We start from the raw sequence: 144,179 nt of genomic DNA, 5'->3' as shown, positions 1-144,179 counted from the left end.
CCTATGTGATGTGAGGCAGAGGTGGAGCCTTAGGGGAGCACTTAGGTCAGAAGGTGTGCAGCCTCATGATGGGATCAGGTCCTTTATACACCAGGACTGGGAAAGCTCCCCGCACACTGGACCAATGCGAGGTGACAGGGAATGGACAGGCTAGGATGTGGGCTGTCGCCAGACACCACATATGCCTACTCTTGGACCTCAGGGTTTCCAGGCTCCAAGTCTATGGGAATGAGTGTCTGTTGTTTGATTCATCAAGCCCATGTAGGATGTTCCAGCAGGGGAACAAGGATAAGGTCATTTATATTGTCTTTATTTAAATGCAAATTGCCAGCATATTGTATAACACACAGTCCTCTTCACATCACATGCCCTCCTTAATGCTGATCTGTTGTGCCCAAGATTGCAAATCTGAGAAACCCCCAAGGAGCCGACTCCGATGCACATGCAAGAGGGTTTATTAGCAAGTTTGAGCTTGGATCCCAGTATACCCAACACAGTGGAGCAGGGACTCTGACCCCGAAGTGGGTTACAGCTGGGTTTTTTATGGGCTGGTCTAGGGGATTTTCAGAAGGGGTGGACGAATTTCTCAATTTCTGTTTACATTCTGATATGGGGCTTTCAAGGGCATGGAGCTCTGTTCTCATTCTAATATGGAGCTTTCTGCCACTGGCTTGGGCTGTTGTCTTGTGATATGGGGTTCCCTGCTGAGGACATTCTGCAGTTTTTTCTGTAAAGTTCAGCTCTTCCTTACAGGGGCCTAAGATGGCTGTACTTATGATAATGCTAAACTTGAGGTGGAATGGACTTAATTTTTCTCAGCCTCCACATTTCCTCCTCACAGAGGAACCTAAGGAAAGACCCAATCATGGGAACACGTTGGTCTCCGAGTGAGCCAGGGGAATGATTAAACCATCATTCAAACCAACCTTGTTGCTGTTCTTGCTCCCGTTTATGTCTAGCCAAACCTTTTCTGACTTTTGCCACAGATTCCCAGACCTTTCCTGAGTGGCCAGTAAAGAAGCAACACTCCTCTTTTGGGGCAGCACATAACCCCCTCCTTGCTTGCAAAAGCCTCTCTACACTTAAGATGCTCCCATCTTTTTAAACCTTAAAAGACTTTAAAAGTAAGGCTGAATTGGGTGCACATTTTTAAATGGCTAATGGGGATTGGTTGTGGCACGAAGAGGACCGGCATAAGCAACATTAGTGGGGAAAGTGAGAACGGTGCTGTCGTAGATTTAGGGGATTGTGGCCTTTCCATTCTGGAACAAAGTCCATGATAATGGCGTGTGGGTCAGCTGGCCAGACGTGGGTGTAGTGGACCCAGGGAGTAATCCCATCGACCTTGAGAGCATTTAGTGTGGTCGGGATCACAATGTAGTGTCCCTTCTAGCGAGGTTGAAGTGTCTGGTGTTGGTATCTCCTCACCTACACCCAGTCACCTGGCCGGTATCCACGGGGACCCAGAGGTTGCCCAGTCTCTTAGAAGGCCTTCCGTTATGGTCACAACTGCTCATGGATACGTTGTAACATTTGGAAGGAGAAAAGGAGTTGGTGATCATCAAATTCAGCAAGCACCTCAGGTTTTAAGTTGGATATAATAGGTGGAGCAAGACCCAACATGATCTCATAGGGAGTCAGTCCGATCTTATATGGGAAGTTCAACACCCTATATAAGGTGAAGGGGAGGAGAGTCACCCAGTGCCTGCCAGTCTCCAGGGCTAATTTAGGCCAGCGGATCTTGGCCAGGTTTCGGGTCTGCTGGTCACATAGTTTGGCTTGTTTCTCTTCCAGACTTTCTCTATTATTATAGACTCTTTCTGCTACTATTACTAAGTCCTGTAAACTCTTCTCTCCTAGTTTCTCTATTCTTGCAATTTCTTTTTAATGTCCAAAGTGGCCTGGTTAACAGAAGCCATGATAATTGCAGCCTTTGTTTCTGGGGCTTCTGGGTTCATAAGGGTGTACTGCCTAAAAGCTTCCGTGATTCTATCTAAGACGGCTGCTGGACTCTCATCCTTACCTTGTCTCACATCATATACCTTGGCCAGATTGGTAGGCTTGCAAGCGGCAGACTGGAGACCTGCCATTAGAGTCTGGAAATAGACCTGGAGCCTCTCCTTACCTTCAGCTGAGTTGTAGTCCCAGGTGGGGCAGGATAAAGAGAAGGCAGCATTTATGAGGTCTGGGTTTTGAGTCAGCTATCTGTCCTCTCCCAGGACAGACTTCCAGGCTTCCATTTGAATTCGTTCTCTATCTTCGGTGGTGAAGAGATCCTACAAGAGCTGTTGTCAGTCATCCGAAGTAGGTGGTGGGTAAAGAGAATAGTATCTAAAAGCCTGATTAGATCTCTTGAATCCGGAATCTCCAACCAGGCACATGCACATGAGAATCAGCACAGCAAGCCGCACCCCCAGAACACCAGCTGTAAGGTCAGAAGCAGCAAGTTCTTGACCAGCAGCGCTGGAAACGTAGAGGGGTATATGAGGGATTTACAGTATATAGAACTAGATGGTACTCCTCCTTTTCCTGTTTACTTTTGGGTTTTCCCCCTTTTTAATTCTTCTTTTCTTTTTTTTTCTCTCCTTTGTGATTCTTGGAATTTATTGTTTACTACTTAGTTTTAAAATTTGATTTTCAGTTAAGGGGATCTTTTGCTTTATTTCATTCCGTACTTTGTTTTCCATTTCTGGCCTCCTACTTTGTCAGAATTATCTAGGGTGAAATTTACTCAGGTTGTGATTAATATTCTTAATGCAGCCCGCTGAAACAGCCACTCTGCACTGAGCAAAATGACTAGACAGAAGAAATAACCACAAAAGAAAGAAACAGAAACAATACTCTCTGCCTCAGACTTACAGAACTTGGATTACAACTCATATTCAGAAACCCAATTCAGAAGCATAATTGGAAAGCTACTAATGGCTCTGGAAAAAAGCATAAAGGATTCGAGAGACTTCATGAATTCAGAATTTACATCTAATTAGACCAAATTTAAAAATCTCAATCAAATGAGATGCAATCTAAACTGGAAGTCCTAATGATGAATCTGCTTTTTTAATAATAAATTTATTTTTTATTGGTGTTCAATTCGCCAACATACAGAATAACACCCAGTGCTCATCCCATCAAGTGCCCACCTCAGTGCTAATGATGAGTCTTAATGACATAGAAGAAAGAGTGAGTGACATAGAATACACGTTGATGGCAAGGAAGTAAGCTGAGAAAAAAAACGGAAAATAATTAAAAGAACATGAGGAAAGGTTAAGGGAAATAAATGATGGGTGTGCACACTCCTCACCACTTCTTGTCTTGAAGGCCCAGGAGCAGGTTCAGATGGAGGTTTTGGGCAGGTTTCCTGTAGGGCTCTATATCTTCTCCATGGAGCAGATTCCCCCGGGAGCCTCTCTAGACTCAAGATTCTGAGTTAACTTCTTCAGTGTGTGATTTTAAAATTTGTTTCTTTATAAGAAACAGTTATTTCTATATTCACAGAGCACACAGTTGCTTACACTTCTTTAGACTTGTCACTAAATAGGAATAAATTACTAATATCAGAGGGGGGGAGGAGCAAGATGGCAGAAGAGTAGGGTCTCCAAATCACCTGTCTCCACCAAATTACTTAGAAAACCTTCAAATTATCCTGAAAATCTATCAATTCTGCCTGAGATTTAAAGAGAGACCAGCTGGAATGCTACAGTGAGAGGAGTTCGCGCATCTATCAAGGTAGGAAGACGGGGAAAAAGAAATAAAGAAACAAAGGCCTCCAAGGGGGAGGGGCCCTGCTAGGAGTCGGGCTGAGGCCGGGGCGAGTGTCCCCAGGACAGGAGAGCCCCGTCCCGGAGAAGCAGGAGCTGCACCAACCTTCCAGGGTGGAAAGGGCCTCGCAGGGAGTTGGAGCAGGACCCATTAGGGCGAGGATGCCCTCCGGCTCCCTGGGACAGTAACAGAGCAACTGCGCGCCCAGGAGAGTGCGCCGAGTTCCCTAAGGGCTGCAGCGCGCACGGTGGGACCCGGAGCAGCTCTGAGGGGCTCGGACGGCGGCTCCGCGGAGGGGGCTGCGCAGCCCCGGGAGCAGCTCGGAAGGGCTCGGGCAGAGGAAGAGGCTCCATGCACAGGGGGCTGCACGGTTCCAGGAGCAGCTTGGAGGGGCTCGGGCGGCAGCTCCGCGGAGGGGGTTGCGCGGCCCGGGAGTGCGAATCCAACAGCACAGGCTCCGGAGCACAGGGCGCCGGGACACAGCCCAGGATCCGGCCTCTCCCGGGACAGGCAGAGGCCGGGAGGGCCCAGGACAGCAAGGACGCTCCTGCCCCGAGCTGAGCAGATCAGCGGTCCCGCCCCAGAGCCTCCAAGCCCTGCAGACAGAGACCTCCGGAGTTCCTGCCGGAGCTGAATCCAGGTTTCCAGACCTGGCCCCGCCACTGGGGCTGTTCCTCCTGCAGCCTCACGGGGTAAACAACCCCCACTGAGCCCTGCACCAGGCAGGGGCACAGCAGCTCCCCCAACTGCTAACACCTGAAAATCAACACAACAGGCCCCTCCCAAGAACACCAGCTAGACTGACAACTTCCAGGAGAAGTCAAGGGACTTAAAGTACACAGAATCAGAAGATACTCCTCCGTGGTTCTTTTTTTTTTTTTTTTTTTTTTTTTTGCTTTTTGATTTGTTTCCTTCCCCCACCCCCTTTTTTTCTCCTTTCTTTTTCTTTCTCTTTTTCTTCTTCTTTTTTCTTTTTTTTTCTTCCCTTTTTTTTCTCTTTCTCTTTTCTTTCCTTCTTTCTCTCCTCTCTTTTTCTCTTTTTCCCAATACAACTTGCTTTTGGCCACTCTGCACTGAACAAAATGACTAGAAGGAAAACCTCACCTCAAAAGAAAGAATCAGAAACAGTCCTCTCTCCCACAGAGTTACAAAATCTGGATTACAATTCAATGTCAGAAAGCCAATTCGGAAGAACTATTATAAAGCTCCTGGTGGGTCTGGAAAAAAGTATAAAGGACTCAAGAGACTTCATGACTGCAGAATTTAGAGCTAATCAGGCAGAAATTAAAAATCAATTGAATGAGATGCAATCCAAACTAGAAGTCCTAACGACGAGGGTTAACCAGGTGGAAGAACGAGTGAGTGACATAGAAGACAAGTTGATAGCAAAGAGGGAAACTGAGGAAAAAAGAGACAATTAAAAGACCATGAAGATAGATTAAGGGAAATAAACGACAGCCTGAGAAAGAAAAACCTACATTTAATTGGGGTTCCCGAGGGCGCCGAAAGGGACAGAGGGCCAGAATATATATTTGAACAAATTCTAGCTGAAAACTTTCCTAATCTGGGAAGGGAAACAGGCATTCAGATCCAGGAAATAGAGAGATCCCCCCCTAAAATCAATAAAAAACGTTCAACACCTCGACATTTAATAGTGAAGCTTGCAAATTCCAAAGATAAAGAGAAGATCCTTAAAGCAGCAAGAGACAAGAAATCCCTGACTTTTATGGGGAGGAGTACTAGGGTAACAGCAGACCTCTCCACAGAGACCTGGCAGGCCAGAAAGGGCTGGCAGGATATATTCAGGGTCCTAAATGAGAAGAACATGTAACCAAGAATACTTTATCCAGCAAGGCTCTCATTCAAAATGGAAGGAGAGATAAAGAGCTTTCAAGACAGGCAGCAACTAAAAGAATATGTGACCTCCAAACCAGCTCTGCAAGAAATTTTAAGGGGGACTCTTAAAATTCCCCTTTAAGAAGAAGTTCAGTGGAACAGTCCACAAAAACAAGGACTGAATAGATATCATGATGACACTAAACTCATATCTCTCAATAGTAACTCTGAATGTGAATGGGCTTAATGACCCCATCAAAAGGCGCAGGGTTTCAGACTGGATAAAAAAGCAGGACCCATCTATTTGCTGTCTACAAGAGACTCATTTTAGACAGAAGGACACCTACAGCCTGAAAATAAAAGGTTGGAGAACCATTTACCATTCGAATGGTCCTCAAAAGAAAGCAGGGGTAGCCATCCTTATATCAGATAAAATAAAATTTACCCCTAAGACTGTAGTGAGAGATGAAGAGGGAAACTATATCATACTTAAAGGATCTATTCAACAAGAGGACTTAACAATCCTCAATATATATGCCCCAAATGTGGGAGCTGCCAAATATATAAATCAATTATTAACCAAAGTGAAGAAATACTTAGATAATAATACACTTATACTTGGTGACTTCAATCTAGCTCTTTCTATACTCGATAGGTCTTCTAAGCACAACATCTCCAAAGAAACGAGAACATTAAATGATACACTGGACCAGATGGATTTCACAGATATCTACAGAACTTTACATCCAAACTCAACTGAATACACATTCTTCTCAAGTGCACATGGAACTTTCTCCAGAATAGACCACATATTGGGTCACAAATCGGGTCTGAACCGATACCAAAAGATTGAAATTGTCCCCTGCATATTCTCAGACCATAATGCCTTGAAATTAGAACTAAATCACAACAAGAAGTTTGGAAGGACCTCAAACACGTGGAGGTTAAGGACCATCCTGCTAAAAGATAAAAGGTTCAACCAGGATATTAAGGAAGAATTAAAAAGATTCATGGAAACTACTGAGAATGAAGATACAACCTTTCAAAATCTTTGGGATGCAGCAAAAGCAGTCCTAAGGGGGAAATACATCTCAATACAAGCATCCATTCAAAAACTGGAAAGAACTCAAATACAAAAGCTAACCTTACACATAAAGGAGCTAGAGAAAAAACAGCAAATAGATCCTACACCCAAGAGAAGAAGGGAGTTAATAAAGATTCGAGCAGAACTCAACGAAATCGAGACCAGAAGAACTGTGGAACAGATCAACAGAACCAGGAGTTGGTTCTTTGAAAGAATTAATAAGATAGATAAACCATTAGACAGCCTTATTAAAAAGAAGAGATAGAAGACTCAATTTAATAAAATCATGAATGAGAAAGGAGAGATCACTACCAACACCAAGGAAATACAAACGATTTTAAAAACATATTATGAACAGCTATACGCCAATAAATTAGGCAATCTAGAAGAAATGGACGCATTCCTGGAAAGCCACAAACTACCAAAACTGGAACAGGAAGAAATAGAAAACCTGAACAGGCCAATAACCGGGGAGGAAATTGAAGTAGTCATCAAAAACCTCCCAAAACACAAGAGTCCAGGGCCAGATGGCTTCCCAGGGGTATTTTATCAAACGTTTAAAGAAGAAACCATACCTATTCTCCTAAAGCTGTTTGGAAAGATAGAAAGAGATGGAGTACTTCCAAATTCATTGTATGAGGCCAGCATCACCTTAATTCCAAAACCAGACAAAGACCCCTCCAAAAAGGAGAATTACAGACCAATATCCCTGATGAACATGGATGCAAAAATTCTCAACAAGATACTGGCCAATAGGATCCAACAGTACATTAAGAAAATTATTCACCATGACCAAGTAGGATTTATCCCTGGGACACAAGGCTGGTTCAACACCCGTAAAAAAATCAATGTGATTCATCATATCAGCAATAGAAAAACCAAGAACCATATGATCCTCTCATTGGATGCAGAGAAAGCATTTGACAAAATACAGCATCCATTCCTGATCAAAACTCTTCAGAGTATAGGGATAGAGGGAACATTCCTCGACATCTTAAAAGCCATCTATGAAAAGCCCACAGCAAATATCATTCTCAATGGGGAAGCACTGGGAGCCTTTCCCCTAAAATCAGGAACAAGACAGGGATGTCCACTCTCACCACTGCTGTTCAACATAGTACTGGAAGTCCTAGCCTCAGCAATTAGACAACAAAAAGACATTAAAGGCATTCAAATTGGCAAAGAAGAAGTCAAACTCTCCCTTTCGCCGATGACATGATACTCTACATAGAAAACCCAAAAGTCTCCACCCCAAGATTGCTAGAACTCATACAGCAATTCGGTAGCGTGGCAGGATACAAAATCAATGCCCAGAAATCAGTGGCATTTCTATACACTAACAATGAGACTGAAGAAAGAGAAATTAAGGAGTCAGTCCCATTTACAATTGCACCCAAAAGCATAAGATACCTAGGAATAAACCTAACCAAAGAGGTAAAGGATCTATACCTTCAAAACTATAGAACACTTCTGAAAGAAATTGAGGAAGAACCAAAGAGATGGAAAAATATTCCATGCTCATGGATTGGCAGAATTAATATTGTGAAAATGTCAATGTTACCCAGGGCAATATACATGTTTAATGTAATCCCTATCAAAATACCATAGACTTTCTTCAGAGAGTTAGAACAAATTATTTTAAGATTTGTGTGGAATCAGAAAAGACCCCGAATAGCCAGGGAAATTTTGAAGAAGAAAACCATATCTGGGGGCATCACAATGCCAGATTTCAGGTTGTACTACAAAGCTGTGGTCATCAAGACAGTGTGGTTAGGCACAAAAACAGACACATAGATCAATGGAACAGAATAGAGAATCCAGAAGTGGACCCTGAACTTTATGGGCAACTAATATTCGATAAAGGAGGAAAGACTATCCATTGGAAGAAAGACAGTCTCTTCAACAAATGGTGCTGGGAAAATTGGACATCCACATGCAGAAGAATGAAACTAGACCACTCTCTTTCACCATACACAAAGATAAACTCAAAATGGATGAAAGATCTAAATGTGAGACAAGATTCCATCAAAATCCTAGAGAAGAACACAGGCAACACCCTTTTTGAACTCGGCCATAGTAACTTCTTGCAAGATACATCACGAAGGCAAAAGAAACAAAAGCAAAAATGAACTATTGGGACTTCATCAAGATAAGAAGCTTTTGCACAGCAAAGGATACAGTCAACAAAACTCAAAGACAACCTACAGAATGGGAGAAGATATTTGCAAATGACATATCAGATAAAGGGCTAGTTTCCAAGATCTATAAAGAACTTCTTAAACTCAACACCAAAGAAACAAACAATCCAATCATGAAATGGGCAAAAGACATGAAGAGAAATCTCACAGAGGAAGACATAGACATGGCCAACATGCATATGAGAAAATGCTCTGCATCACTTGCCATCAGGGAAATACAAATCAAAACCACAATGAGATACCACCTCACACCGGTGAGAATGGGGCAAATTAACAAGGCAGGAAACAACAAATGTTGGAGGGGATGCGGAGAAAAGGGAACCCTCTTACACTGTTGGTGGGAATGTGAACTGGTGCAGCCACTCTGGAAAACTGTGTGGAGGTTCCTCAAACAGTTAAAAATATACCTGCTCTACGACCCAGCAATTGCACTGTTGGGACTTACCCCAAAGATACAAATGCAATGAAACGCCGGGACACCTGCACCCCGATGTTTATAGCAGCAATAGCCATGATAGCCAAACTGTGGAAGGAGCCTCGGTGTCCAACGAAAGATGAATGGATAAAGAAGTTGTGGTTTATGTATACAATGGAATATTACTCAGCTATTAGAAATGACAAATACCCACCATTTGCTTCAACGTGGATGGAACTGGAGGGTATTATGCTGAGTGAAGTAAGTCAGTCGGAGAAGGACAAACATATGTTCTCATTCATTTGGAGAATATAAATAATAGTGAAAGGGAATATAAGGGAAGGGAGAAGAAATGTGTGGGAAATATCAGAAAGGGAGACAGAACGTAAAGACTGCTAACTCTGGGAAACGAACTAGGGGTGGTAGAAGGGGAGAAGGGCGGGGGGTGGGAGTGAATGGGTGACGGGCACTGGGGGTTATTCTGTATGTTAGCAAATTGAATACCAATAAAAAATAAATTTAAAAAAAATAAAAAAAATAAAGAGTCATAACTATAAAAAAAAATTACTAATATCTCCATGTTGAGGATGTCCAAAATAGGTCAACCTATATATGCACCTATAAAAAAATCGATGTAGAGAGAAACAATATGAAATATTGTAAAATGGTTAGTGATCTCAAGAAAGCAGCAGAAATCATGAAATGATAATAGAAGATGCCTGAGGTACTACCCAGGGTCTCAGGTAGGACGTGTCTTCTCCCAAGGTCACCAGGTGGTACTGAAGGTCATGGGTACACTGTGCACAGAGACCAGAAGCTTCTACTGGATCCATGTTTACCCCCAGGATGAGGAGCTGGATTGGAGAACCTTCCACCTGCAGGGAATAACTCATTTACCAGTCAGGTGCTGATATCAGTTCCCTCTGTGTGACCTCTGCCATGCCCATGTTGGAACCTAATGACATTGAAATGGGGAAGGAGGTGGAGCCTTAGGGGAACACTTAGGTAAGGAGGGTGAAGCCTCAGGATAGGACCCTATCAAAACACCACCAACATTTTTCTAGACAATGCAACAAGCCTAAAATTTGTAAATAAACAGAAAAGATTCTGAGTGAGCAAAAGAATGTTGAAACAAAAACAAATCAGGGCAGCCCGGGTGGCTCAGCGTTTTAGCACTGCCTTTTTGTCCAGGGCTTGATCCTGCAGACCTGGGAACAAGTCCCATACCAGGCTCCCTAGATGGTGCCTGCTGCTTCCTCTGCCTGAGTCTCTACCACTATCTCTGTATCCCTGTGTCTCTCATGAGTAAATAAATAAAAACTTAAAAAAATGCAAAAGCCATCAGAATTCCAGATTTCAAAGTTGTGATCATCAAAACAGTATAATAGTGACAGTAAAACACGCACATGGTCAATGGAATAGAAAAAGAACCCATAAATGGACACACAGCTCTATGGCCAACTTATACTCGACAAATTACAAAAGACTATTGACTGGACGAAGGGCAATCTCTTGAACAAGTGGTGTTGGGAACATTGGACAGCTGCAAATAGAATGAACCTGGGCCACATTCTTACACTCCACACAAAGATAAACTCAGAGTAGATGAAAGACCTAAATGTGAGGCAAGAAACTCAAAATCAAGGAGATTTTGTGACCTCGGCCACAAGAGGTTCTTGGTACTCGAAACTCCAAAGGGAAGGCAAACAAAAGTAAAAGTGAACTCTATGCACTACATAAAGGAAGGAGCTGTAATACAGCTGTGGAAACACAACATAATTAAAAAGCAACCTAACAACTGGAAAAGATAGAGATGCCTGTGTAGGTTGAACATCTGTCTTTGGCTCAGGGAACCCTAGAGCTCTAGGATTGAGACCAGCATTAGGCTCCTTGTGGGGAGCCCACTTCTCCCTCTGCCGGTCTCTGAATCTCTCACTCCATCTCTGATGAATAAATAAATAACATCTTCCAAAAGAATAAAAACAATGGGAGAAGAGATTTGCAAATCTATCTCCAGATTAAGGCTAGTTTCCAAAATCGAAAAATAAATTACCAAACTAAACACCACAAAGTGAAAACTACAATAAGAAATGGGCAGAGGACATGATGATTCACCTTGTCCTGATTTGAGTTGTAGACTGTCACTTTATATTAGGTAGGTCATCCACATACAAAATGAAATGTATTGTCTCCTCTAGGTCTACCTTATATCAACTGCTTACCCGAATGATGCACATGCAATGAAATGCCGGGACACCTGCACCCTGATGCTTAGAGCAGCAATGTCCACAATAGGTAAACTGGAGAAGGAGCCTCGGTGACCATCGAAAGATGAATGGATAAAGAAGATGTGGTTTATGTATACAATGGAATATTACTCAGCCATTAGAAATGACAAATAACCACCATTTGCTTCAATGAAGATGGAACTGGAGCATATTATGGCTGAGTGAAATAAGTCAATCAGAGAAGGACAAATGTATGGACTCATTCATTTGGGGAATATAAATAATAGTGAAAGGGAATAGAAGGGAAGGGAGAAGAAATGTGTAGAAAATATCAGAAATGGAGTTAGAACATGGAAGACTCCTAACTCTAGGAAACGAACTAGGGGTGGTGGAAAGGGATGATGGAGGGGGGAAGGGGTGAATGGATGAAGGGCACTGAAGGGGGCACTTGACGGGATGAGCACTGGGTGTTATTTTATATGTTGGCAAATTGAACACCAATAAAAATAAATTTATTATTTAAAAAATGCTGCAATAAACATAGGATGCATGTAAAAAAAAATAGAACAGACAATGTATCCTGAAGAAAAGAGGAAAATGCTTTCTGCCCCGGACTGGAGGACCTACCAGTAAACGTAGCAAGAAAACTACATTAAAAAACAAAGAAAAAGTGGTAACCTGGAAAGAAAATAATTAGTTTTCCTATGACAATGTCTTATAGAGTCAATGAGTAAAAACATCACATAAAAACTGGAAGAAATAAATCATGAGCTCAGCAAAAGAATCAGTATATAAAATCAGCAAATAAGGAACCCTGGGTGGCGCAGCAGTTTAGCAACTGCCTTTGGCCCAGGGCGCGATCCTGGAGACCCGGGATCGAATCCCATGTCGGGCTTCCGGTGCATAGAGCCTGCTTCTCCCTCTGCCTATGTCTCTGCCTCTCTCTGTCTCTCTCTCTGTGTGACTATCATAAGTAAATAAAAATTTAAAAAAAATTTAAAAAAATAATAAAATCAGCAAATAAAATAAAGATATATTCCTACATAATAAATACAAATTACATGTACAAAATTAACAAAATAATCTGATTTCCACTAGCACCAAAAATAAATATTTAGGATTAAAATTTATCAACAAGATGAAATATCTCCAGAAAATGTCCTATACTGATGTGTCTTTTGAAATGAACCAAGAAATTCAAAAATAACTGTCATTAGAACTTCATATAGTCAGAGAGTCATCTACACAAATTGCTATAGAATTGTGGTGCAACACTTGTGTTGGCTTTAAATACACGAATGTAAGTCTGTAGCTGGTCATATGGTCAGAGGACATGCAAATAGGGCCTTCCCTTCACTGATTAAACCAGCCAAGTCCCGACCCTGCAGCTGGGAGAGGAGCCCCAGCCCCAGCATCCCCAGGTGACCTGAATCAGTGATCAGACACAACACAGACTAATTACCATGGAGTCTGTGCTCGGCTGGGTTTTCCTTGTCGCTATTTTACAAGGTAATTCATAAAGAACCAGAGACCTTGAGTCTGTGAGTGAAGGTGAGTGAGCGAAAGAGGGGATGTGGGACAGTTGTTTGACCAGGATGTCTTGTGTCTGCAGGTGTCCAGGGTGAGGTGCAGCTGGTGGAGTCTGGGGGAGACCTGGTGAAGCCTGCGGGGTCCCTGAGACTGTCCTGTGTGGCCTCTGGATTCACCTTCAGCAGCTATGTCATGAGCTGGGTCCGCCAGGCTCCTGGGAAGGGGCTGCAGTGGGTCGCAAGTATTAACAGTGGTGGAAGTAGCCCAAGCTACGCAGACGCTGTGAAGGGCCGATTCACCATCTCCAGAGACAACGCCAAGAACACACTGTATCTGCAGATGAACAGCCTGAGAGCCGAGGACACGGCCGTGTATTACTGTGCGAAGGACACAGTGAGCCAAACTCACTGTGAGCCCTGACACAAACCTCCCTGTAGAAGGGAATCAGGACCTCCAGGGGGTGCACACTCCTCACCACTTGTGTCTTGAAGGCCCAGGAGCAGGTGCAGAGGCTGGTTCTGGGCAGGTTTCCTGTCAGGGACCAGGCTTCCTCTCCATGGAGCAGTTTCCCCCCAGGAGACCCTCTGAACACTTGATCATGTGTTTACCTATTCAGTCTCTTTCTTAGAGACCTAGAATTCAAATATAGAACTTGCACTTACTTGTACTTAAATTCTCCTGACCCGAAATTTTAATCAATTACAAATAGCTCAATTCACATCATCTGAACCTTTTAATGAGTCCTAGTGGTGATCACTGAGGATCACAGGACCCCAAGCTAACATGCTGTCTTGCACATTGCGGTATAGCAGAATCCCCAGTCAACACAAGAGTAAAGAGACATTCTACAAAAATGTTAATAACAGCCTGGGAGTGAGAGAGATTTCCCGCATGACATCATGACATGGTAGGGATGTGGACTCAGAGGTCATTCACACAAAGCACACACACACACACACACACACAATCACAAGAGTATAACCATTCATCACCTTCACCTTCATGTCTGATGAGAGCCAGGCAGGCCTCTCATCAGGTCATAAATGCCTGGATGGTGCCAGGGAAGGACACTGGCTCCGGGTGTGTGTTGTGGGTCAGTGGTGGGTTGGGGTCCTGCTCCAGGAGGGGCTTGTGTGGTGTTAGTGTCCCAACTGCATCAAAAGAGGGAACTCCTGGGTTGCTGTTTGATTTCTTATCCTTTGGGTGCAGGAGAAGAATGAGCAAGGAATGTCAGGGAGGTAACAGGCAGTAAAGACTGCACATGGTGTGAGGAATCATTTCACTAAACAAGCATCAAACTGGAAGGAAAAAAGAGAAACATGGTCATTCTCAGTAGACAGATGTCTGAATTATAGGAAAAGAAGATGAATAATATATGGAAGCAGCACGAAACTTTAAATAATAGTACAAATAGGCCAAGATCCTTCTCAGGTCTCAGATGGAAGGTGTCCTCTCCCCAAGGTCACAATCTGGTTCTGAAGGTCATGCATACACCATGTGCTCAGACACCAGAAGCTTCTACTGGATCAATGAGGAACTTCAGTGTGATGAGTTGGATTGAAGAACCTTCCACCTGCAGGGAATAACTCATGGATCCTTCTGGTGCTGACGTCAGATCACTGTGTGTGACCTTTACCATGCCCATGTTGGAACCTAACGTCCATGAGATGGGGAAGGAGGTGGAGCCTTAGGGGAACACTTAGGTAAGGAGGTGCAGCCTCATGATAGGATCAGGGCCCTTATAAACCAGGACTGGGAAAGTTCCCTGCACCCTGGCCCCATGTGAGGTGATGGGGAAAGGATGGGGTAGGACGTGGGTGCTCTCCAGAGACCACATCTGCCTGCACTTGGACCTCAGACTTCCCAGATTCCAGATCTGTGAGAATGAGTGTCTGTTGTTTGATCGTCCCAGTCCATGTATGATGTTCCAGGAATTTTTTCCATTTTTTTCTTTGTTGAAATTGAATTTACCAATATTTACTACACACTCAGTGCTCATCATATCACGTCCCCTCCTTAACTCCCATCACCCAGTTCCCCATCCCACACCCCCTCTCTTCCAGCGACCCTCAGGTTTTTTTCCCCCAGAGTCACGTGTCTCCCATGATTTGTCTTCCTTGTAATATTACCCCACTTAAGTTTCACTCCTTCCCTTATGGTCTCTTTCAATATTTCCTATACTCCACATATGGGTGAGACCATATCATTGCCTTCCTGTGATTAATTTCTCTCACTATAATAGCTCCTGTTCCATCCATGTTGAAGGAAATGCTATTTCATGTTATTCATCATTTCTGACAGGTGTGTAATATCCCATTGTATATATAAACCACATATTTTGTATATTTTTATTGGAGTTCGATTTGCCTACATATAACAGCCAGTACTCATTCCGTCAATTGCCCCCCTCAGCTCCTGTCATCCAGGTACCCCAACCCACCAACCAACTCCCCTTCCACTACTCCTTCCTTTTTTTCCCCCATAGGTAGGAGTTTCTCATGTACTGTTACTGTCTCTGATAATTCCCACTCATTCTATCTCCTTTCCCCTTTGTTCCCTTGCACTATTTTTATGTACTTTGTATGTGTGAAACCATATAATGTTTGTCCTTCTCTGAATCACTTACTTCACTCAGCATAATCCCTTCCAGTTCCATCCACATTGAAGCAAATGGTGGTTATTCGTCATTTCTAATGGCTGAGTAATGTCCCATTGTATATATAAACCACATCTTCTCTAAACATTCATCTGTCGATGGACACTGAGGCTCATTCCACATCTTCTTTATCACTCTTCTGTAGAAGGGAATCATGATTCCTCCCACAGTTTGGCTATTCTGGACATTGTTGCTGTGAACATTGGGATGCAGGGGTCCCTTAATTACATTAACTTTGCATCTTTGGGGTAAATACCATGTAATTCAATGGCTGTGTCCTAGGGTAGCTCTATTCTCACTTTTTCAGGACATTCCATTCTGTTTTCTGGAGTGGCTGAATAAGCCTGCATTCCCACCAAAAGAAGAGAAAGTTCCACTTTCTCAATATCCTCGCTTATATTTATTGCTTCCTGCCTTGTTACTTTATCCATTCTGAGTTGTATAAGTGGGACCTTAGTGTGGTTTTCATTTGTATTTCCCTGATGTCAAGTCAAGTGTTCCTGCTGGATTTCCCATGGGTGGGGCAGGAAGAGAAGATGGGGTGTTGGAGATCAAGGAGCGAGCAGGTAACACTCAAGAATACTGTGTGATGACAAATTCCACTTAACAATTATGAGGGAACAAAAGTGAAGGAGGACCTTCCACCTGCAGGAAATAACTCATGGATCTTTCGGGTGCTGATATAGCTAACTGTGTGTCATCATATCTACCATCCTCAGGTTGAAACCTCACGTCTATGTGATGGAAGAAGGAGTTGGGACCTTAGGGGAACAATGAGGTCAGGAGATGGAGCCTCATGATGCGATCAGGAACCTGATCAGGAACCATCAGTACATGGAAAGCTCAATGCCCCCTGGCCCCATTTGAAAGGGGGAGAAAGGACATGCTAGGACATGGGCGCTCCAGACACCACATCTGCCTGCACCTGGACCTTAGACTTCCCAGACTCCAGAGCTGTGAGAATGAGCGTCTGTTGTTTAGTCCACTGAATCTGGGAATGTGGTGACATCACCCAGAAACACTTAAACAGGGTCTCACCTCTTATTTGTCCTATACTAGTCTGTTATCTAGTCATTTGCAAATATTTTCTCCCATTCTGTAGGTTGTCTTTGAGTTTTGTTGACGGTATCTTTTGCTGTGCAAAAGCTTCTTATCTTGATGAAGTCCCAATAGTTCATTTTTGCTTTTGTTTCTCTTGCCTTCATGGATGAATCTTGCAAGAAGTTACTGTGGCCAAGTTCAAAAAGGGTGTTGCCTGTGTTCTCTACGATTTTGATGGAATCTTGTCTCACATTTTGATCTTTCATCAATTTTTGAGTTTGTCTTGTGTTTTGTGTAAGAGAATGAACTAGTTTCATTCTTCTGTACATGGCTGTCCAATTTTCCAAGCACCGTTTATTGAAGAGACTCTTGTTTTTTCCAGTGGATAGTCTTTCCTGCTTTGTCGAATATTAGTTGACCATAGAGTTCAGTGTCCACTTCTGGTTCTCCATTCTGTGCAATTGATCAATGTGTCTGTTTTTGTGCCACTACCAGAATGTCTTGATGATCACAGCTTTGTAGTAGAACTTGGAATCCAGCATTCTGATGCCCCAGTTCTGGTTTTCCTTTCAGTATTACCATGGCTATTTGGAGGTTTTTCTGATTCCACACAAACCTTAAGTTGATTTGTTCCAACCCTCTGAAGAAAGTCTGAGGTATTTTGATAGGAATTGCATTGAACGTGTAAATTGCCCTGGGTAGCTTTGACATTTTCACAAAATTAATTCTTCCAATCCATGAGCATGGAATATTCATCAATATTCTTGTTTCTTCCTCAATTTCTTTCAGAAGTGTTCCATAGTTTTTAGGGTATAGAAACTGTACCTCTTTGGTTAGGGTTAATCCTGGGTATCTTATGCTTTTGGGTGCAATTTAAGATTTTTTTTCATGCCTTAATATTTCTTTCTTTAATCTCATTGCTAGTGTACAGTAATGGAAGTGATTTCTGGGCATTTATTTTGTATCCTGCCACACTGCCGAATTGCTGTATGAGTTCAATCAACCTTGGGGTGGAGTCTTTTGAGTTTTCTAGATACAGTGTCATGTAATCTGCGAAGACAGAGGTTTTGACTTCTATTTTTTTTTCTTTTTTGGTTTCGACTTCTTGTTTGCCAATATGAATGCCTTTTGTTTCTTTTTGTTGCCTTATTGCTGAGGCTAGGACTTCTAGTACTATGTTGAATAGCAGTGGTGAGAGTGTATATCCCTGTCTTGTTTCTGATCTTAGGGGAAAGGCTCCCAGTGTTTCCCCATTGAGAATGATATTTGCTGTGGGCTTTTCGTAGATGGCTTTTAAGATGCTGAAGTATGTTCCCTCTATCTCTACGCTCTGAAGAGTTTTGATCAGGAATGGATCCTGTATTTTGTCAAATGATTTCTCTGTTTGTATTGAGAAGATCCTATGGTTCTTGTCTTTTTTCTCTTTTTGATATGATCTATCATATTGATTGCTTTACGAATGTTGAACCAGCCTTGCATCCCAGGTATAAATCCCATTGGTCATGGTGAATTATTTTGTTAATATTTTGTTGTGTCCTATTGGGCAGTGTCTTGTTGAGAATTTTTGCTTCTGCGTTCATCAGGGTTATTGGTCTATAATTCGGTGGATTTTGGTGAAGTCTTTGTCTAGTTTTGGATTTAAGGTGATTCTGACCTCATTAAAAGAGTTTGGAAGTATTCTGTCCCTTTCTATCTTCCAGAACAGCTTTAGTAAATACGTATGGCTTCTTCTTTAAATGTTTGATAGACTTCCCTGGGAAGGCATCTGAACCTGGATTTTTGTGTCTTGGGAGATTTTAGATGACTGCTTCAATTTCCTCCTTGGTTATTTGCCAGTTCGGGTTTTCTATTTCTTCGCATTCCAGTTTTGCTTATTTGTGGTTTTCCAGAAAAGCATCCATTTCTTCTGGATTGCCTAATTTATTGGCATAGAAGTGGTCCTAATATGTTTTTAAAATATTACTCAGCTATTAGAAATGACAAATACCCACCATTTGCTTCAACGTGGATGGAACTGGAGGGTATTATGCTGAGTGAAGTAGTAAGTCAGTCGGAGAAGGACAAACATTATATGTTCTCATTCATTTGGGGAATATAAATAATAGTGAAAGGGAATATAAGGGAAGGGAGAAGAAATGTGTGGGAAATATCAGAAAGGGAGACAGAACGTAAAGACTGCTAACTCTGGGAAAGGAACTAGGGGTGGTAGAAGGGGAGGAGGGCGGGGGGTGGGAATGAATGGGTGACGGGCACTGGGGGTTATTCTGTATGTTAGTAAATTGAACACCAATAAAAAATAAATTAAAAAAAATAAAATCGTTTGTATTTCCTTCCTATTGTTTGTGAGCTATTGGGACATCATCAAGATAAAAAGCTATGCACAGCATAATAGTCAACAAAACTCAAAGCCAACCTAAAGAATGGGAGAAGATATTTGTCAATGACCTATCGGGTGAAGGGCTAATATACAATATCTTTTAAAAAAGTTATCTTAGTTAGTTGCTGGTATGAGGTGAGTTGAGAACCCTTACTCCTCCATGATCTTGCCCCCAACATTTTATGTATGTATGTATGTATGTATGTATGTATTTATTTATTTATTTATAGACAAAGTGACAAAATAGTTTGAGGGTAACAGATAGAAAATCTCAAGATTCTTCTATGAGCACAAAGCCTGACTAGGGGCTTGATCCCAGGAACTTGTATCATAGTCTCAGCAGAAATCAAGAATCAATGGTTAACTGAATGTTTCCCCATGGGCAACATCCTTGGGCCAATTTTTTTAAGAGTACATTTATTTATTCATGAGCGACACACAGAGACAGAGACATAGGTAGAGGGAGGAGAAGCAGACTCCATGCAGCGTGCCTGATGCTGGACTTGTCCCCAGTACTCAGATATCATACCCTGACCCAAAGACACACACTCAACCACTGAGGTACCCAGGTTTACTGCCGCAATATTTTAAACAAAGAATTTTTTCTTCCCTGAGAGACATACAGCGAGAGACAGAGACACAGGCAGAGGGAGGAGCAAGCTCCATGCAGGGAGTCCAATGTGGGATTCGATCCTGGGACTCCAGGGTCATGCCCTGGACCTAAGGCAGGCACCAAACTGCTGAGCCACCCAGGGATCCCTACCAAGTCATTTTAAACCAGAATCAATACCTATTCTTCTGAAGCTATTCAAATAATAGAAATTGAAGGAAAACTTCCAGGCTCATTCTCTGATGTCAGCATTACATTGACCCCCAAACTAAAGACCCAGCTACTAAGGAGAATTACAAACAATTATATTCATAAATATGGATGCAAAAGTCTTACCAAGTTCCTAACGCTAAGATCCAACACTACAAAAATACTAACCAGAGAGGAAAAGGATCTATAGTCTCAAACTTCTAGAACACTTATGAAAGAAATTGAGGAAGACACACATAGATTGAAAACATTCTATTCTCATGGATTGGAGTTATAAGTATTGATAAAATATCTATGCTACCAAGAGCAATCGACACATTCAATGAAAACCCTATCAAAATACCATGAACTTTGTTCTAGGAAATAGAAGAAACAATCCTAAAACTTGTAAGGAACCAAGAATGATCCTGACAAGACAAGACAATGTTGAAAACAACCCAAAGCAGAAGGTATCACAATTGTGGAGTTCAAAGTTGTGATCCTCAAGATGGTATAATTTTGGCAGTAAAAGAGGCACATAGGTCAATGGAATAGAGTAGAGAATGCAGAAATGGAAACACAACTCTACGGTCATATTGTCTTTGACAAAGCACAAAAAAGAGTATCCACTGGAAAAGGACAATCTTTTCAACAGGTGGGGTTGTGAATATTGGACAGTCACAAGTAAAAAAATGAACCTGGTTCATTTTTGCTTTTGTTTCTTTTGCCTTCGTGGATGTATATTGCAAGAAGTTACTATGGCCGAGTTCAAAAAGGGTGTTGCCTGTGTTCTTCTCTAGGATTTTGATGGAATCTTGTCTCACATTTAGATCTTTCATCCATTTTGAGTTTATCTTTGTGTATGGTGAAAGAAAGTGGTCTAGTTTCATTCTTCTGCATGTGGCTGTCCAATTTTCCCAGTACCATTTATTGAAGAGACTGTCTTTCTTCCAATGGATAGTCTTTCTTCCTTTATCGAATATTAGTTGCCCATAAAGTTCAGGGTCCACTTCTGGATTCTCTATTCTGTTCCACTGATCTATGTGTCTGTTTTTGTGCCAGTATCACACTGTCTTGATGACCACAGCTTTGTGTGGGAAATATCAGAAAGGGAGACAGAACGTAAAGACTGCTAACTCTGGGAAACGAACTAGGGGTGGTAGAAGAAAGCTACTGGGCCACATTCTTACAAGTGACACAGAGATAAAAATCAGAGTAAATGAAAGTCCTAATTGTGAAGCAGGAAACCATCAAAATCCTAGAGATTTTGTGAACTCAGGCACAACAGTTTCTTGCTACTCAAGTTTCTAGGGGGAAGGAAAACAAAACCAAAGATAAACTGTATGGATTCCATCAAGGAAAGAGCAGTTGTACAGCTATGGAAACACTCAACATAATTTAAAGACAACCTATAAGATGGGAGAAAATATTTGCAAATTGATCATCAGATTAAGGCTGGTTTCCAAAATATACAGCACAATTATCAACCTAAACAACACGAAATGAAAAACCCAATCAGAAGTTGGCAGAAGACATAAATAGACACCCTGTCCTGATATGAAATCCCACCTCACATCATATATTATGTAGCCCATGCACATGCACAATGAAATTCATTGTCTCCTGAAGGTCTGCCTTTTACGAACTCCGTGATTAGACCAGACAATGAATCCAACAGAAAAGAGGGAAATAATTTTCTGTCCCACTGGAAGGCCTACCAGAGAAATGGCAGAAAAAATAAATGTGAGGCAGGGCAAGATGACAGAGGAGTAGGGGTCCTCAACTCAGCTGGCCCCATCAAATACCTAGATAAGTTACAAACCATCCTGAACACCTACAAATTCGACCTGAGACTTAAAGAGAGATTGGCCAGAACACTACAGAGAAAAGGGTTTTCACTTCTAACAATGTAGGAAGGCAGAAATAATAAAATAAAAAAAATCAACTAGGGGAGGAGCACCGTGATGAGCCCATGTAAGGCCCACAGCTAAAGCCTCCAGGACATGAAAGTCCAGCCCTGGAGAAGCTGGAACATTATAAATCCGCCTTGTGTCTTCCCAGACAGAAAAGTGATTACCAGTAAAATTGGGCAAAATCGCAGGAGGGGCATTGAAGCATCCAGTTCCCAGTGTCACTAGTAGAGGAAGTGAGTCCAGGGGCAAGCACAACAAATGTGGGATCTCAGTAAAGGGCTGAAACGCGCACCCAGGAGGGAATGTAGGAGAAGCCAGTCTATCCAGGGGCTGGGGGTGGGATCTCAAGAGGGAGCTGTCTGTGTCCCGCTGGCTTCGGGAACCTTGATCCCTGGGAGCACAATTCCAGCAGCCAGGGCCCTGGATCCCAGGGCACAGAGTGGATACAGACCAGGATCCCGGACATCCCCTGGAAGAGATGGAGGTGGGGAGGGCACAGGACAGAGAGGACTCTCATGCCACTGGACGCCCTGAAAGCTGTGCAGACCTGCACCCACAGGCCAGGCTGTGAGCATCTAGGCCAGTGCAGACTGGGAGACTGTGGTAGTTACTGAGGGGAGCCGATTCCACGGTTCGAGAACTGGCTGCCACCATGCTGTTGTTCCTCCTTGTTTCACCTTGTGCCTGGGAGAGAAGGGCTTCCAGGGAACAAAGGACTCACACGGTAAACAGCTCCCACTATGCCCAGCACCCAGGAAGGGTGAAAGGAGGGAAAATGAGTGGGAAACATCAGTGAGGTTGACAAACCATGAGAGACTCCTAACTCTGGGAAACGAACAAGGGCTAGTGGAAGGGGAAGTGAGTGGGTGCTTTTGGTGAATTGGTGATGGGCACTGACAGGGACACTGATGGAATGAACACTGGGTGCTTGTTATAGGTCGGATTCAAACTTCAATAAAATATATAATAAGGGCAGCCCTGATGTTTCAGAATTTTATAGCTGCCTTCAGCTCAGGGTGTGATCCTGGAGACCCGGGATCAAGTTCCACATTGGGTTCCCTGCAAGGACCCTGCTTCTCCCTTTGCCTGTGTCTGTGCTTCTCTCTCTCTTTGTCTGTCATGAATAAATAAATTATATATAGATAGATAGATATAGATATAGATATATATGTATCATATATATACATACATATATTATGTACATATATATAATGCTGATAAAATAACATCTTATTGAAGAAGAAATGGGTCAATGAAAAAAAAAGGAGGGAGGGGAAAGATGGCGGAAGAGTAGGGTCCCCAAATCACCTGTCCCCACCAAATTACCTAGATAACCTTCAAATCATCCTGAAAATCTATGAATTAGGCTTGAGATTTAAAGAGAGACCAGCTGGAATGCTACAGTGAGAAGAGTTCATGCTTCTATCAAGGTAGGAAGACGGGGAAAAAGAAATAATGAAACAAAAGGCATCCAAGGGGGAGGGGCCATGCGAGGAGCCAGGCTAAGCCTGGGGCGAGTGCCCCCAGGACAGGAGAGCTCCTTCCCAGAGAAGCAGGAGCTTCACCAATATTCCCGGGGGGATAGGCGCCCCCAGGGAGTTAGAGCAGGACGCAGGAGGGCGGGGATGCATTCGGGCTCCCTGGGACACTAACAGACACTTGCTCACCCAGGAGAGTGCACCGAGATCCCTAAGGGCTGCAGCGTGCATGCATTGACCCGGGAGCAGATCGGAAGGGCTCGGGCAGTGGCTCTGCACGGAGGGGCTGCGCGGCCCCGGGAGCAGCTCGGCGGCGGTGGCTCCAGAAAAGGAGGAGGCTCCGTGCGTAGGGGGCTGCATGGCTCTGGGAGCAGCTCAGAGGGGTTCGGGTGTCAGCTCCATGGAGGGGGCTATGCAGACGGGAGCATGAATCCAACAGTGCAGGCCCCAAAACACAGGGCGCCGGGACACAGCCCAGGACCCAGCCTCCCCCAGGACAGGCATAGTCCAGGAGGGCCCAGGACAGCAAGGACGCTCCTGCCCCGAGCTGAGCAGATCAGCGGCCCCGCCCCAGAGCCTCCAGGCCCTGCAGATGGAGAGCTCTGTAGTTACTGCGGGGGCTGAATCCAGATTTCCAGATCTGGCCTCTGCCACTGGGGTTGTTCCTTCTGGGGCCTCCCAGGGTAAACAACCCCCACTGAACCCTGCACCAGGCAGGGAGCAGAGCAACTCCTCCAAGTGCTAACACCTGAAAATCAGCACAACAGGCCCCTCCCCCAGAAGACCAGATAGACGGACAAGTTCCAGGGGAAGTCAAGGGACTTAAAGTATACAGAAACAGAAGATACTCCCCCGTGTTTGTTTATTTATTTCTGATTGCTTCCCCCACACTTTTTTCCCTTTCTTTCTTTTTCTTTCTCTTTTTCTTCTCTTTTTTCCTTTTTTCTTCCTTTTTTCTTTTTCCTTTTTCTCTTTTCTTTCCTTCTTTCTCTCCTCTGTCTCCTTTTCCCAATACAACTTGTTTTTGGCCACTCTGCACTGAGCAAAATCACTAGAAGGAAAACCTCACCTCAAAAGAAAGAATCAGAAACAGTCCTCTCTTCCACAGAGTTACAAAATCTGGATTACAATTCAATGTCAGAAAGCCAATTCAGAAGCACTATTATACAGCTACTGGTGGCTCTAGAAAAAAACATGAAGGACTCAAGAGATTTCATGACTGCAGAATTTAGATCCAATCAGGCAGAAATTAAAAATCAATTGAATGAGATGCAATCCAAACTAGAAGTACTAGCGATGAGGGTTAACGAGGTGGAAGAATGAGTGAGTGATATAGAAGACAATATGATGGCAAAGAGGGAAACTGAGGAAAAAAGACACAGACAATTAAAAGACCAGGAAGACAGATTAAGGGAAATAAACGAAAGCCTGAGGAAGAAAAACACATTTAATTGGGGTTCCCGAGGGCGCCAAAAGGGACAAAGGGCCAGAATATGTATTTGAACAAATCATAGCTGAAATCTTTCCTAATCTGGGACAGGAAACAGGCCTTCTGATCCAGGAAATAGAGAGATCCTCCCTTAAAATCAATAAAAACCGTTCAAAACCTCGACACTTAATAGTGAATCTTGCAAATTCAAAAGATAAAGAGAAGGTCCTTAAAGCAGCAAGACACAAGAAATCCCTGAATTTTATGGGGAGGAGTATTAGGGTAACAGCAGAACTCTCCACAGCGACCTGGCGCCAGAAAGGGCTGAAAGGATATATTCAGGGTCCTAAATGAGAAGAACATGCAACCAAGAATACTTTATCCAGCAAGGCTCTCATTCAAAATGGAAGGAGAGATAAAGAGCTTCCAAGACAGACAGGAACAGAAAGAATCTGTGACCTCCAAACCAGCTCTGCAAGAAATTTTAAGGGGGACTCTTAAAATTCACCTTTAAGAAGAATTTCAGTGGAATAATCCACAAAAACAAGGACTGAATAGATATCATGATGACACTAAACTCATATCTGTCAATAGTAACACTGAACGTCAACGGGTTAATGACCCCATCAAAAGGCGCAGGGTTTCAGGCTGGATAAAAAAGCAGAACCCATCTATTTGCTGTCTACAAGAGACTCATTTTAGACAGAAGGACACCTACAACCTGAAAATAAAAGGTTACAGAACCATTTAACATTCAAATGGTCCTCAAAAGAAAGCAGGGGTAGCCATCCTTAGATCAGATAAACTAAAATTTACCCTGAAGACTGTAGTGAGAGATGAAGAGGGACACTATCTCATACTTAAAGGATCTATCCAACAAGAGGCCTTAACAATCCTCAATATATATGCTGCAAATGTGTGAGCTGCCAAATATTTAAACCAATTAATAAGCAAAGTGAAGAAATTCTTAGATAATAATACACTTATACTTGGTGACTTCAATCTAGCTCTTTCTACCCTCGATAGGTCTCTAAGCACAACATCTCCAAAGAAACGAGAGCTTTAAATGATACACTGGACCAGATGGATTTCACAGATATCTACAGAACTTTACATCCAAACTCAACTGAATACACATTCTTCTCAAGGGCACATGGAACTTTCTCCAGAATAGACCACATACTGGGTCAAAATTGGGTGTGAACCGATACCAAAAGATTGGGATCATCCCCTGCATATTCTCAGACCATAATGCCTTGAAATTAGAACTAAATCACAACGAGAAGTGTGGAAGGACCTCAAACACGTGAAGGTTAAGGACCATCCTGCTGAAAGATGAAAGGGTCAACCAGGAAATTAAGGAAGAATTAAAAAGATTCATGGAAACTAATGAGAATGAAGATACAACCTTTCAAAATCTTTGGGATGCAGCAAAAGCAGTCCTAAGGGGGAAAAACATCACAATACAAGCATCCATTCAAAAACTGGAAAGAACTCAAATACAAAAACTGACCTTACACCTAAAGAAACTAGAGAAAAAACAGGAGATGGACCCTACACTCAGCAGAAGAAGAGAGTTAATTAAGATTCGAGCAGAACTCAATGAAATCGAGACCAGAAGAACCATGGAACAGATCAACGGAACCAGGAGTTGGTTCTTTGAAAGAATTAATAAGATAGATAAACCATTAGCCAACCTCATTGAAAAGAAGAAAGAAAAGACTCAAATTAATAAAATCATGAATGAGAAAGGAGAGATCACTACCAATACCAAGGAAATACAAACGATTTTAAAAACATATTATGAGCAGCTATATGCCAATAAATGAGGCAGTCTAGAAGAAATGGACGCATTCCTGAAAAGCCACAAACAACCAAAACTGGAACAGGAAGAAATAGAAAACCTGAACAAGCCAATAACCAGGGAGGAAATTGAAGCAGTCATCAAAAACCTCCCAAGACACAAGAGTCCAGGGTCAGATGGCTTCCCTGGGGAATTCTATCAAACATTTAGAGAAGAAACCATACCTATTGTACTCAAGCTGTTTGGAAAGATAGAAAGAGATGGAGTACTTCCAAATTCGTTCTATGAGGCCAGCATCGCCTTAATTCCAAAACCAGGCAAAGACCCAACCAAAAAGGAGAATTACAGACCAATATCCCTGATGAACATGGATGCAAAAATTCTCAACAAGATACTAGCCAATAGGATTCAACAGTACTTTAAGAAAATTATTCACCATGACCAAGTAGGATTTATCCCTGGGAAACAAGCCTGATTCAACACTCATAAAGCAATCAATGTGATTCATCATGTCAGCAAGAGAAAAACCAAGAACCATATGATCCTCTCATTAGATGCAGAGAAAGCATTTGACAAAATACAGCACCCATTCCTGATCAAAACTCTTCAGAGTGTAGGGATAGAGGGAACTTTCCTCGACATCTTAAAAGCCATCTACGAAAAGCCCACAGCAAATATCATTCTCAATGGGGAAGCACTGGGAGCCTTTCCCCTAATATCAGGAATATGACAGGGATGTCCACTCTCACCACTGCTATTCAACATAGTATTGGAAGTCCTAGCCTCAGCAATCAGACAACAAAAAGACATTAAACGCATTCAAATTGGCAAAGAAGAAGTCAAACTCTCCCTCTTCACCGATGACATGATACTCTACATACGAAAACCCAAAAGCCTCCACCCCAAGATTGCTAGAACTCATACAGCAATTTGGTAGCGTGGCAGGATACAAAATCAATGCCCAGAAATCGATGGCATGTCTATACACTAACAATTAGGCTGAAGAAAGAGAAATTAAAGAGTCAATGCCATTTACAATTGCACCCAAAAGCATAAGATACCTAGGAATAAACCTACCCATACAGGCAAAGGACCTATACCCTAAAAACTATAGAACACTTCTGAAAGAAATTGAGGAAGACACAAAGAGATGGAAAAATATTCCATGCTCATGGATTGAGAGAATTAATATTGTGAAAATGTCATGTTACCCAGGGAAATGTACAGGTTTAATGCAATCCCTATCAAAATACCATGGTCTTTCTTCAGAGAGTTAGAACAATTTATTTTAAGATTTGTGTGGAATCGGAAAAGATCCCGAATAGCCAGGGGAATTTTAAAAAAGGAAACCATATCTGGGGGCATCACAATGCCAGATTTCAGGTTGTACTACAAAGCTGTGGTCATCAAGACAGTGTGGTACTGGCACAAATACAGACACATAGATCAATGGAACAGATTAGAGAGCAAAATTTGAATAACTAAGGCAAATTGCAAAACATCTAGAATCCCAATCAACTAAGATGGTTTCATGAAAAAATAAAAAATGAATAAAATACAACAAATAAGAAGAGTGAACCCAAAACCAAAAAAATTCTGACTCAAAAGAGACAAGAAACCAAAATAACAGAACAAAGGGGAAAAAAGTCTAAGATCAAATGGCTTGATCTATTAATTTTTCCAAGTATTTAAAGAAGAATTAATGCTGAAACATCTCGATCTCTTCAAAATCTAATGAGAAAGGAACATGCCCAAATCTTGGTAGGAGGCCAGCATCACCCTGACACTAAAGTCAGGCAAGGACTCTATGAAAAAGGAAACTACAGTCCAATTTTTCAGATGAACATAAATGCAAAAATCCTAGCATTCAAATCCAACAGCACATGGAATGGATAATACGGGATGACCTGGAGGAAATCATCTCTGGGATGCAAGGAAAATTCAACATGCCCAAACCATAAATGGGACCCCCTGTATTAATAGAGTGAAAGATTAGATTACATGATCATTTCCTTTGATGCCTAAAATGATTTGACAAATTCCAACACACGTTTATCTTCAAAAAATCTTAACAATCAAGGAACAGAAGAAATTGCCTCCATGAAATACTGGTAATTTATGGAAAAACCCACATCCAACACCATAATCAACAGTGAAATGCTGAAGCCCTCCTGTCAAGTCAAGAGCCACACAAGGATGCTTATTCCTACCATGAGTATTCATCTTGGTACCATGAAGGAGAAGAAACTGTGACACCCCAAATATATCAGCTGGTCCCCTGGGTTGTTGTGAACTAAAGTCACTTGGGAATCAACCAGTGGAGAGACAGGCTGAGCCGCCTATGTCCCCTTGATGGCAAGAAATAAATCTACATGGGCATTTTCCCATCCCTATACCTGGAGGGCAGAATCATCCTTAGCACCAGAATAAGGACCTTAGGACCCGGAAGGCAAACAACCCTTGTCAGTCCCTCACTAATTCACTGACTCAAGCCAATATCCTGACTTTATATCTACACAAACCCAATGTTTTGTTGTCGAAGTGACACAAGGGCTACATAATTTGGTCACTGTCTGGATGTTGTATTCTTGGGAGCTCATGCACTTGCAAAATGAAATAAATTTCACCTTAGATCAGTTTTCTGTCTACCGAGTAATTAGACCAAAGAACCTAGAAGAAACGAAGGAAAATCTTTCTGCTCCAATGACTGGAAGATCAAACCAATACATTCGGAAATAATAAAATAAATTATATTTAAATCCGTAGACAGGACAAAAATTCTTTTTTCCACATGACATGATCTGCTAGAGAGGCAAACACTTTAAACTCCACAAACTGGGATCCCTGGGTGGCACAGCGGTTTGGCGCCTGCCTTTGGCCCAGGGCACGATCCTGGAGACCCGGGATCGAATCCCACGTTGGGCTCCCAGTGCATGGAGCCTGCTTCTCCCTCTGCCTATGTCTCTGCCTCTCTCTCTCTCTCTCTGTGACTATCATAAATAAATAAAATAAATTTAAAAAAAATAAAAAAAATAAACTCCACAAACTGTTAAAATTAATTATTTCAGGGAACCTTCAGGGTATAAGATCATGTGAAATAAAGCTATGTTTCCACACACTAACAACAAATTATCTAAAAGAATCAGAACGGGAGACAGAACATGAAAGACTCCAAACTCTAGGAAACAAACAAGGGGTGGTAGAAGGGGAGGTGGGCGGGGGGTGGGGGTGACTGGGTGACAGGCACTGAGGTCGGCACTTGACGGGATGAGCACTGGGTTTATTTTAAATGTTGGCAAATTGAACACCAATAAAAAATAAATTTATGATAAAAAAGAAAAAAAAGAATAGAAAATTACCAAAATATTCCTTTCACACTGCAGAAAAATAAAATAATTAGTATTAAATATCCATAGGTGGTTACATGCTATATACTAAAAATTACCTAAATTGATGAATGGGTTTTAATAAGACATTGAGAGATACAAAGCTAATTCTGTCCACATGTTAGGACACTTCATATCGTTACATGATATTACAGAAATTTGACCTCAAAAGTAATGCAATCATGTTTATGAAACTTGTAAAGAATCTAATCTAAGTCTGGAGCTAACTATATACTCAGAGGACATGCAAATAGGGCCTTCCCTCCACCTATTAAACTAGCCCATTCCTGAACCTGCAGCTGGGAGAGGAGCCCAGATCCCAGCATCCCCAGGGGACCCCATTCAGGGATCAGGACAGAACACACACAACTCACCATGGAGTCTGTGCTCCATTGGGTTTTCCATGTTGCTATTTTAAAAGGTGATTCATGGAGAACAAGAGACCTTGAATCTGTGAGTGGAAGTGAGTGAGAGAAACAGGGGATGGGGGACATTTTCCTGACCACGATGTCTTGTGTCTGCAGGTGTCCAGGGTGAGGTGCAGCTGGTGGAGTCTGGGGGAGACCTGGTGAAGCCTGGGTTGCCCCTGAGACTCTCCTGTGTAGCCTCTGGATTCACTTTCAGTAGTTACTGGATAAGCTGGGTCCACCAGGCTCCAGGGAAAGGGCTTCAGTGGGTCTCAGTAATTAACAAATATGGAAGTACCACATACCATGCAGATGCTGTGAAGGGCCAATTCACCATCTTCAGAGACAATGCCAAGAACACACTGTATCTGCAGATGAACAGCCTGAGAGCTGAGGACACGGCTGTGTATTACTGTGCACACACCGTGAGGGGACCACAGCATGAGCTCAGACACAAACCTCCCTGTAGAAGGGGATCGGGACCACTAGGATGTGCACACTCCTGACTAGTTGTCACTTGAAGTCCCAGAAGCAGGTGCAGAGGGTGGTTCTGGGCAGGTTTCCTGTCAGGGTCTGGGCTTCCTCTCCAAGGAGCAGTTTCCCCCAGGGAGCCCCTCTCAACACTTGATTATGTGTTTACCTATTCAGTCTCTTTCTAAGAGACTTAGAATTCAAACTATAGCACTTGCACTTACTTGTACTTAACTTTTCCTGACCCGAAATATTAATCAATTACAAATACCTCCATTCACATAATCTGAAGCTTTTAATGAGACCTAGTGGCACTCACTGTGGATCACAGGACCCCAAGCGAACATGCTGTCTTGCATATCTTGGTATAGAGGAATCCCCAATCAACACAAGAGAAAAGAAACATAATACAAAAATGTTAATAACAGCCTGGGATTGAGAGATATTCCCAGCATGACATGGTAGGGAAGTGGACTCAGAGGTCATTCACAAACACACACACACACACACACACACACACACACACAATAACGAGAGTATAACCTTTCATCACCTTCACCTTCAGTTCTGATGAAAGCCAGGCCGGCCTCTCATCATGTCACAAATGCCTGTATTGTGCCAGGGAATGACACTGGCTCTGGGTGTGTATTGTGGGCCAGTGGTGGGGATGGCGTCCTTCTCCAGGAAGGGCTTGTGTGGAGTTAGTGTCCCAACTGCATCAAAAGAGGGAACTCCTGGGTTACTGTTTGATTTCTTTTCCTTTGGGTGGAGGAGAAGAATGTGAAAGGAATTTCAGGGAGCTACCAGTAAATAAAGACTGGATATGGTGTGAAGAATTCACCAAACCAGGGTAAAACTGGAAGGACAAAAGAGAAACATGGTCATTCTCAGTAGACAAGTGTCTAAATCATATGGAAAGGAGATGAATAATATATGGAAGCAGCACGAAACTTTAAATAATAATACAAATAGGCCAAGATCCTACCCAGGTCTCAGATGGAAGCTGTCCTCTTCCCAAGGAACCATCTGGTTCTGAAGGTCATGTGTACTTGGTGTGCTCAGCGACCAGAAGCTTCTACTGGACCATGAGGATCCTCAGGGTGAGGAGCTGGATTGAAGGACCTTCGACCTGCATGGAAATACTCATGGATCCTTCAGGTGCTTATGTCAGCTAACTGGTTGTGACCTTTACCATCCCTGTGGTGAAACCTAATGTCCATGTGATGGGGGGAGGAGGTGGAGCCTTAAGGACCACTTAGGTTAGGAGATGCAGCCTCATGATGGGATCAGGCACTTATACACCAGGATTGGGAAAGCTCCCAGCACCCTGGCTCCATGTGAGGTGACTGGGAAAGGACTGGGGTAGGATGTGGGCGCTCTCCAGACACCACAGCTCCCTACACCTGGACCTCAGACGACCCAGACACCAGATCTGTGAGAATGAGTGTCTGTTGTTTGATCTGTCCAGCTCATGTATGATGTTCCAACAGGGAATATGGGCTTAAGTAATTTTTTCTTTATTTAAATTGAATTTACCAACATTCACTCTACCGTCAGTGTTCATCATATCATGTAAACTTCTTAAACTCCCATCACCCAGTTACCCCATTCCCCACCTCCTCCCTTCTAGTGACCCTCATTTTTCCCCAGAGTTCAGTGTGTCTCATGATTTGTCTTCCTCTCTAGTCTTACCCCACTAAGTTTCACTCCTTCCCTTATGGTCTCTTTCAAAATCAATGAGACCATATCATTGCCTTTCTATGCTTGATTTATTTCTCTCAATATAATGACTCCAGTTCCATCCATGTTGACGGAAACATTATTTCATGTTATTCATTATGTCTGACGGCTATGTAATATCCCATTGTATATATAAAGCACATCTTCTTTTTTGTATATTGTTTATTGGAGTGCGATTTGCCAACATACAGCATAATCACCCAGTGCTCATCCAATCAAGTGCCCCCCTCAGTGCCTGTCACCCAGTCACCCCCATTACCCCGCCCACCTCCCCATCCACTACCCCTTGTTCTTTTCCCAGAGTTAGGAGTCTCTCAACTTCTGTCACCCCCTCTGATATTTCCACTCATTTTCTTTCCATTCTCCTATGATCCCTTTCACTGTTTTTATATTCCCCAAGAATGAGACCATATAATGTTTTTCCTTCTCCAATGGACTTATTTCACTCAGCATAATATCCTCCAGTTCCATTCAAGTCAAAATGATTGGTGGGTATTCATCATTTCTAATGGCCGAGAAACATCCCACTGTATACATAGACCACAGCTTCTTTATCCAGTCATCTGTCAATAGACACTGAGGCTCCTTCCACTGTTTGGCTGTTGTGGACTGTGCTGCTGTGAACATTGAGATGCAAGTGTCCCTTCATTTCATTAAATCTGTGTCTTTGGGGTAAGTAGCCTGTAGTGCAAGTGGCTGGCTCCTAGGGTGGCTCTATTCTCACGTTTTCAGGACATTCCATTCTGTTCTCCATACCGACTCAACAAGCATAATTCCCACCAGGAATAAAAGAGGCTTCCACTTTCTCAATATTCCTCCCTTATATTTGTTGTTTCTGGCCTTTTTACTTTATCCATTCTGAGTTGTATAAGTGGGATCTTAGTGTGGTTTTCATTTGTATTTCCCTGATGACAAGTCAGGTGGATCATTTTTGTCCTCTGCCTGTTGGCCATTTGTCGGTCTTCTTTGGAGAAAAGCCTTTTCATGTATTCTCCCCATTTCTTGACTGGAATTGATTGCTATGTTGGCTGCTGAATTTGTTAATGTAATATCTTGTCCTATTCTGTAGGCTGCCTTTTGTTTTGTCGCCTGTTGTACTGTTGTACAGATTCTATCTTGATGAAGTCCTAACAGTTTATTTTTCCCTTTGTTTCCTATGCCTTTTGAGAGGAGCCTTGCTAGGAGTCACTGAAACTGAGGACAAAAAGTTGCTACCTGAATTCACCTCTAGGATTTGGATGAATTCCTGTCTCAGATTTCAGTATTTCATTATTTTAAGATTATCCTTTTGCTTTGTGTAGCAGAATGGTCCACTTTCACTCTTATGCAGGTGGCTGTCCAATTTTTTTCAGATCCATTTGTTGATGTGTCTTTCTTTCATTAGATATTTTTTTTCTTGCTTTTTGAGGAGTAGTTGCCCATAGGCTGAGGGTCCCTTTCTGTGCTCTCTGCTCTGTTCAATTGATCTATATGTTGTTTTTGCCAGTACCACGCTATCTTGATGATAAAGGCTTTATAGTAGAGCTTCTCTGCAAACATTGTTATGCCCTGCAGCTGTAGTTTTGTTTCTGTTGTTTTTTTTTTTTTTCAAAATGATTCTACCTGTTTGGCAACTAAGGAAAGAAATTGAAGAAGACACAAAGAGATAGAAAACATTCTGTACTTACAGATTAGAACAATGAATATTGTCAGGGCACCTGTGTTGCTCAGAGGTTGAGTGTCTGCAATTGGCTGGGGTTGTGATCCTGGGGTCCTGGGATGGTGTCCTGCATCAGGCTTTTGGAAGGGAGCCTGTTTCTCCCTCTGCCTCTGTGACTCTCCTGAATAAATAAATAAATCTTTAAAACAAAAACAAAAATATTGGGGATCCCTGGGTGGCTCAGCGGTTTAGTGCCTCCCTTTGACCCAGGGTGTGATCCTGGAGTCCCGGGATTGTGTCCCACGTCTGGCTCCCTGGCATGGTCCTGCTTCTCCCTAAGACTGTGTCTCTGCCTCCCTCTCTCTCTCTATCATTAATGAATAAATAAAATCTTAAAAAACAAAATAAATCCTGTGAAAATCTCTATGTTGCCCAGAACCTTCTTCATATGCAAAGCAATCCTTGTGAAAAATCCCGGACATATTTCACAGAGTATGAACATATAATCCTAAGATTTTTATGGCACACAGAGGGAAATTAGGGACACATGGATGCACTGTCATGGCCCTGCTGTATTTGTTGTGAGAAGTATCATGTAACCACCCTCATCCAGTGAAGGGTGCATTTCTCACCTGGAACTAGGACTAATCTTTTGTAAACCATAGGTATCTGTCAAAAAGTCACAGTGGACACACTGAACAGGAGAACAATGATACAAGAGAGTTAGAGATACTCAGACACTTTGGAAATTCAGTTTAAGGATGTTCTGTTATAACGTTTCCAGAAGATGAGGATGTGACGACCCAGTGGGATTTGTGTCTCACCATCACCTTACAGGGTTGTGTTGTACTGATGGCCTTTAGGTGTATCCCTTGTCACTGGATGAACATTTGGTGCCCCGTGTCCTCATTTCAACCCACCTGCATCTGTGACTCTCCCTTTGGCCATGAGATCAGTTTCCATTTAGGATTTCCTCAATGGAACCCCTCAAGGGTCCTACACGACTTATTTGGCCTTTATCATTTTATTTAAATGCAATCATTTTTGTCATGGAATTTGCAACAACCAGGTAACATGACCTGGTTATGTCAATATCTAACAGCTCTACCATCCTATTCCAGAGTCTACATGTGAACATATATAACAGTGAAGCTATTTCAGGGAAGGTAAGTCCACTCATGGTCAGCAAGGCAGGGGAGCAGCTCTGAATGCTCAGAAGCAGGGCATTGGTTGGCTGTGATGATTTCATCATTTATACAAAGAGCAGCTATCTCCAGACATGAACACTCAGAAAATAGATGTGAGATGATAGAGCAAGGGATAGAGCACACAGATCCTCTTGCAGTGTGCAGCTCTGGACCTGAGCTGGGCTTACATGGATGTCTAAATGCACAGTGCAATTGGAAATGGATTGTTATCATTTGCTGTTGGTGTTGTTTCCTCTATAGATGCTCACACCCCACCTTGTTGAGGCCTGTATTGGGGTTTTGTGACTCTTCCTGACTGCATTGTAGAGCAGTTATGAACATGGCCTCCTACGTCTAGCCTGGGATTGAATGTTTGCACCCCGGAGTCTTCAGGGAGCCCTCATAGGAGAGCCATCAAGCCCTTTCTGTCCTCTGTTGACATCTGAATCATGTGTTCACCATACCTGTGTCTGGGCTGGTGTATCTCAGACACATGAATGGATCTCTAAATGACAGTATGAAAGGCTCTATAGTGTGGACCTGGGCTCATCCTCTGAGGGCTTGTCATGAGAGAGGGTCTAGTTTCTGCCTGCTGGTTTCAGAATAGATGTCACTGGACCACACAGCGTTCAGTTTATGGAAACAAAGCACAACGCCTGCACTCAGACCCAATGTTCACACGTCTATAGGTTCCAGTCCTTCTTAACCATGCATCACATTGTGCCACTTTTTCTTCTTGGCACTCAGGGGGTCCTTAGATCCAGAAATTTCCCTATTTTTCCATTTGAGCACCATCATGCTAGGTCCGTCCCCTGCAGGAGTAGAATTCTATAAGTTCATACATTCCTCTCTTGTCCTTAAAGTCCTTGACTGTAGCTTCTGCAAGCAACCTCCCTCCTGCTGTCATCCCCATGGTTGTATCTCCCCAATGTCAACAGCAGACAGCTCCAACACTCCAAAACCTGCTCAGTATTCTTTTAGGAGTCTTTCTGTTGTTTTTTCAACTCTGATTGATTTCATGGGTGTACGAAATGATTCAATAACTATCCAGCTGTTCCAGGGATATGACAATCCCTGAGTCCCCCTAATATTCTTACATGTTCACTTCTCTCTCCCATATTTTCTTATACTAAAGGTGGTGTGGTTAATTTTTTCTGATTTATATGTTGGAGGATGAACTTTGGACCCTGGTGTTTTGTTTCAGAGTATCGTAAACTTATTTTCACCCCTACTCTGATTCTGGATCCTAAGGACTCATTTTTGTTTGTACAAACCTACTGAGTATTGTACTAATACTATATTATGTTTCAGGAAGTAATTATAGACATATGTGGTCCATGAACATAAGGTCATCCAACAGGTGACATAAGGAGCAATGCACGGTCTTGGAGTGAGACTGGGGATTCAAGGAGGGCACAGATGCTCCCAAAGGACCAGAATTGCAGGAATATTATTGGCAGGACTCCATGTCTCTGTGCAGGTGACACAGGTGCCATTTGGGTGGTGGGCTCTGCTTGCAGTCTTCCTGATGCATATGATCCATTGAAAGATGGAAAGAGGGGGTACCTGGGTGCTCAGCAGTTTAGTGCCACCTTCAGCCCAGGGCCTGATCCTGGAGATCAGGTATAGAGTCCTACAGCAGGCTCCCTGCATGGAGCCTGTTTTCCTACTGCCTGTGTCTCTGCATCACTCTCTCTCTCACTCTCTCTCTGTGTGTCTCTCTTGAATAAATAAATTATATATTATAAAAACAAATATGGAATGGGCTAAATTTTTAGACAAATCAGAAGTCCTGTATGCAGCCCACAGGGTCAGGGGGACTGATCTAAGAAAACCAAAATTGGTTGATCAGATGCACAAATTGAAATTGAATTCAAACTGAAACTTCCTGCTGCATTTGTTATGAAAAATACTTGATAAATCTGTAGAAGAGGATCATGGTAGATATTTTTCTTCTCCTAGATGGAATATAGTATTTGAATGTAAAAGGAATTCATGAAAAACTTACAGTGTAAATGCAGCACTACACTGTTAGTTTAGGAAGTATAAGGAAAATAGAAATATAGGCTATACAATGGAAAATGTTCATTCTGACACCAGGTTATTATATCCAAAACCCTGTCTGAATGAGCTCATTCTGTGTCAGGTAAGCTCATCAAAGCGATTACAGAAGATCAGAGTTAACTGCAGTGGAACACCTTGACTGAGTTTTTAGAGACTTACAAATAGAACTGCATTACATGAAACCCTCTGAAATTCAGCTAAATTCTAAATTTAGCAAAAGCATGTGATCCCTAATACAGTAGCTTCAGAAAAATGATCCCAAGCTGACTATATACTGAGAGGACATGTATCTAGAGGCCACCTTCTATTGAATAAAATAGCCCAGACATGACCCTGCATCTGGGAGAGGAACCTCAGCCCCAGGAACAATGTCAGTTATCAGGACAAAACACAACTCACCATGGAGTCTGTGCTCAGCTGGGTTTTCCTTAACACTATTTTTAAAATATATTTTTATATATTTTCTATTTGAGTCAATTTGCCAACATAAAGCATATCCCCAGTGCTCATGACGTCAACAGAAAGATGGGCATTTTTAAGAACTAACGAAAATCCTCCATAATATATATTTTTAAATCTTTTTTAACATGTCTATGACTTTGATATTTTCATCTAATGTTGCTAGAAAGAGAGAAATTATACCTCAAAAGTTTATAAACATTGGGATATGGGGTAATGAGATTGAATATGTCTGATTTATACATTTTATCCCCAACTGGAAGCAGATATTAATTAACCAAAACCGTCATGACTCCATTGTGGTAATATGGGGGTTGAAATTGAAACTACAGCTGCCGTTCCTAATTCAACCATGACCGCACCTCACTTTCAGCCTCTACAGACACCATCATCCCATGACATCCCTGTTTGTGGACTTTCTGCACTAATGGGAAAGGCCTGTTAGTACGGGGTGCTGCTGGATACTCAGAGAGTAGGAACAAGTGTCTACTGGCATTCATCTGAAGCTACTGTTCCTTGACAGGGAATTGGTCAGAGTTCGATGATTCATGTTTACCCTGTGCTGTTCCCCTGACTTTCACCATGTGACACAAAAAGTGGATTCCTTCTTCTAATTTAATATTTTTAATTTAATGTCTAGTTCTATATACTATGAATCTCTCAACTTCCCCTGGAGCTTTCCTGTGACCCAGCAATTGCACTACTGGGATTTACTACAAAGATACAGATGCAGTGAAAGACCATGACACCTACACCTCAATGTTTATAGCAGCAATGTCCAGAGTAGCAAAACTGTGGAAGGAGCCTCAGTGTCCATCGAAAGAATAATGGATAAAGATGATGTGGTCTATATATACAATGGAATATTACTCAGCCATTAGAAATGAAGAACACCCACCATTTGCTTCGATGTGATTGGAACTGGAGGGTGTTATGCTGAGTGAAGTAAGTCAGTCACAGAAGAACAAACATATGGTCTCATTCATTCAGGAAATATAAAAAGTAGTGAAAGGGAGTAAAGGGGAAAGGAGATAAAATGAGTGGGAAATACCAGAGAGGTCGACAGAACATAAGAGACTCCTAACTCTGGGAAAGGAACTCTGGGAAGGAACTCTGGGAAGGGGTAGTGGTAAGGGAGCTCAGCGGGTTTAGGGATGACTGGGTGATGGGCAATCAGGTGTCACTTGACGGGATGAGCACTGGGTGTTATACTATATGTTGGCAAAGCACACTCCAATGAAAAATAACTAAGAAATAAAATTTGAAAAACAAAAGAAACTTCAGATAATGAGGAGTAGTCCTAACCAAAGAGGAAAGGACCTAGTCTAAAAATTCTAAAATACGTATGAAAGACATTAAAAAAGACAGAAATATATGGAAAACAGTTTATTCTTATGGATTGGAAAATTAAATATTCATAAAATGTCTATGCAACCAACAGCAATCTATGCATCCAGTATGAACCCTATCAAACACCACCAACATTTTTCTAGGGAACGGAACAAGCCTAAAATTTGTAAATAAACAGAAAAGATTCTGAGTGAGCAAAAGAATGTTGAAACAAAAAATAAATCAAGGCAGCCCAGGTGGCTCAATGTTGTAGCACTGCCTTTGTGTCCAGGGCATGATCCTGCAGACCTGGGAACAAGTCTGATATCAGGCTCCCTACATGGTGCCTGCTGCTCCCTCTGAGTCTGAGCATCACTGTCCAGATGCTGTTTGATGTCTGGGAGGTCAGGACAGCAGTTCCCTTCCTGCTTTCATAATTCCTTCTTTGCCTGCATATTTTGAGTTTGAAAATGAAATGCCTTGGAGAAGGTTGAATTTGTTGAATTTCATAAGAGTATCTGTGCTTCCTGGATGTTGAGGTCTCTGTCCTTCCAATTAGGGGGCTTTTCAGGAGTTCTTTCATTGAATAAACCTGCCACCATTTCTCGGTCTTCATTTTATGGACCTCTTATCAAAGGATTGTTATTGTTTCCTAAGCCACTGAGTTCCCTGTCTACCTTTGGGGACAATTACTTTGTTTCCTTATAGTGTTCTTTCATGATTTTCTACAATATTATCTTCTATTTCCCCAATATGCTGTTGTTTCATCCGTCCTCTATTTTCACGTATTTGGGACAGCATTTCTGTAATATCAGTTTTAATTTTGGGCTGACAATGGCTTTTTTCTTTTATCTCTAAAATAAGTGATTCTTGAGTGTCTTCAATGTTTGCACAAACCCAGTTGTATCTTTTAAAACATTGTTTTAGATTCCAGCCTGCTATGTAATCTAATCACCTTTAACCAGCCATATCCTCAAGTGGGTGGATTTCTGTGATGAACTCATATAACGAAATGAAGTCTAAACAATTTTCGTCTTTTCTGCTTATCCTAATTGTAGAAGCTTCAGGAAGTAGTTTCCTTCCCTGTCCCAGCCCCACAGCTAAATCTCCCCAACACAACACTCCACACCGCCTACATTCCAAAACGTGTCGATTTTCTACTTGCAGACTAGCATTTTTTTAAGACTAGCATTTTTGATTCTCTCATCCTCCAAATGATTTCTTGTTAGCTCAGAATTATTTGATAAATATCCAGCTGTGTAGAGGGATGACACAAGCCCAGGATCCCCTGCAGGTCTGACATCGTAACTCCTCTCCCCTTGTGTTTGTTAGCAAAGAAGATCTGAAATAATACAAGGAGGCAATATGCATGACACCAAAATCCTCATTTTAGTAACCAAGTGAGAATACAAATTGTTAATTGACCTTCCTTCTTCATCTACCAACTACATACACTCTTTGATTTCAGCAACTCTTCAGCTTGTCACAGCCCATTACTTGAGAGGGAGACCAACACCTTCATCCTGAAGGGTCTCTGCTTGGTCTCCTCCTTACAAGCTATTGGTACCTACTTAGCGCTCTAATCCCATCTTGAAAGGAAAATCCACTCCTCTCCAAAGCCAGCTGCATCAGGGATGTGAAGACAATTTTAGTCTACTGAGTTCCACTCTTAAGTGGTGCCTGAATATCTGCAGAACCATCTGTGGAGGAGGCTCCGCTTTTCTTTCCCCTTTCAAATAATTTCTTACTCTTTCCATGAGTTCATAAGTGCAGGGTGTGAGACTGAATGCAGTGGAGCAGGACTGGGTTCCATGAGGATTGGAAGCTCCTTAATGGGACATGCTGTGTCCTCAGGATTGCTCCAGAACCCAACACTTCTTCCATTTGGTGATGGAGAGGCACGGTGCGTGCCCCAATCTTGGGATTAGGTGCTCAAATACCACTCAATTCAAGATGGAAAGCTCAGTTTCCATCCTAACCTAGGGACATAGGCTTCTGAACTGTAAATTCTAAGATCCAGAAACAGCCTTACAGCTTTCTCTATAGATGAACCATGATCAGCAGAGTTTGGCAGGGGTTTTCCCGCAAAATTTGAAGACCATCAATCTGAAATGCCCATAGGGGACTTCTAGAGCACTTCAGATTTTATGCAGCCCAAATAGGAATGGTGAGTAGTCATGTGGGGAGCATCACCAACCCTACATCCTCCACGTCCTTGATGGTGGCACCATTCTCAGGAGTTCTTTAAGAAACATGTAACAGATTAATGTTCTATTCCCTGGAAAGAGGTAAATGATAAATGTAAATATAATGATCCTCACAATACAACACATCTCCACCTATTGACTAAATTACTGAATTGAATAAATTAAACTATGACAATACTAAATGTCAGCAAGGTTGTACAGAAAGTAGAACTCTTTTTAATTATGATCTCTGATCTCATCTGGATAAAATATATATAATTAGATCCTAGGAAAACAGAGCTTGACAAGAACCATGATCTGTCTGCTGCATCCTGGAGCCACAGAGTCGATGTTGGTGTAAATCATTCCGATCTGTTGTAATGAGAACCAGGGAAGGTCATTTGTGTTGCTCAGTCTAACAGTAGAGATGATAACATGAGATGAACAGCACAGACATTGAGACAAATAAATTAGATGACTTCTGCCTTCCATGGATATTCTTGTATTCATGGATTCAATGAGTTGGCAGATGCTCCCTATGATTCTGGATGGAAATATACTTTATAAGTCCAGGGATCCAATGGTCATCTCACCTGGAAACCATCTCCACTTCTAGGGAAATCCAAGACTTCTCCACAAATCATGTAGAGCACAGGTATGTCAGTGGATACACATGCCTCTTTGTAGTTTGGGGGATATATTATTCCCTGAACTCTGCTTTATCTCTTTTAAATATTTTATTTATTTATTCATGAGAGACCCGGAGAGAGGCTGAGACACAGGCTGAGGGAGAAGCAGGCTTTCTCTCAGGGAGCCTGAGGTAGGACTCACATCCAGGACTCCATAATCCTGACCTGGGCTGAAGGTTGAAGCTCAAACATGGAGCCACTCAGGTGCCCCAGAACTCAGTTTTCTTAGCGACCTCCAAAATGGGTGTTTTTCAAAATCCTCAGTACTTTCTTGTTTGAAAGATGATGTGATATGTAAATTCATTTAACCAACATACAGCATAACACTAAGCTCTCACCACATCAGATGTCCTCCTCAACACCCATCACCCAGTTACCACATTTGTGACAAATACAGGGTGGTATACTATGGTATACTGTATGCTGGCAAGTTGAATTTAAATAAAGAAAAAATGGTTAAAATACTCCTTCATCCTTGCACATATCATGCAGACAACACAGATTATCTCTCCTTGTTTTATACTGCATTTAACAAAAATCTTGGCCATTTATGCCAGTCATCTTTAAAGATTTTCATATCTTTAGATACTTTTCATTTAAAAATGAAAAAAGAAAAATACTTTAACTTCTCTAAGATGGTGTTATTTTTATTTAGCCTTTTGTGGTGATAATGTTTCTTTTACTGGACATGAATTAAATCATTTTAGGGTCAATCATTTTAGCCTTAGACTGTAGGCCGACCCACCTTATTCCATCCTTTGGATATTTGGAACACCTGTATTTGATGCAAAAAATAAATGCCTGTTTTTAAAGTTAAAAAAAAAACAAAGATTTTGGGATAACTACCTTCTGTGTTACCTGGAAACTCGAAATCTCACGCTGCCATTTATCACACAATATCATAATCTTATATCCCTCTTTCCCTTGATCCAGCACTTCTATGCACTCAAGAGCTCTTTTAATGTAGAAAGTCCATTGAGTATGATACAATCATTATATGATTTGCAGGAAGTGACAGTTGCCACCTGTGGACCATGCACACAATCTCATTCTTGTCTCCAATGACACAGGAGCTTCATGGGGGACAACAGATGAGCTCCAATAGAACCGAATAGCAGGACTATTATTAACACCACCCTCTATCACTGTTCAGTGGATGTTTCGGCCAGTTTGAGGGTGTGGACTGCTGGCAGTCTTCCTGATGCACACGATCCATTCAGTGATGGAAATTCCTGCAAATGGACATGTAACAGGAGCCCTCTGCTCAAACTGCAGGGTTATGGGGATCAGTCTGAGGAAACCAAATACTGATAGCAATCAGAAGCACTCCACCGTGGCAGTTTCTCTAACCATCTACCTTCTTCTCTGTGTTAGAAAAGCCAGTTATGATTCCTCCTCCAAAAGGAACAGTTTTTTGAGGAAGAGGTTATATAGTGTGGATAGTCTGGTACCTCAGAGAGTGTCTCTAGTGTGTGCTGCATGCACTGGGCTCTTCTGTTTTGGCATCTTTTTCCATCAGGTCATACCTACAGAGACTCTCCCTGTCTGCAGTGGGCAGTGTGTGATCCTTGGCCAGGATGTGATGAGTTTTAACTGGGTGTGGTCTGCTCTGCTTGATAAATGACACCTGGTACCACCTCCACTAGAACGGAGGCCTTGCAGAATTCTCTGGTCACGATATGTGGGTGGACAGGGGTAGAGCCACTGCAGGAAACAGTATTGAGGTTACTCAGAAAGTTAAAAACAGAGCCTTAGCATGAACCAGTAAACAAAGACCTAAAAATTCACACAAAAAAATAAAGAAAATCTGGTTTACAAGGAACCTCAAACACCTCTGTTTATATATTCATTATTTTCAAGACAAAATATGAAAACAGCACAAGTGTACATTTTCCGATGAATAAATAAGATAATAAAGTGTGTTTCTCTTCAAACATCATGATGCAGGGACATGGTAAACAGTTTGTTAAGTCTGGGGAAACATGGAAGAGTCCTCAATTTCTGAATACATAATCATAGTGCCCGTAACCAAGTTGCCAAGGACAAGCTCCAGGAAAAATATAACTGATATTTTCATGGCAATCTATGTGAGTGTACAAGTACAATGATCTCCATGCCATTGATGAGGACACGGCTGTACAACACATCCTTTTTTGGTCACATTTTATGGAATTAGTTATTTTAATAATCATTCCACTCTTGTAACTTTATTTAGAATTCCCAGTCATATGTACAGAGAGGTGTAAATGCCCCTGTGGTGGTTGAACACACAACATCTCCATCAGCTCTGTGAGTCTCTGTCAAGGTTTCTACTTGTCTCCATTTTTGCGTGACCAAGAGACCTGGTATCCACACATCACTCAATTGGCACTTCTAGAAATTCCAGAAACCTACAAATCTCATGTCCAGTTCCTTCCTGGAAGTGGCTCAGGGAGGATCCAGGTCCCATGGTGGGGAGCACAGCCAAGACACTGGGACTCACTTAAAACTGCTGTGTGGTCTCAGACACTCACACAAGCTCTCTTCTGCAGTGAATAGTTATATACCTGTAAATGGTGGTAAATTGTTATGTTCATAACCTATCTTGAGTGTATATGTGGAAAATGGAAGATAATTGATGATAAGTAATCAGGCAGCAAATGAGGTTGGAGAAAGCACAATTTACTGACACATATCCTGTCTGCAAGACTCTGCCATGATCCACACGTGTGTTCTGAGCAACTAGCATCATAAGGATGCTAACTGCTAAATTTGATATGTACTCAGAGGACAGGCTAATAGCGCCCTACCTCTACTAGTAAACCAGCCCAGCCTGAACCCTTAGCTGGGAGAGAAGGCCCAGCCCCAGGAACCTTAGGTGACCCCTTTCAGGGATCGGAACAGAACACAGAAAACTCACCATGCAGGCTGTGCTCAGGTGGGTTTTCCGTGTTGCTATTTTAGAAGATAATTCCTGGACAACGGATACCTTGACTATGTGAGTAGAGGTGAGTGAGAGAAACATGATGTGGGACAGTTTCCTGACCAGGATATCTTGTGTCTGCAGGTGCTCAAGGTGAGGTGAAGCTGGTGGAGTCTGGGGGAGACCTGGTGAAGCCTGGGGGATCAATTAGACTCTCCTACATGACCTCTGGATTCACCTTCAGGAGCTAGTGTATGAGCTGGTTCAGCCAGGCTCCAGGGAAGGGGCTGCAGTGGGTCACATGGGTTAATACTGGTGGTAGCAGCAAAAGCTATGCAGATGCTGTGAAGGGGCGATTCACCATCTCCAGAGACAATGCCAAGAACACACTGTCATCTGCATATGAACAGCCTGAGAGCCCTGTATTATTGTGTGAGTGACACATTGCGGGGACTTTAGTGTGAGTCCAGACAGAAGTCTTCCTGGTGAAGGGAATCAGGACCTGTTGTGATGGTCATCAGACATTTGATGGAAGAGTTGACTCATTCCATTGTACACCATACCCTGATCTTACACTACATGTTAAAAACAGTAATTTAAATAAAATCTGTAAAACTAATTACAACTTAAACATTTTTAAGTCCCTTAAATTCATAGTGTAACTCAAGAAGATGCTTATAATAACCAAATATTATACTATTCAGGGATTTATTAATTACTAGGTCTGTGAAACTGAAGAGTCAATACACTGTCAAGGGGCAATTTCTTGATCTGAATAGTATATAATGAGTTATACTATGAAAGATAATTAATCTTTCTATTTTAAGGTTTTATACAGTATTTTCTTTGATTTGAGATTAGAGTGTCTACTTTCATATATTGATTTTGACTGCTCATTTTGTTTATTTTAAAATTAAATTATTGGTCTTCTGTTTAATTGCTTTCTATATCAGGGAAGGAAAAACATAAGAACTGATAATCATTAACATATTATCCATAACTCAAGTCTATTCACTTAAATTAGTAAAACCAGGAAGCTCCTGGAAAGGTGCAGATGATGTTCTGTGAGGAGCAGGACTAATGTACATTCCTGAGACTCTGAGTATGGAAGGGCTGATCCCCATGTCAGGTGTCACGGAAGAAATGAGGATCTGTTGGAGGTGGTTGAGGGTGATGCCGTGTGCTGCATATGCCTAACTCAATTGACCTTTACACTTCAAAAAACTTAAGACCTGAAAAGAGACATGGTGTTTTTCCCCTGAAATACAGCAATGAAAATGGGAATTTTTAAGAACTGACAGAAAATATATCATAATATATATATTAAATCTTTCTAAAATATCCCTATGCTTTTGATATTTTCATCTAATTTTGCTAGAAAGAGAGAAATTACATCTCAAATTTCATAACCATTGGGATATGGGGTAATGAGATTATATATGTTTGATTGATCCATTTTATCCCTAACTGGGTTCAGATATGAATTAACCAAAACTATCATGACTCCACTGCGGTAACATGTGGGTTGTAATTCAAACCACAGCTGCTTTTCCTAACTCACCCAAGCCCGCACCTCACTTTCAGCCTGTCCAGACACCCATAATCCCATGATTGTTTGGTGACTTCCTGCACTTTGGAAAAGGCCTGTCAATATGGGGTGCTGCTGGATACTCACGAAGCATGGACTAGTGTCCACTGGCATTCATCTGAGTCTCCTATTCCTCTATTGGGAATAGGTCGGAGGTCAATGATTTTACCAAGTGTGATTCCCCTGAACTACACCACCTGACAGCAAACATGGATTCCTGTTTCTAAATCAATTTTTTATAATGTAATGTCTAGTTCTATATACTAAAAATCTATCTACTTCCCCTGGAGCTTCACGACAACCCAGCAATTGCACTGCTGGGGATTTACTACAAAAAAACAGATGCAGTTAAATGTGGGGACACTAGCATCCGAATGTTTCTAGCAGCAATGGCCACCAAAGCTGAACTGTAGAAGGAGCCATGGTGTCCATCGACAGATGATGAATAAAGAAAAGGTGGTCTAAGTATACAATGGACTACTACTCAGCCATTAGAAACAACAAACATTTTTTATTTTTATTTATTTTAATAATAAATTTATTTTGTATTGGTGTTCAATTTGCCAACATACAGAATAACACCCAGTGCTCATCCCACCAAATGCCCCCCTCAGTGCCCATCACCCATTCACCCCCACCCCCCGCACTCCTCCCCTCACCACCATCCCCAGTTCGTTTCACAGAGTTAGGGGTCTTTATGATATTTCACAGAGTTGGGGTCTTTATGATATTTCCCACCCATTCTTCTCCCTTCCCTTCTATTCCCTTTCACTGTTATTTATAATCCCCAAATTAATGAGAACATATAATGTTTTTCCTTCTCCGATTGACTTACTTCACTCAGCATAATACCCTCCAGTTCCATCCACATTGAAGCAAATAGTGTGTATTTGTCATTTCTAATGGCTGAGTCATATTCCATTGTATACATAAACCATATCTTCTTTATCCATTCATCTTTCGATGGACACTGAGGCTCCTTCCACAGTTTGGCTATTGTGGACATTACTGCTAGAAACATCGGGGTGCAGTTGTCCGGGCATTTCATTGCATCTGCATCTTAAGGGTAAACCCCAGCAGTGCAATTCCTGAGTTGTAGCGCAGGTCTATTTTTAACTCTTTGAAGAACCTCCACACAGTTTTTCAGAGTGGCAGCACCATTTCACATTGCCACCAACATTTTAAGAGGGTTCCCCTTTCTGCTCATCCTCTCCAACATTTGTGGTTTCCTGCCTTGTTAATTTTCCCCATTGTCACTGGTGTGAGGTGGTATCTCATTGTGGTTTTGATTTGTATTTCCCTGATGACGAGTGATGCAGAGCATTTTCTCATGTGCATGTTGTCCATGTCTATGTCTTCCTCTGTGAGATTTCTGTTCATGTCTTTTGCCCATTTCATGATTGGATTGTTTGTTTCTTTGGTGTTGAGTTTAAGAAGTTCTTTATAGATCTTGGAAACTAGTCCTTTATGTGATACGTCATTTGCAAATAACTTCTCCCATTCTGTAGGTTGTCTTTTAGTTTTGTTGACTGTATCTTTTGCTGTGTAAAAGCTTCTTTTCTTCATGATGGCCTGATAGTTCATTTTTCCTTTTGTTTCTTTTGCCTTCATGGATGAATCTTGCAAGAAGTTACTGTGGCCGATTTCAGAAAGGGTGTTGCCTGTGTTCTCCTCTAGGATTTTGAAGGAATCTTGTCTCACATTTAGATCTTTCATACATTTTGAGTTTATCTTTGTGTATGGTGCAAGGGAGTGTTCATTCTTCCACATGTGGATGTCCAATTTTCCCAGCACTATTTATTGAAGAGGCTGTCTTTCTTTCAATGGATAGTCTTTCCTCCTTTATCGAATATTAATTGACCATAAATTTGAGGGTCCACTTCTGGATTCTCTATTCTGTTCCATTGATCTATGTGTCTGTTTTTGTGCCAGTACCACACTGTCTTGATGACCACAGCTTTGTAGTACAACCTGAAATCTGCCATTGTGATACCCCCAGCTATGGTTCTTTTTATAAAATTCCCCTGGATATTTGAGGTATTTTCTGATTCCACACAAATATTCAAATAATTTGTTCTAACTCTCTGAAGAAAGTCCATGGTATTTTGATAGGGTTTGCGTTAAATGTGTAAATTTCCCTGTTTAACATTGACATTTTCACAATATTAATTTTTCCAATCCATGAGCATAGAATATTTTTCCATCTCTTTGTGTATTCCTCAATTTCTTTCAGAAGTGTTCTATAGTTCTTAGGGTATATATCCTTTACCTCTTTGGTTAGGTTTATTCCTAGGTATCTTATGCTTTTGGGTGCAATTGTAAATGGGATTGACTCCTTAATTTCTCTTTCTTCAATCTCATTGTTAATGTATAGAAATGCGACTGACTTCTGGGCATTGGTTTTATATTCTGCCACACTGCCAAATTGCTGTATGAGGTCTAGCAATCTTGGGGTGGAGACTTTTGGGTTTTCTTTGTAGAGTATCATGTCTTCGGCGTAGAGGGAGAGTCTGACTTCTTCTTTGCCAATTTCTTTTTTTATTTTTATTTATTTATGATAGTCACACAGAGAGAGAGAGAGGCAGAGACACAGGCAGAGAGAGAAGCAGGCTCCATGCACTCAGAGGCCTACGTGGGACTCGATCCAGGGTCTCCAGGATGGCGCCCTGGGCCAAATGCAGGTGCCAAACCACTGCGCCAGGGATGTTTGATTGCTGAGGCTAGGACTTCCATTACTATGTTGAATAGCACTGGTTAGAGTGGACATCCCTGTCATGTTCCTGATCTTAGGGGAAAGGCTCCCAGTGCTCCCCCATTGAGAATGATATTTGCTGTGTACTTTTTGTTGATGGCTTTTAAGTTGTTGATGAATGTTCCCTCTATCCCTACACTCTGGAGAGTTTTGATCAGGAATGGATGCTGTATTTTGTCAAATGCTTTCTCTGCATCGAATGAGAGGATCATATGGTTCTTGGTTTTTCTCTTGCTGATATGATGAATCACATTCATTGTTTTACAAGTGTGAACCAACCTTGTGTCCCGGGAATAAATCCTACTTGGTCGTCGTAAATAATTTTCTTAATAAACTGTTGGATCCTATTGGCTAGTATCTTGTTGAGAATTTTTGCATCCATGTTCATCAGGGATATTGGTCTGTAATTCTCCTTTTTGTTGGGGTCTTTGTCTGGTTTTGGAATTAAGGTGATGCTGGCCTCATAGAACGAATTTGGAAGTACTCCATCTCTTTCTATCTTTCCAAACATCTTTATTAGAATAGGTATGGTTTCTTCTTTAAACGTTTGATAGAATTCCCCAGGGAAGCCATCTGGCCCTGGACTCTTGTGTCTTGGGAGGTTTTTGATGACTGCTTTAATTTCCTCCCTGGTTATTGGCCTGTTCAGGTTTTCTATTTCTTCCTGTTCCAGTTTTGGTAGTTTGTGGCTTTCCAGGAATGCATCCATTTCTTCTAGATTGCCTAATTTATTGGCGTATAGCTGTTCATAATATGTTTTTAAAATCGTTTGTATTTCTTGGTGTTGGTAGCAATCTCTCCTTTCTCATTCATGATTTTATTAATTTGAGTCTTCTCTCTCTTCTTTTTAATAAGGCTGGCTAATGGTTTATCTATCTTATTAATTTTTTCAAAGAACCATCTGCTGTTTTTTTTTTTTTTTTTTTATCTGTTCCACAGTTCTGGTCTCAATTTCATTGAATTGTGCTCGAATCTTTAATAACTCTCTTCTTCTACTGTGTGTAGGATCTATTTGCTGTTTTTTCTTTAGCTCCTTTAGGTGTAAGGTTAGCTTTTGTATTTGAGTTCTTTCCAGTTTTTGGATGGATGCTTGTATTGCGATGTATTTCTCCTTTAGGACGGTTTTGCTGCATCCCAAAGATTTTGAACGGTTGTATCTTCATTCTCATTAGTTTCCATGAATCTTTTAAATTCTCCCTGAATTTCCTGGTTGACCCTTTCATCTTTTAGCACAATTGTCCTTAACCTCCACGTATTTGAAGTCCTTCAAAACTTCTTTTTGTGATTTAGCTCTAATTTCAAGGCATTATGGTCGGAGCATATGCAGGGGACGATCCCAATCTTTTGGTATCAGTTCAGACCTGATTTGTGACCCAGTATGTGGTCTATTCTGGAGAGAGTTCCATGTGGACTTGAGAAGAATGTGTATTCAGTTGAATTTGAATGTAAAGTTCTATAGATATCTGTGAAATCCATCTGGTCCAGTGTATCATTTAAAGCTCTCGTTTTCTTGGAGATGTTTTGATTAGAAGACCTATCAAGTGTAGAAAGTGCTAGATTGAATTCACCATTATATGTGTATTATTATCTAAGTTTGCCTTAACTTTGGTTATTAATTGATTGATATATTTGTCAGCTCTCACATTCGGGGCATATATATTGAGGATTGTTAAGTCCTCTTGTTGGGTATATCCTTTAAGTTATGACATAGTGTCCCTCTTCATCTCTCACTAGAGTCTTTGGGGTAAATTTTAGTTTATCTGATATAAGGATGGCTACCCCTGCTTTCTTTTGAGGACCATTTGAATGGTAAATGGTTCTCCAACCTTTTGTTTTCAGGCTGTAGGTTTCCTTCTGTAAAATGAGTCTCTTGTAGACAGCAAATAGATGGGTTCTGCTTTTATTCCAGTCTGACACTCTGCTCCTTTTGAAGGGGTCATTAAGCCCATTCACATTCAGAGTTACTATTGAAAGATATGAGTTTAGTGTCATCATGATATCTATTCAGTCCTTGTGTTTGTGGATTGCTCCAGTGGACTTCTTCTTAAAGGGGAATTTTAAGAGTCCCCCTTAAGCTCCAGGGCAGGGCCGCTGATCTGTGCAGCTCAGGGCAGGAGCATCCTTCCTGTCCTGGGCCCTCATATCCTCTGCCTGTCCTGGGGGGAGGTCAGATCCTGAGTGTGTCCCGGCGCCCTGTGCTCCCGGGCCTGCGCTGTTGGATTCATGCTCCCGGCCACACAGCCGCCTCAGCAGAGCCACCGCCCCAGGCCCTCTGAGCTGCTCCTGGAGCCACGCAGCCCCCTCCTCATGGAAACTCTTCCTCTGCCGGAGCCACCTCCGAGCTGCTCCCAGCCTCGCAGCCCCCTCCGCGCAGAGCCCTCTCCCGAGCCCCTTCGAGCTGCTCTGGGTGCAGCCTTGTGCACTTCAGTCTTTTAGGGAGCTCGGCCCTGGGGTATGGCGCACTCTCCTGGGCGCACAGGTGTCTGTTAGTGTCCCAGGGAGCCTGAGGGCATCCCCGCCCTCCTGGGGTCCTGCTCTAACTACCTGTGGGCGCCTTTCCACCAGGGAAGATTGGTGAAGCTCCTGCTTCTCTGGATGGAGCTTTCCTGTCCTGGGGGCACTCACCCTGGCCTTAGCCCGGCTCCTCGTGGGACCCCTCCCCCTTGGATGCCTTTTGTTTATTTTTTTTCCACGTCTTCCTACCTTGATAGAAGCGTGAACTCTTCTCACTGTAGCATTCCAGATGGTCTCTCTTTAAATCTCAGGCCGAATTCGTAGATTTTCAGGATGATTTGAAGGTTATCTAGGTAATTTGGTGGGGACAGATGATTTGGGGAACCTATGCTTCCGCCATCTTGCCCCTCCCTCTGAGTAATATTCCATTGAATAGATATACTACATCTTCTTTGATACAACAATATTGTTAAATAAAATAATTTTGTTTTTTGTTACATCGAATTAGCCAGTTTATACTACATATGTCTTTTGTGATGTTCAGTAATCCATCCAGTGCTTATAACACCCAGTATTGATCACATCATGTGCCCTCTTTAATGTGCATCACAAAATGACCCAATACCTTCACTAACCACCCCAGCATTATACCTCATTCTGTTTACTATAGTTAATGCTTTCTCGTGTTCTGTATCCCTCTCTAATGATTCCCAGTCTTCCCAAATTTAGCCAATGTTATTTTGAAGTGTTACATATATTCCACATTAGACAGAAATGACATGATAATTGTTTTCTGATTGACTTATTTTACCCAGTGAAATACCCTCCAGTTCCATCAATGTCACTGTAAATGGTAGGTATTTGATATTTCTGATGGCAGAGTAATATCCCATTGTATATATTCCACATACTATTTATCCATTCTTCTGTTGCGGATGTCATGCCTCCCTCCAAGGTTTGGCTACTGTGTACTTTGCTGGTATGAACACTGGGGTTCAGTTGCCCTTTGCATCATTGCATCTGTATGTTTGGGGTAAATACTCAGTAATACAATTCCTGGGGCATATGCTATTCAGAACAAAGGAAAGATCCAGAGGTAATACTCTCTGCCATATATCTAATTGAGAGGGATAAAGTAAAAAAAATCAGAGCTCAAAATCAGGATATTAATTTGAAAGTTACTAGTTGTATTTCAGGAAAGCTAAAACACACTACATTATAACTTAGTGTAGAAATGAACCAATTCAGTTGTAAATTAAAAATTATCAAAGTGAGATATAGTCTAAACCAGATGCTCTAACAGCCATGGTAAATGAGGTCGATGGAAGCATAGGTGACATAGAAGACAAGGTGATAGAAAGGAAAGAAGGTGAGGAAAGTAGAGACACACAAATAATGGACCATGAAAGGCTTGAAAAATCACTAGTGCCAAAAAAACAATCACTAGTGCCATAAGTTCAAACTAAATTAAAATATTTGAGGCCCATGCTGGGAAGGAAGAGAGAGAAGGACAGAACATATATTTGAGAAAATCATAGCAGAGACTTCGTTTATTTCTTTTTTTTGAAAGATGTAATCTATGTATTCATGAGAGACACAGAAAGACAGAGGCAAAGACATAGGCAGAGAGAGGAGCAGGCTCCATGCAGGTAGTTGGATGTGGGACTTGATCCCGTGTCTTCAGGATCATTCCCTGGGTCAAAGGCAGGTGCTGAACAGCTGAGCCACCCAGGAGTTCCAGCAGACTCTCCTTTTCAATAAAAACACACATCCAGATTGAAAGTGAGGGAGTAATCAGCCACTATTCATGTCAATGGACAAGAGGAAGGAGGAGTAGCAACACTTATATCAGCTGAACTAGAATTTAAAACAAAGATTATAATAAAGGATGAAGAGCGATACTATATCATAAAAATGGTTTATCCAACAGAAGATCTACCTTGTCTAAATATTCACTCTGCTACCTTCAGAGAAGACAAGTGCACAAACCAATTAACCCTAAATTTAATGACACTCATAGCTACTATTACCTTTACAACAGAGACTTCAATGTCCCCTGACATCAGTGAGAATCATCTAAGCAGAAGCTCAACAAGGAAACAAGGGGTTTGAGAGACATACTGGATCAGACGTACTTCACAAATATATCAGAGCATTTTTCCCAAAGCAGAATACACTTTCTTCTTTATTGCACGTTGAAAATATTCCAGAATTGATCATATACATGGTCACAAGTCATGTGTCAAGTGGTAAAGAATGGTTGAATTCACCCATGCATATTTTCAGACCAATATGCTATGAAACAAGAAGTCAAACCCAGTAAAAATATGGAAGGCCCCTAAACAATGATGCGATACCACCTCACACCAGTGAGAATGGGGAAAATTAAGAAGACATGAAACAACAAATGTTGAAGTGATGTGGAGAAAGGGAACCCTTTGCATTATTGGTGGGAATGTGAGTTGGTACAGTCACTTTGGAAAACTGTGTGGTAGTTCCTCAAAGAGTTAATAATAGAACTGTCCTACAACCCAGCAATTGCACTGCTGGGGATTTACCTCAAGATCAGATGCAGTGAAACCCTGGGACACCTGCACCCCCATGCTTATAGCAGCAATGTCCACAATAGCCAAACTGTGGAAGGAGACCTGGTGTCCATCAAAAGATGAATGGATAAAGAATATGTATTCTATATTTACAATGGAATATTCCTCAGTCACCAGAGTGGAAGAATACCCACCAATTGCTTCAACATGAGAGGAACTGGAGGGTATTATGCTGAGTGAAGTAGGTCAATTGGAGGACAAACATTATATGGTTTCATTCTTTCGGGTAATATAAAAAATGGTACAAAGAATTGTAGAGGAAATGATGGAAAATAAGTGGAAAAAATTACAGAGGGTGACAAAACATGAGAGACTTCTAAATCTGGGAAATGAACAAGAGGTAGTGTGAGGAGAAGTGGATGGGGGCATGGGGTGACTGGGTGACAGGCACTGAGGGGAACACTTGACCAGATGAGCATGGAGTGCTATGCTATATGTTGGAAATCAACCCTCAATAAAAAATATATAACAATTAAATAAATGCACATAAAAGGACATCTTTTTGAAGAAGGAATGAGTCAATGAAGAAATTAAAGAATTTAAGCAATATTTCAAACAATGAACATTAAATCACAATCATACAATCCAGTATGTCTCTCAAACCCCTTGTTTCCTTGTAAAGCTTTGGGACACATCGAAACCCATCCACAAAGGGAACGACAGAGCGCTACAGGTCTTCTCCAGGACCTGATTGAAATGGAAGCATATCCAGTGCATTAGCAGAGTGAAGATGAGGGTAAAACATATTGCCAGGCTGCTGCTCCCCATGTTTCCCCCCACTCCAACGGCACAGGCCCCGTAATCAGTCATGGGCTGGTGAAGATGGATGGGTAGACATGTGGACACTTGTCTCTCAAATCTGACTGTGCACATCAAAATATCCATGGACGATTGTTAACAGGATGTAAACATCATGCACATACCTCTAGAACATGGACATGAGGTCCCACAAAAAGGCTAATTGTTCCTCCTATACAGATTCAATCCCCATGCTGCTGGATTCTACATCCTATCACATGAGGCAGGATATTGATGAAGATTGATGGCAAATCGAACTCCAATAAAAAATATACATTGATCAATCAATTAATTAATTAAAATTATTGTATAAATTAAAAAATAGAATATAATTTTATTTTTCACACACTTTTCTTACTTGGCTGCAGCAACTTCTTGCAATATGCATCTATGAAGGCAAGAGAAACAAAAGCAAAATTGAATTATTGGGACTCCATCAAGATAAAATGCTTCTGCACATCAAAAGAAACAGTCAACAAAACGAAAAGACAACCTACAGAATGGGAGCAGATATTTGCCAATGATGTAACAGATTAAGGGCTAGTATCCAAGATCTATAAAGAACTTATTAAACTCAACAGCAAGGAACAAAAGAATCTGAGTAGGCTCCCAGAAGGGTCAGTCAAACTATAGAAAAAAAAGAAAAAGAGACCTATGATTTCTATAAAAGTAATCTGCTCTGCAGAGAAAAGAAAATCCAGGGCTGGATGCAATTTATAATTGCACCAGAAATCATCAGGTAATGAGGAAAATTCCTAACCAAGAGCGATGGATGTGTGGTCTAAACATTCCAGAAAACTTATGAACTACAGTAAGGAATATACAAGTAGATAGAACATATTTATTCTCATAGATTAGAAGAATGAATATTGATAAAATATCTATGCTACCAAGAGCAAGTAACACATTCAAAGCCATCCATATTAAAATATTACCAGAATTTTTCAAAGAGCTAGAGAAAATAATCAGAAAATTTTTAGGGAACCACAAAGAGCTCAAATAGCCAAAGCAACACGGAAAAATTAAAGGAAGGCTGTAGACATCCTGATTCCGGTTGTTGAAGTAAATTATAACGTTGTGATAATCAGGACCCTATGGCACTGGCACAAATACAGACGTATAGATAAATAGAAAAGTTTGAGATCCCAGAAATGGAACCTGAAGTCTGTGGTCATAAATCCTGACAAAGCAGGAAAGCATATCCAATAGAAAAAAGATGTCTCTTCAACAAATGGCAATGGGAATATTGGAGACCCACATGCAGAAGTATGAAATGGGACACTTTTTTTACATCATTCACAACAATGGAGTCAAAGTTGATGAAGGATCTAAATCAGTTGGGAAACCATCAGAATGGTTTTTTTTTCCATCAGGAAAACACAGGCAGCTCCTTTTCTACCTCAGCTATAACCACTTCTAGACATGTCTCCAGAGGCAAGGGAAAGAAAAGGAAAATGAAGTATGGCGACTTCATCAAGGAAAGAGCACTTTCACAACAAAGGAATCACTCAGTGTAATTAAAAGGCAACCTACAGAATGGGAAAAGATATTTGGCAATGTCATATAAGATTAAAGGCTCGAATTCATATGTAAAATGAAAGTATCAAGCTCAACAGCCACCAGTATCTCTAATGAGAATTGGGCAGAATTTGTGAACAGACTTCCTGTCCTTTCCTGAGATCCCACATCACACCATATATTAAGGAGCTCATCCTCATGTCAAACAAAATTCATTCACTCTTGTAGGTTTGCCATATATCAAACAAAATATTAGAAGAAAGTGTCTGACAGAAAAGAAGGAAAACATCAATGCCCCTAAGTCGAAGATTACTTTAGAAATTAAGCAAAAATAAAATAAGAGATTTTAAAATCATTCAACAGAAATAAAATAATTTCTTTACATATACAAAATCAACGAGGAAAATCATTCAAAAAAAAAAAAGGATCCCTGGGTAGCTGCAGCGGTTTAGCGCCTGCCTTTGGTCCAGGGCACGATCCTGGAGATCTGGGATCGAATCCCACATCGGGCTCTTGGTGCATGGAGCCTGCTTCTCCCTCTGCCTATGTCTCTGCCTCTCTCTCTGTGACTATCAAAAATAAATAAAAAAGTTTTTAAAAATGTTAAAAAAAAACACTTAAAAGTAAGTAATGAACTCAGGGAAAATTCAGGATATCAAATTAAAATAGACCATAAAGTTAATTTCTACACACTAACTACCAATTTTCTGTATAAAATAAACAAAACATTCCCCTTTACACCGGAATCAAAAATAAATATTTATGATGACACTTCATTAAGGAGCGAAATTCTCTTTAAAAATGAACTATATTAATGACAAACTTTCAAAAAGGCACAGAAATGTGAAGATAAATACGTTGATGGTTTAGAACATCATAAATCCACTGTGCCACCAAAAGAAAGTGATCTACGGTGGTGAAGTAATGCTTGCATATAAGTTGTAAAGAATTGAATCTAAGACTGGAGCTGACTATATAGTCAGAGGGACATGCAAATTGGGTGCTCCCTATACTGATTAAACCAGCCCAGCTCTGACCCTCAATCTGCAGTGGAGCCCCAGTTCCAGGATCCCCAGGTGACACCATTCAGTGCTCAGGGCACAACACAGACAAACCACCATGGAGTCTGTGCTCAGCTGGGTTTTCCTTGTCACTATTTTAAAAGGTAATTCATGGAGAACAAGGGACCTTGAGTACGTGAGTGCAGGTGAGTGAAAGAAACAGGGGATGTGGGACCATTTTCTGACCAGGATGTCTTATGTTTGCAGGTGTCCAGGGCGAGGTGCAGCTGGTGGAGTCTGGGGGAGACCTTGTGAAGCCTGAGAGGTCCCTGAGACTCTCCTGTGTGGCTCGGGGTTCACCTTCAGTAGCTACTGGATGAGCTGGGTCCACCAGGCTCCAAGGAAGGGGCTACAATGGCTCTCAGAAATTAACGGTAGTGGAAGTAGCCCAAGCTACGCAGACGCTGTGAAGGGCCGATTCACCATCTCCAGAGACAACACCAAGAACACGCTGTATCTGCAGATGAACAGCCTCAGAGCCGAGGACACGGCCGTATATTACTGTGCAAGGTACACAGTGAAGGGACCTCAGTGTGAGCCCAGACACAAACTTCCCTGTAGAAAGGGATCAGTTCCAACAGGGGGTGCGCACTCCTCACCACTTTTGTCTTGAAGGCCTAGGAGCAGGTGCAGATGGACATTCTTGGCAGGTTTCCTCTCAGGGTCTGGGCTTCCTCTCCATGGAGCAGTTTCCCCCAAGGAGTCTCTCTGAACAATTGATTGTGTGTTTACCTATTTCGTCTCTTTCTTAGAGACTTAGAATTCAAATATAGCACTTGCACTTCCTTGTACTTAACTTTTCCTGACCCAAAGTATTAATCAATTACAAATAACTCCATTCATGTCATCTGAACAGTTTCATGAGTCATTTTGGCACTCTCTTTGGATCACAGGACTCCATGATAACTGTTGTCTTGCACATCACGGTATTCAGTAATCTCCATTCAACACAAGAGAAAAGAGACATTCTACAAAAATGTTAATAACGGCCTGGGAGTGAGAAAAATTCCCAGCATGACATGGTAGGGAGGTGGACTCTGAGGTCATCCACACACACACAATCAAGAGAGTGTAAGCTTTAATTAAATACCTTCACCCTTATATCCGATGAGAGCCAGGCAGGCCTCTCATCACGTCATAAATGCCTGGATGATGCCAGGGAGGTCACTAGCTTAGGTGTGTGTTGTGGGTCAGTGTTGGGGACAGGATCTTGCTCCATGGGATTTGGGGAGGTCGGAGGTGCCCCAGGGGAGCACTAAGGTCAGGAGGTGTAGTCTCATGATTCGATCGGGGCCCTAATACACCAGGACTGGGAAAGCTCCCTGCAACCTGGCCGCATGTGAGGTGATGGGGAAAGGAGGGGCTAGGACGTGGGTGCTCTCCAGACACCACATCGGTCTGCACCTGGACCTCAGACATCCCAGATTCCAGATCTGTGAGAATGAGTGTCTGTTGTTTGATCCATCCAGTCCATGTACGATGTTCCAGGAGTTGGGACAGGCTAAAGTCATTTTTTTCTTTGTTTAAATTGAATTTACCAAAATTTACTACACACTCAGTGCTCATCACATCAAGTGCCCTCCTTAACTCCAATCACCAAGTTCCCCCATCCCCCACCCCCTCCCTTCCAGCGGCCCTCAGTGTTTTTCCCCAGAGTTAAGGGTCTCTCATGATTTGTCTTCTTCTGTAGTATTACCCAACTAAGTTTCACTCCTTCCTTTATGGTCTCTTTCAATATTTCCTATATTCCACATATGAATGAAACCATATCATTGCCTTTCTGTGATTAATTTCTCTCAACATAATACCTCCAGTTCCACCCATGTTGAAGGAAATGTTATTTCATGTTATTCATCATTTCTGACAGCTGTGTAATATCCCATTGTATATATAAACCACATTTTGGGTATACTTTTATTAGAGTTCGATTAGCAAACATATATTATAACAGCCAGTACTCATTCTTTAAATGGTGCCCCCTTAGCTCCTGTCATCCAGGGACCCCAACTCCCAGACCATCTCCCCTTCCACTCTCCTTGTTTTCTTTTTAGTTTCCCCATAGTTAGGAGTTTCACATGTACTGTCACTGTCTCTGATAATTCCCACTCATTCTATCCCCTTTCCCCTTTATTCCCTTCCACTATCTCTTATATTCTTTGTATGAGTGAAACCATACAATGTTTGTCCTTCTCTGAATCACTTACTTCAGTCAGAATAATACACTCCACGTCCATCCACGTTGAAAGCAAATGGTGGGTATGCGTTTTTCTAATGCCTGAGTAATGTCCCAGTGTATATATAGACCATATGTCCTTTATCTATTCATCTGTTGATGGACATTGAAGCTCCTTCCGCAGTTTCTTTATTGACTCTTCTGTAGAAGGGCATCATGATTCTTCCCACATTTGACTATTGTGGACATTGCTGCAGTGAACAGTGGGGTGAAGGGGTCTCTATATTTCATTACATTTGCGTATTTTGGGTAAATACCCGGTAGTGTAGTGACTGAAACATAGGGTGGCTTTATTCTCACTTTTTCAGGACATTCCATTCTGTTTTCTGGAGTGGCTGAACAAGCCTGCATTCCCACAAAAAGTGAAAGAGAAAGTTCCACTTTTCTGGATATCCTCACTTATATTTATTGTTTCTGGCCTTGTTACTTTATCCATTCTGAGTTATATAAGTGGGATCTTAATGTGGTTTTCATTTGTATTTCCCTGATGACAAGTCATGTGGTTCACTTTTCTCATCTGCCTGTTGGCCATGTGTAGGTCTTCTTTGGAGAAATGTCTTTTTGTGCATTCTCTCCATTTCTTGACTGAATTGTTTGTTTTGTTGGGTGCTGACTTTGTTAAGGAAATATCTTGTCCTATTCTGTAGGTTGCCTTTTATTTTATCGCCTGTTGCATTGTTCTACAGATTCTACCTTGAAGAAGTACTAATAGTTTACTTTCCCTATATTTCTCTGTTGTTTCCTATGCCTTTTGAGAAGTGCCTTGATAGCAGTCACTGCAGCTGAGGTCAAAAAGTTGCTACCAAAAAAAAGAAAAAAAAAGTTGCTACCTGAATTTTCCTCTAGGAGTTTGATGGATTAGTGTCTCAGATTTTGGTAATTTATCCATTTTGAGTTTATGCTTGTGTTTGGTGTAGCTGAATGGTCCACATTCATTCTTATGCAGGTGGCTGTACAATTTTTTTCAGATCCATTTATTGATCAGGCTTTTTTTCATTTGATATTTTTTCTTGCTTATTGAGGAGGAGTTGCCCATAGACTTGAGGGTCCATTTCTGCATTTTCTGCTCAGTTCCATTGATCTATGTGTTGTTTTTGCAAGTACCTGGCTATCTTGATGATAAAGACTTTATAATAGAGCTTGTCGGCAAATATTGTTTTGCCCAACAGCTGTAGGATTTTTGATGGCCAAAACGTTTCTACCTATTTGGCTATCTAGGAAAGGAATTGAAGAAGACACAAAGAGATGGAAAACCTTCCATGCTTATGGATTAGAACAATAAATAGTGTCAGGGCACCTGTGTTGCTCAGAGTTTGAGTGCCTGCAATTGGCTTGGCTGATCCTGGGTTCCTGGAATGGTGTCCTGAATCAGGCTTTTGGAAAGGATCCTGCTTCTCCCCCTGCCTATGTCTCTACCTCCATCTGTGTGACTCTCCTGAATAAAAAAATAAATATTTAAAACAAAACCAAAAATAAGTACTGTGAAATCTCTATGCTGCCCAGAACCTTCTACATATTCAAAGAAATCCTTATCAAAATATCCTGGAGATTTTTCACAGAGTAGGAACATATAACCTTAAGATTATTATGGCACACAGAGAGATATGAGGGACACATTGATGCTGTGGCGTTGCCCTGCTGTATTTGTTTTGAAAAGTATCCGTTAGCCTCCCTCATCCTTGTGAAGGGTGCATTTCTCACCTGGACCTAGGACTCACCTCTTGCAAACCATAGGTATCTGTTAAAAACTCACAGTGGACACACGGAGAATTTGATACAAGAGAGTCAGAGATACTCAGACACTTTGGAACTTCAGTTTAAGAATGTTCTTTTATAACATTTCCAGAAGATGAGGATGTGATAACCCTGTGGGATATGTGTCTCACCATCAGCTTACAGGGTTGTGTTGTACTGATGGCTGTGATGTGTGCGCCCTGTCACTGGTGAACATTTGGTGCCCTTTGTCCTCATTTCAAACCCACCTGCATCTGTGAGTCTCCCTTTGGACATGAGATCAGATTCCCTTTAGGATTTCCTCAATGGAACCCCTCAAGGGACCTACATGACTTATTTACTCTTTATCATTTTAATTAAATGCAAACATTTTTGTCATGGGATATGCAACAACCAGGTAACATGACTTGGTCATGTCAATATCCAACAGCCCTACCATCCTATTCCATAGTCTACATATGAACTTACATGGCGGTGAAGCTGTTTCAGGGAAGGTTAGTCCACTCATGGTCAGCAAGGCAGAGGAGCAGCTCCAAATGCCCAGAAGCATGGCAGTAGTTGGCTTTGCGGATTTCATTAATATTTATACACATAGCAGCTGTCCTGAAATACACACACTCAGAACATAACATGAGAGGATGGAGCATGGGATGGAGCACACAGTTCCTCTGGCAATGTGCAGCCCCTGGACCTGAGATGGGCTTGGATGAATCTGTAAATCACAGTGCAGTTGATAATGGATTTATCATTTGCTATTGGTTTTGTTTCCTCTGGAGATTCTCACACCCTACCCTGTTGAGGCCTGTTTTGGGGGTTTTGTGACTCTCTTCCTGGCTGTATCAGAGTGCTGTTCTGAACATGGCCTCCTACCTCTGGCCTGGGGTTGAATGCTTGCATCCCCACTCTTCAGGGAGCCCTCACAGGAGAGCCATCAAGCCTGTCCTGTCCTCAGTTTACAACTGAACCCAGTCTTTACCTTGCCTGTGTCTAAGCTGGTTTATCTCAGACACATGAATGAGTCTCTAAATGTCAATATGAGGTATTCCTGTGATGTGGACCTGGGATGGTCCTCCGAGCAAGGGTCTCATGGTCTCTTACTTTCTGCCTGCTGGTCTCAGGATAGAGGCACAGGACCACACATAGTTCAGTTTATGGAAACACAAATCACAATGCCTGCACTCTGACATAATGTTTACCCATCTCCAGAATCCTGTCCTTCTTACCATCCATCACATCATGCCGCTTTTTGTTTGTAGGACTCAGGGGGACCACAGATCCTGGAAATTTCCCCACTTTGCCACTTGAGCACCATCATACCAGGTTCGTTCCATGCAGGACCAGAATTCTTTTTTTAAATTATTTTTTATTGGAAGGCAAGTCCTGCCCCCATCCTGTGTTGTCCTTCTCCACAGGAGATCTGTCCCAGGTTCCCCTGCAGGAGTCTGGATCTGGGCTGGGGAAACCCAGGCAGACCCTTACACTCACCTGCCCCTTCTCTGAGTTCTCACTGCGCATGTCAGTGAGGGTGTCACATGGGTCCATCAGCCTCCAGGGGAAGGCCCTGGAGTGAATGCCAAAGTCTGGAGGGAAAAGGCTGAGTACCACAACCTGTCTCTGAACAGCAGCAAGAGGCATAGAAAGTCCAACACCTGGAAAGATAAATGATAATGTTTCACACCAGAAGCACATCTATTCAACGTGACGAACAACCAGCTGATGAGATACAGCAGAGCATCTGCCATGAAATCACAAGTTCATGTTTGAGCATGGGAACAGAATTGCTATAGTTTATGAAAACAACACCCTGAAAATCAATTCCAATAATCTATATTTATATAATATGTAAACACTGAGTTACTAGAGACCAAGTACAGAACGGGTCAACACTGAGGAGACCAGGAAAATAAAACAAGACTTTGCAATATATTGTCAACGGAGTAACTATTCATAGGCAATCACTAATCATGAAATAGGAATGTTATAGATAAAATATCAATATGCATAATACCAAATATTAAGAATACACTTTGTGAAAAATCAACTAGATGAACCTGTTGAACAACCAGACTGATCAGATACAACAGAGCATCTTACATTAAATCACAAGTTCACGTTTGAATATGAGAAAAAAATTCGTACAGCTTGAGCCTGCTTCTCCCTCTGCCTATGTCTCTGCCTCTCTCTCTCTCTCTCTCTGACTATCATAAATAAAAAAAAGAGCAACATGAAAATCAATTGCCAAATTCTATATTCATATAAAAAAATAACACTGATATAGTAGATACCAGTTAGGGGGCAGGTCAATACTGAGGAGAGCAGGGAAAAGAAAACAGGACTTTTCAATATATTGTCAATGGAGAAACTATTCATAAGTAATCATTAATCATGAAATCAGAATGTTATAGGTAAAAATCATTATGCATAACACCAAATATTAAGAATACTCTTAGTGAAAATCAGCTACATTTTTCTACCCACGTATTTATCAAGGTAATAAAATACAAGATATGGACCAAGAGAAAACTTGCACAAATTTAATAACCAACAAAGAACTTTCACCTGCATATCATAATCACCCTCAAAACTCAGTGGAAAAAAAACAACAGAATTCATATATAAAACAGGCAGATCTTTGGACATGTTATACAGGAGGGTACAGATACATGAAGTAAGCACAGGAGAGGACACATCCCACCAGGATCTTTCAGGGTAATTCACGTCAACCACAATGAGGTGCCCTATACACTCATCACAAGAGCTCAGGTATGAAAGAAGCACTGACCAGAACATCCTGGGAAGCATGCAGGACACCTGGGCCTCAACCCTGAAAGTAGAAATGAAAAATGAAACAGAAGCCCTGGAAAATCATTTTTCTGTTCCTCCTGAAATTAAAGATGGATAACCTACCAGGGGACATGGAAATCCCACTCCTCAGTGATTGCTCCAGCATAAAGAAACCCAATGTTCTTGTAAAAATGGCATGTGATGAATTATAGTGTCTTCATTTCTGTTAGAAGCCTAGAAACCCCCCCCAAAAGCCTGCGTGATTTAAAGAATAATGCCAGTAGAAAACATCCATCAATGGGACGGGATTCTGCGATAAGAAGCCATACTATTGATGCACACCCAGGATCCCAGGGGAACCTCAAGGACATGCTGTTCCATGAAGCTCAGCAGTCTCGGAGATGACAGGCCGTGCAGCCTGGGGCATTTGTACAGCCAGGCCAGGGTCACAATTGTTTGGTTGGGCTTTCTGTCCCTCTCTCTTCCCCAAACCCAAATGATGAGCTCCTCTGCATCAGGCTGCATGCTCCCCTCCTGTGCACAATGTCCTCAGGTATGGAATGTCCACACTCTGAAACAAACCACCTCTTGTCCTCTGATGGGGGGTTCCTGAGAGTCTGACTTGTGTTGTGATAGGAACTGTCCCCTCCAGCATCTCTGGCTCTGGCTCTCTCCTGCAGCTGAGCAGGACTACGTTAAGACACCTCCATTGAAAAAAAAAAAAAGACACCTCCATTGAGTCCATCTGTCTCCTGCTACTGTTTCTCCCCACAACCTGAGGTCTAGACCTTCCTCTCACTCAGGTGGAAATGACGTCAAGTGTTTGGGAACAGAGTGAGGTCACAGTTTTAATCAGGCTGTCTGCAGAGGATCCCACTACTGTTTGTTTTCTATAGAGAAATAAATATAGAAGAACTTGTCCAGATTAAAAAAAATCATATTTTATATATTTATTTAGAGAGAAGGAGAAGGAGAGGAGTCGGAGAGAGAAAGAAAATCTCAAGCGGATTCCCCATGACCACAGCCTGACTTTGGGCTCAATTCCAGGATCCTGAGATCACGACGTGACTCACAACCAAGAGTTAGATCAAGAGTTAGATGCTTAACCATATGAGTTGACCAGGCGACCCATCCTTGAGCAACTGTTTAAAGAGAGATTTGTGTTTGTTATTATTGTGTTTTGTCAGACTTTCTATTGAGGTTAAGATTCCTTTCTGTATTTTGGAGACTAAGTCCGTCTCAGTATATAGTTGAACACACTGTCTCCCATTTCATAGGCTATTTTTTCTCCAATAATATTTGTCCTGCACACTTTGTGCATGAGGTAGCCTCACTTATCAGTCTTTTTTTTTTACTGTGATTTTAATGTTATATCAAATAAATCATGAAACGCCTAGGTGGCTCAGCAGTTGAGCAACTGCCTTTGGCTCAGGGCATGATCCTGGATCCTGGGATCAAGTCTCCAGTGGGCCTCCCTGCATGGAGCCTGCTTCTCTCCTGCCTGTGTCTCTGCCTCTCTCTCTCTCTTGTGTCTCTCATGAATAAATAAATCTTTAAAAAATAATAAATCACAGCCAAGCAAAGATCATGATATTTTCCCCTTAGTTTACACGTTTAAGTTCTAGGGTTGAGACTTCCACTTAACTCTTAATCACTTTTGAGATTTTCTGTGTCCTTGAATCTGTGTGAAGTTTGATAAGGACCAAGTGTCATTATTTGTATGAGGCTGTTCAACACCATTTGCTATAGAGACTATCCTTTCCCCATTGTGTATTCTTAGATATCCTATGGTTGAAGGATTTCTGACTGTATATGCACACGTTAACTTCTGGGCTCTGTAATATGGTCCACCATCTACATTGCTGACGTCAGGCAGTCACACACTGAAATGCTTAATGTGCGACTAAAATACATTTCTGTAGAGGGATGTGTGATGTCTGACTATTGTTCTAATTTCTTAAACTTCTTTGGTCACTCTCATGTGATTTTGTTTTCCATATGAATGTGGAGTTTTTCTATTATGTAAGAAAACAATTGATATTTTGATTAATTTAATCAACATTAAAATCATTAGAACAGAAATTATTTGTCTATTTGTATAGACAAAAATTCTCATGGAGATTTAATAAGTATATGGAAAAGAAAAATGAAATTTAACTCATAGACACTCTTGGAAAAGACTTAAGCCTTAATAAATATAATCAGATTTCAAAGAGAAGAAATAACTGACACTAAAAGATAGAAAGGACCATGAAAAAATTCTAATATTTTAACAATGCAAATAATGGATAACCAAGGCAAATTACAAAATTACTAGTATTATCAAGAAAATAAAACTGTTTCATGAAGAAGTAAAAAAATGAACAAAACAGAACAAATAGGAAGCCTGAAACCATTATCTAAAAATCCTGCCTGGGGCAGGCCAGGTCGCTCAGGAGTTAAGCACCACCTATGGCCCAGAGCCTGATCCTGGAGACTCAGGATCCAGTCCCACATCGGGCTCTGGCATGGAACCTGCTTCTCCCTCTGCCTGTGTCTCTGCCTCTGTGTGTGTGTGTGTGTGTGTCTCACATGAATAAATAAAATCTTTTTAAAAATTCTGCCTCAAAAAAGACAATGAAAATTTAAAAAGAATAATGTAATGAAAAGGACAAAATCAGATAGCTTTATCTACAAATATTCAAATATTTTAAGAAATAAGGCCAAAATGTTTCAATCTCTTCCAAAACGTATTTAGAATGGAACGTGACCAAATTAATTTAAGGAGGCCAGGATGAGTCTGACAGTGAACCCATGCCAAGGACCCCACAGGAAGGGTCTCATGGACAATATCTCAGATGCACATAAATGCAAAAATCCTGGCATCTTGAATCCAACAGCCCATGGACAGATGGCACAGGATGACCTAGAGGGAATCATCCCTGGGATGCAAGGATGCTTCAACACACCCAGATCATCAATGGGCCCCCGTATTAACAGACTCAAGGATTGGATGTACACGATTCTTTCCTAGGATACCTAAAACCGCTTGAAAAAAATCTAACACGCTTTTATCTTCAAAACATCTTAACAGTCGAGGAAGAAGAGATTGCCTCCTATCTGATGGAAGTAGTCACGATTTATGAAAAACCCACAACCAACACTGCATTAAAAAGTGAAAACCTGGGCAGCCCTGGTGGGTCAGTGGTTTAGCGCCGCCTTCAGCCCAGGGCCTGATCCTGGAGACCCAGGATCAAGTCCCACGTCAGGCTCCTTGCATGGAGCTTGCTTCTCCCTCTGCCTGTGTCTCTGCCTCTCTCTCTCTCTCTGTCTCTCATGAATAAATAAATAAAATCTTTTTAAAAAGTGAAAATCTGAAGCGCTTCTGTCAAGTCAGGACCCACACAGGGGTCATTCCCACCCTCAGTATTCAACATAATATTCTAAAGGAGAATAAACTGTGCCACCCCATATGTCAGCTGGTTCCCTGGATTGTTGTGAATAAAATCACATGAGAATCATCCAGTGGACAGAGAGGATGAACCCTTCTGTCACCCAGATGTAAAGAAATAAATCTCCCATGGGAAAATTCCCTTCTCTGAACCAGGAGGGGTGGACAATCCTCAGCACCAGAAACGTCTGTAGGGCCCAGAAGGCTGTGAAAACAAGCCTTGTCAGTTCCTCACCAATTCACTGACCCAAATCCAGTATCCTGGCCTTATACCTCTACAAATCAAAGTCTTGTTGGGTAAGAAGAAGAAGGACTGCCTAGTTTGTTCATTGTCTGTGTGTTGTGTTTCAGGGATCTCATGCACATGCAACATGAAATACATCTTCACTTAGGTCTCTCATAAGTCTACAGAGTAATTAGTCCAGACAAATAACCAGGAAGAAGGGAAGGAAGCCCATACTGTGGTTATGACTGGAATGCCAAACCAGGAAGTTTATGAAACAAAGAATAAAAGATATTTAAATCAACAGATACAGAGAAATTTACTTGTATCCATATGACACAATCTGTTGCAGGGTCAAACATGCCAAGCTTCAAAACCAAACCCTAAGTTAATGAACAACTTCAGGGAATCGATAGGATACAAAATCAACAAACAATGTAAATCTAGGTTTCCACACAGGAACAATTAATTATTTATATTTTAAAGATTTTATTGAATTATTCATGAAAGACACAAAAACAGAGAGAGGCAGAGACACAGGAGGAGAGAGGCAGGCTCCATGCAGGGACCCCAATGTGGGACTGGATCTCTGGACTCTAGGATCACTCCCAGCACAGAAGGCAGACCTCAACCGCTGAGCCACACAAGCATCCCTAACAATAAAGTACGTAAAAGGTAATTAATAAAACCTTATTACATTGGCACCGGTGTTAAGAATGTAATAGGTAGGATTAAGTATTCTAAAAGAGGTAAAATACTGTCCACTAAAATAACTTACATTGATGAGAGATTTTTAAAGAGTCAAAAAAATGCAAAGGCATTTTTTCATAAATGTGAACACTTCATAATGTCAGAAGACTTACACGCAGTTGCCTACGGATGTAAAGAAATCCTTGTTAATAACTTGTAAAGAATCAAATCTAGGTCTGGAGCTGATTATATATTCAAAGGACATGCAAATAGGGCTCTCACTTCACTGATTAAACCAGCCCATCCCGACGTGCTTCTGGGAGAGGAGTCCCAGTCCCAGGATCCCCAAGTGACCCTGTTTAGGGATCAGGGTGGAAAACAGACGACTAAACATGGAGTCTTTCATTGGCTGGGTTTTCCTTGTCGCTATTTTAAAAGGTAATTCATGAAGAAAAAGAGACCCTGAGTCTGTGATTGTAGGTGAGTGAGAGAAACAGGGGATGTGGGACAGTTTCCTAACCAGGATGTCTTATGTCTGCAGGTGTCCAGGGTGAGGTGCAGCTGGTGGAGTCTGGGGGAGACCTGGCGAAGCCTGGGGGATCCCTGAGACTCTCCTGTGTGGCCTCTGGATTCACCTTCAGTTCCTATGAAATAAACTGGGTCTGCCAGGCTCCAGGGAAGGGTCTGCAGTGGGTCGCATACATTAACTGTGGTGGAAGTAGCACATACTACGCAGACGCTGTGAAGGGCCGGTTCACCATCTCCAGAGACAATGCCAGGAACACACTGTATCTGCAGATGAACAGCCTGAGAGCCGAGGACACAGCCGTGTATTACTGTGCAAAGGACACAGTGAGTCGACCTCAGTGTTAGCCCAGACACAAACCTCTCTGTTAAGGGGATCAGGATCACCAGGGAGTGCACACTCCTCACCACTTCCCTCTTGCAGGCCCAGGAGCAGGTGCAGATGGAGTTCCTGAGCAGGTTTCCTGTCAGGGTCTGGGATTCCTCTCCAAGGAGCTGTTTTCCCCAGGGAGTTATCTAGGCAGATGATATGTGCATACCTATTCAGTCTCTGATTTAGACACATCTGTTTTTATATGAAAACAGCTATTATGCCATACACAAAAGACAGCGATTCTTTTTCTATCAATAGATTTCACAGTAATTTTATTTTTTATTTATTTTTTTAATATTTTATTTATTTATTTAGGATAGTCACAGAGAGAGAGAGAGAGGCAGAGACACAGGCAGAGGGAGAAGCAGGCTCCATGCACCGGGAGCCTGACGTGGGATTCGATCCCGGGTCTCCAGGATCACGCCCTGGGCCAAAGGCAGGCGCCAAACCGCTGCGCCACCCAGGGATCCCTAATTTTATTTTTTAAATAATAAGTTTATTTTTTACTGGCGTTCAATTTGACAACATACAGAATGACACTCAGTACTCATCCCGTCAAGTGCCCCCCTCAGAGCCCGTCACCCATTCACCCCCACCCCCGCCCTCCTCCCCTTCCACCACCCCTAGTTCGTTTCCCAGAGTTAAGAGTCTTTATGTTCTGTCTCCCTTTCTGATATTTCCTACCCATTTCTTCTCCCTTCCCTTCTATTCCCTTTCACTATTATTTATATTCCCCAAATGAATGAGAACATATAATATTTGTGCTTCTCCAATTGACTCATTTCACTCAGCATAATAACCTCCAGTTCCATCCACATGGAAGCAAATGGTGGGTATTTGTCATTTGTAATAGCTGAGTAATATTCCATTGCTTACATAAACCACATCTCCTTTATCCATTTCCTTCGATGGACTCCAAGGTTCTTTCCACAGTTTGGCTATTGTGGACATTGCTGCTATAAACATCGGGGTGCAGGTGTCCCAATGTTTAATTGCATCGGCATCTTTGGGGTAAATCCCCAACAGTCCAATTGCTGGGTGGTAGGGCAGGTCTATTTTTAACTCTTGGAGGAACCTGCACACAGTTTTCCAGAGTGGCTGCACCATTTCATATTAGATTTCACAGTAATTTTAATTTACATGATAATAGGTTATATTAGACATGTAAAACATAAATTACAAAAGCTGTTTTTCTATATTTGTTTATGCAGGTAGAAACGTTGTAATATAAGATATATATAAGATATACGTATACGTTATACGTATACGTTGTATACTTTATATATATATAAAGTATATATATAAGATATATATGTTATACTTATACATTGTATATAAGACATATATAAGATATATTAATTTATATCTTGAGTACACTGCACACTGTGGCAATCAATAAATATGTGAATTTGATGAGATAGTGTAATAGAAAAGATAATTTGGGGGATAGGTAAATGTAATGATTCTAGAAAACATAGGCTTATGCAACTGGTTCATTAGAAGGAGTAAAACATGCTCTATTTATTTGGAATAAAAAAGCTAGGATAGTGAATAACTGTATAATTTAGCAGATGGTGACATTGTATTAATTTGCCAGCTATAATAAAATTTATTATACAGTTGTATGATTTGCACTGGTACTATAATATTGGGCTATATTAGCCCAATATTGGGCTATAGATTAGTCCTTATTGAAATTTCACCAGTTTTCCAAATATTTTTTTTTCCTACCCCAGAATCCAAACTACGATCCCAAATTGCATTTAGTTGCTGTTTTCTTTGTTTTTGCTAGCCTATGGCAGCTATTTAAGTCTTTCTTTGTCCTTCATGACCTTGAAACATTTGATGAGTACTGGTCAGTTATTCTGAAGAATGCCTCTCACTTTGGGTTTATGTGACCCTTTTGGATGATTAGATTAATGTTTTGCTTTTCTTGGCGATATCACAGCCAAAATGTGGAAGGAGCTTCAGTGTCCATCAAAAGATGAATGGATAAGGAAGATATGGTATATGTATACAAGGGAATATTCCTCAGCCATTAGAAATGACAAATATGGGGATCCCTGGGTGGCTCAGCAGTTTGCGCCTATCATTGGCCCAGGGCGCGACCCTGGATTCCCGGGATGAGTCCCAGGTCGGGCTCCTCACATGGAGCCTGCTTCTCTCCCCTGTGTCTCTGCCTCTCTCTATCATAAATAAATAAATAAGTTTTTAAAGAAAACTTTAAAAATCGACAAATACCCACCATTTCCTTCGACGTGGATGGAACTGGAGGGTATTATGCTGAGTGAAATAAGTCAATTGGAGAAGGACAAACATTATATGGTCTCATTCATTTGGGGGATATAAAAAATACTGAAAGGAATAAAGGGGAAAGGAGAGAAAATGAGTGGGAAATATCAGAGATGGAGACAAAACATGAGAGACTCCTAGCTCCAGGAAATGAACAAGGCATGGTGGAAGGGGAGGAGGGTGGGGGGTGGGGGTGAATGGGTGATGGGCACTGAGAGGGCACTTGATGGGATGAGCACTGGGTGTTATTCTGTATGCTGGCAAATTTAACACCATAAAAAATAAATTCATTATTTTCAAAGAAGAATCATAACTAACTATAAATATATATATATATAAATAAAATAAAGTAAAATAAAATAATAAAATCAAATAAATTATAAAATAATTGGGTGAACCAGAATATTCATGTAATCTCAGAGCATCTCTCCAAATATAGTTATTAGTTACAAAGGGAATAATAGTAAACCTACAGTGGAAATACCCAACACACATTACCTTGATCAAGAATATCCTGAGAAAAAAAAAAAAAGAATATCCTGAGAGAAAAAAATATATCATGTATCCCCTGATATGATACATTGTCAAGAACACAACGTCACTTCTGTGATATTGCCAAGACAGAGACTCTTGCAGTTGCTTACTATTTTCCCTAAATACCAGGTAATTGCAAATATTTCCATGTACATTAACTAAACATTTCCCCGATCTGCACCTACAATCATTGTGCATCACAGGACCACCCAGCTCAAAGAGAAATTTGGTAGAAGCAACATAAACTCCATGTTGGACATGAGGCTGCAAATGCATCAAATATCTAAAGCAAAAGAAGACAGACCCCTAATGGGGTCAATATCTTGATCCACGCACACGGCATCCATGTCAGTGACAGCCTGGGAAGGAAGCTGGATTCACACCAGGATGTTCTGTGGATGTGGAGTCTGAGCATCAACACACACACACACACACACACACTCACACACACACACATGAGTATGAAAACGTTTTCAGCTTCATCATTGTTTCTGTTAAAAGCAGGCAGGCCTCTCAGCAAGTCAGATATGTTTGGATGGAGCCAGGGATAGACACTGGCTCAGGGTGTGTGTTGAGGGAAAGTGGTGATGATGAGGTCCTGATCCAGGTTGGGATTATATGGAGTCAGTTTCCCACCAGTATCTGGGGACAGAACTCAAGGGCGCTTGCTGGATTTCCCATGGGTGGGGCAGGAGGAGAACAGGGAGGATTGGAGATCAAGGAGACAGCAGGTACTACTCAAAAAATAGGGTGTGATGACAAATTCCACTATACAATTATGAAAACTGAGAGAACGAAAGTGGAGGAGGACCTTCCACCTGCAGGGAATAACTCATGGATCCTTCAGGTGCTGATATCAGCTCACTGTGTGAGTCCTCCAACAGCCACGTGTTGGAACCTAACGTCCATGTGATGGGAGGAGGAGGTGGGGCCTCAGGAGACCACTTAGGTCAGGAGGTGCAGCCTCACTATGGGATCAGGGCCCTTGTACACCAGGAGTCGGAATGCCTCTTGCCCTTTGGCTGCATGTGAGGCCATCTGTCTGGGTGTATGTCATTCAATTGTTATTATTTTTGCAGTAGTAATGGTTGAGTTTTGTGTTCTATGAAAATTACCTCACTGATGAGTGACAAAGAGAGAGAGCACTTATCACCATGTCACATGGGCTTCAGGCAGGAGTTCAGGAAACCTCCCCAAGGACAAGAAATACAGGAATATAATTGTCATGAGTTATATGTCTCCCTACAGTCTATGTAACTCCATTTTGGATGGGATGGGCTGCTGGAAGTCTCTGTGATGCAAACCACCCATTCAAGGATAGAAACTGCTGTATCTGGAGGCAGAAAAGAAGTCTTGTCTCATTTGGCAGGGTCAAAGGGACTGACATGAGAAAACCAAATTGAGCTGGCTCCAGACAGGAAACTGGAATTGAATTCCTTAATCTTGGAATTTTCTCTAAGTCTTTATCTTCCTCTGTGTGTACAAATGCCAGTTATAGATTCTGCTACAATTATAACAGTTTTATGAAGAAGAGGTCACATATGGTCCTGGGTCTGGGTCTTCAGAGAGTGTCTGTGGTGTGTGCCATGTGCACTGTGCTGTACTGTTTTGGTGCCTCTTTCCTTCAGGTCTGGCATCTACACATGCTCTCCCTGCCTGAAGTGGGCAATGTGTGGTCCTTGGGAGGAATGTGATGAGTTTTAACTGGGTGTGCTCTGCTCAGCTCATTAAATGAGCCATGAAACCACCTCCACTAGAACTGGGGCCCTGCAGAATTCTCTGGTCAGGAGATGTGGGTGGGCAGGGGTGCAGCCTGCTCAGAGAAACCGTATGGTGGTGCCTCAAATAGGTAAATGTAGACCTACCCTGTGATCCAGCAACTGTCCTACTGGGTATTTACCCTAAGATCACAAAAGTGCTGATTCAAAGGGATGCACGCACCTCGATGTTTACAGCAGCATTATCTACATTGGCCAAACTATGGAAACAATCCCAGTATCTGTCAACTGATGAATGAATAAAGAACATGTGAGATAGATAGATAGATAGATAGATAGATAGATAGATAGATAGATGATAGATAGATATAGATAGAGTTAGATACATAGGGATTTTACTAATCAATGCAGTGGAATTAAATCTAACAATTTACAAGTGTGAGGATGGAGGTAGTATGCATAATGCTAATTGACATGCCAGTGAGAAAAAGAAAATACTGTATACTTCCAGTCATAATTTGAATTTAAGAAACAGAACAAATGAGCAAAGAGATTGATGCAGAAATCAGGAAATAGTCCCTTCAATACAGAGATAAAACTGATAGTTACCAGGTGGGAGGAGAGTGGGGGATGGGTGACCTGTCAGATGGGGCTTAGGGAGTGCACTTGTCCTGATGAACACTGGGTGATGTATGGAAGTGTGCAATCAGCATGTTGGATACATGAAATGGGCGTTACACTGGATGTGACCTCTACTGCAATTCATTTTTTTGAATGTTCATAACAGCTTTAGTTATAACAGCTAAAACTCAGAATCAGCTCAGATATCCTTCAGCCAATGAATGGTTAAACCAACATTTTACATCTACACCATGGGATACAACTCAGCTATGAAAAGAAACAAATTATTCATACACACAACTTAGATGAACCTAGAGGGAATTATGCTGAGTGAAAAAAAAGGCAATCCCTAAGGTACATTGTGTATGATTCCAATTTTATAACATTTTTGACATGAAAATGTTATAAAGATTAGTGGTTTCCAACAGTTAGGGAAGTCAGTGGTATTGTGGTGACTGACTACAAAAGGATTGCATGAGGGATACTTTCTGTAGAAGAGTTCTATGGCTTAGTTGTGGTGCTGATTACACAAATATATACATGTGTATAATTGAATAATACTTAATTACCACACACGTGCACACACACAGGAGTGTCTACGGCAATTCAAATAAAAATTTTAAAAAAGCACTACAACTGGAAATTTTATTCATTGTCCTATGTTTCATGCATAATTCAGGCAGTTTTTTTCTATTAAATAAAGCTGATAGTATTCAGGGATTCACTAATTACCACTTATGTGAATATGAAATTTAATAATCTATAAAAAATGGAAATTCTGGACTTTATAATCTAACAATTGGTGTAGTGAAAAGTAGGATAAAATTAGATTATTGTGCAGTCCAGGTAGCTCAGCAGATTAGCAACCCCTTCAGCCCAGATTGTGATCCTGGAGACCTGGTATCGAGTCCCACTTCAGGTTCCCTGCATGGAGCCTGTTTCTCCCTATGCCTGTGTCTCTGCCTCTGTGTGTGTGTGTGTGTGTGTGTGATGAATAAATAAATAAAATCTTTTTTAAAAGTGTAGATTATTAAGGCTTCTTTTAGCCCGGCTCCTCGCTGGGGCCCCTCCCCTTTGGATGCTGTTTTATTTATTTTTTTCCATCTTCCTACCTTGGTAGAAGCGTGAACTCTTCTCACTGTAGCATTCCAGCTGTTCTCTCTTTAAATCTCAGGCCGAATTTGTAGGTATTCAGGATGATTTGAAAGTGATCTAGGTAATTTGGTGGGGACAGGTGACTTAGAGACCCTACTCTTCCGCCATCTTGCCCTTCAGAATCTTGTATGACTTGGGAGTAGATGGCTTATTCTTAAATTTTTGCTTTGGAATATGCTTGTGCTTTGACTCCTGCCTAATTGTCCTGATGTTATTTGCTTCCTACATGAGGGATGAAGAGGATATACCTTGTAAACATTAACATATTATCTGTATCTCTACTCAACTCAAGTATATCAATAACCCTGGGAGCTCTTGCAAAGGCCCAGATGATATGCGACCAGCGGTACGACTCTGGATGGTTCCTGAGCCTCTGAGCCTGGAAAGGCTGACCCACATATCAGGTGTTGTGGAATCAATGAGGTTCTGTTGTAGGTGCTTCAGGGTGACAATTTCCAGTGCATATGCCTAACATTACTGTGCTTTACACCTCAAGAATTTTAAGATTCACTCTGTGTACTATTTCTAAAATAAATATAAAGCGATTTAACTGATTGAAAATCTATTTTTATAAATGTCTTTTTTAAGGTTTCAGAATAATTTTATGATCATTCTACATTCAGGAATAAAGAGAAATTTTGCCTCAAAGGACGTAGCCAAAGGAATCTAATTAAATAAGTCTCTCTTTTTGCATTTTATAATTTTATTAATAACAGAAAAAGGACATTGGTTAACTAAACTATAGGGACTATCAGTGTGGTGTCCCATGGGCTAGACATAGATCCAAAGCTGCCCATCCTAGATCATCTGTGCCCACACCTCACGGGCAGCTGATCCAGGCATGGTCTCCCACAACCTGCCTGCATGGGGTCATACTGAACTCCTGGACCAGACTGGTTCACACAGGCTGCTGCTGGATCTGCAGGAGTCACGGACAAGTGTCAGCTGACATTCCCATTCACCTCCCTTTCCTCTGTAGGAAACAATACTGAGCTTGGGGATGCCTGTTTACCAGGAGTGTACCCTGGTCTTCACCCCCTGACACCACCCATGTATCCCAGCACTGGCTCCTAGGGAGAATGATCAGACAAATGGCAATCTCATTAGTGATTCACACTGAGAATGGTGGGGAACAAGTGTGGAAACCATATCAGCTTTTATCTTCAAGGGAAGAGGACATTCACTTTCACTATCAGAACACAGATCAGAGGTTTATACCAGGGACAAGATCCCAGGAATGAGTCCTTCCAGGATAAGCAGGTCCCCTGAACTTACTGAGAGAGGCTACATTTCCCATCCAATAGAACCTATGGCAATGAAACACTTAGAGAGAAACAACTCAGAGGCTTGATGGCTCCACAAAAATGTCAGGGACCTAATGATTGCTGGTAAGAGACACCCTGTGGACGCCCCTGGGTCTAATCACATTCACACTGAGGATGGTCATGGGTTCTGGCAGACATCCCAGAGCTATATTTTAGGCATGGCTCCCCTCTCCACTGACAAGTGTCCTGCATCATCCCATCAGGCCTGCAGAGAACCAGGTGCACACCAGACTCAGGCGCAATGACAAATTTAGGAACCTTTTTTTTTGTTTGTTTGTTTATATTGCAAAGTCTCTCTCTGACTCATGGAATTTTCCATCCATCCATGTGCACGTATCTGAGTTCAGTTAGACACACAGAACCAGAAAGAGACCTGGAGTTTATAGAGGAAAGTGGCTTCACCTGGTTATGAGGTTTTTCCTGCCCAATTCACAGAGTGAAACCACTCAAGGATGTTGAGTCCTCAGTCCCCCGCATCTGGATACATGAGATGGACAGAAGGTGAATGTCACTCAATCCTCCAATGTCCAGATCGAAACTCGCCATCATGGTGGTAATATCAAGATCTCTGAAATTATCAAACATGACTATCTGTTGGGCCACAAAGTTATCAACCACAGATTCAACAATAACCTTGTTAAATACAGTCCATACTCAGACATGCAAATGTTCACCTTATTCTCACATGGCATTCACAGTGACACACATTGGCATCACCCTAAATGGCAACCCATAACAGCAATGACACAAGGCCAAATTTTACCTATATATAATGATTTATATCGCCCCAAATCTAATCATCTAACTCATGTATCATGATATTTTGGTACCTTCTTTTGGTAGTAAATCCTTTTCTAGGAGTGATAGGTCTATGAATCTAACACACACACAAACACACACACACACACAACACACACAAACTGGAAACAGGGCTACCCCGGTGGCCCAGTGGTTTAGCATTGCCTTCAGCCCAGGGTGATCCTGGAGTCCCCTGGATCAAGTCCCACATGGGCTCCCTGCATGGAGCCTACTTCTCCCTCTGCCTGTGTCTCTTTCTCTCTGTGTGTGTGTGTCTATCATGAATAAATAAATAAAATCTTATTAAAAACTGGAAACACCAAACAAAATGCAAAAGCAAACAAAAAATAAATTAAAAAAATAAAATAAAAAACAGATCACCTCCTTATGAACACAATTCCTCACAAACATAAAAATACAGGTGCTGACATTCTTGTTCCAGAGGAGGTAAAATATGAGTTCAAAAGGCATCGCCATCACTAAGCAATGAACATCCATTTGGGCAACATTCCATTAGGATCAAGGCTTGAGAATGTTCTGAATCTCAGACTCCAACTACTGTGCTATTTTTCTTTTAAATCTGGTTCAACCCTTCCTTTTCCTTGAAGTTAGTACATGTTTGAGGCAGAGCACTTTATCTGCCTGTTTCAGTATAATTTGTGAGTCCAGAAAGCGTCTTTCATTTCTTCTCACTTTTATCGAAGAAAAACTGCTTCTGTCTCTTAAATGTGCTAAGGAATACTTGATACAAGATTCCTGGACACCTCTGAATACCGTAAGGGTAGCTGGATATTTGTAGGCCAGGAGCAGAGTGAGGAGGCAAAGATGGGAAACAAGTAAGGGGAGACATTCTCTGAACAGGAGGCTCCATGGTGCTCATGCTGCAAAGTTCACTATGTTGATCATGGATACAGGAGAAGGGAGGAAAACAGGTCCGTGAATGTCTGCTGGGATCCTGGGATCCAACAGGTGCACTTGGACCATCAGAGGATGCTCACACTCACCAGAGATCACAAGATATAGGGATTTCTTAATCCAGGGAAGGAGGTCAGTTGAACAGTCGTCTCCTCTTAGGGTCTTAGCATCATGCTCTGAAAACTTCTTCCATGACATAAACACTGTGAAGAGATTCTAAAGGTGATAAGGTTCCTCTTACACTGCTGGTGGGAGTGACATTGGTGTAGACACTGTGAAAACAGTATAGATATTCCTACTACAGTTAAAAATAGAACTACTGTATGATCAAATAGTTGTGGTACAGTGTATTTACCCCCAAAAAATAAAACATTAATTCAAAGAGAAGTTTGCATCCCTATATTTATAGGAGCTTTTTGTGCTATAGGCAAATAAGGGAAGCATTCCAACTGTCCATTACTGATGAAAAGATGCAGAGATGCGGGACATACACAAAGAAGAATGAATCCTTGCAATTTGCAGCAAAGAGTATGGAACGAGTGCATGTAATGTTAACTAAGTCACAGCAAGACAAATACCATATGACTCACTCCTATGCAAAATTCAATTAAAAAACACAAATTAGCCATGAGGAAAAATTTATTGAGACAAACAAGTTTCATCAATATGGAAACATACTGTTGGTTAGTAAAGGGGGGGTGGGAGGGCCCGAATGACATAGCAGATCGGGATAAGGGAGAACACTGGTCCTAAGGAGCCATGGGAGATGGATAGAAGTGTCATCACTATATTGTACACTCAATATCACAAGGCGTGTTAACTACATGGGGGAACATGTTATATGGATCGGGATTGCATTGAATGTGTAGACTGCTCTGGGTAGCAGAGGCATCTTAAAAATATTTATTCTTCCATTTTATGGGCATGGAATATTTTCCCTTTCTTTGTGTCTTCTTCAGTTACTTTGCTGAGCGTTCTACACTATTTATTGATGAGCCTGTGTGTTTTCCATTGAGCATTCACTCTTGATTCTGGAGGATTAGTTGATCATAGAGTTGATTGTCCATTTCTGGCTTCTCTACTCTGTTCCATTCATCTATGTGTTGTTTTGTGCAGGTACCAGGTTGTTTTGATGATAACGACTCAGTAATACAGCTTGACCACAAACATTGTGATGCCCCCTCTCCTGTGGTACTCCGATTTTTTCAACATTTTTCTACTTATACAGCGTTTCAAGAAGTAAACTGAAGAAGACACAACGAGATAGAAAACCATTGCATGTTTATGTATTAGAAGAATAACTATTGTTGGGACACCTGGGTTGCTCAGTGATTGAGTGTCTGCCTTTGGCTCTCATCAAACTCAAGGTCCTTGGATGGATTCCACTATGGGCTCCCTGTAGGGATCCCGCTTCTCCCTCTGACTATGTCTCTGCATCACTCTAGGTGTCTCTCATGAATAAGAAAGTTATGAAATAATTTTAAAAACAGGAATATTTTAAAAATATATGCTACCCAGAACATTCTATGCAGTCAGTGCAATCCTTATCAAAACATCACAGATTTTCTTTACAGAGTTGAGACAGACATTACTAACTTTTGTAGGCACAGGCAAAGATACTAGTGATACATGAATCCAACTTTGGTACGCTGACATTTTCAGACTGCATGTTGTGTAAAGAGCCGTTTAGGGATCCCTGGGTGGCACAGCGGTTTGGTGCCTGCCTTTGGCCTGGGGCGCGATCCTGGAGACCCGGGATTGAATCCCACATCGGGTTCCCAGTGCATGGAGCCTGCTTCTCCCTCTGCCTGTGTCTCTGCTTCTCTCTCTCTCTCTCTCTGTGACTATCATAAATAAATAAATAAATATTTTTAAAAAAGAACCATTTAGGCTCCCTCAGCCAGTTAAATAAATATTTGGTGGGATTTCTCCGTTTTTTTTTTTTTTTTTGATTTCTCCATTTCAAGAGAGGAAAAGCTGCCTCCAAATCATGGTAACAGGGCTCAGAAGGCTCTGCAAACAACCCTTGTCATTCGCCAACTCATTCACTGACCCAAACCCAAATCCTGGCCTTAAATATGTACAAACACAACATCATATTGTCTAAGGACAGAAGTGCTGCCTGCTGTGGTCATTGTTTGGGTGTCGTATTTTACATAGCTCATGCACGTGGAAAATTAAATGCATCCCCCCTTAGTTTCTTATGTCTACTGATCTATTAGATGAGGCAATGAAATCAGAAGAAAAGCAGAGCAATTTTTCTGCTCCAACAAGGTGAAGACCTACCCAGGGAAAGTAGGCAATAAAAAAGTAATCAGTAGAGACGAAGAAAGAAATATTATTCATTTCCATATGACATGATCTGCTACAGGGGCAATGCCTCCAAACTCTACAAATTCTAAGAGTCAGTTAAGGATTTCAGGGAAAATTCAGGATATAAAATAAATACAGCTATGATTCCACACACTAACAAAAACTATCTATATAAAATTAACAAAAATAACACTTTAACTTGCATCAAAAATAAAAATTTAGAAATAAAATTAAAAAATTATTTAGAAATAATTTCTAAATTTTATTTAGAAATAAATTTGAATAAAAGATAAAATACCATACTAAAAATGGCCTATTTTGATGAAAGACTTTTTAGAAAGGAAACAGAAATGAAAAGATTACACCACTCACAGATGAGAACTTGATATTTCCTGAGTGACATCATCACAAAGTGATCTGCAACGGTAATGTAATCCTTACTATAAACTCGTTAGAATCGAATTGTAGTCAAGAGCTGAAGATATAGTCAGAGGACATGCAAGTATGGCCCTTCCTCCACTAATTAAAGCACCCCAGCCCAGACCTTGAGCTGGGAGAGTAGCCCAAGCTCCAGTATCCCCAGGTGACCATATTCAGTGATCAGGACGGAACACAGACAACTCACCATGGAGTCAGTGCTCACCTGGGTTTTCCTCATCGCTATTTTAAAAGGTAATTTATGAAGTATAAGAGACCTTTAGTATGTGAATGGAGGTGAATGAGAGAAACAGAAGATGTGGGATAAATTTCTGACCAGGATGCCTTGCTTCTGCAGGTGTCCAGGGTGAAGTGTAGCTGGTGGAGTCTGGGGGAGACCTGGTGAAGCCTGGGGCGTCTCTGAGACTGTCCTCTGTGGGCTCTAGATTCACCTTCAGTAGCTACTACATGCACTGGGTCCTCCAGGCTCCAAGGAAGGGGCTGCAGTGGGTCGCACGAATTAGGAGTGATGATAGTAGCACATACTACACTGATGTTGTGAAGGGCCGATACACCATCTCCAGAGACAATTCCAAGAACACTCTGTATCTGCAGATGAACAGCCTGAGAGCCGAGGACACGGCCGTGTATTACTGTGTGATGGACACAGTGACAGGACCTCAGTGTGAGTCCAGACACAAACCTCCCTGTAGAAGGGGATCGGGACCACCAGGGGGTGCACACTACTCAACACTTCTGTCTTGAAGGCCCAGGAGCAGGTGCAGATTGAGGTTATCAGCAGATTTCCTGTCAGGGTCTGAGCTTCTTCTCCAAGGAGCAGTTTTCCCCACGGAGTCTCTCTGGACATAGGATTTTGTGTTAAAGTATTCATTCTCTGTCTTAGAAACTTGGGAAATCAACTCTAGCATCTGCATACTTTTGTAAACAACTGTACTACTTTCACTTCTTGAACTTAAATTTCCCTGACCTGGACTATAGATCAATTACAAATACCTCCATACTCATCAACTGAACATTTTCCTGAATCACAACAGCACTCCCTGTGCACCAGGGAGGAAGACACAAAGAGATGGAAAGATATTCCATGCTCATGGATTAGAAGATTTAGTATTGTGAAAATGTCAATGTTACCTAGGGAAATTTACACAGTCAATGCAATCCCTATTAAATACCATGGACTTTTTTCAGACAGGTGGAAGAAATCATCTTAAGATTTGTGTGGAATCAGAAAAGACTCCAAAAACCCAGGGGAATACTGAAAAAGAAAACCAGAGCCAGGGCATCACAATGTCGGATTTCACGTGGCACTACAAAGCTGTGATCATGAAGACAGTGCGTTACTGGCACAAAAACAGACACATAGATCAATGGAACAGAATAGAAGACCCAGAAATGGGCCTTCAACTCCATGGTCAACTCTTATCTGACAAAGCAGGTAAGACTCTCCAGTGGAAAAAGGACAGTGTCTTCAATAAATGGTACTGGGAAAATTGGACAGCCACGTGCAGAAGAATGAAACTAGCCCATTCTCTTACACCGTACACAAAGATAAAATCAAAATGTGAGACAAGATTCCATCAAAATCGTAGAGGAGAACACGTGAAATACCCTTTTTGAACTTGGCCACAGCAACTTCTTGCAAGATACATCCATGAGGGCAAGGGAAACAAAAGCAAAAATGAATTATTGGAACTTCTTCAAGATAAATAACTTCTGCACAGCAAAAGAAACAGTCAACAGAAGGGAAGATGATATTATCAAATAACATATAAGGCAAAGGGCTTGTATCCAACATGCGTAAATAACTTATCAAACCAGGAATCCTGTTAAGAAATGGGGAGAAATCATGAACAGGAATTTCTTTTTTTTTTTAACAGGAATTTCTCCAAATAAGACCTACATATGGCCAACAAGTCCATGAAAAAATTCTCCACATCACTTTCTATCAGAGAAAAGCACATCCAAACACAGTCAGCTGCTACTTTACACAACAGAGAATGGCGAAAATTAATAAGAAATAAAACAACACATGTTCAAGAGGATGTAGAGGAAGGGAAACCCTCTTCCACCTTTGGTGGGAATATGAACTGGTACAGCCACTCTGGAAAACAGTGTGGAGGTTCCTAAAGGGTTAAAAATAGATCTGTCCTACGACCCAGGAATTGCACTGCTGGAGATTTACCCCAAAAATACTGATGCAGTGAAACGGCAGGATACCTGCACCCCAATGTTTATAGCAGCAGTGTGCACAATAGCCAAATTCTGGGAGAAGCCACGATGTCCTTTGAGAGACAAATTGATAAACATGATATGGTTTATATATACAAAGGGATATTTCTAAGTCATTAGAAAGGATCAATAGCTACCATTTGTATCAACGTGTTTGGAACTACACAGTATTATATCAATGAAATAAGTCAGTCCCAGAAGGACAATCATCACACTTTCTCTCATACAACGAAAGGGAACATAAAGGAAGGAGGTAAAATGAGAGGGGATAAATCAGAGAGGAAGACCAAACACGAGAGACTCCTATCCCTGGGAGTCAGACAAAGGGCTGGGGAAGAGAGGTGGGTGGTGGGACTTGGTACCTGGGTGACGGGCACTAAGGAGGGCACGTGATGAGATGAGCACTTGGTGTTACTCTATGTTGGGAAATTGAGATTAAATAAATATTGAATAAATACATGAAAAACAAACTATTAAAGAGAGAGAACATTATGAGCAATAACATGCCAACAAATTCAACAATCAGAGAAAAAAATGGATGCCTTCAAGTAAATGTAGAAACAACCCAGTCGGAAACAGGAATGAATAGAAAATCTGTAAAGACTCCAAACCAAGGAATGAAAATCAAACATATTTAAAAGTCTTCTGACAATCAAAAGTCCTGGGACAGATGGCTACCCCTGGGAATGCAAGAAGTATTGAAATGGAATTAATACCTATCCTGAAAATTTTCCAAAAAATAGAAATTAAAGGAAACTTCCAAGCTCATTTTCAGAAGGTAGCAGTGCCTTGACCTCAAGAGCAGACAAAGATCCAACCTAAAAGGAGAATTACAGACGAATATCCTTGATGGATATGGATGCAAAATGTCGCCAAGATCCTAACCAACAGGATCCACCAGTACGGTAATAGGATAATTCACCATGACGAAATGGGCCTAATTTTGGTCTGTACAGGTGGATCAGCATCTGCAAATCCAACAATGGGATTTGGATCATTAATAAAACAAAGGATAAGGACCATTTTATAATCTCAACTCATGCCCAAAAAGCTTTTGGCAAGAGCGATTATATATTCATGTAAAACATTTCTTGCTGTGTAGCATAGGGGAACATATTCAACAAAGAAGCCATCTACAGAAGACACATGGAGAATGTCTTCCTCAACAGAAAAAAGTTGAGAGCTTTTCCCCTAAGACCAGGACAGGACAAGGATACCCTCCATCACCACTGTTCTTCACCATTGTGGTAAAAGGCCTAGCCTCGTCCATCAGACAGCAAACAGAAGGAAACTTCCTCCAACTCAGCAAAGAAAAAATCAAACTTTCACTCTTCACAGGCAAGTTATTTTAAGTTCAAATCCCAAAGATTCCTTTGAAAAATATTCTGGAACTGACACCGGAGTTCAGCAAGATCGGAGCATGTAAAATGAATACAAGGAAGTCAATGGCTTTTCTATATAGTGCAAATGAAGTAGAAAAAAGAAAAACAAGGACTGGATGCAATTTATAATTGCACCAGAAATCATCAGATAATGAGGGAAAATCCTAACCAAAGAGGGATGGATGTATAGTCTAAACATTCCAGAACACTTATGAAAGACAGTATGGAAGACACAAGTAGATAGAAAATATTTATTCTCATAGATTAGAAGAATAAATATTGAAAAAATAACTATGCTACCAAGAGCAAGTTATCTTTTCAAAGCCAGGTTTATGAAATATCACCAGCATTTGTCACAGAGCTTGAGCAAACGATCTAAAAACCTTTAGGGAACCACAAAGACCTCCACTAGGCAAAGCAAAACTGAAAAAGTAAAGCAAAGCTGGAGACATTTTGATTCTTGTTGCAAGGTAAATTACGAGGTTTTGATCACCAGGACTGTATGGCGCTGGAAAAAATACAGACTTATTGATAAATAGAAAACTTTAAGAACCCAGAAATGGACCCAGAATAGTATGGTCAAAAAATCTTGAGAAAGCAGGAAAGAATATCCAATGGATAAAAAGGAAATCTCTACAATAAATGCCGTTGGCAATATTGGAGAACCACATGCAGAAGAAAGAAAGTGGACACTTGTTTTACATCATTCACAAAAACGGACTCAAAGTTGATGAAAGACCTAAATGTGAGTCAGGAAACCATCAGAATCCTCAGGAGAACACAGGCAGCACCTTTTCTACCTCAGCTGCAACCACTTCTAGACGTTTCTCCAGAGGCAAGGGAAAACAAAGGAAAATGAACTATGGCGACTTCATCAAGGAAAGAGCATTTTCACAGGAAAGGAATCACTCAAAGTAACCAAAAGGCCTCCTAGAGAATGCGAGAAGATGTTTGGAAATGTCTTATCAGATTAAAGGCTCGAATTCGAATCTAAAATGAACTTATCTCAAAAAAATAAAATAAAATGAACTTATCAATCTCAACACACACCAAAGATATATATCTCCAATCAGAATTGGGCAGAAGTTGTGAACAGACTTCCTGTCCTTCATGAGGTCCTGCACCACACCATATATTAGGGAACTGAACCACATGCAAAAAGCAATTCATTTGCTCTCCTATTTCTGCTATTATCAAAAAAAATATTAAAGAATCTGACAAATAACAGGGAAAATATTTATGCACCTAAATCTAAGATTACCCTTGAAATTATGCAATAATAAAATAAAAGATATTAAAATAAGTCAACAGGAAGTTAGATAATTGGTTTGCATATACATAGTCAATGAGGAAAATTATTTCAAAAAACAATTACAAGTAACTAATGAGCTCAAACAAAATTCAGGAAATAAAATCAACATAGACAATAAAGTTAAATCTTACACACTAACAACACATTTTCTGTATCAAATTTACAAAACAATCACCTTTATACTGGTACCAAAAATAAATATTTATGATTAAACTTCATTAAGCAGAGAAAATGCTCTTTAAAAATGAACTATATTAATGAGAGACTTTCAAAAAGGCACAGAAATGCAAAGATTAATACATTGATGGATTAGAATATCATAAACCCACTGTGAAACCAAAAGAAACTGATCTGGGGTTGTGAAGCAATCTTTGTATATAACTTATTAAGAATTGAATCTAAGTTGGTAGGTGACTATATAGTCAGGGGACATGCAAATAGGGCCCTCCCTCCCCTGATTAAACAAGCCGAGCCCCGACCCTGCAGCTGGGAGAAGAGGTCCAGCCCCGTGATCCCCAGGTGACCCCATTCAGTGCTCAGGACACAACACAGATGAACGACCATGGAGTCTGTGCTCTGCTGGGTTTTCCTTGTCGCTATTTTAAAAGGTAATTCATGGAGAACAAGAGACCTTGAGTCTGTGAGTGGATGTGAGTGAGAGAAACAGGATGTGGGAGTCTCCTGACTAGGATTTCTTGTGCCTGCAGGTTTCCAGGGTGAGGTGCAGCTGGTGGAGTCTGGGGGAGACCTGGTGAAGCCTGGGGGATCCCTGAGACTCTCCTGTGTGACCTCTGGATTCACCTTCATTAGCTACTATATGGCATGGGTCCGCCAGGCTCCAGGGAAGGGGCTGCAGTTGGTCACATGGATTAGCAGTGATGGAAGTAGCACATACTACCCAGACGCTGTGAAGGGCCGATTCACCATCTCCAGAGACAATGTCAAGAACACGCTGTATCTGCAGATGAACAGCCTGAGATCCGAGGACACGGCGGTGTATTACTGTGCGAAGGACACAGTGAGGTGACCTCAGTGTGAGCCCAGACACAAACCTCCCTGTAGAAGGGGAACGGGACCACCAGGGGGTGGACACTACTGAACACTTCTGTCTTGAAGGCCCAGGAGCAGGTGCAGATTGAGGTTATCAGCAGATTTCTTGTCAGGGTCTGGGCTTCCTCTCCAAGGAACAGTTTCCCCAAGGGAGTCTCTCTGGTCACAGGATTCTGTGCTTACGTATTCAGTCTCTAACTTACAAACTTTGTTGCCATAGAAAGAGAAATATTCCCACGTCCAAAAATGGCAGTGCCTCTTGTTTTATTTATTCCTTATTCAGTTTCTGATTTGGAAAGTTGGTTTTATTATTTATTTATTTATTTATTTATTTATTTATTTATTTATTTTTTATTTTTTTATTTTTTTAGTTGGTTGGTTTTAGTCAACAACTCTTCTTATATGCTCAAGGACAAATCTGCTTAAAATTTCTTACTACTGTCCATAAAAACCAGTTTATTACCCATATCTCCATTTACCACAACTTCTCCTTTATAAGAGTCCCAGCTGTGTACATGGAACATAAAACAACCACCCAGCTCACTGTGCAATGATTTTATTTTATTTTGTATATTTTTATTGGATTTCAATTTGCCAACATATACCATAACACCCAGTGCTTATCTGGCCAAGTGCCCCCCTCACTGCCTGTCACCCAGTCACCCCAACCCTCCGCTGACCTCCCCTTCCACTACCCTTTGTTCATTTCCCAGAATAAGGATTCTCTCATGTTCTGTCTCCTTCCCTGACATTTCCCCCTCATTTTCCTTCCTTTCTCCTTTATTCCCTTTCTCGATTTTTTACATTCACTGAGTAAATGCGACAATATGTTTGTCATTTTCCCATTGACTTACTTCACTCAGCGTAATAACTCCAGTTCCATCCATGTTGTTGCAAAGGGTGGGTATTCCTCGTTTCTGATATGCAAGGATTTTAGAAACAACATAAATTTCATGCTGGTCATGACACTATAAAGGGCTCGAAAATCAAATGGAGAGAAGATGGATTGAAGGTGTGACTTCAGTCTTGAACCACTCTCACAGAATCAATATCAGTGTGAATCTGGGAAAGCAAGGGACCCCAAGAAGTACATTGTGAGGATGTGTAGTCTGAAGAGCCCCCCAAACACACAGACACGAGAGTACAAACCTTTATCACCTTCATCATCGTGTCTGTTGAGAGCAGGGCAGGCCTCTCAGCACGTCATAAGTGCTTGGATTTTGGAAAGACACTGGCTCGTGGTGTGTAATGTGGGGCAGTGGTAGGGACGAGGTTCTCCTCCAGGAGTGGCTTGTGTAGAATCAGTGTCCCAACTGCATCAAAGGAGGGAATTCAATGGTTCCTGCTGGATTTCCCATGGGTCGGGAAGGAGGAGAAGAGGGAGGACTGGTGATCAAAGGTGTCAGCAGGTGACACTCAAAAATACGGTGTGATGACAAATTAAACTAAACTATTATGAGAACTGAGAGAACAAAGGTGGAGGAGGACTTTGCACCTGCAGGGAATAACTCGTGGATCCTTCAGGTGCTGATATCAGCTCACTGTATGTGACCTCTACATCCCTGTTTTGGAACCTAATGTCCATGTGATGGGAGGATGGGGTGGGGTTTTAAGGGAGCACTTAGGTCAGGAGGTGCAGCCTCATGATGGGATCAGGGACTTATACACCAGGTCTAGGAAAGCTCCCTGCCTCTGGACCCCATATGAGGTGACAGGGAAAGGACGGGCAAGGACGTGGGCACTCTCCAGATACCACATCTGCCTGCACCTGGACCTCAGACATCCCATACTCCAGAACTGTGAAAATGAGTGTCTGTTGTTTAATCTACAGAGTCTGGGAATGCAGTGACATCACCCAGAAACACTTAAACAGGGTCTCACCTCTTATTTGTCCTTTACAATCTGGCCCCAGGAAAACTCAGGTTGTGACAAAATAGAGCAGGAAACCCACACCTGGACTCACTGTCTTCAGCCACCGCCCATGCTCCTGTCCTTAGTTGCTGTGCATCACGTTTGTGCCACACATTCTTCCTACAACTCTGGGGTTCATTAAACCCATTAGAATCCAAAAAAAAAAAAACCCATTAGAATCCTGGGATTCCTCCTTTTTTACCACCTGTACACCTTCAAGACAGCACATCCCCATGGAAGCAGACATCAAAAGGTTCAGATTTTCCTCTCTGCTGCTCATACTACTATGAAGAATATTCTGGATCAGCCTCCCTCCTGTCATCATTGCCAGAGCTATATGTCCCCATGACAACTTTCACACCTCCTACATCCAAAAGGTGGTCGATTTTCTACATGTCGACTTCCAGTTTTTGTTCTCCCAGACCTCTGAGTGATTTCATCAGAAATAAAAATGATTGCATAACTACCTATAATGTTCCAGTTACAAGACAAGCTCAAGGACCCTGATCCAGGATCTTAACTCGTCTCTCCCAATGCTGTTATAGCAACAACCATGTGGGGAATTCCCTCCGGTGTGGCCTCTGGATTCACCTGCAGTAGCTCCCTCACCTCCCTCTCCTGTGTGGCCTCTCGATTCACCTTCAGTAGCTACTACATGTACTGGATCTACCAAGCTCCAGGGAAGGGGCTGCAGGGGGTCGCATGGATTAGCTGTGATGGAAGTAGCACAAGCTACGTTGACGCAATGAAGAGCGAATTCATCATCTCCAGAGAAAACGCCAAGAACACGTTCTATCTGCAGATGAACAGCCTGAGAGCCAAGGACATGGCAGTATATTCCTGTGCGAGGAACACTGTGAGGCGACCTCAGTGTGAGCCCAGACACAAACCTCCCTGTAGAAGGGGATTGGGCCCACCAAGGGGTGCGCACTACTCACCACTTCTGTCTTGAAGGCCCAGGAGCAGGTGCAGATGGAAGTTCTGGGCAGGTTTCCTGTCAGGGTCTAGGCTTCCTCTCAATGGAGCAGTTTTACCCAAGGAGTCTCTATGAACACTTGGTTATGTGTTTACCTGTTCAGTGTCTTTCTTAGAGACTTAGAAATTCAAGTATAGCACTTGCACTTACTTGTACTTAACTTTTCCTGACCTGAACTATTAATCAATTACAAATAACTCCATTCACATCATCTGAACATTTTCTTTTTTTTTTAAATTTTTTAAATTTTTATTTATGATAGTCACAGAGAGAGAGAGAGAGAGGCAGAGACACAGGCAGAGGGAGAAGCAGGCTCCATGCACCGGGAGCCCGACGTGGGACTCGATCCCGGGTCTCCAGGATCGCGCCCTGGGCCAAAGGCAGGCGCCAAACCGCTGCGCCACTCAGGGATCCCTCATCTGAACATTTTCATGAGTCCTAGTGGCACTCCTGTGGATCACAGGACCCCAAGCTAACATGCTGTCTGCAAATGATGGGATAGCGGAATCTTCAATCAACACAGTGGAAAGAGACATTCTATAAAAATGTTAATAACATCCGGGAAGTGAGAAAGATTACCAGCATGAAATGGTAGGGAGGTGGACTCAGAGGTCATTCACACACTCACACACAATCACGAGAGTATAAGCTTTTATCACCTTCAATTTCATGTCTGATGAGAGCTAATCCGGCCTCTCATCACGTAATGCCAGGAAGGTGCCAGGGAAAGACACTGATCCTAACTCTGGGAGTGCTGTGAGTCAGTGGTGGGAATGGGATCCTGCTCCATGGCATTTTGGGAGGAACTGGGACCTTAGGGGAGCACTTAGGTCAGGAGGTGCAGCCTCATGATTGCATCAGAGCCTTTATACACAAGGGCTGGGAATGCTCCCTGCACCCTGAACCCATGTGAGGTGACGGGGAAAAGACGGGCAAGGAGGTGGGTGCTCTCCAGACAGCATATCTACCTGCACCTGGACCTCAGTCTTCCCAGACTCCAGAATTGTGAGAATGAGTGTCTGTTTTTTAATCCACCCAGTCCATGTAGGATGTTCCAGCAGGGGGCACAGACTAGTCTCAATTATTTTTCTCTGATTAAATTGAATTTACCACATTTACTATGCACTCAGTGCTCATAACATCATACACTCCCCTTAACTTCCGTCTCTCAGTTATCCCATACTCCATCCCCTCCTTTCTAGTGACCCTGTTTATTTTTTCCCAGTTAAGTGTCTCTCAAAATTTATCTTCCTCTGTAGTGTTACCCCACTGAGTTTTACTCCCTCACTTATGGTCTCTTTCAATATTTCTTATATTTCACATATGAGTGAGTCCATATCATTGCATTTTGTTGATTTATATATTTCTGTCAATATAGTGCCTCCAGTTACATCCATGTTTAAAGAAATGTTATTTTATGACATCCATCACTTCTGACGGTTGTGCAATATTCCACTGTATATATAGACCACATCTTCTTTATGCATTCATCTGCCAATGAACACCGAGGCGCCTTCTACATCTTCTTCATCACTCTTCTGTAGAAGGGCATCATGACTCCTCCCAGAGTTTTGCTATTGTGGCCTTTGTTGCTGTGAACTTTGGGCTGCAACTCCCTTCACTTCATTAAAATGAACATCTTGAGAGGCAGACTGATTCCCACCAGGAAATGATATTAATATGGACCCTGAAGGACACAAATGGTACAGAATGGTTGAATTCAGTCCATGCATATTTTCAGACAAATATGCTATGAAACCAGATGGCAAACTCAATAGAACAAGGAAGGGCCCGAAGCAACAATTATAAACCACATCACACCAGTGAGAATGGTGAAAATCAACATGACAGGAAACAAGTGTTGGAGAGGATGTGGAGAAAGGGGAACCTTCTTGCATTGTTGGTGGGAATGTGAACAGGTGTGGCCACTCTGAAAAACCGAGTAGAGTTTCCTCAAAGAGTTAAAAATAGATCTGCCATAAGACCCAGCAATTGCACTGCTGGGGATTTTCCACAAAGATACAGATGCAGTGAAACACCGGGCCACGTGCACCCCGATGTTCATAGCAGCAATTTCTAAAATAGCCAAACTGTGGAAGGATCCTCGGTGTCCATCAACAGATGAATGGATAAAGAAGATGTGGTCTATGTATACAATGGAATATTACTCGGCCATCAGCGAGGAGGAATACTCACCATTTGCTTCAACATAAGTGGAACTGGAGGGTGTTATGCTGAGTGAAGTAGGTCAATCACAGAGGACAAACATTATACGGTTTCATTCATTCGGGTAATATAAAAATTGTGTAAAGGATTATAGAGGAAATCAGGGAAAATAAGTGGGAAAAATTAGAGAGGGTGACAAACACGAGAGAGTCCTAACTCTAGGAAATGAAAAAGAAGTAGTGGGAGGGGAAGTAGGTTCTTGGGACTCGAATCTCCAAAGGGAAGGAAAACAAAGTCAAAATAACTCTATGGATTACACCAAGGGAGGAGCTGTCGTACAGCTATGGAAACACTCAACATTATTAAAAGGCAACCTAACGAATGGGAAAAGTTAGGGACGCTGGTGGATCTTGAGCATCTGTTTTTGGCTCAGGGAATGAGCCCAGGGCCCTGGGATTGAGACCAGCATCAGGCTCCCTGTGGGGAATCCACTTCTCCCACTGCCTATGTCTCTGCATCTCTGTCTCTCATGAATAAATAAATAGCATCTTCCAAAAAAATGAATGGGAGAAGATATTTGCAAGTCTATCTTTAGATTAAGGGTTTCCAAATTCGACAAATTATCAAAATAAACCAAAAAGTGAAATCTACAATCAGAAATGGGCAGAAGACATGAAGACACACCCTTTCCTGGTATGAGTTGCTGACTCTCACCTTATATTAGGTAGGTCCTCCACATGCAAAATGAAATCTATTATCTCCTCCAGGTCAGCCTTATATCAACTGCATGATTAGACCAGACAATGAATCCAAAAAACCAGAGGAAAATATTTCTGCCCCAGACTGGAGGATCTAAAAGAAAACCTGGCAAGAAAACTACATAAAAGAAATGAAAAGTGGTAAACTGGAAAGAAAGTAATTTGTTTGCCTATGACAATGTCTTAGTAGAGTCAAGGAGTAAAAACCTCACATAAAAATTGGAAGAGGAGATCGCTGGGTGGCTCAGGGGCTTGGCGCCTGCCTTAGACCTGTGGTGTGATCCTGGAGACCTGGGATTGAGTCCCATGTTGGGCTCCCTGCATGGAGCCTGCTACTCCTCTGCCTATGTCTCTGCCTCTCTCTTTCTGTGTCTCTCATGAATAAATAAATAAAATATTTTTTAAAAGAGGAAGAAATAATGAATGAGCTGAGGAAAAAATCAGGATATAAAATAAGCAAAAAAAATATATGTTTCTACAAACTAATAACAAATTACCTATACAAAATTAACAAAATAATCCGCCATGCACTGGCACGAAAAATAAATATTTAGGATTAAAATTTACTAAAGAGATAAAATATTCTATGGAAAATGACATACATTGATGACAGCCTTTTGAAACTGCACCCTGAAATGCAAAGATAACTCTGCTTACACATTAGAACTTCATATAGTCATAGTGCCATCTACACAAATTGCTAGAGAATTGTGGCGCAACACTTGTGTTGACTTTTAAAGACTCGAATGTAAGCCTGGAGCTGGTTATATAGTCAGAGGATATGCAAATAGGGCCTCATCTCCACTGATTATACCAGCCCAGCCCTGACCCTGCAGCTGGGAAAGGAGCCCCAGCCCCAGGATCCCCAGGTGATCCCATTCAGTGATCAAGACAGAAGACAGACACCTAACCATGGAGACTGTGCTCAGCTGGATTTTCCTTGTCGCTATTTTAAAAGGTAATTCATGGAGAACCAGAAACCCTGAGTCTGTGAGTGGACATGAGTGGGAGAAACAGGGGATGTGGGACCATTTTCTGACCAGGATGTCTTGTGTCTGCAGGTGTCCAGGGTGAGGTGCAGCTGGTGGAGTCTGGGGGAGACCTGGTGAAGCCTGGGGGGTCCCTGAGACTCTCCTGTGTGGCCTCTGGTTTCACCTTCAGTAGCAACGACATGGACTGGGTCCGCCAGGCTCCAGGGAAGGGGCTGCAGTGGCTCACACGGATTAGCAATGATGGAAGGAGCACAGGCTACGCAGATGCTGTGAAGGGACGATTCACCATCTCCAGAGACGACGCCAAGAACACGCTGTATCTGCAGATGAACAGCCTGAGAGCTGAGGACACAGCCGTGTATTACTGTGCAAAGGACACAGTGAGGCGACCTCAGTGTTTGCCCAGACACAAACCTCCCTGTAGAAGGGGATCAGGACCAACAGGGGATGCGCAGTACTCACCACTTCTGTCTTGAAGGCCCAGGAGCAGGTGCAGATGGAGATTGAGGGCAGGTTTCCCATCAGGGTTTGGGCTTCCTCTCCAAGGAGTATTTTCCCCCAGGGAGTCTCTACTGGGCATAGGAATCTGTGTTTATGTATTCAGTCTCTAACTTACAAAATTTTTTTTGTCATAGAAAGAAATATTCCAACGTCCAAAAATGACAGTTTCTCCCTCTTTGCTTAATCCTTAAGCAGTCTCTGATTTAGAAACTTTTTTGGTTTTAGTCAACAACTATTCTTATATGGGTAAGGGCAGAACTGCTTCAGTGTTCTTACTACTGTCCCAAAATACCAGTTAATTATCCATATCTTCATGTACTGTAACTTCTCCTTTATAAGGGGAGACCCAGCTGTATACATGGTACATGAAATAACCACCCAGCTTAATGTGCTATGATTTTATTTTCTTTTATTTTGTATATTTGTTTTTGGAGTTTTATTAGCCAACATGTAGCATAACACCCAGTGCTCATCCCATCAAGTACCCACCTAAGTGCCCGTCACCCAGTGACCCCCACCCCGCGCCCACCTCCCTTCCACTACCCCTTGTTCGTTTCCCAGAGTTAGGAGTCTCATGTTCTGTCTCCTAACCTGACATTTACCACTCATTTCCCCCCTTTCTACTTTATTCCCTTTCTCTATTTTTTATATTCCCTAAATGAATGAGACCGTATAATGTTTATCCTCCTCTGATTGACTTATTTCACCCAGCATAATACCCTCCAGTTCTATCCACATTGTAGTAAAAGGTGGGTATTTTTCGGTTCAAATGTGCAAGGATTTTAGAAACAACATAAAGTACATGCTGGTCATGACATTACATAGGGCTTGAAAATCAAAAGGAGACAAGAAGGATTGGAGGTTTGACCTCAGTCTTCAACCGCACTGACAGAATCAATATTAACATCAACCTGGGAAAGCAAGGGACGCCAAGAAGTACATTGTGAGGGTGTGTAGTCTGAAGAGCCCCCCCCATACACACACACAGACAGGAGAGTGCAAACCTTTTTCACCATCATCCGGTCTGTTGAGAGCACGGCAGACCTCTCAGCAAGTCATAAGTGCTTGGATTTGGGAAGGACACTGGCTCAGGGTGTGTGTTGTGGGTCAGTGGTGGAGATGAGGTCCTGCTCCAGGAGCGGCTTGTGTGGAGTCAGTGTCCCACCTGCTTCAATGGAGGAAATTCAAAGTCTCCTGCTGGATATCCCATGGGTGAGGCAGGAGGAGAAGATAGAGTACTGGTGATCATAGGAGTTAGCAGTGACACTCAAAGATATGGTGAGATGACAGATTCCACTAAACTATTATGAAAAATGAGAGAACAAAAGTGGAGGAGGACATTCCACTAGCAGGGAATGACTCATGGATCCTTCAGGTGTGGATATCAGCTCACTGTATGTGACCTCTACCATCCCCATGTTGGTACTTAGTGCCCTTGTGATGGGAGAAGGAGTTGGCCCTTAGGGGAGCACTTAGGTCAGGAGATGCAGCCTCATCATGGGATCAGGGCCCTTCTACACCAGGACTGGGAAAGCTCCCTGCCCTCGGCCCCATGTGAGGTGACAGGAAAGGATGGGCTGGGATGTGGGCGCTCTTCAGATACCACATCTGCCTGCACCTGAACCTCAGACCTACCAGACTCCAGAGTTATGAGAATGAGTGTTTTTTGTTTAATCCACCCAGTCTGATGCGGTGACATCACGCAGACACACTAAAACAGGGACTCACCTCTTATTTGTTTTTTACAACCTGGTCCCAGTAGAACTGTCAGATTAGGAAAAAACAGCGTAGGAAATCCACACCTAGATCACTGTCCTCAGCCCCTGTCCATGCCCCTGTGCTTAGTAGTTGTGCATCACGTTGATGCCACATATTCTTCCGACGACCCTGGGGATCTGGAGAACCATTACTATCTTAGGATTCTTCCGTCTTTACTACCAGGTACCTTTAAGCCAGCACATCCCCATGGAAGAAGACATCTAAAGTTCAGATTATCCTGTTTGCTGCTCATAATACTATAGAGGATATTCTAGATCAACCTCACTCCTGTCATCATCACCACAGCTATATCTCTCAATGACAACGTCCACACCTCCTACATACAAAAGGTGGTCAATTTTCTATGAGTTTTTGCAGTTTCTATGCAGTTTTTGTTCTCTCAGGCCTCTGAGGGTGATCAGAATGATTCAATAACTGTCATGTTCCAGGAAGGAGACAAGCTCACAGACCCTGATCCAGCATCTTAAGTCCTCCCTCCCAATGCTGTTAGAGCAAAGACAGTGTGGAGAATTCCCTCTGCTTTATATGCTGAAGATCAAATTGCAATTCTGGAATTTTATGTCAAAATCACCTAAATTTATTTCCTTCTTAACTCTTATCTCAATCCTGTGGATTCATTTGTGTTTGAGTATATGTTGTACAATTATTATATTATTTTTCAGTAAGTAATGGTGACATATGTGGTCCATGCACATAATCTCACTAATGAATGACATAGAGAGGAAAGCACCTCTCAACATGTGACACGGGCTTTGTGCAGGATGTCAGGCATCCTCCACAAGGACAAGAATTGTGGGAATATTATTATCACAACTCTGTCTTAATGCCATTGAGGTAGATGCACTTTGGATGGAGTGGGAAGCTGGCAGTCTCCCTGATGTACAGGATCCCCTTAGGGACAGAAACTGCTAGATCTGGAGACAGAATAGTAGTCCTGTCTCATTTGGCAGGGTCAAAAGGACTAACCTGAGAAACCCAAAATTGAGATGGATCAGAGCAGCAAATTGGAATTGAGTTCCTTAATCTTGGCATTTTCTCTAAGTCTCTGTCTCCCTCTGTTTGTACAAAACTTAATTATAGTTCCTGCTCCAGAATAACAGCTCTATGATAAAGAGTTCACATAGGATGCTGGGTCTGGGTTCAGAGAGTGTCTGTGGTGTGTGCTGCATGCACTGTGCTCTCCTCTTTTGGCTGTTATTTCCTTCAATCCAGGTGTCTACACAGGCTCTCCTTGCCTGCGGTGGGCAGTGTGTGGTCCCTGGCCAAGATGTGGTGGTTAGTTTTAACAGGGTGAGCTCTGCTCTGCTTGCTAAATGAGCCCTGATACCACCTCCACTAGACCTGAGGCTCTGCCGAATTCTCTGGTTAGGAGATGTGGGTGGGCAAGGGTGCAGTCATTCTGGGAAACCATATGGTGTGACATCAAATAAGTAATAGTAGACCTACCCTATGATCCAGCAAATTCACTACTGGGCATTTACTCTAAGAATACAAAAGTAATAGGATGCCTGGGTGGCTCAGCTGTTGAGCGCATGCCTTCAGCTCAGGTCATGTTACCAATCTGGGGATTGACTCTCATATCAGCTCCTGGGAGAAGCCTGTTTCTCACTCTTTGTCACCGTCTCTTCGTGTCTAACGTGAATAAATAAATAAAATCATTAAAACAAAAAGTATTCTGGGACATCTGGGTGGGTCAGTGGTTGAACGTCTGCCTTTGGCTCATGGCATAATCCCAGAGTCCCGGGATCGATTCCCACATCGGGCTTCCTACATTTAGTCTGTTCTCCCTCTGCCTTTGTCTCTGCCTCTGTATGTGCGTGTGTCTTTCTCATGTATAAATAAATAAAATCCTCAAAAAATAAAAGAAAAAAGAATACAAAAATACAAATTCAAAGAGATACATGCACCTGGATTTTTTTTTATTTTTTATTTATTTATGATAGTCACAGAGAGAGAGAGAGGCAGAGACATAGGCAGAGGGAGAAGCAGGCTCCATGCACAGGGAGCCCGACGTGGGATTCGATCCCGGGTCTCCAGGATCGCGCCCTGGGCCAAAGGCAGGCGCTAAACCACTGTGCCACCCAAGGATCCCCTGCACCTGGATTTTTACAGCAGCATTATGTACATTAGCCAAACTATCGAAACTATTCATACATGGAATGAAATCTAATCCATTTGGAGCTATGTGGATGGAGGAAGCAAGTATAATGCTAAGTGAAGCGAGTCCGTCAAAGAAAGACAATCGTTGTATGATTTCAGTCATATATTGAATTTAAGAAAGAAAAAGAATATGGGCAAGGGGGAATAAAGTTGATACCTAGACCAAGTAATAGCCCCTTCGTTACAGAGTACAAGCTGATGTTTATCACATGGGAGGTAAGTGGGGTATGGGTGACCTGTCAGATGGGGACGAGAGAGTGTATTATTGTGTAGGACACATTGTGAGATCCCACATTCTGGGAGTGTCAGAAAACCTGGTGAGAGGAGAGCTGTGGGGGAGGGCTGAGGAGGTGACAGGGACAGGGTTTCTCCTGACTTCCTCACACCAATGAGTCAGGGGTTTGGGACAAAGATAATGCTCTGTGTGCACGCCAATCTCTCTAAGACGGGTTGAAGCAACAGCAACAATGAAAGAATGATACAGGTTAAACACTTTGCATCAAGAAAAAATGTATTACTTTTTCTGGGGGGATATTTGCAATCTCTATATGGACAGAAAGAGAGAACGTCCCTTGAGGCATCATCTGGGAAGAATTGGGAGGTGTCAGGCTTCAGAGTCCGGATAGTAGATCTGTCATTAATGATCTTGGAATATCTCCTTCTTTTTTTGAAATGTGAAAACGTGCTTGGGGTAAAGAAATGATGAGAATCCCATGGTTCGCCACTTTTACTTCCAGGATCCATAAGGTGCTGTCTGTGTACATGTCTAGGTATGGTCACACAGTGATGTCTTGATTTGTCTCTCCAAATATTTATAAAGAGGTAAGTCTGATGCCAGAGGATTGGTCTTCCTTTTCATTATTGTATGGTCACTCTTATTGGATTTGTGTTTCCATATGATTATGGGTATTTTCTATTTAAAAATAAAACAAAAACTAGTATTTTGATTCATTTAAGTAACACTAAAATTATGAGAATGGAAAACAGAAATAGTGACTAAAGAAATACAAATAAGGAGATTTAAATAAGTATATTGAAAAGACAAATGAAATTTAAAACTCATAGGTAGTCTAGGAAAATATGTGAGCCTGAAATAACACATTTAGATTTCAAAGTGAAGAAACTACTGACACTAAAGAAAACAAAAAGTCCATGAAAATTTGGGCAGCCTGGGTGGCTCAGTGATTTAGCGCTGCCTTCAGCCAAGGATGTGATCCTCGAGTCCGGGGATAGAGTTCTGCATCAGGCTCCCTGCATAGAGCCTGCTTCTCCCTCTGACTGTGTCTCTGCTTCTCTCTCTCTCTCTCTCTCTCTCTGGGTGTGTGTATGTGTTTCTCATGAATAAATAAATAAAATCTTTAAAAAAGCCCATTAGAAAAATACAAAGATGATACTACAGCACATATTGAATAACCAAGGCAAATTATAAAATTTCTAGAATTACCAATCCACTAAAAGTTTTCATAAAGTAATAAAATATAAGCAAAACAAATCTAATAAGACAAATGAATGTGTAATCTAAAAGCTATTGTCTCAAAAAAGACCAAAAAAACAAAATAAAATAAAATAAAAAAGAACAAACCAAAAAAAAAAATCCAGTATCAGATGGATTTTTCTATGAATTCTACCAAACATTTTCAGAAGAATTAAGGCCAAAACATCTGAACCTATTCCAAAATAATGAGAGTGGAACATGCCCAGATTAGCTTAAGGTGGCCAGGATGACTCTGACAACAAAGCAAGGCAAAGACCCCATAAGAAGGTACTAAAGGTAATATCTCAGATGCACATAAATGCAAAATCCTGGTATCCTGAATGCAACAGCACATGGAGAGGATCACGCAGGAGGACCCAGAGGAAATCAGCCCTGCGGTGCAAGGATCCTTCAATATGCCCAGATTATAAATGGGATCCCCTGTATTAACAGAGTGAAGGATTAGATGTACATGATCCTTTCCTATGATGCCTAAAACAGTTTGGCAAAAGCCATCACACTTTATCCTCAAAACATCTTAAAAATCGAGGCAGAAGAAATTGAGTCGACAGAATAGTGGCAATTTCCAAAACACACACACCAATACCATATTCAACAGTGAAAAACTGAAGCCTTCCTCTCAAGTCAGGAGCCACACAAGGATATGCATTCCCCCCATGATTATTCAACATGGTATCATGAAGGAGAGTAAACTTGACACAGCATATATGTCAGCTGGTCCCCTGGGTTACTGTGAGGAAATGCCACTTTAAAACCCCCAGAGGTCAGACATGGTGAGCCACATATATCCCATTTATATCCCCTTGTTGGCAGGAAATAAATCTTCTTCCGAATGTTTCCTTCCTGTACCAGGAGGGAACAACCAGCTTCAGCACCAGAACAGGGAACACAGGGCTCAGAATGCTGTACAAACAAGTCTTGTTCGTTTCTCAATAATTCACTGACTCAAAAAACTTTGTGGCTTTAACTTTCCACAAATATAAGGTCTTGTCTTAGAGGTATGTGAGCCATCTACTTGGGTCTTTGTCTTGGTGTCATATTCTAGGTAGCTCATGCACAGGCAAAATGAAATACTTTACTCGCAAGATCTGTCTAATGTCTACAGAGTTGTATGTCCAAAGAACTCAGGAAAATAGAAGAAAGATATTTTCACCAGAAAAATGGGAAGACCTACCCTGGAAATAAAAGTAATGAACAATTAAAAGATTTATAAATTAGTAGGTAAAGAAAAAAATATATTATCCATATGACATGATCTGCTACAAGGGCAAATGTTTGAACCTCCACAAACAAATGTTTAGAATTAATTAACTATTTCAAGAATGTTCAGGGGATAAAATAAAAATAGCAAATAAAGCTATATTTTAACACAATAACACAAATCACTTAAAAGGAAATTAACAAAATATTGCATTGACATTGTGATTAAATATAATGGGATAAAATATCGGGATGTAGTTAAAATACTACATACTAAAAATTCTCAACAATAATGAGAGATTTTTAAATAGATGCAATGAAAATTCTGTTCACAGAGTAGAACATTTCATATTCTCACAAGATATGAAACAGGATTGAATGCAGATATAATGCAATCCCTGTTTATAACTAGGAAAGAATCAAATCTAAGTCTGGAGATGACTATTTAGTCATAGGACATGCAAATAAGGCCCTCCCTCCACAGATTAAACCAGTTCCAGGATGCTCAGGTGACCCCATACAGGGATCAGGACAGAATACAGACAACTCACCATGGAGTCTGTGCTCAGTTGGGTTTTCATTGTCGCTATTTTAAAAGGTAATTCATGGAAGACAAGAGACCTTGAGTTTGTGAGTGAGAAACAGGGGATGTGGGACAGTTTCCTGACCAAGATGTGTTGTGTCTGCAGGTGTCCATGGTGAGGTGCAGCTGGTGGAGTCTGGGGGAGACCTCGTGAAGCCTGGGGGGTCCCTGAGACTCTCCTGTGTGGCCGCTGGCTTCACCTTCAGTAGCTACAGCATGAGCTGGGTCCGCCAGGCTCCCGGGAAGGGGGTTCAGTGGGTCGCATGGATTTAAGCTAGTGGAAATAGCACAAGCTACGCAGATGCTGTGAAGGGCCGATTCACCATCTCCAGAGAACGCCAAGAACACACTGTTACTGCAGATGAACAGCCTGAGAGCTCAGGACACGGCCATGTATTACTGTGCAAGGGACACAGAGAGGGGACCTCAGTGTGAGCCCAGACACAAACCTCCCTGTAGAAGGGGATCAGGAACACCAGGGTGTGCACACTCCTCACTACTTCTGTCTTGAAGGAGCAGATGCAAGTGGACGTTCTGGGCAGGTTTCTTGTCAGGGTCTGGAATTCCTCTCCATAGAGTATTTTCCTGCAGGGAGCATATCTGGACCAGGAATATCTGTTTAACTATACAGTGTCTGATTCAGAAATTTAGTTTATATAGGAAAACAGCTAGTTTACATGCGCAAAGAGCTGCTTACACTTATTTATGATTCTCCCTAAAAATGAATAATATACAAATATCTCCATGTTCCCCAACTTCTAGAGGAATCAACAATCAAACATGAAAAATATGTGACGTCCTGAAAATTAGGAAGAATCACAGAGAAGCAACAAACTTATGATATGGTAGTAGAGGTAGACTAGGAAATCACTCAGAATTTCAAGTTGAATTAGTCCTCTCCCTATGGTCATCAGCTGATTCGTTTTTTTTTATTTATTCTTTATTGGTGTTCAATTTACTAACATACAGAATAACCCCCAGTGCCCGTCACCCATTCACTCCCACCCCCCGCCCTCCTCCCCTTCTACCACCCCTAGTTCATTTCCCAGAGTTAGCAGTCTTTACGTTCTGTCTCCCTTTCTGATATTTCCCACACATTTCTTCTCCCTTCCCTTATATTCCCTTTCACTATTATTTATATTCCCCAAATGAATGAGAACATATAATGTTTGTCCTTCTCCGACTGACTTACTTCACTCAGCATAATACCCTCCAGTTCCATCCACGTTGAAGCAAATGGTGGGTATTTGTCATTTCTAATAGCTGAGTAATATTCCATTGTATACATAAACCACATCTTCTTTATCCATTCATCTTTCGTTGGACACCGAGGCTCCTTCCACAGTTTGGCTATCGTGGCCATTGCTGCTATAAACATCGGGGTGCAGGTGTCCCGGCGTTTCATTGCATCTGTATCTTTGGGGTAAATCCCCAACAGTGCAATTGCTGGGTCGTAGGGCAGGTATATTTTTAACTGTTTGAGGAACCTCCACACAGTTTTCCACAGTGGCTGCACCAGTTGACAAAATACAGCATCCATTCCTGATCAAAACTCTTCAGAGTGTAGGGATAGAGGGAACATTCCTCGACATCTTAAAAGCCATCTATGAAAAGCCCACAGCAAATATCATTCTCAATGGGGAAGCACTGGGAGCCTTTCCCCTAAGATCAGGAACAAGACAGGGATGTCCACTCTCACCACTGCTGTTCAACATAGTACTGGAAGTCCTAGCCTCAGCAATCAGACAACAAAAGGACATTAAAGGCATTCAAATTGGCAAAGAAGAAGTCAAACTATCCCTCTTCGCCAATGACATGATACTCTACATAGAAAACCCAAAAGCCTCCACCCCAAGATTGCTAGAACTCATACAGCAATTCGGTAGCGTGGCAGGATACAAAATAAATACCCAGAAGTCAGTGGCATTTCTATACACTAACAATGAGACTGAAGAAAGACAAATTAAGGAGTCAATCCCATTTACAATTGCATCAGCTGATTCTTAAAGACATCTGTATACTGTGTCCAATCAGGGACCAGAAGATTCTACTGGATCCAGGAAGAACCTCAGGATGAGGAACTGGATTGGGAAAGCCTTTTCTCTGCAGGAAATATCTCATTGATACCTTAGGTGCTGATATCAGCTCACAGTGAGTGACTGAACTTCCCCATCTAGAACTAACACCCATGTGATGGGGTTGGAGGTAGGGACTTAGGGGAGAAGTTGTCAGGAGTTTCAGCCCCATGATGGTATCAGGGCCCTTTTACACCCAGTCCTGACGCCATGCAAGGTGACTGGGAAAGGGCGCCTTAGGATGTGTGCGCTCCCCAGACACCAGATCTCTTGGCATCTGGACCTCAGACGTCCCAGATTCTAGAACTGTGGGAATGGGTATCTGTTGTTTATTCCCCCTGTTACTATTATGTTCCAGGAGGGGGCACAGGCTAAGATTTTAGTGATACATGAACCCAAACCATGATGTTCTGAAATTCTTGCTGCATTTGTTGTGATAAGTCCCTGATAACTTCTGTCCATGAGGTGATAACTTCCGTCCATGAGGTGTGATAAGTCCCTGATAACTTCTGTCCATGAGGTGAAGGGTGAATTTCGCACTTGTTCCCTCCTGCAGAGAGGATGAACCCGTGGACAATCCTAGGACTCTGTGAACAAGACCCAGCAGACACACGGAGGGAGAACCTTCACATATGGAGCAGGGGACTGGGAGATTGTGGAACTCTACTGTGAGGAAGATTATTTATCATCATTTCCAGAGGAGGGAGATGTGCTGACCCTGTGGGACCTGAGTCTGAGCATCACCATCCAGATGCTGCTATTCTGGTGGCTGTGAGGTTCAGGACAGCAGTTCCCTTGCTGCTTTCAGGATTCCTTCCTTGTCTGCGTATTCTGTGAGTTTGATATTGAAATGCCTTGGAGATGATAAAATTTGTTGAATTTCATGGGAGTATGTGTGCTTCCTGGATTTTTAAGTCTGTGTCCTTCCTGATTAGGGAGTTTTCTGGCTATATTTTGATCGAATAACCTGGAACATTTTCTCTCTCTTCATTTTGTGGGACTCCAATGATAAAAATATTACTGTTTTCATAAGCCACTGAATTCCCTAAGTATACCTTTAGGTCCATGAGCTTTTATCCCCTCTTCTTGTCAGTCATTGTTATCCACCATGTTATCTTCTATATCCCCAGTGTTTTCTTTCATGTGTCCTTTTTTTTTCCTGCATATGGGACAGCATGTAGGTAATAGCATTTTTACTTTGGGACAGCAAAGGGTTTTTTGTTTGTTTGTTTTTGTTTTTTCTTTTATCACTACAGTAAGTGATTCTTCAGTGTCTTCCATGTCTGTTCAATCCCAATTGTATCTTTATAAACATTGTTCTAAATTCCAGTCTTCTAAATTCCACTTGATGACCTTTGACCAGATATATCCCCAAGTTAGTGGATTTCAATTTTTTTAGATTTTCCTATATTCTGGTTAGGCATTGAGACAGTAATAAAAATGAAGACTTAGGCCTTCCTTTGCCTTGATTCTACTCAGGCTCTCAATGAGTTAGAGGGTCCTCCTCACCTTTGGGGAGAGAAATCTACATCAAAAGTACACGTATCCAAAGGTAATCACCCATGGAAACACACTCATTTCTTTGTTTTTTTCATATTGCATAATAGATATATTTCAAGACAATTTTAATGTGATGAAAATAAGAATTTCAAAATAGAATGTGTTGTACATTTTTTGTTATGAGATGCACACAGATGTTTTCCAATAAGCCTTGCTCATATTTCACTGATCATATATATATATATATATATATATATATATATATATATATATTTTATTGGTGATCAATTTACCAACATACAGAACAACCTCCAGTGCCCTTCACCCAATCACTCCCACCCCCCGCCCTCCTCCCCTTCTACCACTCCTAGTTCGTTTCCCAGAGTTAGCAGTCTTTACGTTATGTCTCCCTTTATGTATACAATGGAACACACTCATTTCTAAGGAATTCCAAGGCTTCTGTGAAATCATGTAGGCTCCAGCAGTGTCTGTGGGGGCACGATCTTCTCTGTGGTTTGGGGGGATGATGTCCTTAGTGAAGCAGCTCTCTGAGAGGTCCCAGAAAGGAGTATTTGTTCTGCAACATCCTCCACATCTTATTGCTTCAAAGGATGTGTGAGTTTAAGTCCAATTTGCCAATATATAGTATAATTCTCAGGTTTCATCATTTTATGTGTCCTCCTCAAAGATAGTAGTCCAGTTACTGCATATGACTCAAAAACTACAGGTATATGTTGGCAAATTGAATTAGAAAGAGAAAAAAAGGTAAAATAATTCCATCACCACTACACACATTAGAGAGGCAACAATAGAGGGGGATTTTTTTGGTATATTATTATTGGAATTTGTTTTGCCGACACACAGTATAACATCCAGTATGCATCCCATCAATTGCCCGACCCCTCAGTGCCCAGCACCTAGTCAGCCCATCCCCCTGCCCAATTCCCCTTCCACTCCTCCTCATTCATTTCCCAGATTTAGGAGTCTCTCAGGTTCTATCACCCTCTCTGATATTTACCACTCATTTTCTCTCATTTCCCTTACAATTCCTTTCACTATTTTTTATATTCCCCGTATGAGTGAAACCATATATTGTTTGTCCTTCTCTGATGTACTTACTTCACTCAGCATAATACTCTCCTGCCATTGGGCGCCCTGCAGATCAGTGCACCTGTGTCTGTCCCCAGAAGCATCTAGGCCAGTGTGGACTGGGAGACTGCAGTTAGGTTCTAGCTGGGATTCAAGAAAGCTAAAACACACTAGGTTATCACAGTGTAGAAATTAAGCAAGTTCAGGTGAAAATGAAAAGTGCTCTAAAATGCAGTCTAAACTGCATCCTCTAACAGCTAGGGTAAATGAGTCAGAAGGGAGAAAAGTGACATTGAAGACAAGTTGATAGAAAGGAAGGAAGCTGAGGAAAAGAGAGGAACACAAGTAATGGATCATAAGGAGAAACTCAAGAATCAGCAATGCCATACAAAAAAAATTTAGAATAATTGGTGTGCATGAGAGAAAATAGAGGACAGAACGTATATTTGAGCAAATCATAGAAGACACTCATTTTCAATACGAAGACAAATCCAGATTGAACATGAGGGAGTAAAGAGCCATTTATCATGTCAATGGACATCAAGAGGATCAAGACTTAAATCAGATGAACTAGAACTGAAAACAAAGACTATAATAAGAGATGAAGAAGGATACTATAACATTAAAGGATACTATATCATTACTCTAGCTAAAAAGATATCTCTCTTTACTAAATATCCACACCATTAACTAAGGAGCAGCCAATACATAAACTAATTAACCAAAACAATAATGTAATGAATGTCTACTAATAAATTAAGAGCAGTGTCTGTAATATCCCTCTGACAGCAGGAATGTTTATATACACAGAAGCTCAACAAGGAAACAAGGGTTTTTCACACCATGTCCACAACAGCAAAACTGTACAAGGAGACTCGGTGTCCAACGACACATGAATGGATAAAGAAGATGTGATCCATATATACAATGGAATATTACTCAGCCATCAGAAGAGATGCATACCCACCATTTGCTTCAACGTGGATGGAACTGGAGGGTATTATGCTGCGTCAAGTAAGTTAATAAGACAAGGTAAATAATAAATTTTAGGATAGAAATCAAGGATAAAGAAATAAAAAATAACAGAATGTAAACAAACCTAGGAGCTGATATTATGAAAATAGTAGTAAGAGTGAGAAACCACTAGACAGACTTGTCAATATAAAACTGAAAGCACTCAAATTGTTAAAATCATAGATGAATGAGGAGAGATCACAACCAACAGCAAGAAATACAAACAATAATATAAATAAATTATAAGCAGTTATAAGCCAAATAATTGGGCAATCTGGAAGAAATGGATGCATTCCTAGGAACATAAAAATCAACCAAAACAAAAACAGGAACAAAAGTAAAAGCTGTACAGAACCATTATCTGGATATGAAAATCAATCATAATTAAAAGTTTTCTGACAAACAAGAGTCCAGGTTCGGATGGTTGCCAAGTGAAACTCAGCAATAAGAATCTATTCTGATTCTTCTGAAACTATGTCAAATAATAGAAATTGAAGAAAAACTTCCAGACTCATTCTCTGATGTCAGCATTACATTGACCTCCAAAACGAAGACCGTGTAATGAAGGAGAATTAGAGGCTATTATTCTTGATGAAAAGGAATGCAAAATTATCACCAAGTTTCTTTTTTTTTTTTTTTTTTTTTTTTTTTGGTGTTTCCTTTTTTTTTTTTTTTTTTTTTTTTTTTTTTTTTTTTATTGGTGTTCAATTTACTAACATACAGAATAACACCCAGTGCCCGTCACCCATTCACTCCCACCCCCCGCCCTCCTCCCCTTCCACCACCCCCAGTTCGTTTCCCAGAGTTAGCAGTCTTTACATTCTGTCTCCCTTTCTGATATTTCCCACACATTTCTTCTCCCTTCCCTTATTTTCCCTTTCACTATTATTTATATTCCCCAAATGAATGAGAACATATAATGTTTGTCCTTCTCCGACTGACTTACTTCACTCAGCATAATACCCTCCAGTTCCATCCACGTTGAAGCAAATGGTGGGTATTTGTCATTTCTAATAGCTGAGTAATATTCCATTGTATACATAAACCACATCTTCTTTATCCATTCATCTTTCGTTGGACACCGAGGCTCCTTCCACAGTTTGGCTATCGTGGCCATTGCTGCTAGAAACATCGGGGTGCAGGTGTCCCGGCGTTTCATTGCATTTGTATCTTTGGGGTAAATCCCCAACAGTGCAATTGCTGGGTCGTAGGGCAGGTATATTTTTAACTGTTTGAGGAACCTCCACACAGTTTTCCAGAGTGGCTGCACCAGTTCACATTCCCACCAACAGTGTAGGAGGGTTCCCTTTTCTCCGCATCCTCTCCAACATTTGTGGTTTCCTGCCTTGTTAATTTTCCCCATTCTCACTGGTGTGAGGTGGTATCTCATTGTAGTTTTGATTTGTATTTCCCTGATGGCAAGTGATGCAGAGCATTTTCTCATATGCATGTTGGCCATGTCTATGTCTTCCTCTGTGAGATTTCTGTTCATGTCTTTTGCCCATTTCATGATTGGATTGTTTGTTTCTTTGGTGTTGAGTTTAATAAGTTCTTTATAGATCTTGGAAACTAGCCCTTTATCTGATATGTCATTTGCAAATATCTTCTCCCATTCTGTAGGTTGTCTTTGAGTTTTGTTGACTGTATCCTTTGCTGTGCAAAAGCTTCTTATCTTGATGAAGTCCCAATAGTTCATTTTTGCTTTTGTTTCTTTTGCCTTTGTGGATGTATCTTGCAAGAAGTTACTATGGCCGAGTTCAAAAAGGGTGTTGCCTGTGTTCTTCTCTAGGATTTTGATGGAATCTTGTCTCACATTTAGATCTTTCATCCATTTTGAGTTTATCTTTGTGTATGGTGAAAGAGAGTGGTCTAGTTTCATTCTTCTGCATGTGGATGTCCAATTTTCCCAGCACCATTTATTGAAGAGACTGTCTTTCTTCCAATGGATAGTCTTTCCTCCTTTATCGAATATTAGTTGCCCATAAAGTTCAGGGTCCACTTCTGGATTCTCTATTCTGTTCCACTGATCTATGTGTCTGTTTTTGTGCCAGTACCACACTGTCTTGATGACCACAGCTTTGTAGTACAACCTGAAATCTGGCATTGTGATGCCCCCAGATATGGTTTTCTTTTTTAAAATTCCCCTGGCTATTCGGGGTCTTTTCTGATTCCACACAAATCTTAAAATAATTTGTTCTAACTCTCTGAAGAAAGTCCATGGTATTTTGATAGGGATTGCATTAAACGTGTATATTGCCCTGGGTAACATTGACATTTTCACAATATTAATTCTGCCAATCCATGAGCATGGAATATTTTTCCATCTCTTTGTGTCTTCCTCAATTTCTTTCAGAAGTGTTCTATAGTTTTGAGGGTATAGATCCTTTACATCTTTGGTGAGGTTTATTCCTAGGTATCTTATGCTTTTGGGTGCAATTGTAAATGGGATTGACTCCTTAATTTCTCTTTCTTCAGTCTCATTGTTAGTGTATAGAAATGCCACTGACTTCTGGGCATTGATTTTGTATCCTGCCACGCTACCGAATTGCTGTATGAGTTCTAGCAATCTTCGGGTGGAGACTTTTGGGTTTTCTATGTAGAGTATCATGTCATCGGCGAAGAGAGAGAGTTTGACTTCTTCTTTGCCAATTTGAATGCCTTTAATGTCTTTTTGTTGTCTGATTGCTGAGGCTAGGACTTCCAGTACTATGTTGAATAGCAGTGGTGAGAGTGGACATCCCTGTCTTGTTCCTGATCTTAGGGGAAAGGCTCCCAGTGCTTCCCCATTGAGAATGATATTTGCTGTGGGCTTTTCATAGATGGCTTTTAAGATGTCGAGGAATGTTCCCTCTATCCCTACACTCTGAAGAGTTTTAATCAGGAATGGATGCTGTATTTTGTCAAATGCTTTCTCTGCATCCAATGAGAGGATCATATGGTTCTTGGTTTTTCTCTTGCTGATATGATGAATCACATTGATTGTTTTACGGGTGTTGAACCAGCCTTGTGTCCCAGGGATAAATCCTACTTGGTCATGGTGAATAATTTTCTTAATGTACTGTTGGATCCTATTGGCCAGTATCTTGTTGAGAATTTTTGCATCCATGTTCATCAGGGATATTGGTCTGTAATTCTCCTTTTTGGCGGGGTCTTTGTCTGGCTTTGGAATTAAGGTGATGCTGGCTTCATAGAACGAATTTGGAAGTACTCCATCTCTTTCTATCTTTCCAAACAGCTTTAGGAGAATAGGTATGATTTCTTCTTTAAACGTTTGATAAAATTCTCCTGGGAAGCCATCTGGCCCTGGACTCTTGTGTCTTGGGGGGTTTTTGATGACTGCTTCAATTTCCTCCCTGGTTATTTGCCTGTTCAGGTTTTCTATTTCTTCCTGTTCCAGTTTTGGTAGTTTGTGGCTTTCCAGGAATGCATCCATTTCTTCTAGATTGCCTAATTTATTGGCGTATAGCTGTTCATAATATGTTTTTAAAATCGTTTGTATTTCCTTGGTGTTGGTAGTGATCTCTCCTTTCTCATTCATGATTTTATTAATTTGAGTCTTCTCTCTCTTCTTTTTAATAAGGCTGGCTAATGGTTTATCTATCTTATTAATTCTTTCAAAGAACCAACTCCTGGTTCTGTTGATCTGTTCCACAGTTCTTCTGGTCTCGATTTCGTTGAGTTCTGCTCGAATCTTTATTAACTCCCTTCTTCTCTTGGGTATCACCAAGTTTCTAATGAATAGGACCAACAGTATATTATTACTGCTATTTACCACGACCAAATGGGATCAATTCCTGGGCTGCAAGGATGGTTCACTGTCAGCAGAACAATCCATGTAAGAACCACGTTAATAAAAAAAAAAAAGGACAAGAACCACTTAATCCACTCAACTGATGTCCAAAGAGCATTTGACAAAAGATATTATTCTGTCTTGATAAAAAAAAATGCTATGTTGGGATAGGGGAACATATTCTATATCATAAAATCCATCTAAAAATTGATGCAAGCGGGAAAATTGAGATATTTTCCCTTAAGCTCAGGAAAATAACAAGGATGTCCACTGTCACAACTGTTCTTCAGCATAGTACTAGAAAACTTAGCCTCAGCAATCAAAAAAAAAAAAGGCGGAAAATGCATCAAAATCAGCAAATAAAAAGTCAAATTTCACTCAGCACATGCAAAATCTTTTGGAATTTTTAAAAAAATATTATATTTATTTATTTATGAGAGACACAGAGAGAAAGAGAGGCAGAGACAAAGGCAGAGGCAGAAGCAGGCTCCATGCAGGGAGTCTGACGTGGGACTCTATCCCGGGTCTCCAGGATCACGCCCTGAGCTGATGGTGGCGCTAAACCGCTGAGCCACCTGGGCTGCTGTCTTTCATAATTTTGGTACAAAACCCAAAGACTCCTTCAAAAAATTCAGCAAAATCTAACCATATAAATTAGATACAAGGCGGTCAGTGGCATTTCTATAAACTACAAATGAAACCAAAGAAAGAGAAATTAAGGTGTGGATCCCATTTAAAATTGCATGAGAAACATCAGATAATGAGGAATAATCCTAACCAAAGAGGGAAAGGATCTGTAGTCTAAACCTTCTAGCTCACTTATGAAAGAAATTGAGGAAGACACAAATAGATGGAACACATTCTATTCTAATAGATTGGAAGAATAAATATTGATAAAATGTCTATGCTACCAGGAGCAATATACACATTCAATGCAAACCTTATCAAAACACCGAAAACATTTTTCAAGGAAATGGAATAAACAATCCTAAAACTTGAAAGGAATGAAAATAGATCCTGACTAGGCAAAAGAATGTTGAAAAACCCAAAGCAGAAGGCATCACAATTGCAGCCTCGAAGTTGTGATCATCCAGATGGTATAATAGTGCCAGAAAAGAAGGCACATAGGCGAATGACACAAAATAGAGAACCCAGAAATGGACACACAACTCTATGGTCAAATTATCTTTGACAAAGCACAAAAGACTATTGACTGGAAAAAGAACAATCTCTTCAACAGGTGAGGTTGAGAATATTGGACAGTCACAGTAGAAGAATGAACCTGGGACACATTCTTACACGTGACACAAAGATTAACTCAGAGTAGATGAAAGACCTATTTGTGAAGCAGGAAAACATCAAAATCCTAGAGATTCTGTGACTTCAGCCAGAAAAGCTTCTTGCTACCTGACACTCCAGAAGAAACGAAAACAAAACCAAAAATAAGCTATATGGATTCCATCAAGGAAGGAGCTGTTGTACAGCTTTGGAAACAACATAGTTAAGAGGCAATCTGGAGGATGGGAGAAGATATTTGCAAATATATCATCAGACTAAGGATTTCATTAAAAATCTGTAGCAAACCTATTGAACTAAACAACAACCAAACTAATGAAAAACACAATCAGAAATGCACAGAAGCCATGAATAGACACCCTGTCCTCATATGAAATCCCACCTCATACCATATATTAAGTAGCTCATCCACATGCAAAATAAAATACATTGTCTCCTGTAGGTCTGCCTTATATCAACTGCAAGACTCCCCTGTGTGTCTTCTGTATTCACATTCAGTAGCTACTTTATGAGCTGGGTCCACCAGGATCACACTCTATTTGCAGATGAACAGCCTGAGAGCCAAGGACTCCGCAGTGTATTACTGTGGGAAGAGCACACTGAGGGGACCACCGTGTGAGCACAAAGTCCCCCCTGTGGAGGGGGATAAGAACCACCAGGGGGTGTACACTACTCATCATTTCTGTCTTGAAGATCCCTGAGCAGGTGCAGATGGAGGTTCTGGGAGGGTTTCCTGTCAGGGTCTGGGGCTTCCTCTACACAAAGCAGTTTCCCTCAGGAGCCTCTTTGGACATAGGATTCTGTGGTGACCTATCTAGTCTCCAACTTACAATTTTGTTATCATAAAAAGAGAAATATATCAAATTACACAAACTACAATGTCTCTTTCATTACGTATTCCTTACTCAGTCTCTGAATTAGGAAATTTGCAAACAACTATTCCGTTTTTGAAAGATTATTTATTTATTTGTTTGTTTGTTTGTTTGTTTATTTGAAACAGAGAGAAATAGAGAGAAAGAGACATAGGCAGAAGGAGAAGCAGGCTCCCCGTGAGAAGCCTGAAGTGATACTCGATCCCAGGATCCAGCGATCATGACCTGAATCAAAAGCAGACTCTCATTCATTGAACCGCCCAGGCATCTTGGTAAGCCACTATTCTTATATGCCCAAAGTCTAATTTGCTTAGACTTACTTACCAATGTCCCTAAATACTCATTTATTACACATATCTGCATGTACCGCAACTTCTCCCTTATAAGACTTCCACGTGTATTCATGATGCATTACAGAACCATGCTGCTCACTGGTTAAGGATCTTAGAAACAGTATAAAGTACATGCTGTACATGACGATGCAAAGGGCTCAAGAATCAAATGCAGAGAAAGACCACAGGTAGGACCACGCTCTTGAACCACAGTCATAGAACAATAATAGCGACATCCTGGAGTAGCAAGGACCCCAACAAGTACATGGTGAGAATGTAGTCTGAAGAGCATACACACAAGAGAGTATAAACCTTCATCACCTTCACCATCATGTCAGTTTAGAGCAGAGCAGCCTCTCAGCAAGTCATAAATGCTTGGATGGAGTCAAGGAAGGACACTGGCTCAGGGTGTGTGTAGTGGATCAGTGGGGCCATAAAATGAAACAAACTTAACATTATTGGGGTTCCAGAGGGAGAATGATGAGAGGGGACAGAAAGTATATTTGAAGAAATATAGAAGAAAATCTTTTAGACACAAAGAGAGATCCAAATGGATGTGAGGGGGTAAAGAACCATTTATCATATCAATGGGCTTAAAAAGAAAGTTGGAGTACAACACTTATATCAGACAAATAGACTACCAACTAAACCGCAATAAAAGATTTAGAAGGATACAGTATCATAAAAAGTCAATACAAAAGTCATCTATTTTAAATATTTGTGTCCCTAAATTTGGAGTAGGCAAGTATATAAACCATTCAACAATAAAATTAAAGAGACCGACTGATAATAATAGAATAGTGTGGGAACTTTCACGTCCCACTGATAGCAAGGAAACATCATAAAAGCAGAATCTCAACAAGGAAACAAGTGCTTAGAACAATACACTGGAATAGATGGACTTCAAAGATATATACACAGTGATGCATCCTAAGGCAGGAGAAAACACATTCTTCTCCAGGGCACATGGAAAAATCTCCAGAATTGATCATATAGAAGGTCACACATCAAGATTCAACTGGTACATAAAGAGTGAATTTATTCCATGCATATTTTCAGACCACAGTGCAATGAAACTAGAAGTGAACCACCATAAAAATACAAAAGGTACATAAATAATGGAGGTAAAGGAACGTCGTACTGAAGAGGGAATGGGTCAACCAGGAAGTTAGAGAATTAAAACAATACACGGATTCAATGAAAATGAAAACACAACACTTTCAAAACTTTGGGACACAGCAAAAGTGATCCACAGAAGGGAGGATAGAGCAATACAGTCCTTCCTCAGGGGACAATAAATGTCTCATAAATAAAAGTAAGGCTTGGACCAAAAGGAGTTGGAGAAAGAACAGCAAAGGATTTCTAAACCCAGGTGAAAGTGGAATAATCAAGAATAGAGAAGAAATCAAGGTTATAAAAAAGGCAGTCGATCAAATCACTCAGGCGATGATTCTTTTAAAGAATAAATAAGATTGTAAGCACCCAGACAGACTTGTAAAATAAAACAAATAGAAAGGACTGATAATCATAAAATCATGAATAAATAAGGAAAGATCAGAACCAACAGCCAAGAAATACAAACAAGTATAAGACAATATTCTGAGCAATTATATGCCAATGAATTAAGCAATCTAGAAGAAATGGATGCAGTCCTAGAAACATAAAGTATCAAAACTTAATGGAGAGGAAAGGAAGAACAGCACATACCCATATCCAGAAAATAAGAAAACAATCATAATTAAAAGTCTCTCAACAAACAAAAGTCCAGATGGCTGGTAGGGGATTTCAATAAACATGTAAAGAAAAATTAATTCCAGTTCCTTTGAAAATGTTCCAAAACATAGGAATGGAATAAAATTTTCCAAACCCATTCTCTGATGTCAACATTACCTTGACCCCAAAATCAGGCAATTACTGCACCAACAAGCAGAATTATAGAACAATATTCCTGAGCAATGTGGATTCAGAAATTCTCACCAAGGTTCTAGCCAATATAATCCAATTATATACTGAAAGGATTATTCACTATGACCAAATGAGATTTCTTCCTGACCTGCAAGGGTGCTTCAACGCCTAAAAATCAATCAGCATGGCAAACCACATTAATAAAAGAAAGGAAAAGAATAATTTGAACTCGTCCACTGATGCACAAATAGTATTTGACAAGAGATCATTCTTTCTTGATGAAAAGCTTCTGCTGTGTAAGGAGAGAGAGAATTTACTCAAGATCACAAAAGCATCGTTGATAACCCCAGAGTGAGAGAGTTTTTCCCATGAGGTCGGGAACACAACAGGGATGTTCACTCGTCACTGTTCAACACAGTACTAGAAGTCTTCATCTCAGCAATCACACAATGAAAAGAAGAAAGGTGCATCCGAATCAGGCAAGAAAAAGTCAAAATTTCATTCTTTTTTTTTTTAATTTTTATTTTTTTTAATTTATTTATGATAGTCACAGAGAGAGAGAGAGAGGCAGAGACACAGGCAGAGGGAGAAGCAGGCTCCATGCACCGGGAGCCTGATGTGGGATTCGATCCTGGGTCTCCAGGATCACGCCCTGGGCCAAAGGCAGGTGCCAAACCGCTGCGCCACCCAGGGATCCCCAAAATTTCATTCTTAACAGAAGACATGATACTTTATGTAGAAATCCCAAAACACTCCACCAGAAACTTGCTAGAACAGATACAGGAATTCAGTAAGTCAAATCATACAAATTGATAAAGGGAAGTCAGTAGCCTTTCTATACACTAAAAATGAAAAAAAAAAAGAAGGAAAAATCAAGGAATGAATCCCATTTATAATTCCACCAAAGCACAAAAGACAAGAAGGAATAAAGCTAACCAGGAAGGAAAAGCATCTTAGACTGAGAACTGAGAAAGAAATTGAGGAAAACATAAAGAAATGGAAAAAATATATTATCCTCATAGAATGGAAAAAATATTAATAAAATCAGCATGATACTCAAATAATTTACATATTCAGTGCAGACCCTATCAAAATACTTCCAGCAAGCATTTTTCTGAGAGCCAAAATAAACAAACCAATAATGTTTAAAAAACTGTGTGTAGGTTCCTCAAAGAGTTAAAAATAGACCTGCCCTACAACCTACCAATTGCACTGTTGGGGATTTACCCCAAAGATTCAGATATATCTATTCTTCTAAAACTATTCCAAATAATGTAATTTAAAGGAAGAATGCCAGACTTATTCTGTGATGCCAGTATTACCTTGACCGAAAACCAAACATCCCAGTAAGAAGGAGAATTATAAAACAATACCATTGATGAATCTGGATGCAAATTTCTCACCAAAATCCTAACCAGCAGGATCCAACAGCACATTAATAAGATTATTTGCGAAAAACAAAAGGGCTTAATTCCTGGGCTGCAAGGCTGGTTCAGTATGTGTAATCTAACAATGTGATAATCACATTAATAAAACAAAGAATAAGTGCCATTTTATCCTCTCTACTGATGCTGAAGAATAATTTGACAAAACAAATTATTCTTTCTGATAAAAACCTTTTCCTGTGTAGGGATAGGGGGATACACCCAAATTCATAAAAGCCATCTACAGAGGATACACAAAGAAACTCATCCACAACATGGAAAAACTGAGAGCTTTTCTCATAAGATCAGGATCACGACAGGAATGCGCACTGTCATCACTGGTATACAACATAAAACTAGATGTCTAGCCTGAGCAATCAGACAAAAAAGTGGAAAAGTCATACATATCATCAAATAAAAAAATCAAACTTTCATTCTTCATAGACAACAAGACACTTTAAGGACAAACCCCAAAGACAATATCGAAAAATTGCTGGAACAACAGGAATTCAGCAAAACCTGAGCACACAAAATCAATACAAGGAGTCAGTGGCATTTCTATAAACTACAAATGAAACAGAAGAAAGAGAAATCAAGAAAGGGGAATCAAGATTATTAATCATAAACAAACTATCCCATTTACAATTGTATCAGAAATTTCAGACAATGAAGAATTATCCTATCCAAAGAAGGAAAGGACCTATAGTCTAAAAATTCTAAAATACATATGAAAGACATTAAAAAAGACACAAATATGTAGACAACATTCTCTTCTCATGTATTGGGAGAATAAATATTGATATAATGTCTATGCTACCAACAGCAGTCTATGTACTCAATACAAACCCTATCGAAACACCACCAACATTTTTCTAGGAAATAGGAAAGACAATCCTAAAACTTGTAATTAAAAATAAAAGATTCTGACTCAGCAAAAGAATGTTGAAAAAAAAACGAAAGAAGAAGATATCACAATTGGGGATTTCAAAATTGTGATCGTGAAGGCAGTATAATAGTGGCAGTAAAACACTCACATAGGTCAATGGAATAGAATAGAGAACCCAGAAATAGACACACAGCTCTGTGGTCAACTTATCCTCGTCAAAGTACAAAAGGCTATCGACTGGAAAAAGGACAATCTCTTGAACAAGTGGTGTTGGGAACATTAGACAGCTACAAGTAGAAGAATGAACCTGGGCCACATTCTTAGACTCCACACAAAGATAAACACAGAGTAGATAAAAGACCTAAATGTGAGGCGAGAAATCAATAAAATCCAAGAGATTTTGTGACCTCAGTTGCAACAGTTCTTGGTACTCGACTCACCAAAGGACAGGAAAACAAAATCAAAAATGAATTCTATGGACTACATTAAGGAAGGAGTTGTTTTACAGCTATGGAGACACTCAACATAATTAAAAGGAAACCAAATGAATGGGAAAAGATATGAATGCCTGTGTAGCTGGAACATCTGTCATTGGCTCAGAGCATAATCCCAGGGCTCTGGGATTGAGACCAGCATCAGACTTCTTGTGGGTAGGTCAATTCTCCTTCTGCCTATGTCACTGCATCTCTGTCTCATGAATAGATAAATAAAATCATCCAAAAAAAAAAAAGAATGGGAGGAGATATTTGCAAATCTATCTTCAGATTAAGGCTGGTTTCCAAAATCGACAAATAAAATATCAAGGTAAACAAACACAAGGGGAAAAATTAAGTCAGAAATGGGCAGAACACATGAAGAGACACCCTGTCCTGAGATGAGTTGCCGACTCTCAGTTTATATGAGGTAGGTCATCCACATGCAAAATGAAATTTATTGTCTCCTCTAGGTCTGCCTTATATCAACTGCATGATTAAATCAGACAATGGAACCAAAAGACAAGAGGGAAATATTTTCTGCCCCAGACTGGAGGACCTACCAGAAAACCTGGGAAGAAAACTACATAAAGAAAAAGAAAAATTGGTAAACTGGAAAGAAAGTAATTTGTTTGCCTATGACAATGTCTTCAGAGAGTCAGTGAGTAAAAACCTCACGTAAAATCTGGAAGAAATAACTTAGAGCTCAGGAAAAATCGGGATATAAAATCAGCAAATAAAATAAAGATATGTTTCTACAAACTAACAACAAATTACCTACACAAAATTAACATAATAATCCACCATAACTGGTTTCAAAAATAAATATTTAGGATTAAAATTTATTAAGGAGATAAAATATTCTATGGAAAATCACCTATATTGATAAGAGTTTTGAAACTGCACCCAGAAATGCAAATAACTCCACTTACACGTTAGAAATTCGTATAGTCATAGTGCCAGCTACACAAATTTCTATAGAATTCTAAAGCAACACTTGTGAATTTAAAGACTCGAATGTAAGTCTGAAGCTGGTTATATAGTCAGAGGACATGCAAATAGGGTCCTCCCTCCACTGATTAATCCAGGTCAGCCCCGAACCTGCAGCTGGGAGAGGAGCCCCAGCCCCAGAATCCCGAGGTGACCCTGTTCAGGGATCAGGACAGAACACAGGCAACTAACCATGGAGTCTGTGCTCAGCTGGGTTTTCCTTGTCGCTATTTTAAGAGGTAATTCATGGAGAACAAATGACCTTGAGTATGTGAGTCTAAGTGAGTGAGCAAAACAAGGGATGTGGGACAGTTTCCCCGCTTGTGTCTTGTGTCTGCAGGTGTCCAGGGTGAGGTGCTGCTGGTGGAATCTGGGGGAGAACTGGTGAAGCCTGGGGGATCTCTGAGACTGTCCTGTATGGCCTCTGGATTAACCTTCAGTAGCTACGGCATGAGCTGGGTCCGCCAGACTTCAGGGAAGGGGCTACAGTGGGTCGCAGCTATTAACTATGATGGAAGGAGCACATACTACACAGACACTGTGAAGGGCTGATTCACCATCTCCAGAGACAATGGCAAGAACACGCTGTTCTGCAGATGAACAGCTTGAGAGCTGAGGACACGGCCGTGTATTACTGTGCGAGTGACACCATGAGGGGACCTCAGTGTGAGCCCAACACAAACCTCCCTGTAGAAGGGGATCAGGACCACCAGAGGATGCACACTCATCACCACTTCTGTCTTGAAGGCCCAGGAGCATGTGCAGATGGAGGTTCTGGGCAGGTCTCCTGTCAGGGTCTGGACTTCCTCTCCATGGAGCAGTTTCCCCCAGGGAGCCCCTCTGAACACTTGATTATGTGTTTACCTCTTCAGTCTCTTTCTCAGAGACTTAGAAATTCAAGTATAGCAGTTGCACTTACTTGTACTTAACTTTTCCTGACCCAAAATACTAATCAATTACAAATAACTCCATTCACATCATCTGAACATTTTCATGAGTCCCAGTGACACTCACTGTAGATCACAGGACCCCAGGCTAACATGCTGTCTTGCACATCATGGTACAGAGGAATCGCCAATCAACACAATAGAAAAGAGACATTCTACCAAAATGTTAATCGTGTCTGGGGAGTGAGAGACATTCCCAGTATGACATGGTAGGGAGTTGGACTCAGAGGTAACTCACACACATACACACAATCACGAGAGTATAACCATTCATCACCTTCACCTCCATGTCTGATGAGAACCAGGCAGGCCTCTCATCATGTCATAAATGCCTGGGTGGTGCCAAGGAAAGACACTGGATCAGGGTGTGCATTGTGGGTCGTGGTTGGGACAGGGTCTTCCTCTATGGGATTTGGGGAGGAAGTGGGGCCTTAGGGGAGCACTTAGGTCAAGAGGTGCAGCCTCAGGATGGGATCAGGGCCCTTATACACCAGGACTGGGAAACCTCCCTGCACACTGGTCCCATGTGAGTTGATGGGTCAAGGACGGGGTAGGACTTTCATGCTCTTGGGATACCACATCAGCCTGCACCTGGACCTCACACATCCCAGATTCCAGATCTGTGAGAATGAGTGTCTGTTGGTTGCTCCACCCAGTCCATGTACAATGTTCCAGGAGTGGGGACAGGAGAAGTCCTTTTTCTTGACTGGATTCATTGTTTTGTTGGCTGCTGAATTTGTTAAGGAAATATCCTATTCTGTAGGTTTTTCTTTGTTTAAATTGTATTTACCAATATTTAATACACACTCAGCGCCTACCACATCCTGTGCCCTCTTAACACCCATCACCCAGTTGCCCCATCTCCACCCTCTCCCTTCAAGCAACTCTCAGGTATTTTTTTCCCTGAGTTAAGTGTCTTTCATGATTTGTATTCCTCTGTAGTAGTACTCCACTAAGTTTCACTCCTTCCCTCATGGTCTCTTTCAATATTTCCTATATTCCACATATGAGTGAGATCATATCATTGCCTTTTTGTGATTGATTTATTTCTCTCAATATAATACCTCCATTCATTTTGAAGGAAATGTTATTTCATGATATTCATCATTTCTGACAGCTGTGTAATATCACAAAATATATATAAACCACATTTTTTTCTCCTGTTCATGTATTCTCCCCATTTCTTGACTAGATTCATTGTTTTGTTGGCTGCTGAATTTGTAAAGGAAATATCTTGTCCTATTCTGTAGGTTGCCTTTCATTTTGTCGCCTGTTGCATTGTTGTACAGATTCTATCTTTTTTAATATTTTTTAAAATTTTATTTATTTATTTATTTATGATAGTCACAGAGAGAGAGAGAGAGGCAGAGACACAGGCAGAGGGAGAAGCAGGCTCCATGCACCGGGAGCCTGATGTGGGATTCGATCCCGGGTCTCCAGGATCGCGCCCTGGGCCAAAGGCAGGCGCCAAACCGCTGCGCCACCCAGGGATCCCTGTACAGATTCTATCTTGATGAAGTCCTAATAGTTTCTTTTTTTCTTTGTTTCCTATACCTTTTGAGAGGTGCCTTGGTGGCTGTCGCTAAAATTGAGGACAAAAATTTGCTACCTGAGTTTGCCTCTAGGATTTGGATGAATTACTGTCTCAGATTTCGGAATTTCATCCATTTTGAGATTGTGTTTGCTGTAGCTGAATGGTCCACTTTCATTCTTATGCAGCTGGATGTCCAGTTTTTTTCAGAACCATTTATTGATGAGAGTTTCTTTCATTCAATATTTTTTTCTTGCTCCTTGAGGAGTAGTTTTCCATAGAGGTGAGGGTCCATTTCTGTGTTATATGCTCTGCTCCATTGATCTTAGTGTTGTTTTTGCCAGTACCAGGCTATCTTGATGATAAAGACTTTATAATAGAGCATGTCTGCAAACATTGTGATGCCCTCCAGCTGAAGTATTGTTTATGTTTGTTTTCTCCCAAAATGTTTCTACCTGCTTGACGACTTAGGAAAGGAATTAAAGAAGACATAAAGAGATGGAAAACATACCATGCTTATGGATTAGAAGAATGTATATTGTCAGGACACCTGTGTTGCTCAAAGGTTGAGTGTCTGCAATTGGCTAAGGTTGTGATCCTGGGTTCCTGGGATGATGTCCTGAATCAGGCTTTTGGAAGGGAGCCTGCTTATCCCTCTGCCTATGTCTCTGTCTCTGTCTCTGTGACTCTCCTGAATAAATAAATTAATCTTTAAAACAAATAAAAAATAAAAAAAAATCTCTATGCTGCCCAGAACCTTCTACATATTCAAAGCAATCCTTGTGAAAGCATCCTGGACATTTTTCACAGAGTATGAACATATAATCCTAAGATATTATGACACACACAGAGATATTAGGGACACATTGATGCTCTGGCATGGCCCTGCTGTATTTGTTGTGAGAAGTATCAGTTAACTGCCCTCATCCAGTGAAGTGTGCATTTCTCACCTGGAACTAGGAATAACCTGATGCAAACCATAGGTATCTGTCAAAAAGTCACACTGGTCACAGAGAAGGAGAATAATGATACAAGAGAGTCAGAGATACTCAGACACTTTGGAACTTCAGTTTAAGGATGTTCTTTGATATTGTTTCCAGAAGATGAGGATGTGATGATGCAGTGGGATTTGTGTCTCACCATCACCTTACAAGGCTGTGTTGTACTGATGGCTGTTATGTGTGTCCCTTGTCACTGGATGAACATTTGGTGCCACGTGTCCTCATTTTTTGTGTCTCACCATCACCTTACAAGACTGTGTTGTACTGATGGCTGTTATGTGTGTCCCTTGTCACTGGATGAACATTTGGTGCCACGTGTCCTCATTTCAAACCCACCTGCATCTGTGATTCTCCCTCTGGACATGAGATCAGTTTCCCTTTAGGATTTCCTCAGTGGAACCCCTCAAGGGACCAACATGAATTATTTACCTCTTATCATTTTACTGAAATGCAAACATTTTTGTTATAGAATTTGCAATAACCAGGTAACATGACCTGGCTATGTCAATATCTAACAGCTCTACCATCCTATTTCATAGTCTACATGTGAACTTATATGACAGTGAAGCTATTTCAGGCAAGGTAAGTCCACTCATAGTCCGCAAGGCAGGGGAGCAGCTCTGGAAGCCCAGAAGCAGGGCATTCGCTGGCTTTGATGATTTCATCAACATTTATACAAATAGCAGCTTCCCCAGATATGAACACTTAGAAAATAAGTGTGACAGGATGGAGCAAGGGATGGAGCACACAGTTCGTTTTGTAGTGTGTAGCCCCTGAGCCTGAGCGAGGTTACATGGATGTCTAAATGCACAGTGCAGTTGGCAATAGATTGTTAGCATTTGCTATTGGTATTATTTCCTCTGTAGATGCTCTCACCCCACCTTGTTGAGGCCTGGTTTTGGGTTTTGTGACTCTCTTCCTGGCTGCATTGGAGAGCCTTTCTGAACATGGCCTCCTGCATCTAGCCTGGGATTGAATGTTCACACCCTTGAGTCTTCAGGGAGCCCTCTTAGGAGCCATCAAGCCCTTTCTGTCCTCAGTCGACATCTGAATCCTGTGTACACCGTACCTGTCTCTGAGCTGCTTTATCTCAGGCAGGATTATGTTTGATTAGGAGGGAAAAGAAAAATAGAAATATACGCTATACAATGGAAAATGTTCATTCTGACACCAGTTTATTATATCCCAAACTCTACCTGAAGGAGCTTATTCTTCATCAGTTAAGCTCATCAAAGCGATTACAGAAGATCACAGATTTAACTGCAGTGGAACACCTTGACTGAGTTGTTAGAGACTTACAAATAGAAATGCATTACTTGAAACCCTCTGAAATTCAGCTAAATTCTAAATTTAGCAAAATCATGCGGTCCCCAATACATGCGGGATCCACTATTCTACGTAACCCTGCCACTTGTCATTCAGGGGTTTAAGAGGGGCTGTAAATCCTGTGGAGAGGAGCACAGTCCAAGAATCTGGGGTTAGACTCACCTGAGAATGTGCACAAGGACACATTAGAAACCCTCTACAATTTAAGGGATAAGTTCACATCACTGTGTGGGGAAATGTGACACCTACAAACCAAGAGATATATGCAAATACAATTACAAAGTACCACGTGGACACAAAGTCTGAAGTCTGGAATACTACTTAATAAAAACCATAGTTTTTCAAAGAAGTAAATATGAACATAAAGGGCAGTCACAGGTCTGGTCACAACAGTTTCGCAGAATGATCCCCAGCTGAATATATACTGAGATGACATGTATATAGGGGTCTCTCTCTATTGAATAAAACATGCCAGACATGATCCTGCATCTGGGAGAGAAACCCCAGCCCCAGGAACAATAGGTGACCAATTCATTGATCAAGACAAAACAACTCACCATGGAGTCTGTGCTCAGCTGTGTTTTCATTGACACTATTTTTAAATATATTTTTATTTATTTTCTGTTTGAATCAATTTGCCAACATAAAGCATATCACCCAGTGTTCATCACATGAACAGAAGAATGGACTTTTTTAAGAACTGACAGAAAAGCTACCATAAAATATATGTTAAATCTTTTTAAAAATGTCTCTATGATTTTGATATTTTTATCTAATTTTGTTAGAAAGAGAGAAATTATACCTCAAAAGTTCATAAACATTGGGATATAGGTTAATGAGATTGAATATGTTTGATTTACAGATTTTATCCCCAACTTGGAGCAGATATTAATTAACCAAAACCATCATGACTCCACTGTGGTAACATGTGGATTGAAATTGAAACCACACCTGCCTTTCCTAATTCATCCATGCCCACACCTCACTTTCAGCCTGTCCAGACACCCATCATCCCATGACATCTCTGTTTGGGGACTTCCTGTACTAATGGAAAAGTCCTGTTAATACAGGGTGCTGCTGGATACTCAGAAAGCATGAGCAAGTGTCTACTGGCATTCATCTGAAGCTACTATTCCTCTACAGGGAATGTGTCAGAGCTCGACGATTTATGTTAACTCTGTGCTGTTCCACTGACTTTCACCACCTGACATAAAAAATGGATTCCTTTTTCTAATTCAATATTTTTAATTTAATGTCTAGTTCTATATTCTATGAATCTCTTAACTTCCCCTGGAGCTTTCCTACGACCCAGCAATTGAACTACTGGGATTTACTACAAAGATAAAAATGCAGTGAAAGACCACGACACCTACACCCCAATGTTTATAGCAGCAATGTCCAGAGTAACCAAACTGTGGAAGGAGCCTCGGTGTCCATCAAAAGATGAATGGATAAAGAAGATGTGGTCTATATATACAATGGAATATTAGTCAGCCATTAGAAATGAAGAACACCCACCATTTGCTTCAATGTTTTTAGAGCTGGAGGATATTATGCTGAGTGAAGTCAGTCGCAGAAGAACAAACATATGGTCTCATTCATTCAAGGAATATAAAAAGTAGTGAAAGGGAGTAAAGGGAAAGGAGAGAAATTGAGTGGGAAATATCTGAAAGGTTGACAGAACATGAGAGTCTCCGAACTCTGGGAAAGGAACTCTGGGAAGGAACTCTGGGAAGCAGTAGTTGTAAGGGAGGTTGGCGGGGGTAGGTGTGACTGGGTGACGGGCAATGAGGGGTCACTTGATGGTATGAGCACTGGGTGTTATACTATATGTTGGCAAAGCTAACTCCAAAAAAAAATAATTAAGAAATAAAATTTAAAATACAAATGAAATTTCAGATAATGAGGAATAATCCTAACCAAAGAGGAAAGGACCTATAGTCTAAAAATTCTAATGTATGTTTGAAAGTCATTAAAGAAGACAGAAATATATGGAAAAGAGTCTATTCTCACGGATTGGAAAAATAAATATTCATATAATGTTTATGTCACCAACAGCATACTATGCATTCAATATGAACCTTATCAAAACACTACCAACATTTTTCTAGGGAATGGAACAAGCCTAAAATTTGTAAATAAACAGAAAAGATTCTGAGTAAGCAAAAGAATGTTCAAACAAAAAACAAATCAAGACAGCCCGGGTGGTTCAGCATTTTAGCACTGCCTTTTGTCCAGGGCGTGATCCTGTAGACAGGGAACAAGTCTGATATCAGGCTCCCTACATGGTCCCTGCTGCTCCCTCTACCTGTGTCTCTGCCATTCTGTTTCTCTGTGTCTCTTATGAGTAAGTAAATAAAAACTTAAAGGGGGATCCCTGGGTGGCGCAGCGGTTTGGCCCCTGCCTTTGGCCCATGGCGCGATCCTGGAGACCCGGGATCGAATCCCACGTCGGGCTCCCAGTGCATGGAGCCTGCTTCTCCCTCTGCCTGTGTCTCTGCCTCTCTCTCTCTCTCTTTCTCTCTGTGACTATCATAAAAAAATGTAAAAAAAAAAACTTAAAAAAAAAACAAAGCAAAAGCCTTCACAATTCCAGATTTCAAAGCTGTGATCATCAAAAGAGTATAATAGTGGCAGTAAAACATGCACATGGTCAATGGAATAGAAAAAGGACCCACAAATGGACACACAGCTCTATGAGCAACTTATCCTTGACAAAGTACAAAAGACTATCTACTGGAAAAAGGACAATCTCTTGAAGAAGTGGTGTTGGGAACATTGGACAGCTGCAAATAGAATGAACCTGGGCCACATTCTTACACTCCACACAAAGATAAACTCAGAGTAGATGAAAGACCTAAATGTGAGGCAAGAAACCATCAAAATCAAGGAGATTTTGTGACTTCAGCCACAACAAGTTCTTGGTACTCGAATCTCCAAAGGGAAGGGAAAGAAAAGTAAAAGTGAACTCTTTGGGTTACATCAAGGAAGGAGCTGTAGTACAGCTGTGGAAACACAACATAATTAAAAGGCAACCTGACTACTGGAAAAGATAGGGATGCCTGTGTAGCTTGAGCATCTGTCTTTGGCTCAGGGAGTCCTAGAGCTCTAGGATTGAGACCAGCATTAGGCTCCGTGTGGGGAGCCCACTTCTCCCTCTGCTGGTCTCTGAATCTCTCACTCCATCTCTGATGAATAAATAAATAACATCTTCCAAAAGAATAAAAACAATGGGAGAAGAGATTTGCAAATCTAACTCCAGATTAAGGCTGGCTTCCAAAATCAAAAAATAAATCCCAAACTAAACAACCAGAAAGTGAAAACTACAATCAGAAATGGGCAGAGGACATGATGATTCACCTTGTACTGATTTGAGTTGTAGACTGTCACTTTATATTAGGTAGGTCATCCACATACAAAATGAAATTTATTGACTCCTCTAGGTCTACCTTATATCAACTACTTACCCGAAAGATGCACATGCAATGAAACGCCGAGACACCTGCACCCCGATGTTTATAGTAGCAATGTCCACAATAGCCAAACTGTGAAAGGAGCCTCGGTGACCATCAAAAAAATGAATGGATAAAGAAGATGTGGTTTATGTATAAAATGGAATATTACTCAGCCATTAGAAATGACAAATAACCACTATTTGCTTCAATGAAGATGGAATTGGAGTATATTATGGCTGAGTGAAATAAGTCAAACGGAGATGGACAAACAGTGTATGTTCTCATTCATTTGGGGAATATAAATAATACTGAAAGGGAATATAAGGGAAGGGATATGAAATGTGTACAAAATATCAGAAATGGAGATAGAACATGGGGACTCCTAACTCTGGGAAATGAACTAGGGGTGGTGGAAGGGGAAAATGGCAGGGGGTGGGGGTGAATGTATGATGGGCAGTGAGGGGGGCACTTGACGGGATGAGCACTGGGTGTTACTCTGTATGTTGGCCAATTGAACACTAATAAAAATAAATTTATTATTTAAAAAATGCTGCAATAAACATAACATGCACGTAAAAAAAAAAAAAAGATAATGCATTCTGAAGACAAAAGGAAAATGCCTCTGCCCCAGACTGGAGAGCCTACCAGTAAACGTAGCAAGAAAACTACATTTAAAAAAAAAAAAGAAAATGTGGTAACGTGGAAAGAAAATAATTAGTTTCCCTATGACAATGTCTTAATAGAGTCAATGAGTAAAAACGTCACATAAAAACTGGAAGAAATAACTCATGAGCTCAGCAAAAAAAATCAGGATATAAAAGCAGCAAATAAAGTGAAGATACATTCCTGCAAAATAATAACAAATTACATGTACAAAATTAACAAAATAATCCCATTTACACTAGCACCAAAAATAAATATTTGGATTAAAATTTACTAACAAGATGAAATATCTCCAGAAAATGACCTATACTGATGTGTTTTTTGAAATGCCCCCAGAAATTCAAAAATAACTGTGCTTAGAACTTGATATAGTCAGAGGGCCATATACACAAACTGCTATAGAATTGTGGTGCAACACTCCTGTTGGCTTTAAATACAAGAAAGTAAGTCTGGAGATCGTTATATAGTGAGAGCACATGCAAATAGGGCCGTCTCTCCACTGATTAAACCAGGCCAGTCACGACCCTGCAGCTGGGAGAGGAGCCCCAGCCCCAGGATCCCCAGGTGACCCGATTCAGTGATCAGGACACAACACAGACAAACCACCATGGAGTCTGTGCTCAGCTGGGTTTTCCTTGTCGCTATTTTAAAAGGTAATTCATAGAGAATTGACATTTTCACAAAAGTAATTCTTCCAACCCATGAGCATGGAATATTTATTAATATTTTTGTGTCTTCCTCGATTTCTTTCAGAAGTGTTCCATAGTTTTTAGGGTATAGAAACTTTACCTCTTTGGTTAGGGTTAATCCTGGGTATCTTATGCTTTTGGGTGCAATTTAAGATTTTTTTGATGCCTTAACTTTTCTTTCTTAAATCTCATTGCTAGTGTATACTATTGGAAGTGATTACTGGGCATGGATTTTGTATCCGGCCACACTGCCAAATTGCTGTAGGAGTTCAATCAACCTTGGGGTGAAGTCTTTTGAGTTTTATAGACACAGTGTCATGTCATCTGCGAAAAAAAAAGGGTTTTGACTTTTTTTTCTTTTTTGGTTTTGACTTCTTGTTTGCCAATATGAATGCCTTTTGTTTCTTTTTGTTGCCTTATTTCTGAGGCTAGGACTTCTAGTACTATGTTGAATAGCAGTGATGAGAGTGGATATTCTTGTCTTGTTTCTGATCTTAGGGGAAAGGCTGCCAGTGTTTCCCCATTGAGAATGATATTTGCTGTGGGCTTTTTATAGATGGCTTTTAAGATGCTGAGGAAAGTTCCCTCTATCCCTACACTCTGAAGAGTTTTGATCAGGAATGGATGCTGTATTTTGTCAAATGATTTCTCTGTTTCCATTGAGAAGATCCTATGGTTCCTGTTTTTTTCTCTTGTTGATGTGATCTATCATATTGTTTGCTTTACAAGTGTTGAACCAGCCTTGCATCCCAGGTATAAATCCCATTTTGTCATGGTGAATTATTTTGTTAATATTCTGTTGTGTCCTATTGGCCAGTGTCTTGTTGAGAATTTTTGCATCTGTGTTCATCAGGGTTATTGGTCTGTAATTCTCCATTTTGGTGGAGCCTTTGTCTGGTTTTGGATTTAAGGTGATTCTGGCCTTATAAAAAGAGTTTAGAAGTATTCTGTCCCTTTCTATCTTCCAGAACAGCTTCAGTAAATAGGTATGGCTTCTTCTTTAAATGTTTGATAGACTTCCCTGGGAAGCCATCTGGCCCTGGACTTTTGTGTCTTGGGAGGTTTTGACGACTGCTCCAATTTACTCCTTGGTTATTTGCCTGTTCGGGTTTTCTATTTCTTCTCATTCCAGATTTGCTTATTTGTGGTTTTCCAGAAAAGCATCCATTTCTTCTGGATTGCCTAATTTATTGGCATATAAGTGGTCATAATATGTTTTTAAAATCATTGGTATCTCCTTCCTATTGGTTGTGAGGTATTGGGACTTCATCAATATTAAAAGCTATGCACAGCAAAATAGTCAACAAAACTCAAAGACAACCAATAGAACGAGAGAAGATATTTGTAAATGACCTATCAGATAAAGGGCTAATATCCAGGATCCATTAAAAAAAGTTATCTAGATTACTTGCTGGTACGAGGTTTGTTGAGGACCCGTACTCCTCCATTATATTGCCGCCAACATTATTTAATCAATTTATTTATTTATTTATTTATTTATTTATTTATTTATTTATTTTCAGACAAAGTGACAAAAGAGTTTGAGGGTAACAGATAGAAAATCTAAAGAAGATCCTTCAATGAGCACAAAGCCTGACCAGGGGCTTGAACCCAGGAACTTGCATCATCATCTCAGCAGAAATCAAGAATCGATGGTTAACTGAATGTTTCCACATGGGCATCATTCTTGGGCCAATTTTTTAAAGAATGCCTTTATTTATTCATGAGCAACACACAGAGACAGAGACATAGACAGAGGGAGGAGAAGTGGACTCTGTGCAGTGTGCCAGATGCTGGCTTGTCCCCAGTACTCAGATATCATGCCCTGAGCCAAAGGCAGACACTCAACAACTGAGGCACCCAGGTGTACCACCCCAATTTTTTAAACAAAGATTTTTTTCTTCCATGAGAGACATACAGAGAGAGACAGATACATAGCGTGAGAAGCAGCCTCTTCGCTGGGACCCCAATAGGGGAATCTAGCCCTGGATTATGATCCTGCTCTGAGCTGAAGGCGGACACTAAACTGCTATACCACTCAGGAGTTCCCTTGCCCCAATTTTTAATCAGAGGATTTGTTTTTTAATTATTTTCTGTTTATTGAATTTTCTCTTGAGGAGTAAAAGTCCCTTCTGTATTTTGGATACTATCTCCTCAATATATGGTTGAGCACACTGATTCCCATGTCTTAGGGTGCCTTCTGTTCTACTAAGTTTTTATCTTATTTTTTCTCATTTTTAAAATTTAAATCCAGTTTTCAAAAAAATAGTATAATAATAAGTGCTCATCCCTTCAAGTGCACTCCTTCTTTTTTTTTTCTTTTTTTTTTTTTAGTGCACTCCTTCTTGCTCTGCTAATATGCGTTCTGCACCCTTTCTATGTTGATGTAGCCCCACTTGTCTGCTTTGATTTTGTTGCCTGCGATTCTGATGCTATATCAAATAAATCATAGCCAAGCCCATGTCATGATGTCTTCCCATTTGTTTCCATTGAAAAGATTTAGGGTTAAGTCTTTTTTTTAATTTATTTTTATTGGTGTTCAATTTACTAACATACAGAATAACCCCCAGTGCCCATCACCCATTCACTCCCACCCCCCGCCCTTCTCCCCTTCCACCACCCCTAGTTCATTTCCCAGAGTTAGCAGTCTTTACGTTCTGTCTCCCTTTCTGATATTTCCCACACATTTCTTCTCCCTTCCCTTATATTCCCTTTCACTATTATTTATATTCCGCAAATGAATGAGAACATATAATGTTTGTGTGGAGGTTCCTCAAACAGTTAAAAATAGAACTGCCCTACGACCCAGAAATTGCACTGTTGGGGATTTACCCCAAAGATATAGGGTCAAGTCTTCTGCTTAAGTCATTAATGCATTTTGAATTTGTCTGTGTCTGTGTGATGTATGAGAAACACCAAGTGTCTTCATTTTGCATGTGGCTACTCAACACCATTTGTCATAGAGACTATCCTAACCCTATTGTGTGCTCTTAGATATCCTGTGGAGGATTTGCTGAGTGTATATGCACATGTTCACATCTGGACTCCATCATCTACTGCACTGTCTACATGTGTGATGTTATGCAGTCACAAACTGATGTAATGAATATTCTTCAGAAATACATTTATAAAGAGGGTATTGTAATGTCTGAGAATTGGTTTTGCTCCTCATAATTATGTGTTCACTATCATCTGATTTTCATTTCCGTATGAACATGGATTTTTTTCTATTATGGATAAAACAACTGGTATTTTGATTAATTTGATTAAACTTTTTAGTTTAACAACTACAAAAAAAAACAATTAGAAACCATGACAATAAAAATATTCTGGGAGATTTTAATAAGAATATGGAAACATAAATGAATAGAACCATGAATAAAATTGTAACGTGATTATAGAACAAAAATTTGATAACCAAGGCAAATTAGAGAATTACTAAAATGATCAATACACTAAAACGGATTTCATGAAGAACTAAAAAAAATGAACAAAACAGAACTAATACGAAGGCCGAATCCATTATCTAAAAACTTCTGCCTCTAAAAACAGAAAGAAAAATAAAAAAAACAAAGTAAAAAAATGTCCAAGATTAGATGGCTTTATTTATGAATTTTATCAAATATTTTTAAAAGAACTAGGGCCCAAACATCTCAGTCTCCTCCAAAATCTAGTGAGAATAGGATATGCCCAAATTCATTTAAGGAGGCCAGGATGACTGTGACAACAAACCCACAGCAAGGACCTCACAAGAAGGGATTCAAGGACAATTTCTGAGATGCACATATATGTAAAACTCCTGGCATCCGGAATCCAACAGCTCATGGAAAGGAACACACAGAATGATGTAGAGGAAGTCAGTCCTGGGATGCAGGGATTCTTCAATATACCCAGATCATAAAAGGCACCCTCTGTATTAACAAAGTATTAATGGTCTACAAAGGTCAACAAAGTGTAGGAATGATCCATATTATCCTCCCTTTGATACCTAAGATCATTTAAGAAATTTCAACACAGGGATGCCTGGGTGTCTCAGTGGTTGAGCATCTGCCTACAGCTCAGGGAGTGATCTGAGGATCCTGGATTGAGTCTGGTATCCTGGTCCTTTCTGGAGGCCTGCCTTTCCCTCTGCCTGAGTCTCTACATATCTCTCTCTCTCTCTCTCTCTCTCTCTGTGTGTGTGTGTTTGTTTCTCACGAATAAATAAATAAATAAAATCTTTAAAAAATGAAAATTCAACACATGGTTTTTTATCAAAACTCTTAATAATCAAGGAACTTAAAGAAATTACCTCCAAGAAATCATGGCAATTTATTAATAGTCCACACCCAAATCCATATTCAGCAGTGAAAATTTGAAGCCTTACTGTGAAGTCCGGAGCCACACAAGGATGCTCATTCCCACCATTAGTATACAACATGGAATCATGAAGGAGAATGAACTGTGACACCCCAAATATGCCAGCTGGTCACCTGGGTTATTACGGACTAAAGGTACATGAGAAACAGCCAGAAGACAGATATGCTGAGCCATCTATGTTCCCCTGTTGGCAGGAAATGAGCCTCCCTTGGGAATGTTCCCTTCCCTATACCAGGAGGAGTGAACCATCCTCAGGACCAGAATAGAGAATGTAGTGGCCAAATGGCTGTGCAAACTACCCTTGTCAGTTCCTCAATAATTCACTGACCCAAAACCAAATCCTGGCCTTAATATCCACAATCTCAATATTTTGTGGTCTGAGACACACAAGGGCTGTCTAATTTGGTCATTGTCTGGGTGTTTTATTCTAGGTAGCTCATTAACATGCAAAATGAAATGCATTTACCTTAGATCTACCTTATGTCTACTAAGTTATTAGACCAAATATCTGAGAAAAATAGAAGGTAAATCTTCCTGCCCTGATAACTGGAAGACTTATATAGAAATTGCAATAATGAAACAAAAGTTATTTAGTTTAGCATAGAGGAAGAAAACTTCTTTTTTACATATGACATGATCTCACATGTAGTAAACACTACCATCTCCACAGCATAGTCGCAGAACTAATATATGATTTCAGAGAAACTATAGCATGAAAATCAACAGACGAAATAAAGCTATATTTCAAATATAACAAAATAGCAACAAATGTATAAAAAGAATTAACAAAATTACTAAATTTACACTGGAGCAGAAATAAAATATTTAGGGTTAAACTTCCCAAGGACATGGGCAGCCCTGATGGCCTAGCGGTTTCTCACCGCCTTCGGCCTGGGGTATGATCCTGGAGATACGGGATTGAGTCCCACATCAGGCTCCCTGCGTGGAACCTGCTTCTCCCTCTGCCTGTGTCCCTGCCTCTCTCTCTTTCTCTGTCTCTGTGTATGTCTGTCATGAAAAAAAAAATGAAATAAAACCTTTCAAAAATCTTTAAAATAAACTTCCCAAGGAAATAAAATAGGTATATCAAACTCCAGTATATTGATGAAAGAATTATAAAAATCCACAGAAAATTTAATGGCAATTTTGTTCAGAAGTTAGAACACTTCTTATTGTCACAAAGTCATCTACACAAGGTGTGTGCAAAGGTTATTCAATCCTAGTTTATAACCTGTAAAGATCATAACCTAAGGCTTAAACTAAAAATTCAGAAGACATACAAATAGGGCCCTATATCAAATGATTAAGACAGTCCAGCCCAAACCGTGCAGCTGGGAGAGAAGCCACAGCCCCAGGATCCCCAGGTGACTCCATTCATGGATCAGGACAGAACAGACAATTCACGGAGTCTGTGCTCAGCTGGGTTTTCCTTGTTGCTATCTTAAAAGGAAATTCATGTAGAATAAACATGGAGAATATACATGGGGTGAGTGAGAAAGCCAGGAGATGTGGAACAGTTTTCTGACCAGGGTGTCTTGTGTCTGCAGGTGTCCAGGGTGAGGTGCTCTGATGGAGTCTGAGGGAGACCTGGTGAAGCCTGGGGGGGGTTCCCTGAGACTAATTCTCAAATCTGAAAGAGGAAAACAATAGAATACCTGAACAAACCAATAACCGGTGAGGAGACTGAAACAGTTATCAAAAATTCCAAAGAAATTGTAAGGCCAGATGGCTTTCCAGGTGAATTCTACAGAACATTTAAAGAAAACACATTTCCTCTTCTACATAATCTGATTGAAAGGATGGCAAGGAAATGAATACTTCTGAACTCTCTCTATAAGACCAGCATTATCAGGGTCCCCAAACAAAACAAAGCCCCCGCAAAGGAGAAATATAGACCAATATGCCTGATGAACATGGATGCAAAAATTATCTCCAAAATTTTAGCAAATGGAATCTAACAGTACATCCATTATTCACCAGGACAAAGTGGGAATATCCCCGTGTGCAAGGATGGTTCAACATTCATGAAACAATCAATGTGATAGATCATATCAACAAAAGAAAAAAACAAGAAACATGATATTCTCAATACATGCAGAGAAAGAAGTTGAGAAAGCACAGCATCCATTTGTGATTGAAACTCTTCATTGTAGGATTAAAGTGAGCATTCCTCAGGATCCTAAAAGCCATCTATGGAAGTCCCACAGCAAATAGCATACCAATGTGGAGAAACTGAGAGCCTCTCTCCTTAGATAAAAAAGAGAGTGGTGTCAATATTCAAGATTGTTATTTAACATAGTACTAGAAGCCCTGAACTCAGAATTCAGATAATCAAAGAAAAAAAAAAAAGAAAAGAAAGAAAAAGAAAAGAGGGCTCAAAAATTGTGAAAGCAAAAGTCAAACTCTTCCTCTTTGCAGATGACATGATGATGTAGGTAGAAAACCCGAGACTCCACCCCAAGATTGGTAGAAATAATACAGCAATTCACCAATGTGGCAGGATACAAAATCAATGCCCAGAAATCAGTGGCATTTCTATACACTAACAACGTGACTGAAAAAAGAGAAATTAAGGAGTCAATCCCATTTGCAATTGCACCCAAAACTATAAGATACTTAGGAATAAACCTAACCAAGGTTGTAAAGTATCTATACCCTAAAAACTGCAGAACGCTTCTGAAATAATTTGCGGAAGACACAAAGAGATGGAAAAATATTCCCTGCTTATGGGTTGAAAGAATTAATATTGTGAAAATGTCAATGCTACCCAGGGAAATTCACACATTTAATGCAATCCCTATCAAAATATCATGGACTCTCTTCAGACAGTGGGAAAAAATTATATTAAGATTTGTGTGGAATCAGAAAAGACCTTTAATAGCCAGAGCAATTTTGAAAATTATAACCAGCGCCAGTGGCATCACAATACCAATTTCAAGTTGTACTACAAAACTATGAACATCAAGAGAGTATTGCACTGTCTTGATGTTCTTGTACTAAAACAGACACATACATCTGTACAAAACATAGTTCTGTACAAAAACAGACACATAGATCAATGAAACAGGACAACTCAGAAATGGGAGCTCAACTCCATGGTCAACTAATATTCGACAAAGCAGGAAAGACCATCCCCTTGAAAAAGGACTGTCTCTTCAATAGTTGCTGCTTTGGAAATGGGACACCCATGTGCAGAAGAATGAAACTAGAACATTGTATTACAACACACAGAAAGATAAACTCAAACTAGTTGAGTGATCTAAATGTGAGACAAACTCTATCAAAATCCTAGAGGAGAACACAGGCAACACTCTTTGGGATCTGAGTACAGCAACTTATTGCAATGTACTTCTATGAAGACAATCGGAGATGGACAAACATTATATGGTCTCATTCATTTGGGGAATATAAAAAATAGTGAAAGGTAATAAAGGGGAAAGAAGAAAAAAATGAGTGGGAAATATCCGAAAGGGAGACAACATAAAAGACTCCTAACTCTGGGAAAAGAACTAGGGTGGTGGAGGAGGAGGTGGGCAGAGGTGTGGGTGACTGGATGACGGGCACTGAGGTGGGAACTTGATGGGATGAGCACTGGGTGTTAATCTATATGTTGGCAATTTGAACACCAATAAAAAATAAATTTATAAAAAATAGATCTGCCCTACGACCCAGCAATTGCACTGCTGGGGATTTACCCCAAAGATATAGATGCAATGAAATGCTGGGACACCTGCACCCCAATGTTTATAGCAGCAATGTCCACAATAGCCAACCTGTGGAAGGTGCCTCAGAGTCCATAGAAAGATGAATGGATAAAGAAGATGTGGTCTATGTATACAATGGAATATTACTCAGCAATTAGAAATGACAAATACCCACCATTTGCTTTGACATGGCTAGAACTGGAGGGTATTAAGCTGAGTGAAATAAGTCAACCAGAGAAGGACAAACATTATATGGTCTCACTCATTTAAGGAATATAAAAAATAGTGAAAGGGAATAAAAGCGAATGGAGAAGAAATGAGTGGGAAATATCAGAAAGGGAGACATAACAAGAAAGACTCCTATCTGGGAAAAGAACTAGGGGTGGTGGAAGGGGAGGTGGGCGGGAGTGGGGGTGACTGGGTGACAGGCACTGAGGGGGGCACTTGATGGGATGAGCACTGGATTTTATTCTATATGTTAGCAAATTGAACACCAATAAAAATAAATTTATAAAAAAAGAAAAAAGAAAAAATGAAGACAAAAGCAAACATGAACTATTGTGACCTAAGATATGAAAGTTCTGCAGAGCAAAAGAAACAGTCAACAAAACCAAAAGACAACGTACAGAATGGGAGAAGATATTTGCAAATGACACATCAGATAAAGGGCTAGTATCCAAGATCTATAAAGAACATCTTAAACTCAACACCAAAGAAACAAACAATCCAATCATAAAATGGGCAAAAGACATGAACAGAAATCTCACAGAGGAAGACATAGATGTGGCCAACAAGCACATGAGAAAATGCTCACATCACTGGCTATCAGGGAAATACAAATCAAAACCACAATGAGATACCACCTCACACCAGTGAGAATGGGGAAAATAAACAAGGCAGGCAACCAAAATATTGTAGAGGATGTGAAGAAAGGGGAACTCTCTTGCAATGTTGGTGGGAATGTGAACTGGTGGAGCCACTCTGGAAAACTGTGTGGAGGTTCCTGAAAGAGTTAAAAATAGACCTGCCCTACAACCCAGCAATTGCACTGCTGGGGATTTACCCAAAGATACAGATGCAATGAAATGCCGAGACACCTGCACCCCAATGTTTATAGCAGCAATGTCCACAATAGCCAAACTGTGGAAGGAGCCTCTGTGTCCATAGAAAGATCAATGGATAGAGAAGCTGTGGTCTGTGTATACAATTGAATATTACTCAGCCATTAGAAATGACGTATACCCACCATTTGCTTCAATGTGGATGGAACTGGAGGGTATTATGCTTAGTGCAGTAAGTCAGTGGGAGAAGGACAAACGTTATATGGTCTCATTTTGTGGGGGAAAATAAAAGATAGTTTAAGGGAATAAAGGGGAAAGGAGGGAAAATGAGTGGGAAATATCAGACAGGGACACGAAATATTAAAGACTCCTGTCTGGGCAATGAAAAAGGGGTAGTGAAGGGGAGTTGGGCGGGGGTGGGGGTGACTGGGTGATGGACACTTGATAGGATGAGCACTGAGTGATATGCTATATGTTGGCAATTCGAACTCCAATAAAAATACACACAAGAAAACAAAGTGAAAGGATGAAAAAAATATTTCACAAAGATATTCAACTTAAATAGAATCAAAAATAAAAATTTAGTATTAATTAGCAATGGGAGATAAAATACCATACTAAAAATGAGTTTGATGAAAGCCTTTTTAAAAGATAAACAGAAATGAAAAGATAACACTGCTCACAGAATAGAACTTCATATTTCGATTGTGACATCTGCAACAGTGATCTGTAAAGGTAATGCAATCTTTTCTATTAAATTGTTAGCATCAAATTGTATTCAAGAGCTGAAGATATAGTCAGAGGACATGCAAATAGGGCGCTCCTTCCACTGATTAAACCAGCCCAGCCCCAACCCTGCAGCTGGGAGGGGAGCCCCAGCTGCAGGATCCACAGGTGAAGCCATTCAGTGATCTGGACAGCACACAGACATCTCACCATGGAATCTGTGCTCTGCTGGGTTTTCCTTTTCACAATTTTAAAAGGTAATTCATGGAGAACAAGGGACTTTGACTAGATGACAGGAGGTGAATTAGAGAAACAGGGATGTGAGACAATTTCTTGACCAGGATGTCTTGTGTCTGCAGGTGTCCAGGGTGAGGTGCAGCTGGGGGAGTCTGGGGGAGACCTGGTGAAGCCTGGGCGGTCCCTGAGACTCTCCTGTGTGGCCTCTGGATTCACCTTCAGTAGCTACCACATGAGCTGGGTCCGCCAGGCTCCAGGGAAGGGGCTGCAGTGGGTCTCACGGATTATCAGTGATGGAAGTAGCACATACTATGCAGACGCTGTGAAGGGCCAATTCACCATCTCCAGAGACAACGCCAAGAACACACTGCATCTGAAGATGAACATCCTGAGAGCCCAGGACATGGCTGTGTATTACTGTGGAAAGCACACAGTGAGGCGACCTCAGCATGAGCTCAGACACAAACCTCCCTGTAGAATGAGATCAGGACCACCAGGGGGTCTACACTACTCACCACTTCAGTCTTGAGGGCCTAGGAGCAGGTGCAGATGTAGGTTCTGGGCAGGTTTCCTATCAGGGTGTAGAGCTTCCTCCACATGGAACAGTTTCCCCCAGGGAGCTATCTAGGCAGATGATCTGTGCATAGCTATCCAGTCTCTCATCTAGAAGCTGCATTTGATAGGAAAACAAATATTATGTACAAATGACAAAGTTTCTTACAGTTGTTATTTCCCTAAATACCAATAAATTGCAAATATCTCCATATCTATATCTATATTTATATCTATATCTATCTATCATCTATCTATATCTGTATCTATATCTATATCATCTATATCTATCTATATATAAACTATGTACTGGAGCTGCACCTGCACACTTTGTGCATCACATGACCACCAAGGTCAAGGAGATTTTTGGTAGAAGCAGCATTAAATGCATGGCAGACATGAGGTTACAAATGCATCAGCTATCTAAAGCAAAAGAAAAACTCTTGGTGGGGTCACTATCTTGTACCCTCCTCACAGCATCAATGTCGAGGACAGCCTGGCTGTCCCCAACTAAAAAAGAAGCGAGTCCCCCACTAAGATATGTTGTTGATGTGAAGTCTGAGGATCATGAACACTCACACAGAGAGACAAGAGTATAAAAACTTGATTACCTTCACCGTCATGTCTGTTCAGAGCAGGACAGTCCTCTCATCATATCATAACTGCTTAGATGGAGCTAGGGAAGGACACTCGCTCAGGGTGTGTGTTAATGGTCAAATGTGGGGACAAGGTTTTGCTCCAGGAGGGGCTTGTGTGGATTCAGTGTCCCACCTGCATCAATGGAGGGAATTTAAGTGTTCCTGCTTGATTTCCCATGGGTGGGCCAGGAGGAGAAGATGGGCGATTAGACATCAAGGAGCTTGTAGATAAGACTAAAAAATATGGTGTGATGACAAATTCAACTAAACAATGATAAAAACTGAGAGAACAAACGTGGAGGAGGACCTGCCACCTGCAGGGAATAACTCTTGGATCCTTCATGTGCTGATATCAGCTCAGTGTGTGTGACCTCTACCATCCCCATGTTGGAACCTAATGTCCATGCGATGGGAGGAGGAAGTGGGGCCTTAGGGGAGCAATTAGGTCAGGAGGTGCAGCCTCATGATGGGATCAGGAACCTTATGCACAGGACTGGGATATCTCCTTGCCCCCTTGCCCCATGTGAGGTGACAGGAAAGGACAGGATAGGACGGGGACGCTCTCCAGACACCACGTGCGCCTGCACCTGGACCTCAGACTTCCTAGACTCCAGAGCTCTGAGAATCAGAGTCTGTTATTTAATCCACCCAGTCTAGGAATGTGGTGACATCACTCAGACTCACTAAAAGAGGGTCCCATCACTTTTTTGTTCTTTACAACCTGTTCCCAGGAAAACACTCAGGTTATGAAGAAATAGAGAAGGAATACCACACCTGGAATCACTGACCTCAACCACCTTCCATTCTCCTGTCCTTAGTAGCTGTGCATCACATTGGTGTCACACATTCTTCCTACAACCCTGGGGTTCTTTGGACCAATTAATATCCTGGGATTCCTCCCTGTTTACCACCTGAGCACATTTAGCCCAGGCACATCCCCATGGAAGCAGACATCTAAAATTCTCAGATTTCCATGTTTGCTGTGAGTAAAACTTTGCAGAAAATTCTGGAAGCAATCTCGCTCCTGCCCTCATTGCCACAGCTATATCTCCGCATGACAATATTCACACCTCCTACATCCAAAAGGTGGTCAATTTGTTATGTGTGGACTAGTAGTTTCTGTTCTCTCAGACCTCTAAGTGATTTCATGGGTGATCAGAATGATTCAATAAGTATCTATCACATTCCACAATGAGACAAGCTCAGGAACACTGATCCAGTATCTTAACTCCTCCTTCCCAATGCTGTTATAGGAAAGACTGTGTGGGGAATTCCATATGCTTTATATGCTGAATATCAGATGGGGACTCCAGAATTTTATGTCAAAATCACCTAACCTTACTTTCTTTCAAACTCTTATCTCAGTCCTGTGGATTTATTTTGTGTTTGAGTGTATGTTGTACAATCATTATATTATTTTGCAGTAAGTGATGATGACATACGTGGTCCATGCACATATTCTCACTAATGAGTGACATAGAGAGGCAAGCACCTCTCAACATGTGAAACGGACTTCGGTCATGAAGTCAGGCTTCCTCCCCAAGGACAAGAATTGTGGGGATATTATTATCACAACTCTGTGTCTTCATGCCATTGCTGTAGATGCACTATGGATGGGATGGGCTGCTGGCAGTCTCTCCGATGCACAGGATCCAGTCAGGGTTGGAGAAAGCAGGATCTGGAGGCAGAACATAAGTCCTGTCTCATTTGGCAGAGTCAAAGGGACTGATATGAGAAGCACAAAATTTAGGTGGATCAGAGCTGCAAAGTGAAATTTAATTCTTCCATCTCATCATTTTCTCTAAGTCTCACTCTTCCTCTATGTGTTAGAAAAGCAAGTTACAGGTCCTGCTCCAGAATAACAGCTTTATGAAGAAGAGGTCACATAGGGTTCAGGGCCTGGGACTTCAAAGATTGTCTGCGGTGTGTGCTGTGTGAACTGGGGTGTCCTGTTTTGGTGCCTCTTTCCATCAGGCCTCGCATCTTCAGAAACTCTCCCTGTCCGCTGTGGGCAGTGCGTGGTCCTTGCCCAGATTGTGGTGGGTTTTGACAGGATGTGCTCTGCTCTGCTTGTTAAGTTTCACCTGATCCCACCTCCATTAGAACTGAGGCCCTGCAGGATTCTCTGCTCATGAGATGTGGGTGGGCAGTGGTGCCGCTGCTCCAGTAAAAAATATGATGGTGCCTCAAATAGGTAAAAGTAGACCTACCCTGTGGTCCAGCAACTGCTCTATTGCGTATTTACCATAAGGCTACAAAACTACTAAAAGAAAAAAAGACTACAAAACTACTAATTTTAAAGGAATATATTCACCTCAGTATTTTCAGCACTTATCTGCATTAGCCCAAACATGGAAATCAAGCATAAATAGAATGAAATCTAACCATATGCAAGTATGGCGATGGAGGTAGCAAGTGTATAGCTACATGACATGAGTCAGTCAGAAAAAGACAAATACTGTACAATTTCAGTCATATATTGAATTTAAGGAAGAAATCAAAGGAACAAAGGGGGAAAATTGATACAAAGACCAAAAAATAGTCTCTCCATTATAGAGATTAAACTGGTGGTTATTACATGGAGGTAAGTGGGGGCCGAGTGACATATCAGATGGGGATTAGGAAGTGCACATGTCCTGATGGACACTGGACGATGAATGGGAATGATCAATCACTCTATTGCACACCAGAAATGAATGTTACAATGGATGTCATCTCTATTTTCATTGACATAAAATCTTTAAAATAACTACACCTTGAATTTGTATTTATTCTCTTTAATTTCGTAGCATAATACAGGAGGCTTTTCCATGAAACAAATCTGACGTTAATCATAGATTTGCTCATTTCCACTTCTGTGATGCTGAAATTGAATAATTAATCAGGAGTGCAAATTCCTACTTATCTTCTATAGAGTGTCTTACTGAGAAATAGAATAATTCCTTGGTTGTTAAGGCTTGTTTTGCATTTTTAAAGTGGTTTGCCTTTTTAAAAATTGTGGATTTGGAATATCCTTGTGGTTTAAATTCCCCTTAATTGTCCTGCTGCATATTTTCTTCTTACAAGCGGATAGAAGAGAACATAGCACCTTTTAAACATTAACATATCATTTTTTAAAATTTTTTAAAGATTTATTTATTTATCCATGATAGACATAGAGAGAGAGAGAGGCAGAGACAAAGGAGGAGGGAGAAGCAGGCTTCATGCCGGGAGCCCGACGTGGGACTCAATCCCAGGACTCCAGGATCGCGCTCCGGGCCAAAGAC

The 144,179-nt window shown here is 41.1% G+C and overlaps 1 protein-coding gene, 3 pseudogenes and 3 gene segments (V, D, J or C); all 7 read left to right on the top strand.

Annotated features, from left to right (window-relative positions):
• The first annotated feature begins 12,890 nt into the window (after positions 1–12,890).
• Positions 12,891–13,470, top strand: LOC112670977 (immunoglobulin heavy variable 3-74-like). The segment is given in 2 exon segments: positions 12,891–13,029; positions 13,133–13,470. Coding segments are annotated over 2 exon segments (384 nt in total).
• A 16,779-nt stretch (positions 13,471–30,249) lies between these two features.
• On the top strand, positions 30,250–55,449 carry LOC118355608 (immunoglobulin heavy variable 3-74-like). The segment is given in 3 exon segments: positions 30,250–30,354; positions 30,458–30,765; positions 55,336–55,449. Coding segments are annotated over 3 exon segments (468 nt in total).
• A 2,351-nt stretch (positions 55,450–57,800) lies between these two features.
• Positions 57,801–69,750, top strand: LOC112675285 (immunoglobulin heavy variable 3-74-like; annotated as a pseudogene).
• Positions 69,751–94,492: 24,742 nt separating this feature from the next.
• Positions 94,493–97,407, top strand: LOC112670971 (immunoglobulin heavy variable 3-74-like). The segment is given in 3 exon segments: positions 94,493–94,626; positions 94,730–95,040; positions 97,324–97,407. Coding segments are annotated over 3 exon segments (441 nt in total).
• A 4,919-nt stretch (positions 97,408–102,326) lies between these two features.
• LOC112670994 (immunoglobulin heavy variable 3-23-like) lies at positions 102,327–102,796 on the top strand (annotated as a pseudogene).
• A 17,400-nt stretch (positions 102,797–120,196) lies between these two features.
• Positions 120,197–120,953, top strand: LOC112670970 (immunoglobulin heavy variable 3-23-like; annotated as a pseudogene).
• Positions 120,954–121,258: 305 nt separating this feature from the next.
• On the top strand, positions 121,259–140,252 carry LOC112670969 (uncharacterized). The gene is made up of 3 exons (XM_049113002.1): positions 121,259–121,497; positions 139,661–139,743; positions 139,846–140,252. Exons 1-3 carry the CDS (start codon positions 121,259–121,261, stop codon positions 140,250–140,252), a joined length of 729 nt encoding a protein of 242 aa, XP_048968959.1.
• Positions 140,253–144,179: the final 3,927 nt, after the last annotated feature.

This window comes from Canis lupus, chromosome 8 (assembly GCF_003254725.2).
Source record: "Canis lupus dingo isolate Sandy chromosome 8, ASM325472v2, whole genome shotgun sequence".
NCBI lineage: Eukaryota > Metazoa > Chordata > Mammalia > Carnivora > Canidae > Canis > Canis lupus.
Note: the sequence above shows the minus strand (reverse complement) of the source record. Positions and strands in the feature narration are given on the sequence as shown.

Coding starts and splice junctions, on each gene's coding strand:
- LOC112670969 (XM_049113002.1), top strand. CDS start 121,259: ATGTCTGATGAGAACCAGGCAGGCCTCTCATCATGTCATAAATGCCTG. Junction 121,498..139,660: donor TCCCTGCACACTGGTCCCAT/GTGAGTTGATGG, acceptor CCACAGGTGAAG/CCATTCAGTGATCTGGACAG. Junction 139,744..139,845: donor CCTTTTCACAATTTTAAAAG/GTAATTCATGGA, acceptor TTGTGTCTGCAG/GTGTCCAGGGTGAGGTGCAG.